General features: G+C 42.1%; 3 protein-coding genes and 1 long non-coding RNA gene across 4 annotated transcripts; 1 reads left to right on the top strand and 3 right to left on the bottom strand.

Annotated features, from left to right (window-relative positions):
• Nucleotides 1–21,859: 21,859 nt before the first annotated feature.
• Nucleotides 21,860–50,834, bottom strand: LOC121067172 (calpain-8-like). The gene is made up of 21 exons (XM_040551326.1): nt 50,168–50,834; nt 48,381–48,450; nt 40,249–40,367; nt 39,090–39,223; nt 38,764–38,932; nt 37,814–37,897; nt 37,108–37,193; nt 35,642–35,716; nt 34,475–34,635; nt 33,587–33,762; nt 31,560–31,571; nt 29,641–29,852; nt 29,016–29,052; nt 28,271–28,336; nt 27,297–27,354; nt 26,799–26,863; nt 25,628–25,696; nt 24,525–24,603; nt 23,506–23,622; nt 22,848–22,906; nt 21,860–22,055 (listed from the first exon to the last, which is right to left on the bottom strand). The coding sequence occupies exons 1-21, from the start codon at nt 50,402–50,404 to the stop codon at nt 22,032–22,034; spliced, it is 2,109 nt and encodes a 702-aa protein (XP_040407260.1). The 5' UTR covers nt 50,405–50,834; the 3' UTR covers nt 21,860–22,031.
• A 3,987-nt stretch (nt 50,835–54,821) lies between these two features.
• LOC121067171 lies at nt 54,822–57,796 on the bottom strand. The gene is made up of 2 exons (XR_005818143.1): nt 55,900–57,796; nt 54,822–55,076 (listed from the first exon to the last, which is right to left on the bottom strand). It is a non-coding gene; the product is annotated as an uncharacterized LOC121067171 (long non-coding RNA).
• On the top strand, nt 55,386–78,523 carry CAPN2 (calpain 2). The gene is made up of 21 exons (XM_040551325.1): nt 55,386–55,673; nt 55,759–55,828; nt 61,765–61,883; nt 62,234–62,367; nt 62,604–62,772; nt 64,548–64,631; nt 66,236–66,321; nt 66,660–66,734; nt 66,918–67,078; nt 67,568–67,737; nt 68,681–68,692; nt 70,049–70,260; nt 70,879–70,915; nt 71,714–71,779; nt 72,034–72,091; nt 72,788–72,852; nt 74,013–74,081; nt 74,765–74,843; nt 75,384–75,500; nt 76,029–76,087; nt 77,792–78,523. Exons 1-21 carry the CDS (start codon nt 55,437–55,439, stop codon nt 77,813–77,815), a joined length of 2,103 nt encoding a protein of 700 aa, XP_040407259.1. The 5' UTR covers nt 55,386–55,436; the 3' UTR covers nt 77,816–78,523.
• Nucleotides 78,524–79,121: 598 nt separating this feature from the next.
• TP53BP2 (tumor protein p53 binding protein 2) lies at nt 79,122–129,255 on the bottom strand. Its single transcript, XM_040551324.1, is given in 27 exon segments — nt 79,122–80,120; nt 82,846–83,045; nt 85,179–85,345; nt 86,524–86,657; nt 87,226–87,261; nt 87,263–87,364; nt 89,157–89,162; nt 89,164–89,863; nt 89,865–89,937; nt 90,310–90,378; nt 90,381–90,512; nt 90,515–90,764; nt 90,766–90,798; nt 91,596–91,732; nt 92,104–92,181; nt 92,184–92,231; nt 95,083–95,179; nt 95,181–95,293; nt 95,296–95,320; nt 95,729–95,893; nt 96,301–96,482; nt 97,862–98,036; nt 100,524–100,625; nt 101,578–101,657; nt 103,470–103,583; nt 107,994–108,141; nt 128,625–129,255. Coding segments are annotated over 27 exon segments (3,435 nt in total). The 5' UTR covers nt 128,652–129,255; the 3' UTR covers nt 79,122–80,078.
• Nucleotides 129,256–129,626: the final 371 nt, after the last annotated feature.

Raw genomic sequence — 129,626 nt, 5'->3', positions numbered from 1 at the left:
GTCTGGAAGATGTGGAGTAAGAGGCATCTTTGGATAGGCTCAGAGAACAGAGTGAAGTAAAGCAACCTCTGAACAATTTATTATGTTGGCCTGCTCGAGAGGATGTGGCTGTTCCTAAAGGTGGGAGTCAGGCCACACCACTCCACCAGATAGCCTGGCTGCTGCTTCTATCACAAAAGAGAACAGAGTAGAGCATCAGCAGTTAGGGAGAATACCACCGTGAACTGGGACAGTACATGTGTGGTACATGTGTGGTCCTCAGTTAAGCAGAAACGAACCTGCTCTAGCCATGCTCCAAGCTGATCAGGAAGTGTAGAGCCATAGTTTTATCTCTGAGCAGAAATTAATAATCCAGGCCTGTTTCATTAACCCAGGCTTTCAGACAACTCTGAACACTGGACAAGTTACCTCATGTTCACCCCCACCAGAATATATAATAGTTGTACTTGATGGTCTTAGAGGTCTTTTCCAAACTAAATGATTCTATAATTCTATGTGGACATACCCTGGCCATATCAAACATGAGGAAAATGCTTATTCACTCTGAACAAGAAGCCTGAGACAACCCTTGTATTTGTCATAGAAACTACCAGTAGTGTCCTGGGTGTCTGAGGTTTCACTGGGAGTCTGACTCAAAAAGTAGCCAAGAACAATTCTTCATTTGAACATGTAGGAAACTTGTAATGACAAGAGAAAGTGATAACATAATATAAACATCTTCATGTCATAGCCAAGATACACAGACATGGAAACAGCAGAGTATTTGCAAGTTCATAATTAAAACCTAATTGGCTTCATGAAGCTCCATGCAGAAGAATAATTTTCATGACTGAAAATTTAGATTACATAAAATGGAAGGATGTGAGCAAGAAAATATAAATATAAGATTAAAAGCTTATTTCCATTTAACTATCAACTCACATTCCTTAATTAGTTTCACCTAAATCAGTTGATTAACTTCCTATGCATGTCCTTGGACAAGTCTGGAAGACAGATTTGGAGACTGATCAATCTATACTGGGAAACCATCTAAGCATCTTGAAGTGCCCTGCAAGAAGGTGCAGGAATACTTGAGAGAAAAGCAGATAAACAGCATTTCAAATCCAAAGTAGATAGATGAAATCTAATTAGAAAAATGTCCACCTCTCAAAAAAAAAAAAAAAAAAAAAAAAAGCGTTTTCAAACACTCCAGCTAGTGCCTGCAGTTTCTTAAGGTATTTGTGACGTCTGGCACAGTAAATAGATTGCTACACCTAGCTCCTAAAGGTTGGTGACCATTAATTAAAATCTCACTGTACCTTTTGAAGCATGTCTCCTCAGCTTGCCATCTGGAAAGTTAATACTAGACAGTTTTGCAGGCCATGCTGCAATACTCAGATCCAGAGACAAATTTCAAACACTTCTGATTGCAGCAGCCCATTCAGATCTTAGTTTTGGGATGGTTTGGAGAGAAAGGGCCTTTTCTGAAAGTTTGTATTCAGTGTCAGGAATTTAACAAAAACTGATTCCGGTGCTGGAGACTCTAATGTTGAAGATTTTAATGCTGGGCAAAGGTAACCAAAGGTAACATGAAAAGATAACAAGGGATTCTCACAGCCAGCTGGGTGGAGAGAGAAACTGAGTCCCCTGAATGGACATCATTTGAGTACCCTTTCACAAGGAAACAACTTCAGACAGTATTTCCTCGCTTCTTCACTTACCTGACACTGAGCCTCCGGCTTAGAACTGAGGTACAAGTAATAACACAGGCACATTACAGTTTCTGTTTTAGGATCAGAGAGAGCAAGACTAGCAAAAACTTCCTGGACAAAGAACTTCTTCAGCTTCTCTGTAACTCTTGAATATTTTGGGGAACTGATGGTGACCCATTCACAACTGACACTGGAGATACATAACCCCTGGGGTGGTGTTCATAAGCATGCTCACCCAAACTCATTGGATGGCTTTGGGTCTCTCTTTTCCAAAGAACACTGCACTTCATTATATCTTTCAGTATAAAATAACTGGTGTTTGCTCGCCTGCCATTGTTGAAGAGGTACAGAGGATCACAATAATATTTAACCCAGGGATGCTGTTCATGCTTTGAAAATGATGTTGCATTCTGCACCCTATGTAGTGTTGTAGCCTTCTACCACACACTGATCATCAGCCACTGAAGGCCAAAGACACTTGATCAAGCTGAGCTGTCCCATGTGCATAGAGTCTTGTTTCCTGGTAACATGTTGCAGCCTCTATAATAGAAAAAGAGCATCCAGAATTGTAAACGGTTTCCCTTGGAGAGCAAAAAATTGCAGCTACAGAAAAAGCTGTTATTTGGTGCAATATTTTGGCACCATACAGTGCTTTGATCCAGTTCTGTTTTGGAAGACATCTGGTGATGGACAATGTCCCACCTTATCAGCAATGGACAGCAGCTGCTGCACAGAGACCGGAGATCTTTAGGTGATCAGCTGCACTGGGAATAGTTTGAAGAGATGAGAGTTAATTAGCTCAGGGTAAACCAAGAAGGGAACTGATTAGCCAGAGTACTAAGAGCCAATTACTTCCAGAACACAGCTAAGTGGCTTTACAAAGCTAAGAAAAGACAGCATCTGTTAGCATTTCCAACACATGAGCTCTGAGCACCAAAACAATGACCGCTTCTTGCGATCCCCCAGAAAACATTGTTCTGGTTGTAGGTGGATTTTGGAGGGTTTTTGTATTTTTTCAGGAAATAATTTCTGCAAGAGCTTATAAATTACCCAGCTACTCATTTAATGTGGAGTAAAACTCATTACCAGGAAGCAGGATTTTTTGGAGAATCACAACATAATTAGAAGCAAACTGCAAATTCAAGTTGTCCCTTCTTCAAGCACAGTTTGTTCTCAGGCAGTCCAGCCACTCTGGAAACAGCATCAGTTCAGCCTCCCACCAGCTGGCCCCCTGTTCCCTAACAAGAATAAAATGTCCTGTATATAACTAAGAATCTGATGCTTTTCCTTCCCGTGGGTCACAGATTAAAATATATCTAAGAACTTTGCTTGTGGTCTTAGCCCACATCTGAAACATTAAGAACTGTATTTCTGGACATGAAAATACATTTAATAATTTACATAAGACTTATGCGAAAACAAAAGGACAGTCTAGGCAGGCATAGCCAAGAATGTGAGCAAGAAATGGACCATCTGTGGGCTGGTGTGGGGCTGCCTCTGTAGCTGCTAACACTCAATTCCAGCTGGAGCTGTCTGCTCCTTTCTTGTAAGTATGATGTCAATGCAAATTGACAGGAATCCTCGAGATTCAAGCCTCAGAATGTATTCCCTTATTCAATGCTAATTGAACACAACAGGACAGATATCGCAGGAGAGGATGTTTGACTAATTGTGTATCAAATTACACCCAAGCCAAAAAACAGTCACAGAAGAGGCAGTATGTAATTCCAGGTGGAGTGAAAGGGGATCATGTGAACACATCAACTCAGCCACTTAGTTTCTACTTAAATTCTCACTGTAAATATTCAGTAAAATTTGCAAGGCCAGAAGCCAGTGCTCTGCGTGAATGTGAATTGTATCCAAAGCATGTATGGAATTGTGTTTTGTATAATTCATGAGGATAGCCACACAGGGTCATACCAAAGGTTCATTTAGCTCAGCATCCTGTCTCTGAGTCTGAGCAGTAAAAGATGTGCAGGAAAAGAGCATAAAGAACAGGATAAGCACAGCATGCTCCTTCCCCTACTCTATCCTCTCTCAACCGACAGTCACTAGTTTAGGGATTTCTGGATGCTTTTCCTGCTTCCCAGAGCTTAATGGTTCATGAGAGACCTTTCTTCCCTGACTCTGTATAATTGCTTCTTCAGCCCATTTTTACTTGTGATATCCAAAACATCCTGTGGAAAGGAGGTGCAAAATTTAATTATGTATTGTGTGCAGATGTTCTTCTTTCAATTATTTTGATTAATAATTTAATGTCTCACCCTAATTTCTGTGTTATAAGAAAGAGTGAATAATCCTTCTTTACCCACCTTTGAAATTTTCACTTCCTCTTGTAGATTGCTCTTTATAATTTGGAGAATATTAAACCTTGAATTGACTCATGTCACATATTAAAGTGATAAGAGATCACATATTTTTGTTAACTTTCAGCTGCATATTTATAGTGGGCCTGTTCTGAATTCCAGGTGCAAGAAACAATCTCTGTATAATATTCAGACTTTGAATACAAATTACTGCATGAAAACACCCCCACCATTATTACCCATTGGGCTACTGGGATTTGGAAATTCTTTGTATCTTGTCTGGTTGCCATGGGCATTCTCAAAATCTGTTTTTCCTATGCTTTTTACCAGATCAGTAAATATAAGGCTATGCTTTGGTTTTCCTTCAAAAGTATACAGCATTTCAATGAAAACCTCTTCATGTTCAGACACAGAGGTTTCAGCAGACCCCCTGATGTGAAGACAAAACCAAAACAAAACAAAACCTTAGATCTAACAGAAAGAGAAACACAACCCTCTCTCCCTTTTCTCCTTGTCTGCACACACATTTTGCAAAATGCTGCTGTGAAGGTTTTCTCCCGCTGCAACTGTTCTAACTATCACTGGTTACTCCATCTTATTCAATCAAATTCTCACATACCTCTCATTTAATTTCATGCACCCATCTCCTATTGATCTACCAGATAAATCCTTCTGATTGCTTGCCATAGGCAAAAGTAATTTCTTCTTTCTCAAGGGAAAGCCTTATTCATACATCAGTTCCTCACCTTCATGCTAGAAAATCTCTTGCTTCTTGTTTTCAAAGTCTATCTTTGCACTGGTGGTCTCTGTTAGGGCCTAGTTCTCCACTGCTGTGACACACTGTGACTCTGTCCTCATTAGTCTAAGCAATAGAGGAGAAGCACCAGATGCATGCAGAGCAGGCTTTTCTGAACAACATGAACTTAATTTGAGGTTGGATGAAGGGAGTCTTTGACCAGCAGCCAGACCTACATACTAAAGGGCACTGATGTGAACCAGTATGTGTGAGCCCTCAAACACATTGCATTGCATATTCCTGCAGTGTCCTTCATTGGAATCTGATTTTGAAATACCCCAAAAAGCCAGAAGCAATTGGACCAGGAATTTTAGATCAACCTATTTTTGTAGCCATTTTAAACCTGAATTCACCAGAGAAGATATTTATATAAGATATATTCACAGCTCTCACTATCATGATGTTCTCCAATGCATTTTTTCCTTGCAGACGTATTGTACTATTGCCTACATTTTACAGAAAGGGGACAAAGATGAAGGGGGAGATTTGCTCAAGGTCCCAATAGGCTTGTGTTGTGGAAATGGCAAAAGGACAGAAACAATGAGGTAGAAGTGGATCTGATCTAAACAGGAGGTACTCAAATGACAGTGATATTACAAGCATTTATACCAAGACTGAAGTGAAAATAGACTGTCAAGACTATTTGCATTATCTCTTCATTTTATTCTTAATACTGACAATGATGTGGCCTGAAAACAGAATTACTCTGACCGTAAACATTGTGCTATACTTCACATACACTATAGTTTATATTTTCCTTAGGGATTTTCACCTTCCAATTATTATTCCTTACACTTGTTTTTCTCATTTTTCTTCTCAATTTAACTGTCATTTATTTGTGACACTAACCACTTCTGAGCAGCCAGGATGTATCCTCTGAACAATACTCCCAAAGTAAATTCCACTGAGTTTTAGGAGAACAACTCTTCCTTCATCTAGCCTCAGCTGCCTCTCTTTACTGCAATAAGATCCAAATACAGTCCTAGTTTTAAGACAAGCTCATGAAACCTGAGAGGTTGCATGCAGCATTTCGTACAGTGCCTTTAAAACAGGCACCCTCTTCCACCCATGTGTTGTTTTGCCTAGAGGTAGGCTGTTAAGACAGTCCAAGACACAAGCCTCTGAGACCTCCCACAATTCTCTCCAGTACAACAGGACTTCCCAAGGAGTGCCCAGAGCTAGTGAGAGCTGTTGCACTGATAGTTTGGTAGATGGTGGAGAAAGAAGTCCTGTTTTGCTGTTAAGAAACAAAGACACATTAATGAATGGGCGGTGTTTGGAGTCCCCCTGAGAGGCATTACGTCTGTCTCAGCAAAGGCTGATATAGCAAAAATCCTATTTGGAAAAAGTAAATAAATAAATAAATAAATAAAATAATGAAACCTATACAGTCTAGAGTGAAGAACAATAAGAAAGTGCCTCTGTAATGCTACAGCCAAAGCTACTCTCCCTCTGTGGAAAAACCATACATTTTAAATTAGTTCCTTGACAAATGCATTGTCTTTGTTCACCCCTCTGACACGACACAAAGCATCAGCTTCGATCATGTAGTACCTCAATGTACTCTGAAAAAGAGCCGTTTGGGGACTGTCCCAAACATTTGTTAGCAACTAGAGAGTAGAAATGAGAGTTGAGGGTTACAGTAACTCTCTTTCATCTCTTTTCCTGACACAGGAATCTGCGGGATTATGTGAGCTAGAACACAAGTTAGAACAGCTCCTAGTACTGTTGCAGTTTCTGCTTTGGACAGCCCAGGCCTCCCATGTACTCAAAATCAAGGTGATATAAGAGTTGAGAACTTCTTGGTTTACTAACAGCATTGTGTAACTTCAGGGGCTTTGATAAAAGCATATTATCTTGATAATGTTTCCCCAACCTCAATGTAAAAGTAGTCTTTACTACAGTCTGGGCTTAGTCAACCATTCAATACCTCTGTGGACGTGCCTCTTAACTAACACAATACACAGAGATGGAATGAGTAAAGTGTGCAGTAACGTTGCCTGGAGAAAGTCAGTCTTATTAAAAAGAAACCCGAAAACAAACACTTCCTTTTGCCAGCATTTCCTTGCTGTAGGCCATGTATCTCTCTATTATGTCTGCGTAACACAGGGATTTTTCATACTTGGTCTAGGCAATAAAGATAGCAATTTAATTCTGATGGCAAATAACCATTTTCCCTCCTGTAAGCCATCGTTGTTCTTTGTCAGCTGTTATACATCCATGACCACATTAATCATAACCAAATTCCTTCAGGGGAGACACTGAAACATATTCCCGTCAACTAGAGACTCAATTCTATACTTCAGTCTTGCTACTATCAACCTTGAATTCAGATCAAACTTTTTGAGAACATCTAATGGCAGGTGCCAATTAAATCATTAGGCTCAGTTATCTTAAGCAGATGCAAATTTTACTGGAAGGAACTATAAAGTAAACAGCTGTTGAGAGGGGAGATCTCTCATACTACAAGCGATAAAATAGTGCTAATCAGATGTTTCATTTTCCTAAAGTGAAAATGTAACTGTTGCGAAGATACACATCCCGAGGAATTTGGTGATTCCTGCAACTCCTTCAGAGTGACTGTGTGTCCTGAGCTCTGCTTATCCCTTTTCTTCTTCAAAGAAAAGTATCTGCAAGAAGGGATATTAGTTACCCTTGTGTTTCCCTTGGAGCCCCTCATTGAATGCAGCTAATGATCTGAAGAGAGAAAATCTTTCTTAGCATGGATCCAAAGAATGACCAAAAGGATTGTTGTAATGCAATGTTTCACAAGTAGTCTGTGATGGCATCTACTTGCCTCCGTTGGTACCACTAGTTTCAACACTAGTTTAAAACTGGTCATATTTATTTCATAATAACATAGTTCAGCACCTTGCAGAGCACTTAGAAATTGTCTTTTCTCCTTAACTGAATGCAGGACACAGTATCTTAGAGAACACTGTATATTTGGTGAGAAAATCCTGTATATTGTATCTGTTGGTGAGTGACGGTCTATAAATACTTCAGAGAAGGCAAATGCTCCTCTACCTCAGGAGGCTTAGCCTTGTCATCCTGGCTAGACCACTGCTGGGAGTAGGAAGTGCTGGTACACACATTCCTCAGCTCCCACCAAACAACTGAATTCTCAGCTTAGCTCTTTTTTTTTTCTTTCTTTTTTTTTATTTTTTTTTTTTTTTGGTGCATGGGATTCCTGGGCTTGTCTTTTCCTTCGTCATGGAAAAGTGCTTCTAACTCATTTAGAATCATAGAATCATTTAGGTTGGAAAGACCTCTGAGATCATCAAGTCTAACTGTTAACCTAGCACTGCCAAGTCTAACGCTAATGCCAAGCAGCACATCTACATATCTTTTAAATATCTCCAGGGATGGTGACTCAACCACTTCCCTGGGCAGCCAGTTCCAACGCTTCACAACCCATTCAGTGAAGAAATTTTTCCTAATATCCAACCTAAACCTCTCCAGGCACAACTTGAGGACATTTCTTCTTGTCCTATTGCTTGTTGCTTGGAAGAAGAGACTGAATTCCACCTTGCTGCAACCTACTTTGAGGTAGGTGTAACAGTGCTAAGGTCTCCCTTGAGCCTCCTTTTATCCTGGCTAAACAACCCCAGTTCCCTCAGCCACTCCTCATAAGACTTGTTCTCTAGACCCACCACCGGCTTTGTTGTCTTTCTCTGGACATGCTTCAGCACCTTAATGCCCTTCTTGTAATAAAGGTCCCAAAACTGAACGCAGTATTTGAGATGAGGCCTCACCAGAGCTGAGTACATGGGGACAATCACTTACTTAGTCCTGCTGGCCACACTATTCCTGATACAAGCCAGGATGCTGTTGGCCTTCCTGGCCACCTGAGCACACTGCTGGCTCATATTCAGCTGGCTATTGACCAGAACCCCCAGGTCCCTTTCCACTGGGCAGCTTTCCAGCTACTCTTCCCCCAGCCTGTAGCATTGCATGGGATTGTCATGCCGCATGTGCAGGACCCGGCACTTGGCCTTGTTGAACTTCATACAGTTGGCTCGGTCCATCAGTCCAGCCTATCCTGATCCCTCTGTAGTGCCCTCCTGCCCTTAAGCAGATCAACACTCCCACACAACTTGGTGTTGTCTGCAAACTTACTGAGGGTGTACTCGATCCCTTCGTCAACATCATTGATAAAGATATTAAAGAGAACTGGCCCCAGTACTGAGCCACAAGAAACAGCACTTTTGTCTGGCCTCCAACTGGATTTAACTTCGTTCACCATAACTCTTTGGGCCTGGCCACCCAACCATTTTTTAACCCAGCAAAGCATATGCCCATCCGAGCCATGAGCAGCCTGTCTTTTGTCTTCCCAAGAAGAGATAGACTAAAAATATAGAGAAATATTTGCAGCACATGTAGCAATCCCAGATTCCATTTCTAAGTAACACTCTCCCCAAGTCTTACCAAACTCAAAAGTTTAACAACTACTCCTTCAAGTAGTGGAATGGATTTACAGATCCGTTTCAACACAGAGGCACTGTTGGCCAAAGGAAAAAAAATAATAATTTTGAGGAAATGTTTCTCAAGTAGCTGTTACAGAGGTAGGCTGAGAGCCTTTTACTCCAACCCTCCTCTCTGGAACTTGTCAGTGCCATTTATATCACTGGAAAATCAAAATAAAGGGACTGCTTTGTCAATCAGTAGACTCTGGGCTTACTGAAATAGTCAAGGGAACTGCTTTGGAGCATAACTACATAGAGATGACATGGACTGTGTCACAATATAAACACAGTCACAGGCACTCTTCTTTTTCTGCCCTAGAAAGACACTCAGCATCAGCTGTTGTACAAGCACACCCAGCTTTCTCTGTAAAATAAATCTATTCAATACTGACAAAATAATTCAAGAGAAATGAGGAGTCAACCAGAGCTGGTCTTATGAGGATGCAATATAATTAATTTAAAATTACTTATTTAGTGAAACTGTAATAATCTGTGTTATGTTATCTCTCCAGATGACAGGGTTATTAGCTTCATGATGCCTGAGGGTATGGAATAGGAAAGAACTGTGGTTAAATAGTGGGCATGTACACTCCACATGTAACACATTAATACCCTCTTCCTCTTTCCTTCCCATCACACCCCTTGGCCATACCTCCTTGGTCTTTTACTTGTTTGACTCACGGTATGTATTGAAAAACTACCAACAATCAAATTCAGTACAATCACTTATTACCGGCTGTGAACAATATTAATCAGAACTTAATTTCAGCTGCCACAACACAGTGTAAAATACAAGTACTGTCTTCAAATACTTCCTGATTTTGTCTTCCAGCCTCCCAGAGTTCATTAAAATTACCCAACTGAACTGCATCTTGTGTTGTTTAGGTCAGATACACTTGATGTTTATCAAATAAGCAAAATAAATAAATAAATAAAAACAGACCAAGAAATGAATATGCTAATGATATGAAATGTTGGCCTTGGGGCACAGCAAAGGCATAGGATTCAAAACAGCAATAAAAAAAGATTCTGTTTATCCTTCAAAATGTAAACATTTTTCATTGTGACATTTAACTGCTTATAAAACACAACACTATAATCCTTAGACAGTCTAATAACACTCCTCAGTACCTTGCACCTGAATTTCTAGCAGCTCATCTGCCTTCACATCCCGAGCTGTCTGCCCATAGGACCACAGATCCTTCTGGGAAGGAGCCTGGACGACATCTTTCCAGCTCAGGCTACTTGCCATGGGGTGCAGAACTGGAGAACTTGGCTAGGGATGCCTATCTCACCTTGTCCTTGCCTGAGATCAGTATTATGCTGACAGCTCCATACTGCACTGAAGAGCCTCTGTAAAAAAAGCTCCAGCGAGCAGGCATGGGTAGAAGTCACTGGCAGCATGGCTGTACTGAATCCAAAGTCAGGAGCACTCTTAGCCATGGGCAATACTTTATTCTAAATATCTTTTTAGGCATCTTTAATCCCCCTATCATTTTCATGCCTTTTTTTTTTTTCCGGAAGAGAAAAATAGATGTTTACCTACTATACTCAAATTCAGTTATCATAAGCTTTATGTTATTATCTGAAAAGGTACCTATAATTTCAGTAAGTTTCAAATTCTATTTTTAAAAAAATTCACAGATATATTTACAAGTGGCTAAGAAATTAGCTCTAATTTATAGTTCAACATCAACAAAATCAGTACCTTGTACCTTTTGCAATCTGTCCATGTCAGTTTAGAGAGAGAAAGTACTGCATTCAGAATAGAAATAGACATCATGTATTACACATGTATGAAAGAAATAGAGATAATTAGAATTTGAACAACCCAAACAAGAACATTTCAGCCAGGATAGATCAGACTGAATCACTCAGAAGTCTCTCTGGGATAAGAAATACTTATAATGCCCCTCAGTCATTCATATGTCTTTGGCTCTTTCTGGCCACGTTCCTCATATCTCAGCACAGTAACTTTAAACATAGGGTGGACATTCCTGTAAAGGTCTTTCACATCAATTCTCCTCTGGTACTCACACCTAGCTTGTTCCGAACTCTGAGGCAGCCCATCTCTCTCCAGGGCCACCATGCAGCTGGGTCCTCGTGCAGGCTCCCAGACAGCAGGAAGCACTCAGCAGCACGTTACAGCAGAGCCCCGGGGAACTGGAGCTTTCCTCTGTTTGGGAGCAACCCAGCAGGAAAGAAAACTTCCAGAAAAAAACTCTACTGAGATATGTCCAGGCCCTGCCAAAAGGAGCTGGCACATTACCATTTTAATACTCCTGCCATGCACGAGTACTCACTGGATCTCTGCAATTAAACACTTCTAGCCTTGAAATTGCTTTTGAAACAAGTCATACTCCTTCATCTGGGTATGAACTGGTGATATCCCCTCGACTCTATCCCATGCAGTGAGTCGTGGTCCTTGTAGTTCAACTCATGTCCAAAGCTGAAATGAATCATTCTTATTGTTTCTAGAGATAACCATGGGCACTGGCACATGTGAGTAAATTCAGCAAGGATGCTTTTAGGATTAAAGCATCCTCCTAATCAGAACTGGAAAGAATGAACTGTTTTATCAGCTGATCTGGCTTTTAGAGTCAAACTTATGACTTCAGTGATAACTCACATTTTATTGCCTTTTATTCCTCTCACTCCTATAAACCCAGAAAAGTATGGTCCAGATTTTATTGCCCTTCTATAACACCAGGGGAGTCATTTACTGAGTTTCCAAACATTTATACTTTGCAAATTCACTTAAAGCAAAGATGCCACTCATGGTCTAGGCTGAAAAATAAAACCAGTACCAGTACCTATTTTGTTTGGTGGAAGCCCAATTCGTCATGGTGTCCTGGGACACCTGACCAGTTTGATGGGTGTCACTGAGAAAATTAACAACTCTTTTGCTTGGAAAATGAGCATATAACTTCATATGGGTATTAAGGGCAACAGAAAACACGGGGATCTACCAGTCTGCATGCAGAGGAACTTTTCATTTTTAAGAGGGCTTGCAGGGTTGGCATCGTGTTGCATTTCCAGTATGGCAGCCTCTGTTACATCAGCATGACAGTTGAATCTAGTGCAGTAATGCAGACTGAGCAGAAGTTTAGGCCTAGATCAAGTAGAAGGGAGTGCCAAGATGTAGAAGAAAGGACAGCAAATATGGGAAATGGGGACTCCAGATGAGATTAAATGACTTTTTCTCAAAATCATGCAAGTCATTTGCATTAGAACAGAGAGATGAGCCCAAGTCTCCCAAGTCCTAATCTAATAGCAACCATCCTTTTCTTTTGCAGCCTGCCTTCCTCCATTTACACTCTCAGAAAGTACAATGGTGGGAAAGCCACTGGCAATGTGATCTGAAGTGCACTGCAGAGAGCAAGACTGATCCTCGGGCTTGGGCAGACCTTGCTGCTGTTTTATACTAGTGCTAATCAGGCAATGCTGAAAGGCAATTTTTGGATTTCATTGTTTGTGCAGTGTTCATGGATGCGGCACCTGGTACATGTCATATGCAATTTGAAAGCAGATCCGTCACACAGATCTTGGTTGCTGGAATGGACGACAGAAAAAACTGAGGCTGAAGCTATGTGCTAATGTGACTGTGTTAAAAAGGCTAGATGAAAAGGAAGCATTACAGCTCTTATTTTCATCATCACTAAGAAACATGCTTACAGACAGAAATATTTGTCCCTTTGGGCACCCAGATGCTTCCCTTTTGGGACTGATCTCTATCAGGACACCTGTTTCAAATTCTACAGGAAGGTTATTCCATCCCACAAGTAATTTTCTAGAGCTTCTGGAAAAGAGGGCTTATAAAGGGATTTTTTTTTTTTAAGGTAATCTGGGAACTACAGTCACTATTATCATCACTGTAATCAGATCCGGAAATTAGAGCTGTGGCTTGTCCAAGTGCTGCACTTTGTGAGGGAGGTCTTGGGACAGAGCCTGAGACCCAGAGAGGTTTTTCACAATTGACAGAGATTGAGGCTATACAAAATATTTTTAATACATATTTTAGTGCCTTCAAGCCCGTACATTGTAAGTGATTTTAATTTTATAGAAAAGGACAATTACTCTTTTATAGGTTGTCCTCTGCTTTAGAATAGTTATTACTGTTCATGCGTATTTTATCAAATTCAACAACTGGCCAGAACAGGGCTTTGAGAGTACAATTCACGGTCTCTGTTGCCTTATAAGTCTGTTCATAAAGAATAAACATATTATTTACTACTCAGCTGCTTTTATTTAGGATGCAGTAAAAGCAGAAAACAAAGGGGTAGGAAAAGTGAAATCTTTCTGAGATGGTGCAAGTTTTTCTTGTTCTATGACATGTCAACTCCTCTCTGCTCAGCAAAGCAGCAACTTACATTGCTAGTGCATTGCTCTTAGCAATGGCAAGTGGAGAACAGCAAAGCACCAGTGGTAAGCACACAGCAGGTGAGTATGAGTCCAGCTGATATGTGAAGGAGACACCAGTCTCCTGGAATTGACCTGTGGTCCATCCAATGGACTGTCTCGGAGTATCCAGGACCAAGTGTTTCAGAGTAAGCACACTGATAGAGGGATATTTTAAACTTCACAGTAGGTCTGCTCTCTATCTCTAATATTAGAAGTCAGCTCAAAGCCTGAAATCATGAGGTTTCATAATTTTCCAAAAGCTGTTTTAGCAATAATTATTAAAACATTGAATATCCTTTTTTAACCATACATCCATACGTATATATGAGCTCTTTTCATGTCTTGCCCGATACTGTAGACCAACAAGATCCAGTGACAATAAGCTCCACTGTTTAGTTAGCATTCTGTAAAATAGATTTCCTTTGATTAGGTTTAAATTTATTACTTCAATATTATATCGAACATCTGCTTCTCCTTGTGTGAAGCAGATGTTTTTAGGAGAGCTCCTAATAAAGCCATTGGCTAAGAAGTCATGTCTTACAAAACTTGAAAATAAAGGAGGAAAAGAGTTACAAAACTTACCAAACATTATTATGAAATTTTTAGAAGTTTTCAATAAAATTTGAGGACAGGACAAAAAGGATACAGACTTCAGCTACTTTCCAGTAGTGGTGGAAACCCAGAGGCACCAAGGCTGTTTTAAACCACGTAGGTTCCATTAAAAAACACGGAATTCGTTGTAGGCGTTTAACCTCAGTCTTATGCATAGCCAGGCAAAACAAAGCACACTACTGCCCAGCCAATTTATTTGGCAGTGCTGGGACATATGTTCCTTCAAAAAACAAAAGCGGACTCTTCACTCTGTGATTTTGGATTGCCTGTCTTGTTACTGCTTGATTGTAATTACCTTTGCATATTTGTCTATACTGTTGTGTATGTCTGTCACAATAGCTGGATAGTTGTGGAGGTGTCTGGGGACATGGGGCTGCTAGTTTCTGTCAGCATCACATGGAAATGCTTAATTTTGGTACTGATTGTGCTCAGTGTTTCAGGAGCATGCCATCTGTTGATAAGGACTTAGTTACTCCCCAAATTAGACGGCACTCAAGAAGCCACAGTCTAGCTCCTGGGTATTGTAGGACCAATAAAACTGTGCTTGTGCACTGTGAATGAACAGCCTCCTCTGGCTGTTCTTTGTATGAGCTCTTCACAAAGCCCTTACATTGTGCAGTAAGTGTTTCCGCAGTAGTCTCACTGATTTCAATGGCACTTACTCAAGTAGTAACACAGTGTGAATAAGGGCATCCATCTGGTCCTTGGAGATGTAGCTGCATCAGCTGAAGGATCTGTCAAGCATTCCCCAAGCAGTTTGCTCGTAGACATAAAGGCTAGCACAAAATTAGGCCAGGGAGTATGCCGATAAAGCAACAGACAGAACAATCTGAGTAATAGATAAAGACCCTGTTACAATCCAAGAGTGGTTCCCCAGTGTAATTAGGAAGTGCACTGTTATGCAATTAAGAAAATTAATTAGAAGTAAATGTTTAGGGAGTGCAGATTTAAGACATTGCAGCACAGTCTTGTCTATCTTTGTAGTATTCTTAAGATCTTCTGGCGGTGTAATTGGTTTTACAGTGTCTTTGAATGGACTGTATTCCCAGACTTCTGTATTGACCACTCCAGTGGCAGGTAGCATGATTTACTGCACATACCAGAACACTCCAACTTACCAAAACCAATACTGAAACATGCAGCTCTCTTTTTGCTCAGTGCAGTAAACCCTTCTGGTCTGACAAGGTTCTGACTAGTTCAAGCTGGACACCCTCAACAAGGTCTCTATTCTAATTTAATTGCCTCCATCCATCAATGATTTTGAGTTTAGGGCTGGGAATATTTCATCTTCAAGCATCCTCAAGCCAATTATCATTATGTTATCATATACTTTTAAATGAAATAGAGATGTCTGGGCAACAATATTCTATGTAATTCCACCCCACCCCCGCCCAAAGGAATCCCAAAACTGAAGTGTTCATTCAGAGTAAAATAAAATTGCAACAGAAGAATAATACTCCTGTCATTTGTGAAAATTTCATTTGTTCTATGTATATGAATTCAGAGAAACAATGTCCCAGTTTGACAACCATCTGATTTTTCAAGATATGTTCTTGTGTATTCTGTTTACAAAATGCACCTTGTCTTCAAATATGTACATCCCGTTTGACAATAGGACATCACAATTATGTAGCACCTTTACATCACAGAATGGTGATAGGACATCAGGTAGTGATGAGAGCAAGAGCCTTAAAACTTGAATAATATTGGCAGTCCTATGGATAAAGCTGGCTAAAGGCTTATTATGAGGATGAGCAAAATATACCAGTGACAGTGTTGCTGGCACCCCCCGGGTTGCAAGAGTCACAGACCTTTGCCAGTGAGTCTTTTGTGTTGAGCTCCTGCCCTTGGTCAGCCCTTCTTTTGGGGTCAAACCTCAGGCTACACTGCTGAGCCCCCCAGTGGGGCTCCTTCTCACTCTGGTTTTCTGTTTTTGTGGTATGTGAATATTTGCATTTGCTTAGTGCAATGGCATAGCTTCCAGGGAAGGAATGGAGAAGAGCCTCTCCTGCAATATCACTGATGGGCTACATGGTAGACCCCAGCCTGAGGACTGGAGATGCTGACTTGAGTCATCTGCAGAGAGAAGGGCTTGAACCAAAGTTTCTCACATCCATCTTAGTCAAATGCTTAAACCACTATACCACCATGTATGGGAAGAGAGTGAAAGTGGCAGGGAAACATCTTCTCCATAGGCAGATTTCTGATGAAAGCAGTGCTGTCACTGTATTTCAATAGGAACTGGATTCTCCTGATGTACTTCAGGCATACTCTGATATGTCTCTGGGACTGGGTCTCTCAGGGGACGTCTTTCTAGAAAAACACCTCATACTTGGAACCTGGTTGGCCTTGAGTCTGAGCTAGATGCCAGAAACTAAAAACTGTCAAAACTGATAAATTTCTGCACAAGTAGAAAAACACAGCCTTCAGGGACGTCAGCAGCTCCAGCACAAAATCTGCAGTACGTTCAAGCTGAGACATCTCCATGGGCAGGTGACAGCTGAGCACAGGCAAGTCTGAGCACTGCACCTGTGGAGATAAGGTCTAAATTCAGGTGGTGGGAAATTTAAGTGAGTGCAGCAAAGATACACTGGAAGCCACTAGCGAAAAGGAGAACAGGACCTCAAACTCCTAATTCAGAAGGCTACACTTGAACTTTCTGCTAACTTGGCAGAACACAAGGAAATCCCTCGTGTGACCCAAACCATTTCTGAAGTCCTGATTTTTTCTCATTACTGGTATCACCATATGAAGCTTCTTTATTGCTTGTGCACTTGTCAGCTCGGAAACTAAAATTTGGTTAGATAATTCCTCTTTCATGTTCTCATGCACCAGACCAGCTTGTCTGAAATTCAAACGTTATCAGTCTGTGTAAAAACACACAAAAAAATTCCAACCCTGAACCAAGATGAGTTCAAATTAAATTAACTTGTAGAAGGCTGGCACTCTCTTTTGAAATCAACTGCACATTCATTATTGCCAAGCTCACAACCGCTGCTTCCTATAGCTTGTTCTCTCAGGACTTTCACTAAAGGTGTTCTACAAATTAGAGGCCAGATTGGTACTTCGTCATTTCCTCATTTTCCTTTAACCTCCTTCCTGCTGTTTCGTTAATTCCTTCCTGATTCATTCTGAAACTGGTCATATTTTCCTCTTCTCCTGTATTGACAGTTCCCATTTCCCAGACAAGGATTCCCCAGCAGAAGAGGCCACACAACACGGTATCCTTCAGAGTTTTTGTGTGACAGGATCTGCCCACCAGAAGACCAGAGGAGGAGAAGTGGCCATCACAGCCACAGACGTTGTTGCTCCCTTGCATGGAGCTGCCTGGAGGTGCTGCAGTGGCTCACATAACCTGGCTCCACCACAAAATGAGAACAATGCTTTGTTGTATGAACACTGTTTTTCTTCATCTTTAACTCACCAAAAATTAATGGACAAACATGATGAGCTTTTAAAACACAATTTACCTTAAACTGTGTTGATCATAGAGCCCCTTAAACTCCCAAGAGATCCTACCTGCTTTGGCATGTGTGCTGTGTAAATTTACACAGCACTCTAAGAGTATGATTACAGCTTGTGAAAACATGCACAGCTTTACAAATACATGCAGTTTTAAGCTAGCTAGCTTAGTGAGTGTGCCAGGTATCTTGCTGATATTGATGATCAAATAAAAGGTTTTCTTTCTTGGTCAAGCCTCCATGGATGGCATTAAAGATGGATGATGTTAAAACCCAGGTGTCCAGGGAGCTGTGCCCACGAGCTGGCCAAGGAGTGCAGGCTTAATTAGGCAGTTACGTTGTACAGAGCCAATAAGACACAGAAGTGAAAAATCTCAGGAAATCCCAAATCCTGTGCTATCCGTAGCTAGTAGTTTTTTCACATTTAGAGGAGGGTGAAAAGATGAAAACAGTAACATTTGCAGAGTTTTCCAAATAAAAGAAGAGCATTTGCTTTTCTGAGTCAGACCTCTGTATGATGAAGACAGTGCATGTGCCTTCTTCCCTGAAAGAAGCAAGAGTCAAAGAACAGTTTTCTCCAGTTTCTGCCATCATTCTGCTCCTGCACTGCTGAAAACCTGATTCATTCAGCTTCTTGGCTGTCCTCCCAGCATTTGCTCAGGTGCTTCTTTCTTCCATCTCCCAGAACCGTTCCTACGGATTATTTTTTCTGCCACACACTTTTGCTGGCACACCCATCCCTCCCTGGGAACCATACCAGCAAGCCCTTCTGTTCACAACAGCAGGTGATTTTGTGATTTTGGGGGGGACTGTGTTTCAGGTGAGACATACAAAAAAATTTTTCAAAGACAGAGGAAGGAGTTAATGAGCAGCCACCAGTAACAACTGGAGTAATTTGCTCTATTAATGAATGAGAGGATTTTTATGCTGTATGTGCCAGTTACACAGAGAGATACAGACACCATGGCAACAAGCTTGTCAAGCAGCAGCAGGGCACTACTTTAAGATTAACTATCACTAGGGACATCATTAGTGGTGGAGAAACTTCAAAAGCTTTGGAATTTTGGTTCCTTTTGCAACCACAATCTCACTTGCTTTTATGAACTTCATTTGAATTTCCAGTCTGTAAACTTAAGCTGGGATAACAATATCAGCAGACTGGGATTTTGGATGCATCCTCAGTAAGATGGAAAAGAAAACCATGCTCATAATATCTCAGCACTTCCAAGCCTGCCCAGTTGTTTGAACCATATGGAAAAGAAGAACCAAAACATACAGTTGAGTCAGATTCAGCAGGATTGTCTGAAGTAAAGGAATGAAAAGGAGCTTGAAGAGGACTGTACCTTCTGTGCGTATTCATTAGCCACAAATCTGACCATTAGCCTGTAGTGATGTGAAAGGAGAGATCCCTCTGCAGATCTCCCATTCTGGGAGTATGAGCAGGTAACAAACAGCTGCCTATACAAGGTGGATTCCTTTTATACTTCTAGCTCACGGGCAGAATCCCAAATCCCAGTGACTGTCTTGCACCTCGTACAAATATTTACACTGGTGCAAAGCTGGTGTCAGTTGCTGATGTGGTAAGAGTTACACCAATGGAAAGTTCTTCTGTAAGGAACCACAAGATGATTAATATCAGTCTAATATAAATTATGTTTTACAGGAGCGATGTAGAGACTTCACGTTTTTAGTTTAGTAGGTTGCAGTGCATGTGAAAACATTTCTACAGGGAAGTGGAGAGTGAAAGAAAAGTTTTGAAAAACCATCACAGAGTTTCTGTGGGGGTCTCTTTTCACCCCACCTCATTTATAAGGTGTTGATCATGCCATTTAGCAAGGTTTTCATTGTGACAGAGAATGTATCTGTAATAGGTGAGCCTTTGTGACTTACCTGCATTATAATTCCCCACAACCGAGCTACTCAAATCTAACAGGAGCAACCAGTGCTTCTCAGCTCTGATAACAAAATATGGCCAAGCACCAAGGTACAAGAGTGCAGGGAGTCCAGACACCCACACCCTGGCTCAGCCCACCAAACCCCACTGCTTCCACAGAAGCTGCTAGAGGCACTTCAGTCAACAGGCATTACAGCCCCATCAGGACTAACTGGGAGATTTAATGAGCACAGACTTTTGTTCATCTTGCTGCACAAGCAAGGAAAATAGGGGACTTTAATCATCTTTTTGCAGATGCATCAAGTGAAAAAGAGAAGTGCATTCTATCCCTTGAAAAGGCTTATTTTTGAGCAGTTGTTGTCTGAAACCTGATACTCAAATGCTATCCTCAAAGAATAAATGAAAGAGGAGGTGGCTCCTCTGGAGCTGCCTGCTTCCCGAAGATAAAGGAAGATGGAGTGCAGCACTCTGCCCATGCTGTACAGGAGGGTGAGAGTCATTGAGATAACTGTGAGAATTACTGTGGTGGGGGCATCTTGTTTGATGTAAGGGGAGAACTGGGAACAGCAGTGGGTTTCTGTGTATATGAGAGTTTTCCCAGTTCTGTTTAGAGAGGCTTCTCTGTGATCATAATTGGAATGAACTCATGAATAGTGCATGTGAGCAGAAAGCAAATCCGAAGCTGCAAGCTGTTAGCTCACCCTGCTGCATGGTAAGTAAGGAGACGTGTTGCATACTCAAGATATAGGGCAGGGAAGGACAAGTTCATCTTACCAAACAGGCAGAGCACTCACTAGAAAATTCTCAAGGTTTTTGAGACCTCAGCTTGCCCCAGGTAGTTCTGTTTTCCAGGCAGGTGGAGGTATGTAGGTGTCTATTGTTGGTCAGGAGGCAAATATCTACCCCAAGAAACTGGTGGCAACCCAAGACAGCTGTGTGCATGTCATGACTGGTGAAAAATGGACAGCAACAGCAGGGTAAAACCTACAGTTCCCCACTGGCTGATTTTATCCCGAATCCTGAACTAAAAGGTATTTATTTCTCTTTTACTGAGAGAGGGATTCCAAATGACAGAAGTGAATACCGTCTATCAGGAAGGTAGAGGGACCCACTGCTACAGGCCATACTCCCCTTTTAGTCAGACGGCTGTAGCCAGTACTAACAAGAAATGCTCAGAGATGTCAAACTGAGGCTTGAGGGCTGTCACAAGGCATTTCTTCCGGCTTGAAGAAAGAGCTCAGGAACAAGTGGGTGTGGAGAAAGGCATCTCTCAAGCACACTCTTGGAGGAGAGGTAGACAGAACCTCGGCCCCACGTCTGCCCTGGGAACACAACCCTTTGCCTGCACTCTTGCAGCTCCCAGGGAGAAGTGTCAAAGAGATGTCATCTTGTCAGATCATTACTTGAAGTTAAAGAAATACTTTTCTGATTGCTAAAAAGACTCCTAGATTATCTTGATTGCATTGCTGTGCTATTATCTGCTCTTTATAATACCATGAAATTAAACACAGAGAGTTTTATATTTTTAAAGGTTTTACAAGATTTCAGGGAAGCATAGCAATGTTAGCCAGTGACTATTAGCTTCTTCTCTGAATCATGACCCACATCAGTACATCCTTCATACACTCAAGCTCGACAGCTCTCTACATGCGCCTGTTAGATTCCTCCCCCTATGCTTGCCTTTATGAGCTTCTGGGCTTCCATCACTATTCTCCTAAAACTCCAGACCGCACCTCTGGGCACCAAAATACACCTATGGGTAAGAATTCAAAGGAGGAAATGTCAGTTGAAGTAACTGTGGTAACTTGTGGAGGAATTGCAATATGTTTACCTAATTCCCTGCTCAGGCTTCCGGCTGTGTCCATGCTCAATTTCCCTGGGCTCTCAGCAGCTCATCTGCTGCTGAGCTCTTAACCCCCAGCTTCTGCGGGCACTTGGCATAGCCAAAGTGGACAATTGGCTAGTAAGGGAGATAGTCAGAGCAGCAACACAAATTTTGGCCACACTCTGAGTGTGGGCTTCTCTCTGTGAAGCACATGCTGGATATTGCTGTCAGCAAAGATCCCTTCCTGGATTTTGAACTCTGCTGAATTTCAATGCACAGTTCGAAGTCAAATCAAAGCTGTCTGGGCCAATTTGTGGTAAGTCAGAATTTGTGACAGTTCAGCATGAAAAAAAAAAAGTAAAGGAGGTTAGGATTAGGTTGGTTTTATTTATTGGTTTGGTTTTTTGTTCAAGAGTGTATTTACTTTCTAACTGACAGGAGATCACTTCATTTTTAGTGGGCTTAAAAATAACTTGCCAGTAATAAAAAACAAGTTTCTGTCTCTGCTTTCCAAAACAAGGAGAAGTCAAAGTAGTGATTCTGCATTCAGAGGTCTCTGCTGAATTCATTGATTGTAGTTCAAACCAAGGTGCAGCACAGCCACTGCGGGAGAAGCAGAACAAGAAGTCAGACCATCTGGAATGTCCATAGGGTGCCACCAGGGCACTCCACAATGGCTCTGGGAGAACAACTTGGAAAGACTGTCACCGTATTGTAATCTGCTTTATGTTAAGGGTCCATCTGCTCTCAAACTTCATGGAAATTCTTTGCCAGGATTGGCTTCAGACAATGCAAGTGGGGCCTCTTTCAAGGCAGGACCTGTTCTGCAGGGCAAGCTGCATGGTCTTTGAAAAATTCTAGATTATGCAATGTACACTTCCAGCTAGATTTAACTAACTGTGACTCTTGACCTCTTGGGGTCTCTTCCAGCTGTTTCCTGAGATATATTTGTATTCTGCAAAGGGAAGACTCAAGCTGGTTGTTTTTATAAAAGCTTCAACAGGAGAAATTTGCATGAAAAATAAGAGGGAAAAAAGAGACCTGGCATCTTAAAAGGTCTCTTCTAGTTCTGGCAGGCTGTTCAGCTCATTCTCTGCCAGACAAGAATATTTTCTTGCTGTGTGTTTTCTGATGAGTTGACCACTGCCCTCCAAAGCAGACAGTAAAACACACTGTGTAAGCACCTTCTCAAGAAACCTTAGGTATTTTGAGTATATAAGGTAAATGTTCATTCTACTAATTCAAACAGGTCTTCTTAGCTGAAGAGCCTTGCTACATAAGAGATGTTTCCCTTTGAATCATTGTCATGTTTACTACTTGATTTTAAAGAAATATTCTACTCCAGTCCACTACTGTAGCTTAAAAAACATGGTATTTTAATCTGACCAACCTCACCTCTGCTAAAGAGAGCTGGACAACTCCACTCTTTTCTTTATCTAGGAGATGGAACACTTCTGAAAAGGAGAAGAGAGTAAAAAAAAATTAGATGTAAACCACAGAGTTTGGCATGTCTGACAAAATGTAGAGGACTGGCCTTTTGCCACAATCTAGACTGGTTCTGTGAGAGAATACTACAGCTGTTCTTTCTCCTTACAAGTAATTTGTATACCACTTCATGGAGTAGAACAATTAGATTTACAGCAGCAAACTGAGAGTTTGGCAGCAGGACAAGGACAACATCCGACGCAGTAGCATCTGATATGATACAGTAACAAACCTGTAAATCAGGTCTGAGTAAGGACTATAAATGATAAATGGTACCATTTGTAGGAGATGGCACAACTTGGTGGCCAGAGCACTGAACATAAAGTGGAGATGACTGTAAAGCAGAAGAGCATGGTAGGTTATGAAAACATGTAGCCTCACACTCCATGATCATTCAGTCAGTAAAGCTTTTGCTATTTCTCTTCTGATTTCTCAGACAGATGCATTTTTTCTGGCACTCTCCCATTTCCATGCAATCTGTTACATTCACAGTTAAAAAATATCAAAAACTTAATGAAAACCCAAAATTCTCAGGAATCCCCCTTGACTGACAAAAAGAGGCACTTACTGAACAGGGTCTCCAAGCGGATCATACAGGCCACAAACCCATCAAAGTCAATGGTCAGCTTGCTGCAGGCATAGCGGATGACAATGCTGTGCTGCACCTGACTGTTAAGCGTGAAACCTGAAGACATGAGAAGAAAAAAAATCACTGACACAGTAGATTAATATGCTGTCTTTGATGTGACTTATCCATGAACTACTGCAGCTGTGGGCAGAGCTGGATTGAGGACTGTTCCTCCCAGAAGATCTGCTGGACTCCATCACTCACCTCTGCTGTGGGTCCTTTCCAAAGCCCATTGTGCTGGGTGAAGAGAGGCATGAATTTCTTCCACAGCATTTTGTCAGACTGCATATTTCACATTGTTTCAGCATAAGCAGTCCTACGTTCCCCAGATAAACCCCTAATTAGTCAGTCTTGGTGCAGCATATGAACAGCAGTGATTGCAGTAGAGCCAATTGCTCACATGGCACATTGGGTTGTATTCAGGCCCATGGTAGTGATATTTCTGTCACTGGATCTTTCATATAGACTCCACTGAGCATGAAAGATCAAAAAATAGTGGTTCTGTAGATACCCCTGAGCTGGCAAGCACTGCTCCAAAAAAGAGGAACTGGCTGGGTCATGACTTGATCACTCTTGCACCTTCTCTATGTAGAGAAGGATGGTGGGAGGAAATGAAGGAAAAGGAAGGCTTGGGCATAGTTCTGAAAAGGAACAACTATGTTAGGAAATAATGAGGCCAAAAATAGAACAAGCCATAATCAGATGCATAAGCAATGATCACAGCATGGACAAAAATATCAATGGTTCCAAATGCAGAACAGAGGATGGGTTTTGATGTCTATAACAGCAAAAGGACATGGCAGCGTGTGACTGTCGGGACAAGAGAATGGCAGTTGCAGTGCTGTGATCTAGGAGATGGGAGAGAAGCAAAGCCATGAAGAGTCTCTACTGTTCTGCTGGTGCATGTTTTTAGTGGGGGACTGCATCAATCTGATGGTGTCCCTAAGCAGTGCACTCACCTGCCTCACTGAGGGCATTTTGCATCTCATGGGCGTCGATGGTACCAGAGTAGTCACTGTCCACCTTCTTATAGATTGCCTGCGGCAGAGGAATGAGGGAATTTGGATATAGCTCTTCAATTACTTTCAGATACAACCTCAGGTTCCTGATGTCTGGGGCCAGGGGCTGCCCCTACCAGTCAAAGCTCTTTGAAATGTTAATGAGCAAAGGAAACGTTTCAAGTAGCTACTGGCAAGTAAGGCAGACTGGGAAACACATTCCCATGGGCTGGCAGTCTGCCTGCCTCCATGTTACATGGTGGCAGGCCATTGAGGAAAATATCCTATCATTTGGCAAACACTGCAACAGACAAAGTCCATTTTGCTTAATATTTCAGACAAGATGACAGATGCTTCACACTGCCAGCAGGTTTATTATCCAGAATTAGAAACCACCCAGACCTACAGCTCAGACTGGAATTGGCTCTCAAGGCTCACTCTGCAAACACCAGCCCCAGGACAAAGGAGGGATGAATGTCTCTTTGTGAGCCTCCAGGACAGATGCTCTGTGCTGACCAGCATCAAACATGATAGCAGCAGACTTGTCTGAAAAGGATATTATTAAACAAAGCAGGTCCAAATTTGATGTTCCTTTAGACTGCTTGATTCTGGGTGAACTTCTTGGGATATTATATCTTTTGTCAGAAAAAAATAATTCTGCATTTGTGCAAGGTTTTAAAAATACAAAGACAGGTTTTTGATAGGTCCTAAAAATATGTTTCTTGTGCATGCAAGGGCTCAGCTGGCAATGTAACATACCTCAGCAGCAGAGACATGTTCGTATGAGCTTTAATACAGCAGGCAGCAGAGAGAGCTGTCTTTGCCAACAACAAAAGAGCATTAATCTGTTTTTCTAGAAGGTACTGTGGATTATGGAGAACCGTGAGGCGAAAGTGAAAGAAGATCTGCTGGTGCACTCTTAAATCAGAGATGTTTCTGAGCCCTGGAACAAACTTCAGCTATGAGAAGGAAAACTTCCATATATATATATCTTAACCCTTCTCATAGTTCTGCATCTGCACTTCAGAGTTTCAAGAGAAGAGGAAACAGAAATATTATGTTACCAAATACTTTTGAATCTTCATCCAAAGAGTCTTGAATTCTATAAGTCCCAAGGAGCCAGTCCCATTAGTCTGGGTACGTTAAGGAACGGTTCAAAAGTCAGGATTTGTCTATCCTTAGCAAAACAGGAGAGCAACCTGTTTAGATAAAAGTAGATCACCCATGCCCACAGCTTTATATTTGCTTAGCTACAGGTATGCCAAGAATTTCCAGGCTATCTGCAGTCTCAAGGAATGATATATGGATTGTTAAATATACAAGCACAATTTTGTATAGTTAACGGTAGGTTTAAGTCCTCTGGAAAACAAAGAACTTTGGAAAAAAAAAAAAAAAAAAGGATTGGCTTAGTAGTGGACAAGTGTTAGAAACCAGAGCAAGGAACTGCAGAGAGAGTCAACAGTAGGCTACACAGTGCTTCCCCATGTCTTTGAACTTCCCTTCCTATGGGAAACTATGCAGAAACAGGGAGTTAGCCCCCATGATGCTGTACTTTTTGAGCTGCTCTTTTGGTTTTGGGAGGCTGTGGAGTGTAGGGCAGAGGCATCAGTTCTCCTAATAGTCAGTGCTCCACAGCTGATCCCTTCTGACCTTTGCACGAACACATCACGAGAACACTAGAGCAATCCTGGTGGCACGGCTCTTGACTCTCCTAGTGCACTAGCTGCCTTCCCCATGCATCAAAGTCGCACTGTTCAGACAGGCTGACCTCCCCTTTCCCTCTGGCTACTCACAGCTCATTAGCTCCCATGTGTCCCACAAACTTTACAGAAGGGGGAGAGCTCTCCAGCCTGTCTCTGCTGCTTTGAGCTCTGTGGTCTGTAAACAGTAGCTGATTTAGAGATGGAAGCTGAGGGTGTGCTTAAAACCTGTCTCCAGCCAAGCATGCTGTGCATGTATCTGAAGCTGTACCAGTGGTGCATCCAGGCAAAAGGTTCCTGCTTCTCTTCCTCTATTTTTGGGGAAAAGTTTAAGCAATGAGAGACACAGAGCAGGTGAGAGAAACAGCTGCTGATGAAATGGTTCAGGTTTCTGACACCCTGAGCAGACAGAGCTGCTTGGCTCAATTTTATGTTCCCAGACAATAGAAGTATAAACTTAGCCTTATCTTGTAAAGAAGTTTTGCTAAGGAATTCCAGAAACTTTAAAGAAAATGAAATGACGTTCAAAGGATACATCTAAAAGGCTGATCATCTCCCTGCAAGTATTAATGTTGAATCCATCACTTTTAATATCCTTTCCTGTACAAAACAGAAGTCAAAGTCAGAAATACTTTTAGACAAATACTTTTCTGCAGGCCATCCAGGTGCCAGCTGCCTTAAAATTTTGCTAGTAAAGCAAGTGCTCCGACATTTCTTCCACTATTTCCTTCCAACTGATTTACATGGATTTTTAAACAAAGAAGCAGGAGATGCTCTTGGTTTTGGAGGTGGTAAGAGTCTATCACCCATATTAGAAGTTCAACAAGCCGAGAGAAGCCCAGCTGGAATGAAAACCTCATTTTTTTCATTGTCCTCAGCTGACAGAGCTGGGTTTTGTAAGCATAGATCCCATTTGTGTGCTGAGATACTGACATGAAGATGTTCACTCTGGACCAAAGAACAAATTTATGTCTCATCACTTCAGCCCCTGCCTCTGAGCTCCATTCAATGCAAAGCACATAATGATACTCACTCTTCGCCAAAACCCTATTTAGAATAGTTTGAAGTTCAATTGCAGTCACTTCACAGTCCTGGACAGAAAATATGTTTTAGGTGTTAACATGAAAAGCATCTGAAGCAAACTAAATTCATTCACTGTCAGACATCTGGGCATTATTTTATTTCCATCCCTACCCGAGGGCAAAACCTTCTTTTTTTTTTTAACACCACCATTACCAGCTGACATCACGTGGATGTTCCACAGAAGCCAGGAATATTTCCTGCCCTTTCAAATGGGAAATACAAGGTTTTTCAAGTGCCACAGGGACATGACCGAATAAATGTTAACTTTTTAGCAGGTTTGACTGAGTTGAGGATTTTTTTTCAGCTATAAAAGTTCAGAAGAGCATTTGAGATTTTCCAGGCTTATGGAAACTACAATCAAAAAATAAAATTCCCCTCTAAAAACTCACAAAAGCCTTTCTAACTAACAAGGTGTTTTCCCTCTTCATTGCCACTGGCCACTTTTTCATTAAGAGCAAATCTGAAGTGGCAGCCACAGGCTAGCACAGCAGCCTGTGGATACTGAGGTTTATCAAATACAGTGAGAGCAAACGTTCAGCCAACAGCTTTCTGATTCCTGGATTTCTAAACCAAAAGGAAGAAATTGGCCAAATAGCCAATTGCCAGAATTATATGCTAGCTCCAAGGGCAATTTATTTCACTACGCAATAATATTTTCACAGTCCTCACTCCCATCACCCATATTTTCAGTCATTCCATGCCAGAATTACTATGGGAACAAATCACATTTTGCACCAATAAGAGGGAAAATGTAGTAGAGCTATTCTATTGTAAAATAAATTGAACTGAAGCTGTGGGTTAATAAAAGGGGAGAACTGCCTGGTTTTTGAAGACCAGACAGTAGGAGGAATTGGCAGGCCAAATATTTGCATAATCATAACAGTGAGAGGTCCCATTTTTTTAAATCCATTTTAATCCACTTACCTCTCCAGAGAGCTTTTGAAACAGAGTCTTGAACTCATCATCTACATCTTTGTTATCGACATGAGGCTACAGGAAGAAGATGACCAAGAGTGTAATTTACAACATGGTTCTAGAAAGCAAGACGGGCATATGGTAAAGCACCTTTACTGGGAACAATCTACGGCAAGGGAAAATGAGCGCTTGCTTTGTAGAAATGGCAAGACAGAAGCAAAATCAAGAACAGTCAGGGACTGGCTTTGTTTGGGAGTAAATACTTTCTAAGGCTGATGAAAAATTTTTCTTCTGTTACCAAGATAGTCTTATAAAATAGCTGCAGATAAAATGTTCCTGCACATGTCCATGACAATAATGTGACTGTCTTAATTCAGTACTTTCTTGGAAGTCTGCTTTTGCAGTTTCTGTCAGGCTTTGGGAATACTACTTGTTTCTATGAAAAGGATCATTCAATGCCCTCCTCACCTTCTTCTACCTGTATGGGATGAAAGGACAATTTAATGTATTTCAACCAAGTCTACAAGGGTGCAGTTTCTGTGCCATGTGATCCTAGGTACATGAAAATACATGTGAAATTAAGCCATAGAGATAAGTAAAGAATCTCTGGAACCAAAATATATTTTTCCTGAGCATAAACACCTACTGTGATCTCAGCTCAGAAGAGAAATAAAAATCCTGCATTCATTTTCCCCACACTATCTGAAAGAAAAGTCCATCACAAAAAAACAGTCTGCCCAGTTAAGGTGTTTACCTCATACGGTTTTGCAGCCACCATATCACCAATCATCCTAAGAAAAAAGAAATAAAACAACCAGAAATGATGACTGTACCTTTTGCGCTTAAAATCATCATTAAAACAAGCTGTTTTAATAAAAGGTGTTACCAAACACACAGAACAAGCCTCTAGGTTCCCTGTTTCCTGCATTCACCATCCTTCCTCTGTCTCCGACTTTTTTGCTAATATTTTCCTTGGCAAATCCAGTCTTGTTGTTCTTATCTTGGATCCCGGCTCCTGTTTTTTTCACTCAGCAGCTGCTGTTGAAACAACCCTTCTTAAAACCATTATTCTACTCCCAAATCTTTCCTCTGCACTCTTTAATTGTGGGAACTTCTATTATACAGACCTGAGGTATCTAGTTACCACATCAGTATATGCTGTAGGCCACTTGAATGGCCATGACTTTGTAACATGGATGTGTGTGTCACATATGGTAGGCCACAGAAGAAAACAGGTCCTACAAATGGGCCTATTTTGCTGCTTATTTGCTGGTAGATAGAGCACAGGATGTGGGTCTCTCACACAGAGTGCAACATCTGACCTTTCCATTCATGTGTCTCACCAGCAGAAGAGAAGGCTTTACAAAGAAAATACTCACTGGGTTTTAGCCTCTTTCTCAGAAAAAACTCGAAGGCAGAACTCTCCATTTTTGTAAGGTTCAAATGTGGATGGCACAATGAGGTACTCTCCCTTGGGCAATTTAATACGGCTGGAGACTTCACGCAGGTTGACATAAGTCCCAGACTGGGCTATTGGTTGATTCCTTGCAAAGAAAGCACGGTTCAGATGAATATCTGTGCTATTTTCCAGCTGTGGGAAATGCGTTTATGTTAGAAACCATTTGACAATTCACTTGCAAGCCAGACACCCTATTTAAATTTCAATGCTTAAAAGCTATCTCAAGTTTTTCTTAACATAAAATAATAAATCCTCAAGTGATGGCATAAAAGATATCCACCAGGGTTCTGTCATAGGAAACAGTCAGGCAGATAATTAGAAGAGATACGTATTTTTCTCTATAAAGATTATCTTTTCATGTGTCTTTATAATGTGTGATATAGAATAAATAAAAAAATCATAATGTGCACTCAAATCTGGTCAAACCAATACCTACTCTTACTTAAGTTGTTCATCTATTGAGCATTTTTTGCTTCCAAAGGCTTCATGTAAAAAAGTTTAAATTGCTGAATGCCTTTAAACCATTTATGGTAAGGGGTAGACGTTCTAATTGCATAGGAGTTGTAGTCTCTAATTTCTTTAAACAGACAGAAAAGAACAGAAAACAGGACAAAGTAGTAATCATAAGCGTGAGACTGTTGGAGCTAAATTAGAAGATATACCCTACTTCTGTTAGCAATACTAAAGTTATTGCTTTGGATTATGTGGAAAATAGTACTTAACTTCTTGATATCAATATATTATTAAATGTGAAACACTGAATAGCTCACAAAACAAAAAACTGATATAGCAAGAAACAGTAGTGTATGAATAACATCTTTGCTTTAAATCTCCTATTCATTACTTTAGCTCCACGGGGATGTCTTTCAAAAAGTGTGATTCAGTGATCCACAATAACTGCTACATTGTTGACACAGAGCATAAAACATTACATACAGATAAGATTTCTGGCTGTGTAAGATCAGAGCATAGAAAGATGTTATCAAACATTTTAAAATAATTCAGTATTTTTGCTGTAAACTGTAGAATAATATGCCCTTTTCCCCTCTTTTGTTCCATAGATAAGATTGGATTTGGTATTTACTCAACTTCCCACTCTACCTTAAGCTAAGTGGGGACTGCAAAGATTAAGAAGTCAGATCCCATATCTTTTTCAACATATAAAGCTCATTTTCTCTTTGCATCTGCAAGGCTGTGAAAAGAACACACTTAATTGCTACAAAACCACACATTCATTAACTGAGAGGGAAGAATAGAGTTGAAAAGCCTAGGAGAAATTGGCAGTACAGAGTGCTGGACCTCAGAAATGAGTACAGACTATTCCTACTGCCAGACATCCCCAGGGTCTCTTTCTTCAGGAATGAAAAGTCTCTTTAACTTGGTATTGACATTTGGGAGGATTAGGGAAGGTTGAGCTGGTTTGGTTTTTGTTTTTTCATTACTAGGAGCCCCAACTCAGAACTATAAAAGGAATGGATCCACAGAGTCTGGCATTTCTTCTAAACATCAGCTACATTTTCTCAATTTTAGAGTGCAGAGACCCTGCCTTCACCTCTCCTAAACAGGCAAATTATGACCTCTGTTGTACACAATTAGTGGAAGCCAAATTTCAACAAGTATAAATGAGATCAGGATTAGGACTTGGATGCATGTAATAAAGCCTCATGCCCCACAGTCCCTTGGAAATGGTTATTCAGAACATGAAATAGTTATCCTGTGATAAAAGAACAAAGCTCTCCAGAAGAACTGTCATTAGTAAGGAAGAAATCCTCCTGGTAGCTAAATAGACACAGGAGGTGCTCATCCGTAGGCTAGAAGTCTTCCACAGCGATTACATACCTCCTGAGGAATCTGAAAGAAAGAGAATGAGCTGATGTTAAAGGGTTGGTACACAGGCACTTCTATCATTAGAAAGAAAATATCAGACAAAGTCTCCTTCAGACACTTATTTTTCATTTCCACTTAAAAACATGTTGTATAGTATCAGTTATATGTGAAGTTCTGACTTGCACTAACTAGAGCTGTTCCAAAAGAAAAATGTGATTTTCATCCAGAGGATTCTACACAATTGCTTTTCTCCAGATACGGTATTGTGAATGATACTGTCAGTTGGATATATTTCGGTAAGCCTTGAAATGTTCAGTCAGGAGAGTCAACAGGTTAGCCCCACTTTGCTAAATGAAAACAAACAGAATTTATTACAGCAGACTCTGCTAGCCTGCTGTTACTGGAATGCTGATGAAAATACAAGGCTACTGTCACCAGCAGTTAGCCTGAGGATGACTAGATTGTTATAAGGCAAATAAAACAAGTAACAAATTTCAAGATTTGGCCCTTCCTATATTAACTAAATATGTACAAATTTGTACCTTTGAATATGTTAGCTTTTTCAAAATCAATTAGTGGTCTTGGAAGCAGAGATTCCAGTGAAAGCCAAAGAGAGCGTGCTCCTAAACCCCAGAAGAACTTTTGGAAATATCACTCACACAATGCTTCTGAACTGCCTGAGATGGCCCCTGGGGACCATAGGTCTTGTTCCTTTTATCCAACATACTAGAAGGCCAGAAGCTCACTGATGGGAACACCTAAAGTAATTGTTACTATGTAGTTTGAGCTACATAACTTACAAAATCTTCGCAGGGCAGGTAGGATTAAGCACATGCATTTTCACCTTCTCTTATACAGAGATCTGCTTTAGATCACCATCCAAGTTGTTCTAATTGGACCTTCTCAGACACAGCATCAACTGCAATGATATAAATCTGCAGCAGCGCATGGCCTGAGGAACTTGGATGATAGCTGTGTGTCTACATGAGATGATTTAGCAGCTATTTCTTTCAAAAGAAATGCTTCATCTTGTTAAGAGTCACTTAAGTCCATCCTACTATGGAAAAGGTCCCAGAGGAGGCAGACGGGATGAAATAGATGTAAAGCAGAAATGCTCTGCTATCTTCTCCAGGGTTGTACTCAGTGGTATGAGCAGGCAAACATCCTTAATGTGCAAATTCTAGGACGCCAATAGGCTGGGGTGCTTGACGTCATGCAGATAGCAACTCAGAAATGTACACAGTGAGAACCATTTCCTTCAGAAACTAGGAAAACCCTTCCTAGTTTAGAACCATCTTTCACAAGATTTATTAATAAAAGTCAGCCATTCCCATCTGCGCCCACCTGTGATGTTTAATAATCTTTATCCAGAGGAATCTATACAACATTTAATTGCTTTTCTCCAGATATGATATTGGGAATGATAATACTGTTTGGAAATTCTTACATTTATTTCTCTGCCCTCACATCACAGAAGTTAGAGGTATGCAGATTTTTTCCCTACATTATATTTATGGAGACAGAAGCAACACAGTGAAAATCAAAATAGGAAAAAAAAAAAAGAAAGAAAGAAAGAAAGAAAACCAAAAACCTACTGAAACAGAACAATAGCATCATAGACAATGAATCAAAACAATTTTCAAATAAAAGGGGAAAGAAATAAAGAAAGCGACTACTGAGCACTAATGATAAGCTGTAATCAGAACCACTTATCTGGAATTGCCAGGCACCCTGAGCCTGTCCCCATTCAGATGCTGAAAAGAAAAGTCTCTCAATGAGACTGTTGCTAAATTAATTGCCTCCAGTTTTACACCTCTCTCCTGTTAAAATGGGACAAAAATTGAACCAATTTTTTTCTGAATCTTCCCATATTATGTGGGTCAGGAAGAAATGAGAGGTTTTCAACCATCTTGTAAAACCCAGTTCTTATTGCAGTGTAGTGCTGAATTTCAAGATGTAGCACATGGCTAATTTTTTCCAGGGTAACAGAACAGAGAATAAAACCTTAAATGAGAAAAAAAAAAAACAAAACACCATACCTGATAGAGTGAATAACCAATACTAAGTAGACCTTCTCCCATTTTCTTCTGTCTCCTGCGGTTCTTCTGCATCAAGCCCACCAGTATAGTACAGCATGGCTCATTCAAACTCCCGTCATGGTCATCATCTGGTTCATCCAGACGGATTTTAAACTGGGGATTGATCCAGTATGTTGCTAAAAATCCCCAAGACAAGACAAAAAGGGTAAGATTTTGTTATTGTAGCCAAAGTGGTTGTCACTAGAATTACAGATACTGTTTGGAAAGACTTTTGCCTGGATTATATCCAAACCTTTACAGTACATATGTAACATATGGTTTTATGTTTTTACAGCTATGCTGAATATCAATTGGAGCCATGGCAAATCAAAGCACCAAGGTATTTCCTGGGGTGTAATGACAAAGAGGGAGGAACTGATACCATTAATTCCAGCCAGCCATTTATCTACAGGAAATATCCTTGGCTAAGGCTGATATTGTTGCAAAAGAACCAAATGCCAGGCAGCATCTCTAGAGGTCTAACCCAAAAATGAATGTGAAACAACACTGCCACAAATCTGTGCCACTTTCCTGGCCTTTCTTTCTCTTTGGAGGATTGCTCCAGTCAGTAGCAAAAGCTATGTAAGCAAAGAAAGCAAACAGAGAAAAAAAAAAAAAAAGAATTATGTCATGAACTAAATGCTCGGTGAGCTGACAATCCCTGATGAGGAAATAAGTGTGAATTAGATCTTGGTTTCAATTGCCAAACTTCTGCTTGCTATCTAAACCCCACAGAAAGCACTGAACCTCCAAACCTTTCCCACCTATGGCAACCCCCTGGTTCACAAGCAGTAATTTTCATGGGTTTGTTGGTTGTTCCACCAAACTACTACTTAGCTGGGTCTCCACCTGGGTAGTTCTGGCAACCCCCAGCAGTTGAACCCCGTCTCCACTGTCCATTGAACATGGTCAGGTCCCATTTGTTGACTTGGTTGCCTGTCAGTGTGTCGGGAGTCAAATTACAGATCTCCAGTCGCGTGAACTGCCTTTGAAAATCAGAAAACGCCATCCTGGTGCACGGAAAGATCAGGGTTAGCTCATCAGCCTGTTACAGTCAAAGCAACTGCAGGTGGATGTCTCTCCCAGTGGGACAGCAAACATTGGCACTACAGAGCTGCCCAAATCCCCATTTAATTGAACTGGTAAACTTATGATAGGCTTTTGGGAAGTGAAATTTCCCACTCCCTGAATGAGCTGTATCTTGTGAAGACAACCGTTCTCAACAGCTATTACACATTATGGGCTCAGTTGTACCATTTTCTGTCATCCCTGGTCATGGGCAATCCCTCGTGGATTTGTAAGTAAACTTAAACTCACTAAAACTGGTAGACCAAAACATGCAGTAAGATGCTACTTAGTGTGAGCAAGATTTGGTCCTTAAGAGTCACTCTGCAAAAAAATCAGCTCAGTTTGGTATTTTAATTCACTTGTTGATGTTTGTTTTTACCATTCCTAGTAGGTCTGCATGAGTGGTAGACATTGATCACCCCATGCTGCAAGGAGAGGTCTGTTCTCCGTTTTCACTGCCTTATGTCTCACACTGCTGATTGCACTGAAAGATGATGAGCAATTATCTTTCTGGTCTAGGACAGAGTGACATGGGCTCAGTACTGACCCACAATAATCATCTAGCTGGGATGGGCTTTCCATTAGGTTTGGGTAAACAGACTCTTCCCCTGCTGACAATCTAAACTTTTTCATTAGTGTGTAGCATTTAGGAAAAAAAAAAAAAAAGCCTCAAAATATAGAGCATCTGAGGTTCATTCTTGCCACATCATTAATTTTATTACCATCTGGTCTCTATATTTTGGGTAAGCACTGAGTTATGCAAGCTCTAATAAAAGGTAATGTTTGAATGGGAAGGGATATAAACAAGATGCTAACAAACAACTCAAGCATGACACTATTAACTCTTTTGGTGCTGGCAGTTTCCCTCTATACAACTGAAAGGACTGCTTAAAAACCATACAAGCACATAAAATGTCCAAAAGAATAAGCTAACTAAATGATTCTCACCAAAACTCTCCATCATCTATTTGCTTATCCAGAGCCTGCTTTTGTTTGGGATCAATATAGTTCCATTCAGGAGCGCTGCAGACAAAAGACAAAAGCAGTATTGCTCAGCTGTATTTCATTTTGCAACAAGATCAGACAGTTTCTGCTTTCAGTCACAGCTGACAAAGGACTATGTATTTCTGCAACAACTAGACCTTCTGCCCCTTCCAGGGGAGGCACACGCTGCAACATACCAAACAGGGCTGGAATCAGACTGCAACCATATTTTCAACAAATAAGCCTTGAATTGAATCATCACTGTCAGGTGCCAAAATGTACGTATCACAGACTGTCCGGATTAAGTAACATGCAGCCTGAAAGTTGGGTAGAGCTTCTCAATTGTAAGAGCTATTGGGTTGCCTGATATTCTCCCTAGGGAAATGATAAAAATCTCCACTGCTGAGATCACCAATGAACAAGAAAGCAAAAAAATGGAATTTGAAAATATGATGAAAAAAAAAACAGTATTGTCTCTTTCCCACTCCAATGTTACCGTGCAACAAGCCAGATTCTGATTCGATCTGCTCCCACGTGGCTGTGCAGTTTGGTGTCTGTCTCAGCAGGGTTGTCCCATGGTTAAACAGGTGCAGCAAAATCAGGGTATGGCATGTGTGTACTGGAGGCACATTATCTTGGAATCATGGAATGGTTCAGGTTGGAAGTGACCTTAAAGATCTTCTAATTCCAACCCCTCCTTGCCATGGGCAGGGGCTGAGCAAAGCAGCTCTGATAAAGATATAAATAATTCTGATGTTTATCTGTATTTCCTACATCAGCACCTGCACTGTGGTCAGGACGGGAATTTGAGATCTCAAAATAAGTGCTTGCAAAAAATACATCTTGGCCCAAATGATAGTAAAATCCATGCCGTTCTAAAAATAAAAATAAATGAGGTGGTGTCACTGCCACTCCCATGAGATTCCAAGCCCTGACAGCTTTTGATAGCTATTCAAACTTCTGGTCCTTAGCTGAGTCAACATCCCCATTTCTTTCATGATTCTCGAGTAGAAATCAAATATTTGGCAGATTTAGAGCCTAGCAAACTCAGAGCTGAAGCAGAGGCACAACGTTGTAGCCCTGTTGTATTTTTCAGCAATGGAATTAATTTGCCTGTCCTGTTAAGGTCTTGGCAGTATCAATAGGATCAGTCTGAGAAAAGTCATCTTGCAAAATGGCATGGGTATGGCTTGCATTAGACTGCTTGCAGTTAAAACTTGGACTGTTCTCTCTTATTAGAAAGTTCTGCCTGAGGCAGAACGGATCAATACCTAACTTTCCTAACAAATTAATAGTGTTTTATTCCAACTGATTTACTATCTTTCCTAAACATGCTTTGTGATTTGATTAAACTGCATACTCCTAATTTAATTTTTAAAAGATACCAAAATATACCGAAGAGGGAGAGGCAAGAGCATATAAACACCTACTTATCACTCCAGGCTCCAGTCCATTCCACTTCACCCCAGGGATTTCTAAGCCTCACAAGTTTCTCTGGCCGTCCTCGGTAATGTACCTAAAAGATCCACAACAAACAGAACCTGAGCACTCCCATTATTCCAATCATCATGGAGCAATTGCTTTTCAGAAAGGATAAAACATGATTTGTCCTTGAGTGATACAGTCCATTACAGTTTGCAATAGTTAAAAGACACCTAGAAGTCTTCCACCCTAATTTTTACATTATCCTGTGCCACCAAGTGAGCCATTAGCTGCAGCACTCACCATTTCATATAATGACAGCAACCTGCAAGGAAAAATATCAGCTACAAAACAGTAGAATATCTACATCCTTAAAAGATACTGTACAACACAGCAAGGTTGGAAAGAGAGTACTTGGCACGGACATCTCTGTAATGACTCCAGTTTCAGAGAAATGTGAATATCTGTGGCAGGCTGGGCAGGTGAGACTGCTAAGGTTGTTCACTAGAGGCTTTGACTCCTTTCCCATTAGAGTTGATTGGCAAAGTACACTCTCCCACCTTATGCAGCATGAATACGTGAAGCATTTTTATTTGGTCAGTCACAGAAAGACATCACAAGGTTGAAGGTACTGCAGTGTTGCAAGCTGTTTTGTATAATGGCAGGTACAAACACTTCAGCCAGTCTGGATGAGCTGCAGAAAAGCTGGCTTACCTCTTCCGCTCCAGTGACAGAATAAGCGTGTCCCTTTACCAGCTTCAGACTTGTGATTGCTTCTGTTTCAGATGCACGAGTTACCTTGGGCATTAAAAATATTCACACTTAGGGCCATATATTGTGTACTAACACAGCTTTCATGAGCAGATTAATATGGGGGAAGATATACAAAGTGGTATGCACAACAAGTATCAATATTCCTGATGCAATGTATATTAAATAGAAGTGAGATTCACAGCAAGAGTTCACCTCCGGAGTTTCATGCCCTCAAATATGCAGTCAGAGAGTCTGCACAGCAGAGACTTAATGAAATTTAAATCTAGAACCAATTCCCTTCTTAGGTAACAGATCCAGTCACCTGCAGAGACATGTACGTGTGAACTCGGCTCAAACCCACCTTGGTTAGGATCCAGCATATCAAAATCAGAGCTCTGGTAATCCTACATGCTATAAACCAGGATTCAAAACAAGATTATGAAACAGCATATGAAAGGTGTGGATTTTCCAAAACACATACATGCATCATCTGTAACTTGAGAGAGTTTGTAGGTATAAATTATTTTTTTGATTGAAAAACAAAGCCAGAATCAGAGTACAAGCTACAGCAAAGTACCCGAGTCAGGTACAAATCAAAGAGTGTCTGGAGCTGACATTACACATAATTTGAATGAGAAAAGATACTCAGAGAATGAGAACAGAGTTCAGGAAGACCAGTCCCCAGCTCATTATTCTAAGCATTATAACAGGCTGTCTTGTAAAAAGGGAGGCATGATGGGAGCTCTTTTTTAGAACCTTGTCCGAAGTTTTTATAACTGAAATCAATTAAGTCTCCCACTGATTTCTGTTTGCATTTAATTCAGACCTTCCTACTTATGATATGTTCCTGAGTGAAGAGCAGAGCAGAAGAGCAGAGCAGAGCAGAGCAGAGAGCAATGGCAGTCTCTTACATCAATGGAACAGCCAAGCAGTGACCCAGCTCTCAGAGCCTTCTGGATGATTTGGTACAAGTTTGAAGGAGCCCTCCGCAGATTATAGGACTCAGAGATGCCTCCAGTAAAATCCTCAAACCCTTCTATAGTGGACCCTCCAGTGAGAGCTTCGTAAGAGCCATTTAGCCTGTGGGGGAAATGACAGAGCCATGTAAGGGGCCATCTCCACTTGTAAGCATGTGCACTGCAGAAAGAAATAATTATCTGTAGGTCTGTCTGATCATCAGTGTGATCAGTCAACTTCTGAACACCCAGGAGTGCTTCCTCCCAGCCAGCCACCATACTTGGCATAGGCCTTCTCCAGCAGTGCACTCCAGAACTCGTTGCCTTCCTCCGAGTGCACAAAGAGCAGCTTCCCGTTCTTGGTCGGCAGCCGGTCATCCACCACGACATCCACCCACTCCCCGTACTGCCAGAACTAACAAAAAGAAGAGAGGAAGAGATGATTAGGGCTGGTGTATAAATAATGGCTCTGCACTACCACCTTCCTCTTCCTTGTAATTGAGGCAAATCCCTGTGAAATGCTGAGCAGGCTCCTTAAACACTATTAAAGTGTTGCTGATAGGTACCATTAACAGCAACTTCTTCCACATAACATCTGGAATAGCCCATTCTCCATGCATAGATTACATAGTGAAGGGTCCAGAAAGCTAGTGAGTTGACAGGAGTCTCAAAAGTCCTATTTTCTTGTCTACTCTTTTAAGGCCCAATCCACGGGGAAAAAAAATAAAAAAAATCATGCCTCTAAAAATGCTGCAAGGAGATGTCACCCAAAAGGGGATGCACTCAATAGTGCCAGTGCCTTCTGAAAATATTGGGAAATGTGTGAAACATTACTGAAACTAATTTTTTGCATGAGCACTTGAACCATTCAGTTCATTTACAGAATCTGATACAGTCCTGGAGGGAAAGGAAAGAGGATAATAAACACGATAACCCCTCTGTTGAGATGAGCAGGAGGAATGTATAGGTATGTGCTCTATAACATCTGCCCTCACCCAAACACCTCCTTTAGTTTTGTAGGGTGAATCCACACTGCTCACGCTTGAGCCTAACTTCTATGGTCTGCAGGCAAGGAAATCCAAACAAAGCAGTGGAGAGGGAAGGGAAGGAGAAGTAACCTCATCAGCCTAGATTCCCTTTCAATGGTCAGCAGATACAGAGGTTGGCATGGCTTTCATGGTATGATAGTTTGGCTCAGTTTACAAAAAATGTGTAACTTGCTAGAGCCCTATCAGCTGTAAGACAGCAGAGCCTAGCCAGTGAGTAAATGTCAGTTAACATTATTTAGCATTTAACTCTGTTCTTTTCTTCACCCCATCAATTTCACTTACACACTGTAATTCTTGAATATTCAGCCTGTGTCAATGATTAAAAGACCTGCTTTCAGCTAAATACTATGGTTTTCCTCTTTTATTCTCAATACCCCAATGAGAGAGTTACCTGGAAATGAAAGATGCCAGCATAGTCCTCCTGGAAACTTTGAGCTTTGGGAACAACACGGTACAGAATATCTGGATTCAAAGTCAGAGATGCAATGGCAGCCAGGAGCCAGCAATCACCTAAAAACATACACAATCCAAGGTGGAAAAGTTCATTAAAAAATAACATTTTGCTGAGCTGGTCCTTTCACCAATATATCACACTCCTACATAGACTAAAATGCCAGCATTATGTATTTGCAAAATCCTATCAGATTCTATATTGGTTCAGCAAATAATTCTTGTTTTGTTGTGTATTGTAGGGTCTCTGAGGGTGAACACGGTGGTAATTTTAATGGTCTAGTTCAGGCTTTTGCTATTTTGATTTTTTGATGAAACTGTGAAAGTAGGCAGTTTTAGCTAAGCGTTCTAATACCTTCAGGAAACAAAGAGCATAGCCAAAGAGAGCAAGCATTTGGGTTTGTGGGTTGCAAAGCCCGGCTGGGTGGTGCAGAGGTGACCTGTGCTACCTTAACTAGTCCCAAACCAATGCAGCTGGGAGAGGCAGGGGCTTAGAAGGTGAGCAGAGGGTAAAAGCTCAGTGTTGGTTGAAGGAGGGTTCTGGGTTCTTCTTTTTTTTTTTTTTTTTTTTTTTTTTTTTAGAAGTTTTAATTGATAGGGTGAACTTTTACCTAGCTATTTCATTTCAGTCCTTTCTTTGAAGGTCTGACTTGAACTAGCACCAAGGACTATAACAGTTCTGCTTGTGAGTCTGATGGAAACTGAAATCTAGTGGGAACTCTGAAAATAGGCAAGTCCTTTCTCTGGCTCACTGGCTGCCCTGAGAAGGGTAGGCATGCCTAGCCTGTGCTGGAGGCTAGGTGTCTTACGGCTTGAGCTGTTTGCTGGGTTGCTAGCTTGTTGTGGATCAGAGGTTGGGTAGGTGGAAGCCTTTGCTTGTTATTGGGAAACTCAGAGACTCATGGATTTCTCAGTGTATTTGTGTATTGCAAAGATTAGGAAGCACTTTTGTGGCTCTGTGTTACTTTCTGAGGTGTGCACAAAGTCTAGGAAAACAAAATTGCTCTGAAGGTGCTAAAATTACCCTGGTTCCCTGTGGATTATTTGTGTCAAGACATAGTTTCTTTGTGTAGGTGCATATACTGCAGAATGAAGTGGCACAACTCTTGCTTCATTGGAAATTAGCTAATGGAGAAACCGAGGACAGAGTTTAATACATAGCATGATTTAATATCTTAGAGCAGTAGATAACAATTTATATTGACTTGGGCTTTACGTTTCAGTACCATGATTACTATGACTGTAAAGATAAGATACTGGGACTTGCATAGTGCTGTGTGCTTTCTGTTGCCTGTACCTCCTAGGAGGTAGCTGGATGCCTCCTATGAGCTGACCCAGAAACAGCTGATCCCAGCCAGGCATGCAAAAACTTGAGAAACACCCGGAAAAAGTGCCCCTGGTGTGATGGCCTGTAACCACCTGAGCTAGCTGATCTGATAGAGGTACAAAAATGTGACCCACCCAATGTGCATAGCATAGCCGTTTCCAATGGGGAGGGAAAATGTATCATCAGCAGGTGAGGTGTTCCTAAGCCTTCCCTAGCACTGCTCTGTGCCATCCTGGCTGCCACATTCAGGGAACAGCATTCAAGCTGGAAGGGCATAGAAGATGTCTGGGTTACCTGCTTATCCCCATCTATCTGCATTTCCTATTTAAAAAGTCAAAAAAAAAAAAAAAGTGTCTTGCTCCTCCTATACAAATTTAAAGGGGAAGTGTGAGACAGGACCTTGCAAAAAAGCTGTTTGAGCCAAGAGCTCTTACTTGAAAGGTAAGGTTCCCCTTGTAAAAAAAAAAAAAAAAAAAAAAAAAAAAAAGAGGGATAAATCACAATAAAAGTGTCATGAGATGTTTAAACTAGAAATAGGAAAAAGTTGTTGCTGCACATATAGAATAGAGAATCAAAAAGCTTCAGCCTCTAGAGCAGCTATGACCAAAAACCTTCTCAAGCTCACCTTCAACCCAATTATTTTTTAAATTATTATGCATTCAGCGGGACAGGACCTAATTCACTGGCTTGGAAGATTCCTCTTAGCCCTAGACATCCATGTGTGAAGTAAGTAAAACTGGAGAACTCAAGGTGAAAAAAAAAAAATAATAATCTCTCCCAAGAAAACATAGATGCAGGGAAAAAATGAGACTGAGAATGCTCAGACTTGTTTTGTAACTATTTCTTTGAGGCTTTTCTTGGTACAGGTGTATGCCTTATGCTGTTATAATTTCTGCTTTTTCCTTGTAGATGTAGAAATAATGGTGGTAAGCCTGGGAAGCGGCCCTTCAGAGGAGGAAGAAGGAAAGTTTTATAGGGTTAGACCAGAAGACCTAATATTTCCAGCTTCTCCAGACATTCTTGTTGTTCCTGGGTTGCTGTGAAGCACAGAAGGCTGTTTCTGGGGACATGGCAGAGCGGGACTCCTGGTGTCCCTGCCATATCCTCCAGCCCGTGGTGAAATCAGGGAAGGTCTGTAGCAGTGAGGAGTTGGTGCTTTCCCAACAAGCAACATCTGTAAGGGGTTCCTCTTTCCTGGTTCAGGCCCGGTTTTTACAACTGGTGAAAGGGAAATTGCTCTGGGCTTTTTTGAGGATGGTGCACGTTTGATGCACAATTAGGCAGAAGAGTCAGTGAAATGAGAGGGGTATACTTAGATGTGCTATTTACTTCTCTGACTCAGGACTAAGCAATTTCAGAATTTCATCCTTGCAAGATGCCAAATGCAGCGTGAAATCCTTTACAGCTCTCTTATGGTATGAATTAATGTCTTAGCATCTGGGAGTGTGAATGACATTGGCACTTCTGCCTCCTGCAAACTCACCGTGCAATCCAACTTCCTGCGGAAGCACTAGGGGTGAATCTGTTTAACGTGTGCTTGGGAAGAATTGTATTGGAAGAGTTGCAGCGGTGAACTTGTCCTTAAAAATACCTTTGCCTGCCTCGAGCAATGCAGAGCACCATCTCTAAACCTTACTTGGGGGCATAATATCTTTGGCTAAGCTTGTGGCTGAGCAGCTATTAACCTTCCCTCTGACAGGAATCAGCTGGGAATTGGCTGCTCTGCAGTAGCTTGGTAAAATAGGTTCACATGGGGTGCCTAGATGCAAATGGATTGAGGCCAGCTTTATATACAAGTAATGCATTATGTTCAGGTTCCTGTGATGCCAGCATTAACACAAATCAAAGAAGATACAGTAAGCTGTCCATATCAAGGAGCTCCCAGAGCAGAGCCTGAATTGTGCAGGTTGCCTCTTCTCATAAATCACAATGGGATCCTGGCTTATTAATAAGGCTTCTCAGCCCTTGATAATGATAAATCCTTATGTTTTTTCGGTTCTGTGTTTTTTTTTGGTTTGTTTTTTGTGTGTGTGTTTGTTGTTTTTTTTTAAGGCATATCTACTGACATCGTGTAGGGTTTATTTTATTTTGTTTTGTTTTCTCAAAGTTCACCATTGCTTTGCTGGCAGCAGCTATTACTGTTTTGTTTAGCACTAATAGTGCTGTGCCTGGAGTACAGTGTGGTAACAAGCTTTCTGGAAAGGCAGCTGATGTAGGACCCCTAAAACTTGTCGCAGTACAGCTAAAGGTTATAAGTCACTTTCCAAATTCTGAGGAAACGATTTGATTTCCTTCCTAAATGAGTGAATTTTGGAGGGAGAGAAAATGAGGCCAATTGGCCAATGAATTATGTATATAATTAGACTATATTTCCCATACAATTATAGTCAGAAAAAATGACAAATTTCTGCTCACAACATACATTTGAAGTTGTACCCTTTTAGCTTTTAGAAATGGAAAAAAAAGTCTTCTCGGCATTAGACCTGTGAGGCTAAATCACCTACAGGCACATATGCTGCTTCCTGCTCAGTCTCATATTTCACAAACAAAAGTATTAGACAAGTGCCAATTACAGTGTTTACTGCTGTTACTGCTGAATGTGCTAAAAAGAAACCAGACCGATTCCTGGATCCAAAGTCATTTGTAATGTTGGTGATGCTTTTTATTATTATTATTTTTTTTTTTTAATTTGAAATGGACAGTTATGACCTTGAGTTTGTGCTAGGGAAGGTAAATGTGAAACCTAGCTGCGCATACACATAGATACACATACTATTTTGAAGCACTGCTTTGACTGTTAGCCTGCTTGAAATACTCTCTCTGCCTGCACACAGATGCACTGAAATGACCTTCATTCTCAGTGCTATGTAGGTGCTTCCTGGTTTAGAGACAATCAAGTTCCTGCAATGGATATAGAGTCTTTGGTGACGTGGGAGCTGTGTGGCTCGTCTATGTCAATGATGTTTACCCAAGTGCACTGCTTGCACAGGAGCCATATATTTAATGAGAAATTTGATTAGTTTCAGTTGCTATAAAGCAGCACTTGGTTTCTGTTTAGCTGCTATCAAAGTGTCTACACTCAGAGCACCTGCACTTTTCAATGACATAGTAACGGAGGAGTTTAAACCAAATATCCAAGTGTTGGGTTCCACAATCTAAACAGACAGCATAGGAACACTTCTGTACTGCATCCTAGCTTGTTGCTGTTACACCAATGCTAGGTGTTTGGAAGGGATCAAAGTACAATACTATTGCTCTTGCTTCCCGCTTTGTCAAGCAGATTTAACTCCTGACTTTACTCTCTGCTGGAAGGGCTTGTTGAGAGCCCCTAGTACCTGGAGCATGCTACCAGACACCAAAGCACTGACCCACCATCTTTGTAATTTCTGGCAGTGGAGGCTATACCTGATTTGAGGTTTCAAAGAAAGGCTTCCTGTAGTGTTTTATGGAAATTAATTAAGATCTGCAGCTGTGTACTGAACGGTAAGGGAGCACCCAGCAAAGGAACAGGTTTTATTCTCTTTGGGACCTGTAGTTGGCTGTGAATGTATTTTGGAGATCCAGGCGATCAACCCAGTAGAACAAGGATACAAAATACCCCTGGACTCATGGAGCTGAACTTCAGGAGGTACATATGCGAATGTTTATAGCAAAATTAGTGAACAAATCCAGTACTATAAAACACTTTGCTGCCTACAGGAGCTCCAAAGGCTCCATTAACAAGTATCAGATCTATCATGGAGCTGCTAAGCTTTGGATTGGTCTCCAGTCTACCTGTAATCTCCTCAAATCTGCTTTTGAGATGAAAGTAAGACAAAGCACATGGGTTGGGGTCCTCAGCTCAGGTGCACTGGCTGCAGCTGCATTGGCTTCATGGTACTTGTGGTGGCAGCCTAGGTCAAGGAAGCTGCTTCTTGCGCCTTCAAAACAAAGGTGCTCCGTGAATATAACCGGTGTGGATCTGCAAAGCTATATTAATCTGAGAGGCTTTTGCATGTGTTTTATATTCTTTAAATTAAATTTATGCCACTTCCTTCTTGAGACCCTCTGCAAACAATTCTGTAGTTAACTTATTCAGCTAGCTGCAAGGAAACTTTCTAAGTCACCTTTAATAATGAAGACTGTTACTGCATTTCAAGTTGTTACTAGGCTATCAAAAAGATATGGTTCAAAGCACTTTTAAAATATTTCAAGTCTTTCAAGTTCCCATGAAACTTCCCAAGCTGATACTCATCTAGCTTATACTGTTGTCAAAGAAATAAGTTTAATGGAGTGAGACTGACTATGGGTTTTCTTGTTCCTTTTGTTCATATAAACCCTGACCTGCAGTGTTATTTTTAAAAGAAATGAAACATGTCACAGAAGATTATTAAAAATAGGCTCTATTTCCCTAAAGGACTTGTTAACAGGTCACATACATGGCTTATGTACATACGTAATCAAGGTCTGTTTCAACAGAAGTGTTTTACATGACAGCTTTAATAACAAGTCCTTTGATATTTGAGGTATTGGACCAAATAACAAAAAAGCATAGGATACGCCTCTGAGATGTAAAGCAAACACCTAAACAATAAAAGGTAAGTCCCATGCCTCTATTCTGAAGTTTATTTTGTAAAGGATCAGTTTGTGTAAAAGCAATTGTAAACTGCCTTTCAGAAACAAAAGTAGATTATATTTGTCCCCTCTTTTTTGGTCTTTCTTCCTTTGTGAGAATATATATAATATTCTTTTTTCCACTTTTGGTGACAAAGGGAAGCTTGTAATAAAAGCAGAAGTAGATTATTGGACTTTTCCTCCAGGCCTGGAGGAAATTTTTCAGGACCAGCATTTGGGCTCCAGCCCACCAAAGGCTGGTTGGAGAAATCCCAGGAACAGGCACCCTCCTCAGCTGCACAGCAGCCATTTGGGCCCAGATCTGTTGCCACCACTATTTGGTGCCTTTGGGCACTGCCCTGTGAAATGAAAGCCTGTTTAGCACAAAGGCCTGGGACTCCAAAGAGATGTTCAGGAAGTGACAGAATTGAAAAGGGGCTGAGGGTATTTGCATTTGGCTTCTAGGCTTAACACAAATAGTGTGTTAACCTCTTCTAGTTGGAGAGCAGGTAGTGTTCTTCAGTCCTTTAACCTGTAAGCTGCCAAGGAAAATGAGGTTTCACTTCAGGTGTATGTTTTTTTTTAATACTCTTACAGAAAATTTATGAATTGGAGATGACGAGAAATGTTGCTTTTATTACTTATCTGAACAATTCTCCTAGAATACAGTAAGTGATTCCCTGTATTCTGCTCCAGCATCCACCGAATAAATATCCTGGAGCTAGCAGATTGGGCGTCTTATTTTTAGCAGCTAGAATACAGGCCCACACACCAGGGAATTTCTTGGTGATTGCTTTAATGGTGCTGTGTTTACAGGAACAGCACTGGTATTATTTATCGTCAATAATTTGCTGAAATTGTTTGAATCTCATTTGCACAACAGATGGGATGGAGGAGCAGTAAGGTCAGGAGTACTGTGGTAAGCAACGAAAAAGGGAGAAAGGCTGATTTCTCTGTTTCTCATCTATTGATTTCTCACTACAAGAGTTTCAGCCTTTTTGGCCCTGTATGCAGTCAGGAGAGGGTGCTGCTGCTGTCTCCTGCAGCTGGATCTTATCAACGAGGCAGGCAGGAAAGAGGCCAATGCATCAGCTCTTGGGAGGCAGTGGGAGGAGGTGGATAAAAACTGTTTGCATAGGAGCTTTGTTTAGACGATGGCAAGAACTGGAGAAAAATGGGTAAGAAAGATGGTTTTGCTGTGGTGGGTCCAGGAGAGGGTGACGTCTGTCTGAGAGACATCTTGTCAGCATCAGGCTCCAATTCATAGAGCTGGGCAGCATTGCCTTTTTTTTTTTTGTAGTATTTTTTTTTTTGTAGTATTTTTGCCCAGTGTGCATGGTTGCTCCTTCCTCTGTTAGCTCACAGCTCTACACAAAACACTGTACAAACAGTAGGAGCATTCAACATGAAGGGCTTAGAAAAAATTGCTTATTATGGATGACATTACAAAGCTGATGTGCTCCATTCATTTTTTTTTTTTTAATGGTGTGGCCCATGTTCCTAACTCATGGGCCATCCTGCTTGGCTTGAAATGGCACATTACAGCTCCAGCCCCTGTACTAAACCAGTTCCTACTCTGTTTCTTGGTGATTGTGCATTTTCCTTGTGTGAAACTGTGGCTGGATCTTGTTCTGCCTCCCATAAAAAAATCCTCAATGACTAGGCTGAAGGGTGAAATTTCCTCAGTGTCCCTTGAGTTTCTGGAGACGGTTTTCCTACGACAGGCATGAAACCAAGTCTCTCGCTTCAGGGCAAGTGCTATAATTATAAGGTTAGTGTCCAGCTCTGTGTTAAGAGGTTAAAAAAGCAAGGAAGTCTTGCAGTCCACCAGGGATAATTAGCTTACTACCTGCAGGAGACAGTTTGGTGAGTGCCAGCTTTGACACAGCTCTTAAAAACCTATGTGTACCCTGTTCTAGGCAGCAGTGCTGGTTGTTTAAGCCCTTTGCTGGGAAATGAGCACCCTCGTTGGGTGTCTGCCTTTTTTCATACTACAGCCAGGGCGCCTGACTCGGGGCTGTGAACTAGGTGCTGGGACGCTCAGCCTTAACCTGTCTATAAGTAGACAAGAAAATCATCTGTCTATGAGGAATTTTTAAGTTAAGCTTCATGTTTTGGAAGAAGAAGGGGGAAAAAAAAAGTGCTGTACGTACCCAGCTCTCCTTGGCAGACATCTGTTCGAGTAGCTCCTCCAACTATAAACTGAGGGTTGGCACATAACTCCTGAAAAGACACGTTTTCAAAGTATGCATTACCCCTTCAGGTCTGAAAAGTTCCTACTTCTTGTTCATTGTTTCCGTGTAAAGGTTCAATAAATATTAATCACTTTCATCATTCCTGAAAGTATTTATATAACTTTTGTCCTCAGGAAACAAAAGCCTCCCCTTCCTCCTAGGCATTCCCCATGAGTTTCTTTCTAGATGGCAGCAATGGTCAGTCCCCAGGAAGCTTAACTTGGTGTCTTATGTTGAGAGCAGCTCAGGCAGCCACCTAAACTTGCTGAAAGCAATAGTTGTCAGCTATGAGCACAGCACGCCTGTGTGTCTGGGTTGTGGAGGCAGCAACAACCCAGGGCTTCTTTTTGCATGTGCGTGAGGAGGAGTCAGATCGTGAAGTCTACAACGGTGGAGTGTCTGGCACTTGCTGTCTGCAAACCATCAGTCACAACCCACTGGGAGATGACCTTAGCAGTAGATGTTTATTTTGCAGGGGGCCATTCCTACAGCAGGTCTCCTCCAGAACCCCCACAACTGAACAGCGATCCCATCAGCCTGCAACCACATGCACTCTCTGCAGATGGAAAGCTGGGAGGACTGGGATTCATAACCCTGCTAGAGTTCAGCCCTCAGGCATTCCTAGCCATGCTACATTTGTAATGGCCTCCACCTGCAGCAGACACAACAATTTTCTTGCATGGGGAGCAAGATAGAATTCAGTGAGTTATCTGAGGTTTCCATTTGCCCAAGACAGGCAAAATCAAGGGGTACGTTCACAATTCTTGTTGCTGAATCATCTGGTGACGTGTTGAAGTGGGTTTGCAAGGGCGGAAACTTGGAGTTACTGAATCTGCAAATTTCTTTTTCTAACTTTTAGGTAGGGAAAAAAAATAGGCCGTGAACTTTTCCTGTATACTCCTACCTCCTATCCCCCATCAGAGGAAGGTAAGTTATTTTTGTTGTTATTTTTTCCTTCCTCCTTCTTTTCTTACTTTTTCTTGATGTTGCCAGGAGGGGAAAAATGATGGAGGAGGAGCAAAGTACGTACAGAAACAAATAACTGAAAAATGAAAGTGCGTAAAAATCTTTGAAGCCCAGATTTTGTGGCTTAAAAAAAAAAAAGTGTCTTAAAAATTCAGTGCATTTTTTTTCTGATGAAAATGACTATTTTAAACGAAAAGCCGTTTAGGGGATGTAAGTGTCTGGGCAATAAGTTTCAGTCAGCTGCTTTTCATCTGTTATAGGTAGCTTAAAGTGGGGCAGATGGCTTTATTGAAGTATTAGCTTAATTTCCTGGGGTGCCCAGCAGAAGGACCATGGTGTGGGTACTGTTACAACTGATGGTCAGTGGCTCCTGGGCTGCCCTGCGCTGCCTGGATATGCAGAGGGAGTTTGCGTCCCTGGATTGCACTCTGAATGTGTAGCTCTGAGGAGCCAGGATCAAAAGGGAGAAATCAGATTCCCAAGAGGCAGTTATAGGATTCCTTGCTTTACAAAAGGCTTAGAAAATGCTGGTTTTTGTGTTTTGTTTGTTTGCTTTCCCCCTTTTCAACCCTGCTTCTGTTTACAACCATGAAGATAAGGCAGGATAGAATAAAACAAAGAAACAAAACATAAAGGAAGAGCAGGCATTCAGCATCAGCTCTGTTCTAGCATGGATGCGTTCAGGTGAGTGTTGGTTAGACCTGACCCCAACCAAACATGCCATGATAAAACACTCTTACCGTGGGGCGCTTCCAGATTATCCCCTGGGTCTTGAAGGAGTAGGGTCCCAGGTCACAGTAGCCCAGCACAGATGGACAGGCTGGGAACTCCTCATCCTTGAAGAGAGCACCAGCCTGAAGGCACCGCTGCTTCAGGACTTCATAGTCCTGGTTCAAATACCTGACCGCCTTCCCATAGGAGCCCAGCCCCTCCAGGGCTGCTCTGTCTTGGCACAGCCTTGCTGCCAGCCTGGCCATGTCTGCCTGGCAGGGCTCTCTCCGTCCGTCTCTGCTGGGCAGGAGGAGGAGGATGGAAGCAGGTCGCAGGCTGGGGTGGAGCTGGGGCTGCCCCAAGGGAGGAGGCTTAAGAAGTGCAAATATGTACCTGAGGCAAGCAGGCAGCCAGCCTGTGCTGCTGGGGGAATGGGCACTGGTTTGTGTGACTGCTCAATGGTCTGCTTAAAAGCTTGTGAACTCCCGGCTCATTTCTAAAGCATGCTTTTAACAAGGAGCAAGGGAAAATGATGATGTTTTTGCAGGCATGCCTGTTTGCACATTGAAATAATTGTATGCTGAATGTCAAGCTCCAGGACCAGGTCTTTAAGTGCCCAGGTGAGGATGCTTCAGACCTCCTTTCCTTCCTTCCAGCATCTGTCCCTAGGCTGTTGGAGGACAGAACAACCACAAAACCTAGGGCTGGATGTCATCTGCATGGCTGTGGAGATGCCAGTGAGTTTTAAAAAACTGAGTAGCAGCAGCACTAGGAACTAGTTTCTGGCTTAGATGATCTTATTCTAAATAACAGTCTTTGGCGCTCTGAAAGTGAAGCATTGGTATGAATGAATTTATTGGCAACAAAAGATACAGAAGGCTTTTTGGACCTTAAAGAGAAGTGGTTCCTGTTTGTGTCATTCATCTTGTACTGATACATGGGTGCACACCTCCCTGCTAAGGTGGCTTGAAAGATATGTAGGCTAGAGAACTGAAGCAGGAGCAACTTTCTGCAGGGCAGAGCACAGCTGCACTCTGCTTTCCTATTCCATGGTCGGTTTTCCCCAGGAAAGCCCGCTTCTTGTACAGCTGGGAGCTGGGTAAACTGTTGCTTTGTTTGCAGGAGGACATGGTTGATGACTACCCCTTGGTACATTTAAACAGAAGGTGTGGGGAAGGGAAGAGCAAATTTTTAAGGCAAGAAACTTCTTGAGATAAGAAGTCCAAACATGGGCTAGCCGAGTTACTTGTCTGCAAATATTTGAAGAGCATGAATGCAAGAGGGGAAGTGAAATGACCCGGTCAGTCCCAAGTGGGCACCGGTAGGAAAGACCGGGCTGGGGGAATTATGCTGGATATCAAAAAACTAAATGAGATGCTGTTGAAATTGAGTAAAGAAGAGTGGTCAGGATTTAATTTCTGTTACATTTCAGTATTTCTATGTCCGTTTGTGCATTGAATCAGAATGAAAAGTCAAATAAGAAAGGGCTGAAAAGGGTGGATTTTTTTTTCCAGAATGGATTTTTTTTCCTGAAAAATAGACTCATTTGGAGTTACCCCCCTTTCTCTGATCATGGGGCAGAATACTTGTCTCATTCCTTCCCTGCACCAAATTCTTACTCTGATATTTCCTCTGCTTCTGTGGCCCAGAGACAAGCTTCCATTTTGCTGTGATTGCTGCAAGCCTTGGCAATGTTGTACATGGAAAAGCAAGGTGCTCTGGTATTTTAAAATTGCCGTTTTTGTCAAGAATTCCTTGTTTCCCATGTATGGTTTTGGACATACAGAGCATGCAGCATAACAAATGTAACTCCAGTTGCCACTGGATGTGAGTGGGCACAGAAGGGGTGAAACCCAGAGCATCACTAGCACGCTAAAGTGTGATGTGATGCAAATATGATCAAATTTTAATCTTCAGAAATGGTAGTAAATATGCCATAGGATTTTTCCCATTCTGTATCTCACATTTGGGAAGAGGCTGAGGACAATTATTTTCTCTGATGGAGGCTTGGAGCGGGTAGCCACCCAGTATGTCCACCACAAACCACTGTTTCCAGTAATCTGTAGGCGTGCATTTTAAATCAATTTCCAAGCTTGATTAGCAGCAGCATGACCTACATATGACACACAAGCACCATCTAGAGGATATAAAGAAGAAGAAAAGGTGATGACACAGTGCAGTTGGCTTCTCTTGGCAACTAACACTTGTGCTGTAGCAGGGGAAAGGTTTTAGGTTTTCCATGATTCAAAATTGCTGCTAGAGTGGTATTAACCCCGAGGGGAAATAGGAACCAGAAAAAAAAAAAGATTAAAAAAAAAATTTATTCTGTGTTACTTCTGAGACTTACATATTTTTGTCCCTCTCTTCATGCTTTTCTTCACCCTTCTCCCTTTTTTGATAATAGCGAGAGGGTGAAATAAATAGGGAAGAGCAGAATGAACCAGGAAAAGGCATCATCTTGGTTTCAAAGAAGAATCTGCAAATTACATTAAATCAAAACTGTTCCATATCTGTGGAAATCCTTAGAAGAAAATAACTGCCAATTCTCTAATGGTTCTAGACATTTTTACTGTAGTGCATTAGAGGGAAATATCATAACCCTCCTGCACTGCAGCACTCCGCTAAAGAGAATTAAAGCAGCTTAGCACTGTTGTAGACCTTACACTACGAAAAGGGATTAGCTTGACTTAAAGAGCTTGCATCCAGAACACAAGGATATATGGGCTCCTATGAATCATTTTATTCTGAAAATGGAGTGGCTATTAATAGGCAGAAACAGCCCAAACATTTATCTATAAGGTTATTCTTTTAGAGTCATTGCCCAAGATATAAAGTTCCACAACACAGAGGGACTGATCCAAGAGTGGAGTTACAGCCCTGTAGGGAGCTGGGAAGTGCATTTCACAAGATGACCCAGGCCTTTCCACCACCTCTCGCTCCCTTGGCTGGTGCTGCAGTCTTGCACTGATGAAGAAACCTCTAGCTCCAGAGGAGAAAGCAATTCTCTTGATTGTGAAACATCACCACTGCTGCAAGCCTCCTCCTTTGGGACACCACCCTCATCCTACTGTGCTCCTGGGGGAGGAGAGCAGAAGTCCAGCAGGTGCATAGCCCCGTTTTCCCCTTCCCTGGACCATTGGCTGTATTTTCTCCTCCATCCTCACAATACCTGTATACTGTATAGGGCACAGAGAGGAACAGGAGGGCAGGTGAGAAGAGGGAGGGAGGGAGTCTGTGAGGTGGAGCAGCACTAAACTGCTTACAATTGATGAATGAGGATAAGGACGTAAGGAAGGAAGGGCATGCACATCCTGTCTGGGACTCCAGGCTGTGAGTGGTAGCTGGATGCCCCTTGTCAGCTTCTGCAGCAACAGCCAAAATCACTTCACTTGGGAAATGAGAGTCAGTTTTGTTTTGTTTTTTCTTTTTCTTTTGAAGTGCTGCATGTGTGCTGAAATCTTGAGGAAAAAGTCAAATTTCTTTTTCCTTCTAAAGTTGCTAGATGCTAGTGGGTAACTTCTTAGAGCTGCTATCTTGCCTAGGACTATTACATTGGTCTAACATACAAGTGGAAATTACCCCTTTCTTTAAGGAAAATAGGTGTATTTTGGGGGTATATAGAACACGAAAGGACTGACTCAAGCAGTGCTCATAAACACTTCCCTTTCCCTAACTGTAGACTCACATATCCACACCTGCTGCTAGGCTGGAAGCAGTTGACTTGTCAACATAGCTTGTTGCAGAGGACTTAGTGGGTAGGCTGTTCAGTTGGCTATTTAGACAGTCAACTTCCCATATAGTGAGTGAAATTCTGCAGTACACCAACATGTCCTTGTCTGTCATCAAACCACCTGGGATAGTACAGTCCCTGAATGCTTGGGGCCACCCTAACAAGCCTTGGTGGCTAATGTCCTTCTTCTCTGTACTGTCTCAAGGGCCTCTCCCACTGCCTCCTGGTTGAGTTCTTGCTGCCTCAGTTTCCTTCTGCCTTTGCTTCCTTCTGTTCTCCTCTCTTTGGTTCTGTCTTAGCCCCTGTCCCACTACAGAGATTCTAAGAAAACTCTGGTAACTGACTGCACAGAGAGGGCATGTAAGCAAAGGCATTGGGCATGCTGTCAGCAGACCCTAGAGTGGTCTGTGAATGTCACCTATGGGGTGCAGTGTAGATGACTAAGAAAAAGAGCTATTATGTGACAAATCTTAACCTAACTGAGACTTCTGCATCTACTGGAAACTGGCCAGAGGAGTTCACAAACCAAAACTGGTTTTGTAGACCAGTGAAAACCACTGCTTTAAACTGACTCTAGTTTGCTTTTACTGTGGCTCTGGAAAAATCGGAGGTCTGATCTGTGGTAGCTGTACAGATTTGAGCCACTGTGTGGAGCCAAACCAATGCCTTTTGAGCAGCACTATGGTTACTGGATCCCTCACACTAGGATGCAACTGGCTCGTTGGTTAAATTATAAGGTGGTGAGTTGCTATTGTCTCTTTTTTTTCCTGATTAAGTAAGTGGCCTTCTTGCTTATGAAATAATTAGCAGTGCTTCAATCAAGTTACTGAAGTCCAAAGCCACCAAGCAAGTGGACAGAAAGTGGCCCTTGGTGCATCAAGGAAGCCTTGTCTCATCAATGAAGAAAAACAACTTATTTGCAGTTTTCAAGGAACAACTCCCACCACATCTCAGCACGTGGCACAGCCAGGTATTTTATGATTCTTTACACATTTTTCAATCAATAGCATTAATTTTAGTCCACTAGAATGGCTCTGAACAGTTCTTTAGTGCATACAGGTCTCAGGACATGCTACACCACATGCCGTACCTGTCCTTTGGAGGCAGACAGCCGCCGAGTGCAGGTGGTGGGTGCAGCTACCAAGTGCTATTAGCCTCTCCACCACTGCCTGGGGAGTGCTCTCCGGCTCTTAAGATGTGAGTCAGACCTGAAATATGAAACAAACAGTTTGAACTCTCCCTCGGAGGAATGCAGTGTTATGCTGGTGCCAGCAGCAGCATTTACAGGCAGCAGCGCACCCCTGAGCTGAAGCCACCCTCGCAGAGCCCCAGCTGCGCGTGGTTCAGGCTGCACAAAGGGCTGTGGACGGACGAGCACTGGCAGCGACAGGAAAACCTGCTGCGCTTACTGCCAGCACGGCAGACTGTAACTGATTGATGCTGCGTGCGATATTAGCGATTATCATTTATGTATCGCCAGAGTTTGGTTTGATATCCACCCCCCCCCCCCCCCCCCGTGACGCGCGGTGACGGCCTGGGCCCGGCCCGGGGCGGGGCAGGCCGGGGCGATGGCGGGCATGGCGGAGGCGCTGGCGAAGGAGCGGGCGGCGGCGCTGGGCGCGGGGCGACACGGCCACGCCGTCCCTTACCTGGGCCAGCGCTTCGGGGCGCTGCGGCAGGAGTGCCTGCAGGCGGGGCGCCTCTTCCACGACCCCTCCTTCCCCGCCGGCCCCGCCGCGCTCGGGTACAACGAGCTGGGGCCCGGCTCCTACAAGACGCGGGGCGTCGAGTGGCGCAGACCCACGGTAGGTGCCGGCCCCGGGTGGGTGCCTCCCGGTGGCCCCCCCGGTGCCGCGGGTGCAGTGATGCCGGGCTTACTGTCGTCCCCAGGAGCTGTGTGCCAGCCCGCAGTTCATAGCCGGCGGAGCCACGCGTACGGACATCTGCCAAGGGGCCCTAGGTAAGGGGGGGGGGGGCCGCAGAAATCCGAGTTTTCCGCCCGAGTGCTGCCTACATCTTCTTGCATCCTACCGGAGTTCTTCACGTCGGATTCGAGCGGGAGTGCTGCGGACTGGTTTTCCGGTGCTTCTCTGATTGCTGCCAGCTCTTGGCTGGTGCTCCGCAGCTCAGCATCTTGTTCTTGCTGTTGAAGCAGCATTTCTGCTGGCAGCGCTCTGCTGAGGAGAGCAGCTGTGCCTGTAGCGTGGTGCTTCTTTCCCCAGCAAGAGAGCGTGCTGCGGGGCAGGCAGCAGCCCTGCAAACCTGGCAAGTCGCAGAATGCGGACAAGAAATTACAAGAAGGGATTGCCTGCTGCTTGACAGCTCTCAGCGACAACAAAACTGGGCTATTTGGGGAGAAATGGGCGTGCATGCCCAGCCCCACCTGCAAGCTCTCTGCTTTTGCCGTGCATGCTTACTGAGTTTGTGCGGCAGCGTTTTATTTATATGAAAGCAGCATTTGTTACAGGGAGAGCTTTCAGGATTCTGGATTCGACTGATAGTGCAGTTGAGGAAAGCTCTTGGCCTCAGTGTGAGGAAACGTGAGTAATATGTTCCGTTCATTGTGCTTTCTCAGTGCGAGTGGCAAAAGAATGAAGTTGGCAGGTCTGTCTGTTTGCTTTTCATCAGCATAAAGTTAGGGATGTTGTGGCTAGTTAGTTTCTTGTCCTAGTTCTTGCTGCAGCTATTTGTGTTTTATTGTACAAAACTAGGATAGGGAAGCTTATTTCTAACGTTTCATGCTCGTGTTTTCTTTCAGAAGTTATTCGGGTTGGTACTTTAACAGTAAGATCCAATTTGTATAAAAAGCACTGAGACTTAAAGAAACCCTTACGTTGTCAATTCAATTCTCCTCATACCCCAGTATCACCAGTTGCACGGATGAGGCTCCGTTGTGTGTCTCAGGTCCTTAGCGTGTCACTGGCATTCGATGTCAGAAGAGCAAGCTATGAGCTTTCTGTCAGCCTCCTTCATGTGTTCCTTTTCTGCTTGGTAATATGATGACTGCTTTGGCATAATACGTGTTTAGGTGCATAACACACATGCCAGATACCTGTCCTCTGTTTGTGTTGTGAAACTTTACAGCTAAGTTACTGTTGAACTTGAAATTGTAGTCTATTGTCATTCCATTTCAACAGCTACCATTTTGAAGAGATGAGCATTTCCAAAGGCACTTAGTTGCTTTCTGCCTTCTGCAGGCTTCCAGCTTTTCTATTCCAATGCTGTCAAGCAGCAGTACTGCGGGGCGGGGGGGGGGGAAGCAACTTAGTTTTCAATTTGTGGAGTTGCTGTTGCTAATGCTGAGCCTTGCTGTAAGTTGAAGAAAGCATTTGTTGCCATAGTTTGTCAGTCAGATGTTTTCATGAGGTTGTATTGTACCACCGAAGAACATGAACTGAGTCACAGCTTGTATTCCTTTATCTCCTGAAATAATATTTGAATAGGAGGGTATTAGTGTTCGTGTGTGTTTTCCTGTTTTCAACGTGACTAACTATTGCTGTGACTCACCTCACTATCTTCATATGAATCTAGGCAGAGGAGTTGTCTTCTGTGTCAGCTGTTGATTAAAAATCAGATGCTATTGATCTTTCCTCTGCATAGCCATCGAGTTACTAAGACCTTGTGTTGAATCTGTGCTTTTTCACGCAGTGAGACTAACAGCTGTCCCATGCAAATGCATTTTTTTTGCCACTGCTTCACTCGACAATCACATTTATACTGACACATTTGCTAGAACTTCGTGTGTTGACACTGATGTCCCATCACGTTTTGGGATATTCTGGAGGACATTGTACTGGAAGACTTCAGGTGCTCTTAGAAACCCATACTTGGTGCTATTATGCTGCTTTTTTCATAGAAAACTTTTGTAGCCTATTTATCACCTGGAAGGCTTGACCACAAAGCAACAGACCTGTGCTCACAGGGAGTTCTACAGTCAGATCAGGTGTCCAAAGCACATGTGCCCATCCCTGCTGTGACAGGCTTCTTGGCACAGGCCATGTAACCAAACAGTTTTATCAGTGAGCGGAGGTCATGAATTTTTTTTTACCCAAGAGCCTTTGGTCTATGGGCCAGATGCAGCTGACAGATTTGTTTCATTGGTTTTGATGGGTGCTGGATGATGCTCTGACTCAGAAAAGGCATCCTGGATTGCTAACGCAGAGCAATAAGCTCATTACTTTCACTAGACACCGAAGTTTTTCCCCTTCAGCTTTGGGTTATCCTTTATTCTGTTCTTGAATGTTGATTTTTATAAGAAGCTCTTCAAGACAGTTTTGGAATCAGTTTTGCAGTATCAGGTCTGAAGTCAATTATGGTTTTTGGCCAAGAACGGCTGCAGATGGGATTGGTGACTCATTACATCAGAGGAAAGAAACCAAAGGCACTGCAGAGAGGAAGCTTATTCACCCTTAACCCTGTTCTTTGGAGGGGATGTCACCATGGTATCACAACACTGGGGCATACAGAGCACAGTATCTCTTAGTTGCTGTTAGACACAGATGTCTCCTCCTTCAATACAAACGTGGAAAAGATAGTAAATTCAGTAGGATGAATTTAGAAAATTATATGCATGTTTTTCCAACACTGGGAACCACTGTACTGCTAGTGCGTTGCCACAACCTATTGTTTCTAACCAGACAACTTCCTGGAGTCCCAGGGCGTTAATATAAATACATTCAGCCATTGATGTAGTTGCTAAGCTATAGCTATGAGTGTTTTAAAATAAGTTGTTTTTTTTTGAGGTTGGGTGAATGTACATTTTTCCTTTGACCCCTTGCATGGAGTCCATGGCACCCCTTTGACTCTTGCATGGGCTACCCTCCCTCCAGATGCTTCACTGGGAAGCTTTGCCTCTCTTAGCTCTCCAGAATCACCTGTTTCAAACCAAACACCTTGTGGCTATGTATGCTTGCTTTGCCATAGCATTTTTTTGGTAACATTGTTTGTAGTAGGAGATTAGGTAAATAAACAGATGAATGTATAGAAATAAGAAATAAAATATTGACAGCAGCACACGGGAAGCAAGCAAGAAAAAAAATCCTACTTCTCATTAATATAAATAAACTCACAACCTGGTAATATTCCCTTTTCGATAACTTTGTTCTGCCTATTTTACTGTGCATTTACACACATTCTCTGTGGTTAGCCTAGCCTGGCTGACAACCCTTTCAAGTACTCCATATGCAGGACCTGTCTTTTAGTTGCCTCTTGGACTTTACTTCTCTAAGGAAAGCCACTGTCAAGAGCCATACAGAAGTACCAGCTCTCATTGCTAGGACTACTTGGTAAAGACCCTACTCAGGCTTGTTTACTGCAGGCTAAAACTCTATGTACTCTCACAAAATCTGTCCTCATTCAGGACTTGAATTATCAGGTCTGCTTTTAGTGATGTCTGTTCAGAAAGGCAGAGCTTATGTCCTGACTGCTGAGCACTTTTACATGTGGAAACCTGGGGGTGGTGAGTCTTCTTATACATACTCTATCTGCCTTTTACCCTCAAGAAGCTATTTCCCAGAGTTGTCCAGGATAAGATCTATGGTTGTCTGACTCCAGATCCCTGTTACCAACCAGTATAAAGATCAACAGAGAGGCTTTACAACAAAGTGCCGTTTTCTTCTCTTCTGTCTGTCTTGATGGGACAGCTAGAAAGTAGAGAAAATTTTCCTAAATTGTGCTTAAGGGCTTAGAGGTCCTCCGTGACTTTTCTGAGGTTAGTAACACCAATGTCGGATGCTCTGGAAGCCTCTTGTAGTGGCCAGGTTTGCCTGGCTGAGCAAAGCTCTGCAGTATGTGAAACTCAGGTTTATGCTACAGGTTGAGCAATTGGGAGGAAAGACACCCCCAACAGGAGGAGCAGCAGCATCTTTGTTCTGCTGTGTAGGTATACTCTGGATGCTGCTTATAAAGTTTAGGACTGTCAGCTCAGATAAAGACATGTCTAGCTCCTATATACAGTCCTGCTGATAAACTTTAATCCAGGGATTTGTAACTCTGAGACTGGTAGGTTATTTGGCAGCAGTGCTGAGGTGAGACCAGTTAACCTATCAATTTGTGTTTTTTTTTTTTTTGATGTGTTTCACGAATGTTCCTAGTGTCCAGGGTGCTTTGAGATTGCCTATTTGTTAGAAATTAAATGTTGCACTGAGGCTTGCTAACTTTCCCCAGGTATGAATGTGTGTTCCTGCTTGAGGGGCAGTGGCACAAATAAGAGGATGAAGATCCCAGCTCTCTTTCTTCTTTTAGGATTATGTTAGTCTTAAAAACACCCTAATTTGTAGCTGTTCCTGCAGCATTTTGCTGTGCTTAGGCTGCTGATCTGGTGTACATGTATATATGTACATCCAACCCCTTCTCCCACTGCACACAGTGTCTCTGGTGTATAACATTTCGAAGTCCATAATAACCCGCTGTTTTCTTGTGGTAACCTCCTTTAACTCAGTAAGCCAACAGAAGGACTTTTCTGTCTGGGTTAATGAATTGACTTGTTGTGCAGTGAGTGCCAGTGGGAGGAAAAAAATGTTAAGGAGGAAGGGGAGGAGACAATAAGGTATTAATTCAGAGGTGGTAAGGTGTTCATTCAGAGGTAGTAAGGAATTAATTCAGTTCAGCCACACAAGAGCTCCACAGTGCCAGGGTTGTTCTCTGGCAGCAAGTTGTCTCTAGGACTCTGTTTCTGTACAAGCGCTGAAGTTCACAATCTGTTTCGGAGATTTAATAAAACAGGGATCCTTGGTACCAAACAGGTCTCTGGGCATCATCTCCCAAGCGCTTACTGTGTTGCCAGGTTTGTTTGAAAACACCTTGGTCGAAACAAACAAACAAAACCCAGCAATCCTTCACTTTGTGTGGGCAGGCTGTGCATGGGAGAGCACGGGTCTGGGCTGCAGTTGAAGTCCCGTTCCCTTTTGATCCAAGAGTGTGCTTGCAGAGCCCTGTAATGTCCTCCTCTGTAAGGAGAACTGCCATGAAGGGTCACTACTAAGGCCCTTGTGCAGCTGCGGGAAAGAGGGTCATGCCCATGGCTGAACTGAAAGGTAGCCACTTTGTTAAAATAACGTTTGTTTCTGAAAATAATTACAGAAAAACAGAGGTAATGTTTATACAGTTGCAGTCTCTTGCTCCGTAAGAGATGGTGTGGAAAAATACTGTCCAGGCAACCGGGACCCTGGGGTTCTGGCCAGCGGGCTTGGTGTATGTTGGCTCCATCCCAAGAAGGATGAAGAGGTATGTAAGACTGGCAAACAGTGCCTGCCTTCAGACCTCTCCTGATTCTCTGGTGGCCAGCGCCAGAGTTGGATGTTGGACTAGACAAAGAGGTCTCTAGCAAGAGCCTCCAGAGGTGTATAAAATCAAAGTTGCTCCTGTTTGGTAGGAGGCTGGCAAGGAGCTCATCCCTAGGGTAGACCTCTAGATGGCAAGTGAATAAGCATTTATGAAGCATGGAGGACGCAAAAGAAAGCAGCCTATGCTTGAGAAAACACTGGTCTTTTGAGGAAAAAACTGCACCTCAGAGTACCTGTGTGTGCCCCCAGTCCCTGCTCTTTGCCTTTTCACCATGCTGCTTCCTAACCTGCAGGTACTCTATTGAATATTAAATCTTCTTTTGAGTAGTCCCAGCATGGGTGCTGATTGCCTTTTTGTTTGTTTGTTTTGGTCTTGATGAAATACCACATTTGCCTGGAAATGGCATGTATTTGTGTACATACTGTGTCAGAGGTAAACTGATAGAAGAGATCATCTCATCACAGCTACAGCGATTCATCTTCTGAGTGGCAATCAATCGCCTCAGCTGTCATGGTGATCCTCATGCTAGTTAAAATGATCAATCCCTATGCAGTACGTAAGCTAGAGAGTAATTTTGAATAATGAGTTGTCGATTCTGTTTTTTTCTTACAGGGGACTGCTGGCTCTTGGCAGCTATTGCCTCTCTCACCCTGAATGAAGAAATTCTGGCCCGTGTTGTTCCCAACGACCAAAGCTTCCAGGATGAATATGCAGGAATCTTCCACTTCCAGGTATGAAGAGAACAGGGTCTTGCCTTCCCCCAGGTGCTGTTGGCTAGGAACCTGTGTGGTTGGCCAGGTCTATGTGTGCGGCAGCTCTTGCAACATATTAAGGAATGTTGAAAAGACAGGCTGAAAAACAGAGAAACCTTAGGAGAGCGACAATGATGGAAGGAAAAAGGCCACTGATCAAAGAGCCACGGGAGTAGAGTCTCTCTCTGGGGTCTGTCCTCTATTTGCAGATCCAGCTTTTAGGATATGTACAGCATTGGCGAAATTACTGCCAGGAGGCTTGCTTTTCCTCTAGGAAATTGGTGTTGGTGGACATGGGACAGTGACAAGGTGTTTGCGCTCTCTTCCAGTTCTGGCAGTACGGGGAGTGGGTGGATGTTGTGGTGGATGACCGGCTGCCCACCAAGAACGGGGAGCTGCTCTTCGTGCACTCAGAGGAGGGCAGTGAGTTCTGGAGCGCGCTGCTGGAGAAGGCCTATGCCAAGTGAGTAAGGGCCAGGGTGGACATCTTTGGGCAAGGGAGGCTGCTGTGCTGTGCTCGAGAACTCCTCATGCCTCTGTTTCATCATAGCATCTGCCACTGTGCAGATACTATGCATTTGTAGCTGCCACGGTGCTGCTGGAAGCAGAAATGCTGTGACAGTTGACACAACTGAATGCCTGTCTCCAAGAGAAAAGGAGAATAGAGAACCTGATGTGTGTGCACGTGTTTTCATGCAGGCTGAACGGATCGTATGAGGCTCTCTCTGGTGGCACCACCACTGAAGGCTTTGAGGACTTCACTGGTGGAATTGCAGAATGGTATGAGCTGCAGAAGGCACCACCCAACCTCTTCAAAATCATTCAGAAAGCACTGGAGAAAGGCTCTCTTCTGGGCTGCTCCATCGATGTGAGTTAGTGTGCTTACTGCTGGACGCTTGGCTGCTGCACAAGTGGTTGGCTGGAAGGTGGACCTGTGCTCCATCTGCAGGAGGTGCACAGAGGATGCTTTTCTCCTCTGCCTCTTGAAGACCAGTTCTCTGCTCACCCTTATGCCTGGAGAATTTGACACATTGTGCGTGACACAGGTCAAAGGTTGAACAGAGAATAGGTTGAATCATAGATTTCATTAGTTCATTTGTAAAAGCTCATTGCCTCACTTGTTGTTCTTCCTTGAGACCTAAAATTTCTGCTGTTTCATAGGTTCATGGTGAAGAACCATATGGGTAACTCATTAGGGATCCTGATCTAAGTCTTTGTTCTCAAGAAAGACTGTTGGCAGCAGGTTATCACAGGCTAAGTGGCTTTGGACAGAAAGCTGCTGTTAATGGTTCCTCCAGTTGTGCTCAGATGTAGCAACCTCAGCTCACAGCCTGTTTGTTGCACGGGTTGTACCAAAAGGTTCCAAAAAACAACCTGGGGTATGTTCTCCAAGCAGGGAGGCTAGGTCTGTTGCCAGTCACTTAAAGGCTTGATCAGAAAACACGTTGCCAAAATCTGAATCTGCACTATAAAAGGAGCTTTGGCTGTGCCTACAACAATTGAGCATCACTTTTAGCCTCAGTGAGATGAATTTGAGTATTGTTATGGTAACCAACATACTCAGAGGAGATTAGATCTTAGTTATGGCTAAAGGGAAGGTAAACTGTTGACAAGAACTCCATTCATAATGCAAACTCAAGTGTTTCTTCATGGTTTTTATGTTAAATCCGAGTCATAAGAGAGGAAAACTTCACAGCAGGACAAGTACTTTGTTAATGTCAGCATGTGACTTTACAGGACTTTCCAGGCCTGTTTTACTAGTCTACATTTACACAAGAATCTGACATCTGAATTTTTGCCCCGGAATGATACAAATCTCTTGTAGGGGGTGGCGGGAAGTAAACACATTCCTTTGTGGGTGATTGCTGACACTTTACAGATTGCAAACTGATTATTGGTGACTTTAGTCTTTGAAAAATCCTCTAAAATCTTTTCTTGTCTGTCAGAGAAACAGGGAAACACAAGTTAAGCTCTGTGGATCAATAATAGGGCAGGAATTGGCAGCAGGAATCCTGTCTGCTAGATCCCACCCTCTTTTTTATTTTTTTAAGCATCAAGCTTGTTTAAGCATTAAGCTATGCTTGTTTAAAGATCATACGCTTTCTGAAAAGGTAGAAGGAGAATTGCAAACATGTTTAATAGAGGTTGAAGTGGCTTTAGAGCAGGATATCAAGCAGTCACTTTCTAGCAAGAAGCGATTTTTTCTGCAGTGTTTATAGGCCAGACTGCACAATTATTGCAATAGTCACAAAAAGGAGAGACAGTGATGTGCCTTCAGGTGTGAGTGGCATTCAAAGTGCAGCCTTCTCCCTTGTCACTGTGTGTGGCAGGCCCTAGGATGCTGGGGAAGGGAAGGGGAGCCTCTCTCTCCACTGTGGAGCTGAAGGAGGTGTTTTGACCTAGAAGCAAAGCACTGGGGCTTACTGGATCTGGGTGTGATCCCTGGTGACACCTTGGCAGCCTCAGACTGGTTATCCCCTGTGTTCCTGCTGGAACAACACTCTGGATTGCTCTCATTGCTCCTGTGCAGCAGCCAAACCACCCCTGCCACATCCCAGTGAGATGAAAGCTCCTGTAGAGGCTGGAGTTTCACCTCATTGAGTCCTCCGGCACCAGGCATGCTGAGTTTCTTTGCTCTTCCAGATCACCAGTGCGGCCGAAACGGAGGCAGTCACATCCCAGAAGCTGGTGAAGGGACACGCGTACTCTGTCACCGGGGCAGAAGAGGTAGGTGCTCTGCCCTGACAGGGTCAAACGCAGCAAGCCCTCAGCATAGTCCTCCCTGGGCTGTAGCAGCAACAGATTTGCCTTCAAAGACACAAATTCTTCAGTCTAACGCTTTTTGTACAACCAGGTTTTGGAGTCTCTTTCTGAAGAAATACGAAGTTAATCTGTGTGTTTTGGAAAAACAAAAACTTCTTGGAGTCTTTGACCAAAAAAATAATATATGTGTATTATATAAAATAATATATACACGCTCACACACATATATATATAATATAATATATATATGTGTATATATTCTCTGCTGATTCCTAGTAAGCAGGGAGTTGGGAAGCTGTCTGCAGAGGGCACACTACCCTCTGGTGGCAATGTGGTCCTCAACGCGTCTTTGTAGTGGGCAGCCTTAAATATACAGCAAGGTGTGTGAGACAGGTGCCAAGCAAAAAAAAAAAAAAAAAAAAAAAAAATTACTGTTGTCCCTTAAATAATAGCGAGCAGTGCCTTTCAGCAGAGCACAGTGTTTGAAAGGCAGGTACCTATCCAAGAGTAGGTGACTGGTGAAGTTAAGGTGAGCAAAACCAGAAGAAAGCAGACAGGTCGTGGCATCCTTCATATGTGTAAAGGACTTTTGGTCACCTCAGTCATTATTTGCGAAGTCGCTGAAACAGTGTGAGATGCGGTTAGTCAGCAGCCACGATGCTGCATGGGGGTGACCAGTGTTAGCAGGCAGGTTGGTGTGCTTGTACTTGGTCCTCCCCTCACAGCAGCAGCAGTGAAGAGGGAATTTGGCCTTAATTCACAAATGGACGTGACTTATGCAAGCTTTTCCTTTGGAGATGTTTGCAGGCTTTGTAAGGAGACTTCATCTTGGACACTGGAGCCCCATCCCTGGACTTCTGTGCTCTGCCTATTCTCTGCTGTTTGCTTTGCTTCAAGCTCTAACAGTGCCCCAGCTCCTGCCTCCAGTTGGTGCTGTGTGTTCCCCAAAATAATGGCTGTTCCTATTGAAATTCATAAAGCTTTGTTTGGCCCGGGCTCTGTGTGCACAGCGATCAGCAGATAACACGCCAGGGCCTCTTCAAAGAGCAAGAAGGTACTGCTGCACTGCGGGTCGCATGAGTGGTCACAGGGCTTGTGGCTGGTGGCAGCAGGGCCACGCTGAGTACCCCATCCCTTGTAATTGATGAGTTCAGGTCGGGGGGGAACATTTCAACGTTAGCGGGCAGTTTATAGAAAGATGGTGATTATTGAGAAATATCCCCTTGCACGTGCTTTCTGCCAGTCTTGTAGTAGCTTTACATGACCTCTGCTTGAAATCCGCTAAGAGGTATTTCCTTAGCAGCACAAAATGGATATTTTGGTTGACTTGAGCTTTGATTTGTGCATGCTATAAACCTTCTCTGGACATGCTTGGGTGCTCATTCAAAATCAGTTTGACTCAGGACTTAGGTCTGTGGACTAGCTGAGTGTGTGCTCCTGTATATACGTTGTCATGTGTAGCACTGAAATATTTACTCTGCCATGTCCTTTAACTCATGTTAAAAAGATGGAGGGGAGCACAGTGCTGAGTCCCTGGGTAACTCTACATACATTTCTGATCCCCTCAGGTGAACTTCAGGGGAAGTGTCCAAAGGCTGATCAGAATCCGAAATCCCTGGGGGGAAGTGGAGTGGACCGGGAAATGGAATGACAAGTGAGTCAGAGGTTTGCGTGTTGCCTACCAGTGTTGGCTGCAGGGATGTGAATCTGTTTCTGCTGGTTGTGATGATCACTTTGAGCTATTTAAAAGAAGCATCCCACCACTGTATCTCCCACCAGTCCAGCACCCTCTATGCAAATGCCTGCTTTTGTGCTAGCTGCAGTGATTTGGTAGGTGATTCCTGCAAGCGTTTGTGTAGTTTCTGCTTCTTTAACAGCCCAGATTCAGTGGTGAACTTCTGAAAACGTGAGAATATGTAATTGTTGTGCCAGATCAGCTACGTTAGGATTTATCCTTTACTAATCTATAGCTAATGTGGGTGTGTCTTTCAGCTGCCCAAACTGGAGTGGCATTGACCCGGAGGTGCGGGAGCGTCTGACAAGGAGACACGAAGATGGGGAGTTTTGGTAAGTAAGCCTTTTTTCCACACACAGTACCTTTTCCCACCACACTCTCCAAAATGAGTGAGCAAATTCATCCAAAAATCTTAGTGCTAAATTGCAGCAGGAGAGGGGGAAGATGGACAAGGTGGCTAGCTGGAAAAACTGTCCATGCTAAGGAGATGCTCTCTTTGGCATTGCCTCCCACAGGATGGCGTTCAATGACTTCTTGAGGCATTACTCCCGCCTGGAGATCTGCAATTTGACTCCAGATACCCTGGCAAGTGACAGGTACAAGAAGTGGAGCCTGCTGAAGCTGGATGGGAACTGGAGGCGAGGAGCTACTGCAGGGGGCTGCAGGAATTACCCGAGTAAGAGTGTGGTGTCACTGCTCTCCTGGAGAAATGCTTGCTCACCTGCTTGTTCTTGCTCTGGGAGCTTCAGTCTCCGGGTGGTTGTTCTCCCAGTGCAAAGGGCTGGGTTAAAGCCATGGTCCTGGTGAAGCAGTGAGAGACCTTTCTGGATCTGACCTGGTGCTGGCTTTGTGGCATGGTCAGCCCTGCATGCTTGACATATCCCTCCCGCCCTGTTGCTGCAAATTCCTGTCCTTCGTGTTCACTGGTTTGGGGTGTAGTGTGGATGTGGCTGTGAGGTAGTGGGGACTGATGTCCAAAAAGTGTAAGTTCGTGGAAGACATAGCTCCCTGATAAGCGTCTAGCTGTGGTTGCAAGGCTTGGGAGGAGAGTGTTTGTCAGAGCTTGATTTGGAAGCCAGAGCTGCATCTGTCCTAGCTGACATCTTTGAAAGCAGCTGTGCTGATAAACAAGGCTCTGAGCAGTTTGCATAAATCCACTTCCCAGACACTTTCTGGACGAATCCACAGTATTTAATCAAGCTGGAGGAAGAAGATGAGGATCCTGATGATCCTGAGAGGGGCTGCACTTTCCTCATTGGCCTGATTCAGAAGCATCGGAGGAAGCAGAGGAAGATGGGAGAGGACATGCACACTATCGGCTTTGCAATTTATGAGGCAAGTAAGGTACACAGGGAGGAAAAGGAAAAAAAACTGGGCTTTTGACCCAAACTCAGCAGGGCTGAGTCAGACACCAGCAGACGCAAGGAAAATTCCACTTAGATGTTTAGAAAATTAACCTCCACCAAAATACTGGTCAAGCACAGGGACAGGAACCCAGAGAGCGTGGAATTTGTGTTCTTGGAGATATTCAAATCTAGCCTGGCCAAGGTCCAGCCCCATCCAACGTCAATATTGGCCTTGATTCGAGTAGGGGTTTGAACCAGATGACACAGAGACCCCTTCCCACCTATTATTTTGTGCTTCTACATGGAGGAGCAGAAAAATTATTTAAAAAATAAAATTAAAAAAAACACCTGTAAAGTACAGAAATACAGTTTGAGCTTTGTTTGTCAGGCTGTGGTAAAGAGAGGCTGAAGAAGAGCAGTTGTAATAGGGATGTGACACTAGCTGGGACACCTGCACAGCTTGGGAAGTGTGTACCCAACAGCAGAACCAGCCAAAACACCTGCAAAACTGTTTCTGCTGAATAAAGGTTCAGGGGTGTGTCTGTGGTAGCTCCTTAACCAGGACATTTTGTTCAGAAATACAAAGCAGCGCTTACCTGCCACTGGAAGTAGGAATAATGATCTTGCCTGGGGTTTGCTCTGTAGCTGTAGGTGATATATGTAATTGCTTGCTTTCTCAGTATCCCAGCTTAGGGAAAGGTTTGCCAAAGAATCTGGTACCCAGAGGCAAATAAGGTTTAATGCAGAAGTAGGTTCCCTGATCCTGTAAGGAAGCAGAAAACTGCAAGGAAACACGAGCTCAGTACTCATCTTCACTTTCAAGCTCTTTTTTTTTTTTCTTGTTTGGATGTAGCTGGTAACCAGCAATGAAAAGCAGTAGCCCTGGAGCTGCTGTTCAATGCACGACTAACACCATTCCTTTCTCCTTGCAGGTGCCCCCAGAGGTACGTAGTGTGCATTGGCGTTCAAGGTGCAGAGTTGGGGCTGAATGACTTGTGGGAAGAAACAGTTAAGAGGATCCTCCTTCACTGAAGGACCATATTGGCTATGCAGAGCCTAAAGTTAGTGGCCTTTTATTCTGGTGGTGGGCTTGAGCTCGTGTTGCATTTTCAAAATGTCCTGGGTTGAGGTAAGAGCTCTGTGTACAGCAGAAACTCACAAAAGCTGCTTTCATGGGTTTTCTCCCAACCCAGACCCACACTTGTTCCTGGTTTCAACAGAGTTCATGCCTGACACAAAATTAATGTTCCACAGAGGTGTTTATTCTCATTTCCCTAAGCACTGTCTTTTTTCTTTTCTCTCAGGTTCTACCTTCAGGTGGTTAATAGCATGCCCCAGAGATCAGAGGCGGGTGGTATAGCTGTGCAATATGAGGCAGGGCTGTAGACACCTCTGAGTCATTGCTCCTCAAAAGGATGAATAGGTTGAGCAAAATGGCAGGGTGACCTCAGGACATGGCTTGCTGCACCTGCGTGGGTGCACACAAATCCCTCTTGAGGCACAGGAACAGCATGTGGCATAAGTGGCTGCTATATAAAACATGGTTTCACCAGAAAGGAAATGCTGTGCTTTTGGAATGCTTTACCAGTATTCTGTCAGCCCCTCAACTCTTAACATAGTGGTTCAAAAACCCGATTTGCATTTAAAAAAAAAAAAAAAAAAGACTTGAACTACACTACAGTCCCTTAACTCTCCTCTCCCAACATCACCACAAACAGGTCTGAGGGGTTTTGCATTCTTAAAAATCTGTGCAGAGGGGAAGGGGAGGTTTCTGAGCAATGCACATTGCTAGTGTTTACTTCTAGATCTGAGACAGCCAGATATTAAAACCCTGCGTATTCTGCATGTCACACTCCAAATACACTTTTATAATATGCAACATTTATTTTATTCTCCGAGCCCTGCATAACTGGGCTCTCTGCCAGAAGGCAGCCTGACTTTGCAGGTGGAGCAGAGCTGCGGTACCCTGGTGGCACCAGCTCTGGGGCTCGCAGAGACATCAGCCATAAGACATCCAGCCTTCAAGATGTGCTGTGGAAGAGTTTGCTAAATGTCTTCACAATCTGCAAAATAAAAGCATGGCCTGAATATCTTAGTGAGATGATCAGTGAGATAGTTTGCACCCACAGCTCAGGAGTGTTGTGGTGTGAGACACCTGCTCTCTTCCTCTTTTCTCTTTCATTTTGGAGGAATAGACATCTTTCTTTTCAGACCTAGCTGTCATCTCTATTTTATTTGTCATTTATAAATGCAAATACATGCAAACAGTGGGTTTTCTCTGTTTCTTTGCTTTTCGTAAGTTTTCTGGCCAGACGAATATTCATCTGAGCAAAAACTTTTTCCTGACAAACAAAGCAAGAGAAAAATCCAATACTTTTATCAACCTCCGAGAAGTGCTGAACCGGTTCAAGCTCCCTGCAGGAGAATATATTGTTGTGCCATCTACCTTCGAACCCAACAAAAATGGAGACTTCTGCCTCCGAGTCTTCTCTGAAAAAAATGCGAACTCAAAGTATGTAGCTTTTTACTTCGGATTATTTACTAGGAATGGGATGAATTGTTATTTTTTTTTTATGGTAATTCTTGTCTGGGCAGATGCGTTTAGTCGTTGGACTGTAGCCAGCTGGGTCCCAGAGCACAGGTTACAAACAAAAAAGCCCCAGGGAGAGGGAGCAACACATGTGCTTTCTGTTGTTCGTGAGCATGCTGACCACAAGAAACAGCTCGCACCTTTGAAATCATGCTGGAAAAAAATTCAAATGAATTGCTCAGTCAGATGCTATCTTTGATAACGCTAAACTAGGTTTCAGTAGGGCTGGTTCAAAGCACACCATTAGCTGAAGATGTGTCTTATCCTATAGAGCATGTGGGCTGAGGCCCTGGGAAGGGGTATGGGGTCTTCCATAGCAACTTCCCAGCAAGCACAAATCTTTCTACTATTCTGTAATCTCTCCTTGCATATTTTCCATAGCAGTGAAAAAAATGGGATGCCAGCTGTGTGTCTGTGGTTCATCACTCCAGCTTTGAACATGCATTGTTATTACCATAATTAAAAGAGTTTAAATATTGAAGCAAAGGTATCAGAAAAGTGACTTTTTTGTTTTTAATATCAATTTCTTTATCTTTCTAGGGTTATAGATGATGAAATTGAGGCCAATTTTGAAGAGGTATATCTTAAATATTTTAAATTGAGATATCTTTGCCATAAATAAATGGGTTTGGACTGTCTTGTTCCCTGCATGGCCCAGTCAGGTGACATTTTTTTTGCAGGCATTTTCAAGAACTGTTATCCCACTTTGGAAACAAATCTTTGGACATGCATAGTTCAATGTCCAAAAAAGAGAGTCATAAGCAGTAATGGAAACAAATGATGTCCCTTTTCTGTGGTGGTGAACTTGGACCTTCCAGGTGCCCAGGATCAGGTGCTGTCTGCAAACGTAACTGAAGCCATGGGAAATTCCCTTTGCTCTCAGGAACCTGGAAGCACAGGCCTTTAGCCATAGGAGTGCTTTTGCATGGGATTTTGTTTCCATGAATAAGAATTGGATCACCGTTTTTTCAGTCTTGCCAGGGCTGAGAATGTCTTGCCTAGTAATGTGTCTCTGTATGTCTATAGGATTTCTTTTTTTAATGAGAGCTTAAATTTTGCAATCTTTTCTTAAAACGAGGATAGCTAGTCCAACAGTAGTAGCAGCAACAGTAAAGTTCTGTTGTTGGTTGTAATCTTTTTTTTTTTTTTTTTTTTTAGTGAAAGCCACTGCAAAAGTTCTTAGTTCCTGCAGTGTTTGCAACACCAGCATTCTGAAGAACCCCTAAAAAAAAGATTAAAATCAAAGTAAATGCACTCCAAACCTTCAACTTTGCCATTTAAATTGTGTTTTACTGGGGGCAAGGAAATGTGTCAAGTCCTTCTCAGGCAGAAAAGTTCCTCCTTTCCATATTCTGCGTTTGTCTCTCTCTTCTAGACTGAGATCAGTGAAGATGACATTGAACCTAGCTTCAAAAAGCTTTTTGGACAGCTAGCAGGAAGTGTGAGTATTATATATGTCTTAACTGGGGGCACAGCTGAGTGGGTAAGAGGAACAGCTCTCAGCCACTTCAGGACCAGTGGAGTCCAAACTGTCCAATGCATGTGGTGCAGGTGGGTTTCATGGGAGGTAAAGGTAGACCCACATTACTGACAGAAACTCCAAGAGATGCTAATCTCAACCAGCAAACCCAAAGATGTAGGATGCTTATGATATGGTGTCCACAGCTCCTAGTGAAGGCTTCTTCTTTTCCACAGGATGCAGAGATCTCTGCCTTCGAGCTGCGCAGTATCTTGAATAAAATCATGGCTAAACGTAAGTACTTTGCTCCAACAGTGACTTCAGCTGGATACCAGTAGGTCCCTGCTGTGGCCATGAGAGCACCACATGAGCAGAGATTGTCTATATGGCCAAGGCCACACGTTCTGCTCCTTCAGGAGGTTGCAGAGAAATTTGGACTGTGCCTGAGCTGTTTCACAGGTTGTGTGCTTCAGTGAGGTGTGTTTGGATACCTGGCTCATATGGGTGCCTTTTATCCCAGTGCCTGCTACAGGGAATTGACTGCCAGCAAGAAGGACTGATTAAGTGATGGGACTTGGTAGGTCGAGCTGGATGGTTGGACTTGAGGATCTTGAAGGTCTTTTCCTACCTAGATGATTCTATGATTAGAGCTTGATAGTAACCAAGGGATGCTATTGCTGGTACTTGGTATTGAATCATGCAGGACTCAAATCAGACATGAAACACTGCATGGTAAGTTGGCACTCGGGCTACCGGACAAACCAGCTGGTGCCATCTCTACATCCTTGCAGAATCCCGCTGTGAGAGCGCTGTGGGGTGATGGCCACAAGGGCACCTCTTGCTGCTAGTGCCTCAGTGACTGTAGTTAGCATCCCAATTTGTGTAGTTGCAGAGTCCGTCTATGCCTCTGCATAAAGGGGGGAAAAAAAGAAAAGAAAGTAGAAACAATATTAAGAAACAATAATCCTGTCTCTTGCTCTTTCTTTACAGGCCAAGATATTAAATCTGATGGCTTTAGTATCGAGACATGCAAAATAATGGTTGACATGTTAGATGTATCCTTTAAGGCTGTTCCTAGATGCTATTTTTCTGCCTGAAGTAGGTGAGCTGCTGCCTTTGCAGTGGCAGGTCCATACTAATATATCGGTGCCTCCTGAGGCAGCAAAGCTATTTTTCCCCTGGTTCCCCTGAATAAAAATGGTAGCCCTTGTTTTAGCTGCTGACCATGGTAAGTGAATCCTTTCAGGTGGTGGGGAAAGTCCATTTCCAGACAGGGCCATCTGCTTTAAAGTCTTCCCAGCTGTTGCGTGTTATGGTTTATCTGGTGACAGAGTTTGTGCTGGGAAAAGGCACTGGCTTTCAGCGTGGTGCGAATAGCCTTGGGTGATAGAGTTTGAACATGCACTTAACTGCTTTTTTATCTGGCTGGGGTTAGTAACGGCATTATAACATCAAAAGGACCTGGCAAATAGAAAATGAGGCAAACAAATACCAGGAGCCTGAGAGTATGCTGGCTCTTAGGAGCTTCTACATCTAAGAATACGTGCAAAAGTGTAGGATGAAGGTCTCAAGCCTAAGAGTAACTGTGTCTGGCTTCTCTGCACAGTGGGAGTTGAACTGTGTACTCGGGGGGAAAAAAGGGAGAATTACCAAAACAGAATGATGCCCTGCTATAATTTGGTGTAAAATACAGCATTCAGTAGGGACTCTTCAGTGGTTTTAGGGAGAGAATCAATGAGTGCCCAAGTTCTTTCGTTAGCTGTTTGTGCAAGAAATCTCAAAATAGAAGACTTGATTGTGGCTTTTCCCGTTTATAACCCAGACTTACAAGTCATGCACCTGCAACTGCAGATGTTGACCAACTATGCAGAGCAAAATGGCATCATCTCTGCTGCTTTATATGTGTATTGAAGAGACAGAAAATTGCCAGAGGAGGAGCAGGAAGGGCTTTTGAACTGATCATAGTTTAAACTAATCAGTCACCTTATTGGTTTAGAAAGACTAGAAGCCTTGGAGAACAGCTGTGTAGTTACAGGATGAGTTTGTTCAAACAAAGCATACAAACAAAAAATGTACACTTCAGAGAGGACTTGCATCCTTTTCTTAACTGCGGTTTTTTTAAAATTAAGTCATGTGTGTCCATGTAAATAATCTCAGCACAGAGAGGGAAAATCCTTTTCCTTCCTTCCAAAGAGATTACCTTGACTCAAACAAGAATGATGGGAGTGGAAAACTGGGACTGAAGGAGTTCCACACACTCTGGACAAAGATTCAGAAATATCAGGTAAGACAACTTTTTGGGGCGAACATACAATAAAATGTATAGGTGGTTGTAGATTGCTTTGTCTCGTACAATATATAGGTATTAGAGAGTTTAACTGTGAGTTTCTGTATGCTGCACCTTTGTGTAGGGTCACTGCAAACTGTGTTTTACTCAATCAAAGAGTCAGTAAATGTCTTTCAGTCTGAGAGAGATGAAGCCTCTCCCCTGCTAGTGATGTTAGTTTCAGAGGATCAGGGCAGAATGGAAAAGGAAACAAGAACAGCAGTTAAATGTATATAGTAAACCCAGAGTTATTTAACTCCCACATCGGTCCTACTAATTGACCAAGTTGATTACCTAGCAAAACCAAAAGTGCAACCAAAAACTGCCCCCAGAGTCCACCAGAACATAAGGCAGTAGGAAATAAAAATTAAGTTTTCTTGGGGTGTTTTGCTTGGCAGCCCACTGTCTGCTTGAGGCCAGAAGTTGGGTGGCAGTCACAGCTCCCAAGGCAGGGACGCTGTTGGGCAGGTTCAGAACTCACCTCCCACCATACACCCACCATGCATTGTGTGTCCTCAGTCCCCAAGGTTTTAGCCCTCAGTGCCCATGGCTATGTCAGCTTTGCTTTCAGTCTTCTGACTAAAGCCAAAACACACTCTGAATTGTTGACAACATTTGACTTTGCATTTTGTGTCCTGCAGAAAATTTACAGGGACATTGATGTGGATAAATCTGGTACCATGAATTCGTATGAGATGAGGAGAGCGCTGGAAGCAGCAGGTATTTGTATTCGTAGAATCATAGAACAGACGGGTTGGAGGGGACCTTAAAGATTATGTTGCTATGATCCTTACAACCATATTGCTATGTCTCTTTTCAGGGTTTACATCAGTTTCAAGCTGAGCTGTTGACAGATGCTCACTGGTCTCATATCACTTGTGAGCTGAGAAATCTTGTGTTCTCAGACCTGAAAGGCCTCTGTTTAGTCTAGATGCTTAGCTAGGGATACTGTGACCTAGGGAGTGGAAGTGGCTAGTTCAAGGGGTGATGCTTACAGAGCTAGAAGAGTCAGTTTGCTACTGCAAATGGGGGAGCACACACCAGAGCGTACATGACACGGTCACAGTTCATATTGCTCCAAGTGCAGAAGAGGTTGTTGGCAGAGTCTCCAAAATGGAGTAGATACTCTTCAGAATTTGAGAGTTTAACCCAGAGTAGCTCACTGAATTTCTGGCAGTGTATAAATGTTTGTTTGTTTGTTTTTCCCCTGGTTGTTTTCATTTGTTTGTTTTGTTTCAAATCCTTGTCATTGCATTTTAGGGTTCAAGTTGAACTGCCAGTTACATCAAATCATCGTGGCTCGTTTTGCTGACGAAGATCTCATCATTGACTTTGATAACTTTGTCCGGTGTTTGATTCGGCTGGAAACCTTGTTCAGTGCGTATAGGTTTAATAACTAAACAGACTTCTGTTGCTCTGCATTTTCAAGTCCAGGCTATTTTATGCAGAAAGCTTTGTACTGGAACCAAGGCAGCTTCAAAGCTGAGATACAAATCCTGCAGCCCATCCCACATGCTGCTTCTAGAACCAGGCATCAGTATTTTAAGCCAGGCTGCAGAATCAGGGCCAGTCTTCCATGCACACAACTAAATGCTGATTTAAAAATATAAATATGCTTCTTAACAGCTTTATGTTGACAAATAGTGTTAATATTACAGACTGAACCATGAAAAACATTCAGTCTCCTTTTCTGCCTGTTTGGCAGGTAGTTCACGTACACTGCCTTGCAGTTATAATACTTCTGTCTGAAGTGAGGTGACTTCATAGTGGCCCTTTCTGGCTTGGGTTGTAGACCGTTGCCACAAACTTGTAATCTGGGAAAAAATTCCTCACAGGGAAGAGAAAATCTTTCCAGTTATTGTTCCTGTATTCATTCTTGTCTGTCATCTCTTTCTGCTACTACAGAAATGTTTAGAAAATTGGATACTGAGAAAACTGGAACAATAGAATTGAACCTCGTGACTGTAAGTTCATTTAGCTCTAAAATGTTCTCTTATTTTTGGGGTGGGTGGTGGGGATTAACAGTAGAGACTGTTCTGCTCTATTCTGACTAGTTATGGTTGGTTATGCGTTCACATGTATGATGGATTTATATAGCTTGTGTATTTATGAGCAGCCTGAGGAAAGATTAGCCTTTTTTAAACCGTACCTACATCACATCGTATTCAGGATGGGTTATTTTAACCAGAAGTCACTCGTGATTTACTGGAAGTAATGTTGGCTGAAACTTATGCACGTCTCTTCTCTGCCTTTTCTGTCAGTAACACAGTAAAAATGTAGGCACGGTAGTGACTCATGGTATTGACCACATAAGCTTTCTTCACTGTGTGTGACCTGTAGAGGACTGTGCTAGGAGAAAACTACCCTCCTGCATGTGTTCGACTTGCTTATTACCTGAACCTAACTTATTTCTGGACCTAAATGAGGAATGTGCCATCATTCAAAAATTCTTCTGCCTTAACTGAGATATATAATCAAATCATTCAGGCAATATCCTAAAATTACTCCTGTGATAATATTTATTATTTGGTCAGCTTGGCTGAACAGGGTTCTTCTAGTGCTTAGGCAGGAAAAAGAAGTGTGAGGCCCCCTGGAACTGAGGTTGGGCGACATGGGAGGACTACAGAGATTCTGTTTGCCATTGCAGGGAGAAAATTTGTGTGGCCAAAGTTCAAACAGTTGAAGCTGGCCAGTACTATGGGGGTCAATAAAAAGGGTGGGTTTTAAATATGTTAACTGCAAAAGGAGGACCAGAGATAACATTAGTTTGTTACTTGATGAGGATGGTCACCTCACAAGTAGGACACAGACAAAGCAGAGAAGTTTAATGCCTTCTTTGCTTCTGTTGTCTTCAACACCAATGATAGATTGTGGGACCCCTGAGCAGAAGACTATGACTGTGGTAACAATAAAACTCCCAGCCAACCCCAAACTTGTGCAAGATTTTGCTGCTCCAGCTGGATGCATATGAGTTTGTGTCATTGGTCACAGCCAACATGGGTTCACTAGGGGAAACTCCTATTTAACGAACTTAATTTCCTTTTATGGCGAGGTCACCCATCTTGGTTGACCAAGAGAAGCCAGTTGTGATCTTTTTGGATTTCAGCAAAGCTTTTGATACCATTTCTCACAGTCTCCTTCTGGACAAAATGTTTAGCATACAGCTAGATAAACACATACCTAATACAACAGGTGAACAAGTGGCTGATGTGATGGGTTGGGCTTAAAACATTATAGTAAATGTGGTTACACTGGGCTGGTAGCCCGTCACTAGTGGGGTTCTGTGGGACTAGAGAAGAGCAGGCACTCTTAATGATGACAGCATGAAGCTATGGCAGGGGAGGCTTAGGCTGGGTGTTATGAAAAGGTTCTTCACTGAAAGGGTGGTTGGGCACTGGACCAGGCTCCCCAGGGAGTCTGCTGGAGTTCAAGAAGTATTTGGACAATGCTTTCAAGCATATGGTTTGCTTTTTGGGTGGTCCTTTGTGGAGCCAGGAGTTGGACTTGATGAGCTCTGTGGGTCCCATCCAATTCAGGCTCTTCTATGATTCTCTGACTTAAGACTTTCCTCATTATTCTAAAGGTGGAAACATGCATACTTGCTACAGTTTTTTTGTTTTGTTTTTTTTTAACTCACCTTAACTTCATGTCATTTTCCTCTCTCATAGTGGCTGTGCTTCACTGTCATTTGAGCTACTTCCATCAGCCCAAGATGCTTCAAAAAGATCAGGTGGAGATAATCAAGCAACATACAACGCAAAAACAATAATATCCTAAAGTGAATGTGCCTTAACTTACAAATAGGAATTTTGCATATCATTAGAAAGAAGAAAGAGGGCTAGTGCAACAGCAGAAGAATCTGCAACCTCATTTTATAGGCGTAACAGTCTTTATTTGCTACTATATATCCTCTGTACAACTTTAATTCAGTATAAATTCTCAGTGTACCTTTTGAAAATATTGCTTTGCTAATATCTTTATATTTAAAATGTTTTACATGAATTCTGGAAGAAAGCTCAGACTAATGGACTGGTTGAGTAAGTGCTTTTTGCATAGCAGCACCACAAGGTCCCACCTATCTGAAGTTAGAAAAGGGATGGTGTTGCATTATCTCAGCACACAGATGGTTGGACAAGGTCTAGGTCCCCTGTGTGTTTTCTGTTAAGATCTAGCTTTATTTGGGTTAAATATTCTTTGAAGGATTTGACTAACAAGTACACACTTTAACAAACTGAAGACAAGTCTTTGCATCCTGACCCTTTATGTCCCTGTAGCAGGAGGCTGTTGGCAACCAGACTCTTGCAAGATAAAGCATGTGCTCTCAGGTTTTGAGTTCCTGTATCTTATTTATCTTCCTCTGAAATACAAGAAAGTACTTAAATAAAAAGATAACAGTGGAAGTAAGGTTTGCAAGACTGTTATTCCTTCTGAAAAATAAGCGTTTTCCTTAGAGAGAGGCTTACAGAGCGTATGCAGAGCTTCAGTTGTCCAGGACAGTAAGTTTCCTTTTAAGAGGGAAAAACAACATTCCAGAGCTGATGAGGCACTAACAAAACACTGAATGTATATCAGTTAATGCAGTGTTAGCCTGACACGTGATCAATGCACAAAAGGTCAACGCTCAAAAAAATGTTTCTGGGAAAGATTATCACTAATATATACCCCATTCCTGACCTATTAAAATTATGAAGTTGTGAACATGAGCAGAGTTCTCACTACAGCTGATGTAATTTCATCCACTTAAGGAATTATATCTTCCTTCCTACGATTTGTTGTACTTAGGGGCACCCTTTCAGAAAGTAGTAAATACTTACCTATTAAGAAAACACGAGCCTGAAGGAAGGTAAATTCTCTACCTTTAAGGAAAGGTTTGATCTTCTGTATTAAATAATATTCATTACCAAATGGTTATTTCTGAATAGATAGCTATAAACAATGTTTTTTCTTTTGCATTTGGAAAATACTTGTACCATGTTTTTTTTGGTTGTTTTTTTTTTCTTAAAATGTGTCCTTTAGAAGCTAAGGTTAACAACGGTTACATGCAAGTATCAGCTATGGCTTAATTTTAAATGCAGAAAGACCGTTTTAATGAATGGGAGAGGAGGGGTTCTATTTAATACAGAAAGTAGTCAGATGTTAGCATAATGTAGAACAGCAGTACGACATTGTTAACAGCTTCAGATGGTCTAATAAAAACTTAACAGGCAAACACAGAGTTAAAGTTTAAGAGGAGACAAAAGTTTAATGGTATCACAGTAAAATAAAAACAAGTTGTCAAGGACTACAGAAAATTTCTACATTTAGTTTTAAAAGTAAAAAAAGTAATAAATACATGAGTCTCTGTAAAAAGAGTAATCTAAAACTACATTGTTATAATATTTTGAATACATGGAATTACTAAGATACTACAGTATTTTAAAAGTTATTGCTTAATGGATAGGTCACGTCTTTCACTATTCAGATGCACTTCAATCTTAGCTTCTGTAGCAAATGTTCTGCTTCCAGCAATAAGCATTTGGGTGCTGTGCACGTACTTTCATTTCTCCCATCTGGAAAAAAGCCTCAGGATAGATTTGGACAAAGCTAGTTGTCTGTCTTATGACGATCCCTCCAACAGTAAACTGAAAGGATCCTTGTATTTAATGCAGAAAAAATGTGAAATTCTCTTCTGCCATGTTTGAAGAAATCAGAGTGGGTTCTTGAACATTAGGTTTGCTTAGGCCAAAGGCAGAAGAATTTCACTTGCTTGTAAGAGCGTTATTTCAGCTTGTAGAATGCCCTCATCCATTTGCTAATGTATCAATCCTTCATTTGTTTTCAAAGCACATTCTTCATAGCTTTCAAATTACATTGTCATTGAAATAAGTCTCATGATTCTGGAGCCAACACAAAATGAATTTTTTCTTTGTAAGTCATCCATGATTAGTACTTCAAGAATCTGGCTTCTGTACTATTTCATGCCAAGCTTCTTTGTCTAGGCTTAATCCTCGGATACAGCTGAGGGTAAAACAGAAATGAGATAAAATTGTAGTGCTTAAAAAGGTTATTTTTTTTTACACCTCTCTTTGGGGATACGCTTCTATAATATAATCTCTGGTGGCAAAAGCATGCTTATAAAAAACATCCAGAACACTAACAAAAGTAAATTCAGCATTCTCGGGCAAGCGGAAAGAAATACTTACCTTGTCAGTACCAATGAAGGCACTGAAAAGTACATATACTTCAGAGCCTTCCTCTCTACGCAGATGGGTGGTCTAGGAAAAGCGTGTGGCTTTGTAAGTTAAGAGACTTTTGTGTTCAATCAACTATGGGATTTTATCCTGCTCTATAAATGGAAATAGAGAGGTATTAAAGTGTTTTGTTTTCTCTCTCTCAGTGCGTACCAGCTTTTATAGATCTGTAGCTTTGGGCAAGCTGGGCACAGCTGTCTGCATACAGACCCTGGAAATGTAGATGGCATGCTTTAGTGGGCAGCCAGTTGAATTCACTTCACTGCCTGGCTGTAAATCACTATCTGCCACTCTGTGGCCCTTGAGCTGTGTGCCATTTACGTGTTCTGGCTGCACACACAGAGGTATGGAGGCTGCCCCTGCTTCAGCTGCAGGATGATGATGGATGGAAGATGGCTTGACACAGCACACGGCAGTGTCAGGTGCTTGGGAAGCTCTTAGATCTCAGTTGCAAAGGGCTTTGGGAACACTTCCTGCTCTGTAAAGCATAGCTACTGCATACAAAAATAGAAGGATGAACTTCATACAGTTAGGAAGGATGCATCTTCCATGCTCTAAGCTGTGATAAGTGTCTACATTACATCTTGCTGTTTTTCAGGTAAAGTTCTCCTTAAAGATACCCTCTTCCCTATACAACCAGAATTTAGCTTTCTTCTTTCTCCTAGTCAGCTACTGATGATTAATAGAAGACCAACAACTTCACCCAGCAAAGACTTATCTCAGCCAGTTCAGAGACTGACTTCATCTCTGCAGTCAGTAAGTTACAGCAGCGTAACACCTGACAGTTTTCAAAAGATTTCATTTAGTATTGAGAATTCAGTATTTTGACAGTATTTTCCTATTTGCATTTAGTTTTAGAGCTCTTGCACAGTTTAGGGAGCTAGTGAGTCACTAAGGGCAGAGAGAGCACAGAGGCAGATTAATTCATCCTTGTTTTTCTCCAGTGCACCTAACTGCAAAAGGATAAAAAAAGCTGTGATAAAAGTACAGCTTAATATAAGAATATAGTGAACTACCAAACGTTTTTCTCTGGGCTGAACAGCTTTTCCTAGATTTCAGGTTCAACATGAAGAGTCTAGTAGTGTTATATTTGAGACTAACCATCGAATACTTAGGTAGAACAACTGAACAGACACAGGAGCATAACAACTAACGCTGGGTTTGGGCAGTGCTCCCAAAGGTTCTGTTGGGATTGTGTTGTGCAAGGAAGGAGAAGTGATCCCCAGGCTGAGCTCTGCTGCTTTGTGCTTTTCATTACAGAAGTACAAGGGCTCCTCATGCACTCCATGCACACCTGCACTCAAGGCTGAGTGCATGAGTTCATGAAGAAGCTGCATGTGCACAATTTACCCTGGGACAGAAAAACAAAGGAAAAAGCTTGTGTTTCTGACCTTATTATGCAGGGCTGATGACTCTCTCAGTTTAAAAATGTTTACATTTACATGAAAAACTAAGCAGAAGTACTATGTTAGGGCAAATTTAAGAGTACACCGTGGGTAAGCGTGACCTGAAAGTGATACAGAAACGAAAACTGATTTTGCATTAGATAGAGTAGCCCTGCAAAATCTAACCAGCTTAGGAGTACAAATTATCTGCATGAGGAGAGAGGTTCAGCCTCCTTCAAGCATCATACATCAATCAGCTGAAATTCACAGTAGTTAATCCTTAGCATCAGCAGAATCTCTCATCTCCTGCAGCAGGGCTAGTGGATATGTCAAAAAAAAATCTTAATGGAATTTTTATACATGTCCATCCGCTGCAGTTTTCTAGCACCACGAGGAGATACATGGGGAGATAACTGCAAATACCTATTATTATCTGTACGCTGTTATTTAAAAAAATAAAAAGAGCACAGAAAAGGGTGAGGAAGGGAAAGGCCACTAACTCAAGGCTTTTGACATACAGTAAAAGTATTATTTAGGACAAAACCTAGACTCTGATCTGTATTTGACAATCTGATTGCTTTTTCAATGCTAGAGAAAAGATAACCATAGAATTTTGCAGCGCATTTCTTTTAAATCTCTCTGTGAAACTATCTCACAGCACAAGATGCACCCCGAATACAGACAGGGATGGACTCAAGACTCATTCTTAATACAAGTGGCAGTTCTGAAGGTCCTTTGTGCCCATGTATCACTTCTGAAAAGTGACGAAACCTGTTTCAATGAAACCTTATGCACACATCGTGTTCAGCTAAAAGTTATTTTTTTCCTGAGATGGTGAGACAAGGTTAGTATTACAATCTGATATGGGTAACAGGGTGATGATACATGTCCTTTTATGCACCTCTTAATATAATCTGTTAGGTATCTAAACAAAGTGTTAATCTGCTCTCCCAAGGTATTCATCTCCTTCCACTGAATAAATGGAGAACTTCAGCTCCTGTCTTTGAACTTTAGAAACTGCACCTAACCTAGATGCATGAGAAGAATCCAGTGAATACTCCACATAGTGCTTTTTCTTTTTTGACTCCAGAAATGCCAAGCACTCACCCCAAGCAGGTTGCGGGGAACATAGCCTTCCTTGTCATTCAGCCGTGCCCACCACCACTCAATTTCATCTTCATCTTCCCGGCGCAGGATTGTCATGCAGTCTCCCTCTTTCATTGAGAGCTCATCATCATTCTGAGCCTCATAATCCCACAGTCCATAAATCACTCCTTTGTTCATTATTCCCATTTTCTCCTGGACTCCTGCAAAATGATAAAAACACAACAGCTCAATATAAAAACAAGACAGTTGGAAAGACTGCTGTACTCTTTCTTACTGGACAGCAGTCTATGAAAAAATACCTCAACACCTGTCACGCTTAGCTCCTTGTTGTCATCAGTCTACTGGAAGTCAGTCCTGGAACAGGGGGTATTGCAGTTAGCCACTGCACACAGCAGACATTCCTTCCTCACATCGTGTTCAGAGAACACAAGGTAAACAGGGAGGGAGCGTGAGAGGAGCACTGATTGGTAAAAGGTAAGATTTTCATGCCGGCGTTCACATTTCCCGTATGTAAGTGATGAGCAAGAACCACTTGTCTGTACTCTTAGTTCATCAGTCATCTCTTTCTGTCAGAAAGAGCAATACCTGCATATGCTGACCACCTTTTTCATTTTGCTTCTTGGGTGTCATTTTCTGCCAGTGTCACTTTTATTTCTGAACTTTAAAACGAGTTGCATCTCAGAGCTATGCCTGAAAGATCTGCCTGCTTTTGGTTAAGTCAAACACTTAACTCACCAGTTCTTATTTTCTGCCACTATGTTAATGATTTTTTAAACACTGACATCAGAAACACAAGTCTGTTAAATTGCTGCTAGACCAAGGTATTTCAGAGTTACGTGCACAGATGTTTTTTAGAATTTTTTCATTTTCCAGCTGTAAGGTGAAAAATTATTCTCTGTACACATTCATCAGCTTATAAGCAGAAAATAGAAAAAGGTATTTTAATCAACTGTTATATAAAATCCTTTTAGCTAATTATTCCATTTTAAAATAGTGAATCCTGTGGTTTTTTGTTTGTTTGGTATTGACAGGAGCAAAGTACATTGTACATGGTATCACAAAACCTGCCATTTCCCTTTCTGTCTTTTATTCAATACAACCTTTTTTTTTCTTACCAATGTCTGATAAAGAATGTATCTGTTCAATTGAAGTTCTTCATTTCTGCTAATACCAGCTAATTATGTAAAATTAAATCACTCCCCACAAGATTTTGTGAGCTCTTAACCTGAACTTGAGAATTAGAAAAAATCACAAAAGAAGAATCTCAAGGCCTACTGAACACAAAGACACTATCTCTTAACTCATGTCAGAGTTAAAACCAGTACAAAATATTGGATAACTGTTATGATTTTTAATTTAGTCCTATAACTTTCCTTGGGCATTTACTGTTGATGAGCACCCATTGGAATCTGGATACATAATTACTGTATTTTTGTTTAACACACAGATTTTGCTGCTAGTTAGATAAGCTTCCTCCTTTCATAGGGAAAACTGTATATTTGGCACCGAGCCCTGTGAGGACAGCTTGGGCTGTTTTGAAATACACTGTCTGAGCAGCTTACACAAACTCAGACTTCTCCTGTTACACAAAAACAAAAAGCTGGTATTTTCACTGCCATTACTCTAACCTCTTACCTACAGATGATGCTCTAGCTGGTGAGTGACAAGGTGGGGGGAGGACACAAGAACTACATACAAAACACACAGAAAAGTGATCTAAAACCTCACTGACTCATCATCATACTCATTCACTCTCTCCAATAAAAAGGAATCTTCCTGCACTCTTGAATAAAACCTAAATTTAATGTGGGATTTTTTTTTTAATGTAAAGAAAAGAAAAACAGCAGAAAGTCAAATTCAGTGCTTATTATCCTCAGTTTACGCAGAAATTTGGCAATACTTTTCCTGGTTCTAAAGTTCACTTTAGGAAATACTTCTCATTTAAAAGACACTAGGCAGCACATACGAACTGCCTACCAAGTGATTTATACCACCTTTTTTTTTGTATGTAAAAGTACTTATGTGCTGGAGTTCACCTAACCATCACCTCATGTTAATGTACTTGTCAATGCACATACTTAACCCATTTCAAGGTTGTATTAAAATAGGAGAATGTTGTTACTCTGATGTTCTTCACAGGCCCAGTGTTATGAAGCTAGTCTCAGTGGGCCTCATTCTGTCACAGTAAGATGGGCAAAACCTCTCTTTCCCAGAGGAATTTGAGGCATGGGCACACAACCTAAGTATATGCAACTTACCACTTCTCATCCAAAAACATACCAACAAGTGCCAAGTCCCTAACAAGCTCCAGTACTCAGCTATCATCAACTTACCATATAAGAACTGGGAGCACTGCGTGTAGCCTTCCTCCATTTCCTCACACTTGTCTGCTGCTGTCTGCATGTCACTGTAGGTCATAGCAAATACAGCTGCACCCGATTCCACCAGGAATTTGCACACCTGCACGTTATTGCAAGATGCTGCACAGTGTAATGGGGTCCTGCAAGCCAAGAAGAAAAAGATGACACAATTACTTTTATTGCTCATAGAAGTGTTTACAGGCTCCCTTGGGCAAACCACCCTCATGTGTGACCTCCAGCAATTGGTACTCCTATCACTGAAAGCTTCCTACCCAAACTACTTAAACCAGGATTGTCAAGAGCAATTGCTTTTCACAGGTACAGGGGTTACTAAGAGCTGCCTGAGCCTTAAAGCTGGGTTTCCAAATGGATCTCTAGTTATTCTATCCTTTCCTAATCCATCAACGTTTCAAGAATATTCACCGGGGAAAGAAAGGAGAAAAAAAAACTTCAAACAAAAACAAAAACAAAACCCCATGCTCAGAAATCCTCCTGAAATCAAGCCTATTACAATCTAGACAATGACTTCAAAACCTGACTTGGTGACAAGTACAGATAATTGGAGTAACTACTGAGGTTGAGGAACAACAAGCACCTGTATTCAGTTTTGGGCCTTAGATGCTTCTGTAATAGGTAAAAATAATAATAAATCACTGCCCTCCCATAGCCTTTTAATCGATAAGCTACCTAGTACCCTTTAGGACGTGTTTGTAACCCATTAGCAGTAACAGGCCTGGCTTGTAGTTTGTAGGCTTTCTGCTTTGTTTCATTTTTAAGTTGTCTGTGTGTTGGACAGAAAACTGAGGAAAGTTTGCAGGGCTGTACAATACTGCCCAGAGCCTGCAGCTTATATGACTATCACACAGAAAGGACACTGGGAATTTCAGCAAATGGCTCATTATGCATAATTTGCCTTCAGTATTTAAAAGAAATTGTTATGTCTATTTCCTGAAAACTGGGCCTAAAACACATACTTTTTTCATATAAGGAGTGTCAGTATAATTTACCTATTTTCCTCTCTATGCATTTTCATATAATACACCACAGAAAATTGCTGTTGCCTCTACTGTAGGAAGTTGTTCCCAGCTCTGTAGGAGCAAACTGAAAACAAAAGCTCAATTTTTTTCCCCTAAATCCTCTTTTGATGTTGTAGCAGTCAAGTCCCTTTCCCCAGGAAAGAGGAAAATGTTGTCTTTTACGACAGGCAAAAAGCTAGCCAGACAATCCTCATCACCACTACCTTCAGAGGGAGCTATGGTAGCCCCAAGCCGCAGCTCTGTTGCAGAGAGGATTCATAAGGAAGCACTAAAAGCCTTACCATCCATCACTGTCTGCAGCATTCACATTCACACCAAATTGCACCAGGAACTTCACGATCTCTGTGTGCCCAGCACACACAGCGTTGTGCAGTGCAGTAATCCCTTCATCGTTGGGCATGCTAGGATCTTCAACCTATTCAGCCAGAGAAAGGAACCATTTGCATTCTGGTGAAATTATAATAAACTAATATCCTTGTACAAAAAATCAGTTGGCCTATTCTGAAATAGGATTTTGAACCGTAATTCTATTAAGTATTTGAGCAACAGGAAGAAAACTACAGCGTATAAGCTTGTAGGCTCCCTTAAATAGCAAGGAGCTGAAGTGGTTCAGAGAAATAGTATCCTGATAATTTAGCAAAAACTTTATAACAAATTTCAGAAACTTGCCTATTTAAGCAAAATCCAAGTGAATTTTGTTTATCAAATGATTTGATAACATGTCAGATAGGGGGACAGAACACTACATAAGAAAATGAGAAGAAATTGTCCTGCAAATTTACTGTCCTGGTGCTAAATATCCAGTTTGGATTTAACACGTATAAAAAACAGCCTTCAAATGGCCATGTCGTGCTGGGTTTGCTTATCATCTCAAGGGCAGACCTCCATTATTATTTTAGGTTCTCAGCCCAGTCCAGAAAAGCTACGGCTTCCCAGTTTGAACTGGGATTGCTGTTCCTTCTCTTGTAAGACAGCATTTGTACCTCATAAATGATTCTCTGCACAAGATCAAACTCCCCCCTCCAAAGATGAATCCAGAAGCAATGCAAGGGGGTTGAACTTCACTCTCATTCCATGTGCGATTCTCTCAGAGCCAGTTTTACGCAAGTTCGTCCTCTTCCCCTGTGAAAAGGGTAACAGAATTACAGGAAATTTTTCCAGTTAGAACAAGAATACAAAATTGTGTATATGAGAATGACAGCAGAAACAACCAATTAAGGCAGTGAAATTATGAAATTTAGACTATTTTAACCACTTCCCCAATACATTACAAATATAGGAGGTTATGAACATTACAAAAGATCTCTGCCTTCATCTCCAGGCAAGGACTTTGAAGTCATCAAAATCATAAAATTCCCAAACACCTGATGGTCAGGAAAACAATGCATATTTTTTGTATTCAAATTATTTTAGCATTAACTCTCAGGTATGTTTACACAAACCAAAAAACTTGAAAGGCTCTACACAAAGTACACTTTTTTCTTAAGCACGGATGCTTAGTTCCTAACCTTTTGCTAAGCTTAGCAGAGGTTAACAGGAACAAAAACAGGGAAAATGGTTTGGGAAAGAATGTAGAACCAAGTGTAGAACAGCTTTAGATGCTCCCAATGATACTGGAAAGAAATTATTTCTTCAGCTGAATTTGTCCTCTTTCCTATAGAGAATATGCATACATTAGATCAGCGCTCTCCGCAGCTGGCTGTGCAGCAGCAATAAACACTATTCATACGGCTATGCAAATTTCCAACAGATGTCCAAGCAAAGATGAATAGAAATGAGTCATGTTTTGCAAAAGCAACGTGAAGATAAGTTTTATAAGAGATTCCTAGAAAATACTCTTTTGCCTGTTGATTTATACACATATCAAAAGTACAGGCTTTTTAAAGAACGACTCCGTCAGCCAACCCAAGTCTTTAAATACAAAATTAAGAAATTGGTCCACTTTCTTCTCATCATCACAGAATTATTACAAAACCAACCAGAACAGAGTTCTTACAATTTAAGAAATCCTACCACTCAGTTTCCTTGTGAAAGGCAGCAAGGACGCAGTCCTGAAAGCATGTAAACTTGCAATGACTATTCCAAGGCTAAAAAAGCATGCTAAAGCTTTCATTCAGCTCCTCTGCACTGAAATGATGGAGGAATAAACACTTTCATGTACCTGGTTATTAAAATTATACTCATGATAGTTTTTAAAGAAACTATGAGGAACCAAAAGCATTAAGCGTTTCGGATGCACAGCTGTGAGATAACACCATACCACACGTATATACAAACTTCCAAAACCAAACAAGACTGTAAGATGCCGCCTACCCTTAGCCCAAAGGGCTCCATTTTGATGCAAACTGAGAATTAATTGGTGTCAAATTCAAGTTCCAAACAAACAAAAATAATCAGAAAACATCTGAAAGTTTGCACTTGAGAAAGTGTAAGCAGCTGATGTCTACAAAGACCTACTAGAGCAGAAACTAAATAAGGCAGTTTCCCCATACTTTTCAAGGAATACACTTTCAAATAAACAAGTGCAATCCAGGATTAAGATAATTAGTTTCTATACCAGCACTAGACGGAAACACTCTGAAATCTGTATGGCTCAAAAAAAAAAAAAGTTTTGATTTGGTATAATAGGCAAACTTCTATAAGGGATGCTTTTTACAGCACAGAAGTTTGCATATAAAATTTCATTTGAAACTTTTCATCATGTCATTCATTTTAGAGACAGAGCTTTTCATTACTGTCATTCATTTGGAGATACAAGTATCACACAGCCAGAGCAGACACCCAAAGAGAGACTTCTAGCCTGTTTGTGCACCTGTTCTCCCACATACACTTCATCTCTGCAATAGACACAGGATATATGGCAAGCTTAAGCTGACTTACAGAGCACTGAAGTTGTAGGCTAGCTAATACTTACAGGAGGCCAAGGAAAACGGTCCAGTAACTTCAGGAGGCCGCATATTGAATGAGTCCTCTCCCAAACTCTCTGGTTCCCCTGATGGATATGGGGGTGGTGGGTATGGAGGATACTCCTCTATGTACACCTCCAGTGGCAGTGAAGCCTCCAGGCTTGGTTCTTCCATTTTGGGCTGTGCGGGTTCGTCAACATCCGAAACTCCCTCAGGTACTGTCTCCAAAGCTGAGGAGGGAAGAACAACTTCGCTCTCGTCCACTGGTGTGTTCTCTGCTTCCTCAGCAATGGCTGGTTCTGGCATTGAAGAAATCGTTTCTTTCTCTGATTCTGCACTTGCATAGGGGTTTGGGATTTCCACAGGGCTTTCAGGACTGACAGCTGATGACATCTGTTTGGAGGGATGTGATGGAGCTGAGATAGTCTCCATAGCAGCCAGAGTTGTCCTCTGATACAACAGCTTCTGAATGTTTGGGCCATTAGGTCCTTCTGGCTCGGTAATGGAGCTACGTTTCTTCAGCGGTCTGGGTGCATTGGAGAGCTTTTTCCGTAGTGCTTCCAAATCAGCATCGCTCTGGTTGCGGTACGGATTGGACAGGAAAGGCAGCAGTTTGGTTGGGCTAAGGGGACGGGGTATTCGCTCGGTTTCATGATTCTCATGAGCAGACGTTGTTGTTTCCATCTCGGGCTCTGGACTGCCTGGCTTGCCTTGAGGTTGAGTAGACATTCTCCGACAGCGGCAGCTGATTCTGCACACCAGCTCCTGCCATGACAGGCTTTCCATACACTAGAGAGCAGTTCAGAGAGGGGTAGAGAAAAAAAAAAAAAACTGTGAGTATCTGATCAACAAACATAACAAGAACATGCAACCTGATTCACCTACCTAAGGCAGAGAAGCACAACAGTAGAATCAACCAAACAGAACTAAACCATTAACAAGGCTTACTGTTAGTACTTAATCAACTTGCAAACACAATACAGATGCTCTGCGCTCCTTGTTAATGCTTACATGCAACAGACAAGATCCACCCAAGATTCTTACAGCTGCACTAACCTGCTTAATTCCCCCAAAACCAGCTTTGTATCCACAGATCAGGTGGACAAGTATCTCTTCTCAGGCTTAGGAAGACAGAAGAGAGGTAGAGAGCTACAGGCTTACCACTTGGGAAGTGTGGTCCTCTGGTCTGCGCTCTCGTCAAAGCACTTTGCACTGCCTGCTGGAAGTTCTTCCTGGAGTCTGCTGTTGTGTGTACATGCTATAAATTGAACTTGCAGCCACAGTTTGAGGCTTTCGAAATGGTGGCAGTGAGGTCTCTTTGGATGGCTGAGGGGTGAAAGGTCTCACAGCTGCTGCTGGGGGACTTCCTGTTTGGAGGAGGGAAGGATTTGTTCCTGGCTAGAAGAAGGACCTACAGGTGGTACAGAAATTCTTTGCTGTATCTGCTGGGAAGGATGAGAGGGCTGCTGTGCCACTGGTTTTTGTTTGTTCCCCATAGTTACAACAGCCAAAGGCAGCTTCTGCACGTTTCCATCCAGCTTAGTATCAGAAAGTTGCAGATGACTGGCTTGACCAAAATAAGGCAAGTTTATCTGTTTTGGTTTAGTGGGGACAGGTTGGCGGTACCTTTGTTACATTTTTATTGGCTGTCTGAAAGAAGAAAAAAGTTAATTAAGATTAAACTGAAAAAAAACACACGTTTTAAGAGATCTGCCAGGAAGGATCAAAGATCCCCAAAAAATTACACGGTATCTAGCACTTACCACTATTTCTGCAATACTGTTTACAACCTCCTGGGAATCAGAGGCTTCTCAAAACATTTTATCATAGTTATTTACACTTTGGAACCTGTTCTCCATAATTCCTCCTGTAGCAGTCATGCTTAAAACATCAAGCTGACTGGGCACAGTAACTTCTCTAAAAGCTGAGGTGGGCAAGAATCTGTAGGCAAGAAGCTTGCTCTCCAATGGAGCACCTGACATCCCCAGTTCTCCCGTGTTACTCACCCTACGCAATCAAATCACACCCGTGTCAAGATTTAGTGGGGGAATCTTGCTGCAATCAAACATCTGAAGGACACTGCTGAATTAAACAGTACATAACTGATTAAGAAGGCCTCATGCAAATGCCTCTGTACATAAAATCTTTGGAAAAATATTTGCACACACACTAGCGCAAGTAGCACAGCTTTTTTTTTTTTTTTATGTGATCAATCAAATTGTAGATTTTCATCACAGTAACTGTAGGGAAAGACTGAGTTACTGGCTGACATTAAAAGCCTAAAATACATTGTTCCTTAGAAGGTCTTTTTTTAAAAGAAGACCTAGTTACCTTTCAAGAGCTTCCTGATAGCAGTATTTGTAAAACTATGTAGTAATCTCTATCAGATGAAATGCAGAAACTCAGCAAAACTCAGAGCTGAGCAGTAGCTTGTGTTCCCTGCATACCTGTGCTTCTCGCAAGAGATCTTCGCTGCTCTGGTTCTTTCGCAGTGTGCCCAGACCAGCAGCCTGATCCACAGAATCAAACATTGAAAACGGCCGCACTTTCTTCTCTTTGTCTCGCAAGAAAGCTTCTCCTTCAGCTGTTAGAGAGGGAAGAAGATTTTTTTTAAATGACAACACAATTATAAGAATTAGAATCCTGTTCTGTGCGAAAATCAGACTGTGTTTATAAGGGGTGCTTGTTGCCCTGCGCTAAGGACCCACGGGCATGACAAATGCTTTGTCTTGCAAATTGAACAGTAGCAGTTTTGAAGGCATAGTATCCACTTCATCTGAAATAAGGTATTTAAAAAAATCGCTGCAACACCACACTACAGTTTGCATTGCAATATTATTTGACTTTTTTGTGCTCTCAAATTAATTTTACTTTTTACTGAGGCATTTAGGAAAAATAGATGTCATTAACTTGGTTGTTCATATTTTAAGATTAGCCAAGCACATATGAGCATACCTTGACCTTCACCAGCCACAATTCCTTTTCCTGAAGTTAAGGCTGATCCTTGAGTAACATGATTGTCTGCATTAAGCTATTCCAGTCTGAAGCAGACAGGGAAGGTTTTGAACTGGGGACCACAGAACCTAGGAGAGAACAAATGAAACAGGTTTGCTCAGTCAGATAATGACAGGACAAGGGGGAAGGGTTTTAACTAAAAGAGGGAAGATTTAGATTAGAGGTTAGGAGGAAATTCTGCACTCAGAAGCCGGTGAGGCACTGGCACAGGATGCCCAGAGAAGCTGTGGATGCCCCCATCCCTGGAGGTGTTCAAAGCAAGGTTGGATGGGGTTTTGGGCAACCTGATTTAGTGGCAGGTGTACTTGCCCATGGCAGGGGTGTTGGAACTAGGTGAGATCTTCAAGGTCTCATCCAACCCAAGCCATTCTATGATTCTATGAGGTTACATCAAATACTGCTTGTTGACTTATTAATTACAGGATTTTGTTTTGTTTGTTGGTTTTTTTTGGTAGTACTCAGGTCTAGACAGTATATAAGTATCATGCCCAGGTTAACTGCTACAAAACCTATCACTTAAGGTTTTAGTTCATTTCAGAGAATCATAGAATCATTTAGGTTGGAAAGACTCTTAAGACCACCAAGTCCAATCCACCTAACTTGCCAAATCCACCACTAAATCATATCCCTGAGCACCACAAACACACATCTCAACACCTCCAGAGATGGCGACTTCACCACTTCCCTGGGCAGCCCATTCCAATGCCTAACCTCCCTTACCATGAAGAAATTCTTCCTGATATTCAATCTAAACCTACTCTGGCACAACTTGGTGCTGTTCCTCACATCCTATCGCTTGTCACTTGAGAAGAGGCCAACACCCTCCTCACGCAACTCCCTTCAGGCACTTGTATAAAGAGCAATGAAGTCTCCCCTCAGGCTCCTCTTCTACAGACTAAACAACCCCAATTCCTTCAAACCGCCCCCTCTTAAGTCTCGTTTTCTAGTCCCTTCACCAGCTTCATTGCTCTTCTCTGCACTTGCTTGGGTACTCAATATCCTTCTTGCAGTGAGAAGCCCAAAACTGAACACAGCCCTCACGATGTGGTCTCACCAGTGCCAAGCGCAGAGGGACAGTTACTTCCCTAGTCTGCTGGCCACGCTATTTCTGATGCAGGCCAGGATGCTCTCAGCTTTCTTGGCATCCTGGGCACACTGCTGGCTCATATTCAGCTACTTGTTGACCCCCAGGTCCTTTTCTGGGGGGCAATTTTCCAGCCATTCCTCCCCAAGCCCATATAGGTGCATAGGGTTATTATGACCATGGGGTTATTAAAGTGTCCAGTATTTAGTTTTGTGAATGTGATGTGATTAGACGTGGTCCATCAATCCAGCCTATCCAGATTTCCCTGCAAAGCCTTCCTACCCCTCAAGCAGATCACACCCGAGACCAAGTTGTTTGTTTGTTTTAAAAGAGAATGCAAAGCCCAGCTCAAAAGCAGATACTAAATTAGCAGCAAGCATTCTGTCCTAGTATGTGCCTGCACTTGCAAGCATTCATACCAGAAACCTCTATACTGCTTCTTTCCAGTTAGTAAGGAACTTTCCACGGATATTTACAGTATGGTAAAAAGTGACAGGATAGTAAGAAGTGATAGGGAAGATCATGCTTCAAAGTAAAACACGATGCATTAAAGTAGAAACAAATCCTGCTAGTGATATCCATAACAGCAGAAAACCTGTATGTTCAGTGTGTAATGCTGCGGCACTGCATTAAAGTCAATCTTTACATTCACTGGAGTAAACATCCAGTCTGCTTCAAAATACTAAGATGATGTCTGCAACTTGCAACCAAATACTCTCCTAAACACTAATCCTCTATTACAGTAAGTTGTATCCAGCTCCATACTAGTGATGAGGAGAAGGAGAGAAGTTTCAGTCTGATGAAGTACTGGACACTATTTCTCTAGGAAGCAGTCGTTTTGCCACAAATGCTAGAAAAGTAAGGAGTGCTGGTTTAGTTTAACTAGCACACCACCATGTACTTCTGTAGCAACATTTAAATTTTGTATGGACCAGAGCTAAAATCCATACCAGTAGTTTTACAATCTAAACCTAGATAAAATGAAATTGTTCCCCATTCGGCAGCAGAGCAAAAGAAACCTGGTACTTCATAAACATTTGCTGACACTGGAGAGAGGGGAGGGAGATACAGGAACAAAACTGCTCCACTAGCACAGCCTCCATTTTTCCTTTTGGGAAGATTTGAGTTTCTCCTATCTCGCCGTTGAAAAGCAAGTCTGAAAGATATCACAGAAGAGATATCTGCATCTCTCCAGTTTCTCCTGACTTTCACTGAGCTGAACTTTATCTCACAGGGGAAAGATAGAGAAGCCAGGCAACCTCCATCAATGCTCGAAGCAACAGAGGCCAAGCCTCACGTCAGTTGTTGGATTTATGTCTCTCTGTACTCCTGTGGTCACCAACATGTCAGCAAGCTTATTGCTATTTCTATGCTACAATCAACTACAAGAAATGTTATAAAGAAGGCAATGTTTGTAATCTTTTACATGTCATTTCAAAAATGCATGATCAGAAAACTTGTCTTTGTCAGTTTTTAAGCCAGTCAACATGTGTTAACCATGTCTGCCCCAAGACTGTCTAGAAAGACGACCAAACACTATTGTACAGTTTTTAGGAGTAAAAAAACCACAAGGGATCACTAATTTACAGAAGAATCCTCCTACGTTCTATGCTGTCTAACAACTCAAATTATAAATTAAGTAATCGTCCTATTGAATAACACATTGAATCCTATAGCCTCAGTGTTTATAAAATATATTCACTGGGTCAGGAAAATTGCAAGAAGACTTTCACACAAAATAGTATTTGTTTAAAAAGAAAAAAACGTATCAGGGCTGGTAAATTAGAAGAAAATGAAACAGTTCTGGAGAAGAAATCTTAATTTCAAGCCATTACCTGCAAGAGCTTTAGCTTGTGAACTGCTCCCGGCTCGCATGTTCGGCAGAGTTTGTGTTTTTAGCGGACCATCAGGTGCCTGCAAAGTTTGTGTCCCCATCTGAAAATGCTGGCTTCACCAAAAGTTCAGGTCTGGAAGCAATACGTGGCATAGTAGAGGACTGGATGTAAGGACCAACTGCTGCCACTCGACTTGGAGCAGACGCCAATGGTGGGGTAAGTTCCCATCTGAAGAAACCTTAAAACATTTAAGAAAGAAAAAAAAAAAAAAGAATTTTATGCTGTAGCTTCTATCCATCAGGGAGTTAGAGCTATAAGTCAAAAAGGTTAAAGCAAGTGAAAAAAATATATCTAGTACATAAAATGAAGCTTTTTTAAAACTTTAACAGATATAAATATGATGCAGTAATAACAACAACAAAAAGATTCCATGACAGCATAAGACGACTTCTTGTCCATAAACAGTAAGTAGGTTAACATCAATGTACCATGAAAAGTACTTTAATAATACAAGACTTCCACCACGAATAGGTAAAAATCGCAGTTCTAGCATCTGAACAGCCCTCCCCACAAGCAAGTTGTTACTTCAGTCCATATGTGCCACAAACAATGCATACGTATTTTAATTAAAACATCCAGCACTTACCGGTACATTCTCTTTCTGTTGCAGAGCTGCTTTTTTCTTCCAGAGGCGCTCCCGCAGCTCATTAACACGCTTATCCATGACTGCCACCTCCGAGTTGCGCTTGTTCAAACACTCCCTCTGTTGCTGCAGCTTGGCATTCTGCTCCTGGTTCAGTTTGTTCCTCAGCTGAATAAATTCACGGGGGGGGGGGGGGGGGGGGGGGGGGATGGGGGGAGGACAACAAAACCAAAACAAATTAACTAAATTAACTTTCAGGATGAAGGACAGGAAACAGCTACAAAGGGAAAACCCTCCTAAAAAGTCAAGCCTTGCTTGCAAACTCCTGAGATTATATTCTGCTGGGAAAACGCTGGGTAGTCTCCAAGCAGTGCTCAGGAAAGAGGTGCAAACTGAAAACTCCATCCCCTGCCTGCCTCGAGCACAGTGCCTCCAGTCCTCCATCTGCGGCACCTGGGCAACCGCGCGGCTCTGCCCAGAGCGAGAGCGCCGGGATCTCTTCCCAGCAAGGCAAGAAGCGACCCAACCAACTTTCCACCCTTCGAGCTGTGGGTCGCCCACAAGCCCTGCGTTACCTGCAGCTCCTTGTACAGGCGGTCGAGCTCGGCTACAGCTGACTGGTTGTCGTGGTAGCCATCAATTCGGCCGTTCTTCAGCATCTCCAGCTGCCTGGTGAGTTCCTCTACCTTTGACACGGCCAGCACTAGCTCACGCTGCTTTTGCTGGAACAGGCTGTTCATCTGTTCAATCTCCTCCACTGAAGGGGCGAGAGAGCACAATAGTCGCCCTGAGAAACAGCTGAGCGGGCTGCTTCCCAAGCAGCACGGCGGGGGCAGAGAGCGCCCTGCCGTCCCTGGAGCAGCGTGGCACAAAGGCTGCAGCTGGCTGCTGCAAGCCCGTGGCCCCTGGCAAACCAGCTCTTCCTTGTGGGAGCTGCACATGCAAACTTGGTAGCGGGATTATGGAAATCCCATCTACTTAAAGTACTCATGGGGGGGATTGCTAAAATTTATGTAATGCTCAGACTCCACAAGAGGACACTCACTCAGCCACAAGCCATATTTATGATGCTTAAAACTCTTGAATTTCAGTCATAGGAAAGATAAACGACATAGTGATAAAACACTCGAGCTGTTACATTAAACAAAGCCTTTTTAGGGTTTACTACACACAGCTGTCATCAGCTGTTCTCACTGTCCAAAACTGTTGTATTTCAGAACAAAATCCAAAGCAGTAGCTGTTCAAGCAAGTGCCAAGACCAGACCTTCTGGGGATAGCGCAGGGAAGCATGCTCACAATGCTCTGAGATCTCAACTCGTGTCTTTTGGTACACTGTGGTGCTCTTCCTTCAAACTGAGTTGTATTACACAAGATAAATATCGAACAGACAATGCATTCTCCCCACAGAAAATATTTTGTTTTTATCTGGAAAGCACTACACTATTTTTAATTTTTATCTTTTACTGTAATAAAACAATATATTTTCATTTCAGTGCACATGAAAATGCCAAGTTCTGTATGACACAGACACGGAGGTAGGAAGAAAAGAGAGGCAAAAGAAAGTATGTTGACATGAAGTCTGAAATAAAATATTTAATACTGCACCAACTTGCTGAACTGCAATCACCCAACTAGTACTGTAGAAAGACAGACACTAGTGTAATTTTTGTAATGAAAAGAAAATACACAGCCACTTTGGTCATTAAGTTACCTCTTGCGTAAGAGGCAACACAGGTAACATGCCAATCAGATCATTTTCTTTTTTTTCAGGCCAAGAAGAAAATAACAGTCTAAATATATGCATAGTTTTAACATAAAGAATGGAAAAGTTTCTGTGGTACACAAAGGTATTCAAGTAGGGAAACAACCTACACTGAAATTAAGAGCAGAAATGCTAGGCTCAAAACAGACTAGAAATGCACTTATGGGATATTTTGAAATACGATAAGAGAATACTTTTTGTTCTTGGTCATTCAGGATTTCTCTTGGTAAATGTGAGATGTGAAACAAAGATTAATTTGTCTTGGAATACTGCAAATACCTCTTCTAAATCACTGAAATCACCACAGATTTTAGAGTTCCAAGAGCCATGCTCCATGAAAAATCACAGCCTACTTTCTCCAAGCAGCAACTCACCTAACTTTCCATTGCTGAGTCTTTTTTGCTCCACATGCCCTTTCAGTGCTCTCACTTTCTTAAGTTTGGCTTCCTGATTCTCAGCAATTTCCTTTAATCGCTTAAGTTTTTCCTGCTCAGCAGCTTGCTGTTGCTGTCGCTGATCTTGCTGTTTGAGGAATTTCAGACGCTGTTCCTATAGACGAGATAAGGAATTTATTTATTTATTATTTTAAAAAAGAATTATGGTAAGGTATTGACAGCAACAGTGTCAAAACTTGTATACAATTGCCATTGCAGCTCAGGTCATCAGTTGCTACAGCCCAGTATCCTGACTTCCCAGAGTGACAAGGGGAGCCTGTGAGAACAGGGCAAGCACCTCCTGATGCCCAATACATGTGCTCCAATACCATCCTCCAGGTACCACCATTCAGTAGCGCAAGAACCTACTGAAACAACGACAGTATCCATGTCTAACAGCCCTTAGTACATTTTTCTTCCATGAAATTGCTCAAATCCTTTTAAGCTAAGAAAAAAATTAGCATTCATGTTCTATGATGTTTGCCAGTTTCATTTAATCACTACTTTGTTCTTCATTTGCAAGAACTAGTGGTTATTTCCTCTCTACCTTCTCCATGCTGTACTTTATGCTTCTCTATCATATGCTACATTTTAGTATTTTCCAACATGACCTATAGTCATTATATATTTTATATATAGAAGGTATTCCATAAATTATTGATCACTCTCTCTTTATCTTTCTACTCACTCATTCTACTTTTTTCCAGTTCAATTAGAACTTCCTTAAGCTGGGGAATGACTGCACAGCAAAGCTCTGAAATTTTACCATTTCCAGGTAATAATCACCAACATCACAAAACAGAATTCAAGACATAGGAAAACCTTTATACTGACCTAGCCCCACTTACACAACAGACATCATCTCAATGGAGAGGATTCTTTTACCTCTCCAAGAGTGTATGAGTAGGGCTGTGCACTATTAGTCTCCATATACATAGACGTCTATAGTTCAGAGCTAAAAGAAACCACTAGGCCATCTGTAGACGATCCTTCAAGTACTGGCCTTCCTTTAAGTTACTGGCTGCTAGGTATGACTGTCAGTTCTGGAGATTATAGGTTATTCCAATGGTAGAGCTACTAAGACTTTCCCAAGCATCCAGCCAAAGACCAACAGCCACAACTTTCAGCGGCTACTAACATTAGAACACTTCCTCCAAAAGAAAATATAAAAAATAATTTGTGGGAAAAAAAAGAAAACAAAACACATACCCAGTCATATTTAGAAACATGGGTTCTTGTGTATTTTGATTAAAAAAGAAAGAAAAGTGAGCTTGCTCACAGAAAACCAGGCAGCACCTGCAGTATCTGCACTATATACAGTATACACTATATTTTCCCATACAGGAAAAAAGTAAAAAAATATATTACAGCCCATGTCTAAAAAGAAAGTGTCTTTTTCCTTCTGAATCTATTTTTAATACTGCATCTGATTTCAGAAGGCAGGAAAGAAGCAATGGAAAGCCTCTCTTTGGAACAAAAGAATGAAAAATTAAAGAAAAATTCCCCAATGGGACAACCACAAGGCCACTCTGCTTGCTACCAACCGCAGGCAACAGACACCTACCTGATGGGTGGCCATCCATACTCAAACTCTAACTTTTTTTTTTTTTGATGTCTTGTATGGCTTCCTTTACACCAAGTGTATAAAATGTTTCTATTTCTAGTTCTATATATACAGTGACTACAATTTCAGAGCTATTACAAAGACCTCAGAGCTATCTTACAAAGATTATCTTACTTTCAGAGCTATCTTACAAAGACCAAGTTCTATTATCATCACCTGAGTGAATCAGCCAAGAGAGACAGGGCTTCCAAGAGAGGAAGAGGAGTGAGACAGGAGCCCCAGCAGCCTTCTTTGCCAGCAAAGCACATTCTGAAGGGCCTGGGAACTCATCCACCTAGATAGTCAAACGCTCCTTAGGATGGGCTTGCATGTAAAGATTCTCTGCCAAAAGCAGCACTAACAGTGGTATTTTCAAGAGTAGCGTGCAGCAAAAATGCTAAAGCCGAATACAAAATCCATGCTACCCTTCTGCAGATGTGTTCAGAATATTTTTTCCCTAAACAATTCAGGAGCAATCCATGTGCCATCATTAGCTTTTCTGTTATTGTTCAGCAAGCATTTTATAAATCATTGTCCTAGTTACTTCTATCACATGCACACCGTCTTTTCCAGACAGTTGCCCCAGGAAACCAGGCACACTGAACTCTATCAGTAAAAAGCGAGATATCGTTACAGGACAGCATTATACCCAGAGACAAAAGCATTGTTCAGTGATCAAGCTGGTGAATGGCTGGTCACCACACAGAACAAACAGGGCTGGCAGAGGCACCAGGATGAATGACAATATTAATGCTATACACTCCATCATTTTAGTAAGCTACAGGGTCACTTCAACCACTGGCATTATTTTAATCTTTTACTACTGGATATTTGTATAGATTGACTTGCAAATTTGAAAAGTGGGAGCCAAAGAAAAGAAGATACCTGTTTAAAAGAGGTGGGAAAAAAACCAACACACAAATCTCTAACCCTCCCTCTACCTCATACAACTCCTACTGCCTTTGTTCTTAGCTGTAAACAATCTTATTCCAAACTCACCTTGTTAGCCAGCATTTGCTGTTGAGCCTCAATTTGTTGCTGCTGACGTGATGCCATTTCCTGAAGTTCAGCCAGTGTCATATCCATCCTTGGAGCGCTGACCTGTCAGTGAAAATCCAGAGCATTCTAGAATTTCAAATTTGGCTAGCATGCAATTCAATAGAGCTACTGCAGAAAACTATGATTAAAGTCTTTAAAAATAGTAACAACCAAGTATTCGATAGAATAATTAGAAAGAAATGGCATATTTCTACTTTAAGGAAATAACTACTTTTAAGCCTGTACAGATGTGTGCCCCAACCCAGCAACACATATAAGCTAACATTCTTGAAAAATTAATATTTCCAGCAAAATCCCAGCAGCGTTTTAAAGTGGCATTTCAGAGCCATTTATAATTAAGCTCAGCATGACTGAGCTTTGACTGACTGAGCCCGGAATGATCAGCCCATGGCAGGATGGATTGGTGGTTGCAGGTACATCATTGCAATTCAAAGCACTTCAACTTAAGTTGAAGAAACTGGAAAATTTAAATTGGGGATGGGGGACGTGGGGAAATCAAAGGTAGTACTACCACATTAGTCACCTGTTCACGTCTTTTCTTAATCTAGATTCAATCACATATCCATAATTGTATCTTCTAGAGCAAGAATAAATGACAGACATGATTCAATTCTAAGACACTAACTGGTTTCAACTTGAAACCTAGAACTAAGTCAGGCCATTTCTCTGACACCAAACTGAATGTGGAAAGGATCAGTGAATTAAAGAAAAAGAAGAGAATTGTGAATGGGAGTAGAGGAGGGAAAGTGGTGCTGAATTTGCTGCTCTAAGATCACTCACAGAAACACATATCTGGCAGCTAACAGATCTCAGAGAGGTCTTAAGAACTGAAAACAAGGGTGATAGTTGTTAGAGGCTTCATGTCTATTTTAGAGCAGTCATTAGAAATTTCTCCACTATCATCTCTTAGTTTCCAGGGTAGGGTTTGCACAAGTATCTCAAAGGAAGGGAAGCCTCTGTTTTTGCTGTGCTGTCCATTACATCAAGCACTTACTCCATTCTCCATTCTTCGATCACCAGGCACTTTCACACCATTTCTTTTTAGGGATGGATCTTGAGACCTCTGTCCAGTCCCTAGATAGAAATACAGGATAACAAAAACAGTAAGACATTTTTGGATTTTTCTTATCCTTTTAGACATAGCATTCAAATATAAAGAAGGAGAAAAGGATCAATAATTCTTCGTTTATAATGTCTGAACTATTCTTCCCATGTTCTTATCTCTAAGATAAGCTTAAATGATGACACAAGATATTTTATGAAGAGGCTGCTGTTCAATGTCAATATTTATTTTAAACCATAAAGCTGTTCAAAAACAGAAACGAGAACAGCTTAACCAAAGGTAGGATATTTCAATATTTCTCTTGTGATCAACAGGCAGCTGGCCCCTCCTAAGTCTGCATTAGAAAAGCATTGTCACAAAACTGGGTTGCCTTCTGCAAATGACATTGCAAATGCATTTGGACCACAGTGTCTTAAAACCCAGCATCTAGATGTTTGGATGTGTTGTGTGTTTTTTTTTTAAACTGTCTCACAGAGAATACGAACAACAACAGTTAACAGTTATCACAAAATGTTTTCATCCTGACAGTCATTCTGACAGGAGAGATGCTACTTAACTAGAATCCTACTTAAATGCTTCCATCAAATCACGTGCAAATGGTGCTTAGATGTCTAATACCAAGCTCACTAATTTCCCTGTAGGACATACATGCGCTACAGGATGAAGCCATCTTCTGTTAGCTTTTTGCCTATCTGAGCAAATCCCTGCAAGACTAATAAGTACAGCAGAGCTCCTAACGATTCATTTGGTCCTCCTCAAACATAGTGCTTAGCTATGTTATGGACAATAAAATGCCCATAATACTTATATTAAGAGTACTAAGCACATTGAGCTTGAAAAAAATACAACCTGACAACTAAACTGTGCCATAGGACCTCTACTATATGGAAGTGGCATAGCTTTAACTTTTCACGAACTCATTCCATCATCATTACACATTTCAAACAAAGATATGTTCAGCTATTTTAAAATACGCTGGGTACAATGCCACTTAACACAAATACAGTGTTTCCAAAACACGGGAAGATTTCTGAAGACCAAAAGGAAAAGTGGAGGAGGAAGAATCCAACAGATTGATATAAAGGTAAACATCTTAAGGATTCTTCTACTGAAAAGATTAATATGTGATGTATGGAAAACTTTGAAAGGCAAAATGTCTTATTTTTTATAGGATTCAAACTTACGATTTACAATGCAGTGTTATTAAGTTTGTAGAGAACTTAGAGACTAACCATTTTGTTTAATTCTATTCCTGAAACTAATATGAATGTGTTGATTGTGGGAGAAACACCAAAGAACTCTACTTTTTGCTAACTATGCTAAGTTTATCCCCCCTGTAAAATACTATCCAGGTGAAACACACTAAGCTCACATAATAAATGACATTACCAGAAAACAATTTAGTTACTAAATTAAACGGAAGAGATTTCCTTTTTTTTTTTTTAGGAGATTAATCACAGACCTCTAGATATTTAACTGTGGCTAATACATGTAAACACAGTATGCCCTTGGATGCTATGGTAGTTCTGAGCTCTAGAAAAGCTACTAACTTTTCCATTCAGATATAACATGCCCAGACCAGGCAAGGGAGGATGAAGTCTTTACTAAAAATGACTAAGAACCCAAAGGAGAGCAAATAGTAAGAGCAGTTTTCTGTTACTAGCATTCCCTATTCATAAGAAAATAAGGTCAGACCAGAAAAGGTTGCAACACCATACTGACTAGCAACACTAACATACAATATATGTATGGCGTTCCCTTAACCTTGAGAAATGAAATTAAATTTTACTTCAGCAAATGAACAAGCTGAGACCAACACATACCTGATTCCCAGCAGGGAGAGCGCTCATGTCGAAGAAAAAAACGCACCTCACTCCTCTGCATCCCAAAGCGCTGCAAAATATCCAGCATCCGTTCATTATCGGCTATAGGACGTTCTGAAAGATAAAGAGCCAGCTTACTATTGCATCCCTATGTAGCTAGGGCATGTAACAAAACAAAAATATCTGTTCATCATCTTTCACTCGAGCACTGTTATTACTCAGGTTCAGTGTGGTCCTAACCCTTGCCCTCATCCAAGGCATTTCTAACTTTCTTTGGCTCTGCACTACACCCTTGCTTCTGAAGGTGAACCAACACCTTTGAAAAGTAGATAGAGCCCTCTAGAAGTCTAAAGGAAGGAAAAGCTGAGGCACCATCACAGCCCAACGGAACGCAAACAGGCAATTTAGAGCTTTTGGCTCAAGTGCCTTAGTTTCATATTTGCAAATCACTGTACGTACTTACCGCCGCAGAAGCAAAACTGGTGGACCTGTTGCCCTACTTTTGTGGTACCTCAGACAAACTTACTGTTCCATCATTCCTCTTCAAGGGCTCTTCACCCCAATTCCTACAGGTGCCAATTTGCTTTGTGAGACAACACAGTGACTCAGGTAAGAACCAGCTATTCTTTTCGGACAGTTGAGATAAAGTTTCTTGAAGTTACATGCATGAGTTCCACTGAATTGCTTTTCTTGCTCTTGTTCCCAAGTTCAGGATTCAGGCCCACCTTAATTTTTAAGCCTTACTCTTTGCCTTTTGATATCCCAAAAATCCAATGGGAGCTAAGCCAACGGCTTTCATTTATTGGTACTCCTTTTCTGAAACATTGTTCTTTCAAATTTTACACACTTCATAGCTGAGCATTCACAGGCTGGATATAATTACAATTACTTACTGTCCTTCAGATATTTATATAAAGGCAATTGCTTTTGTTATCCTAAACATTTTAACATATGTTTTTATGCCTATGTTAAAAGTGATGGCAGCTATGCAGTTGACTAATATGTTACAGAGGTCAACTTTATGTATCAGGATTTTGTCACAGTATCTGAGAGGCTCGTGATCAGGTTAGATCCATTTGCATGGGGTACCAGATGAACAAGAGATATTGCTCCCATTTTGAGAAATAAGGCAAGCAGACAAAGACTGAAATTAAATACCATTAGTTCCATTTGTTCTGACAATGGTTTTGTTGGCTATTTCCTTTCATTATTTAGGCAAGGAAAAAAAAAAAAGAAGAAATCAGAGTAGAGTTCATTCATATCCAGTAGAGAGTCTTTCAAAGCAACTATCTTAATAAAGAATAATCATTTCACAGACAAAATTGTTGGTGTTAAGAATAAATATTTTCACTTTCGTAAGAAGAGGAGCTACTAACACGTTTGCAGCATGTGAAGAGATTTTTTCAACATAAAAGGGTTTCTTTAAATGAAATGAAAATGCTGCAGCTGTGCTCAAGCAATCTAGAAAGGAAAATTTCTGGAGTCACTGTCAAAAGAGATTAGCTTTACAGAATAAGCAAGTAGGTCACTGTTACAGAAGAAGCAATCTCTTGGCAGTTACTTGTCTAGACAGCTAAAAAGCTCTTCATCTGCTAAACCTTAATTCCCCCCTTGAAGAAAAAAAAAAGAAAAAAAAAGTGCGACTGTCAGATTTCCATCTTAAAGAATATACAACAGGCTTACGAGACAGCTTTCTAGCATCTAGGCAATACTTCAACTGAAATTCTATCATCAAGGGAGATGCCCTTTACCCAAGGATTCTGTCAATACCACTCAGTGACTTCAAAGGAAGGTCAAGGAGATTTCCAAATACCAAACAAAACTATATTTGAAAAGTTCAAGAAGAAAAGAAATTATCAGACCTCAGTTTTTATTCCCTGCCCCCTTGGAGGAAAAAAAAAAAAAAAAGAAAAAAAGACAAAAGCCTTTACATATAGACACACACTTTCTGTGCTTTCTGTGGTCAAGATAGTCATCTAACAGAATTCTGATGATAATAGAAAGATCAAGCAAGCTTGCTCTGATACTCATCAAATTTCAAGCAAAACTGGGAGGACAGGGAGAGCAGTAAACTTGCCCTCATTCAGCAAACTGAGTGCCTCAAGCTAACTTGCAGCAATGTTTCAAAGTATGTTTAATACGGTCTGACAACAGAAGCTAAAATTCCTCAGCATGCATCAGGAGAGAGAGACAAGCTACCTCAGAACAATGTTAGTAATTGAAGTCTAAGCACTCATTTTTCAGCATACGTCTTCTGTTTCTACCTCGTAAGGATGGCTGGCATGTGCCATGTTTATTTTAAAATTAAGTTTAACTTGTTCAGTGTAATAGAAGCCATGATACCATCTTGGCAAAACGAGACATTGACACCAAAACGCTGACACCTAAAGCAAAATAAGGTAAAGTTGAGAGTTGTTTTTTTTTTTTCCAAAAAAAATAAATCCAAAATATACATTAAAATATATTTTGCAAATGTTTGCTGCTGGACGTTACGCAGATGTTTAAGAAATGACATTTTTTTTTAGAAATACGTGTATACTTCACCCAGTATTCAAGTCTTTATGGCATATGATTTGAAACTACTGCATTTGTTACCAAGTATAATCTGAAACTGTACAGTGTTGCATGCACACACACATGCACCGGTGTCTGTATAAAGAAATATATAATTAGTAAATATGACAGGACCAGTGAAGGGAACAGGAGAAATTTGATTTCTAAAAGGAGTGCCAATATTTTAACTGTATAAACAAACAATACTTTTTGTTATTTTTTTTTGGTCTTCTGACAATAAACTGTGCCAGTAACCAATAATAACCAAATAACATAATGAGAATAGGCTTTGCAAAGAAAAGAAATTTTGCTAATCTCAGAAAAAAAATTCTCCACTTCACTTTGTTTCTGTATTCTATCTATTTTCTTTTATCTCCTCCAGTACCAGAGAGGCTGACAACTTGATTTTGTAACTCTAAACAGGCTGTCCTTGACATATCCTACACAGGCACCTCAAAAGTAGATCAAGAAGCCAGGTATGGGGAAAAAAGTGAGAAACTACCCACACTTCAGGAGGAGTTCAACTCTGGTAAGGAGGTTTTGGGGGACACTTTGGTTTTGGAGGACATTTACTCCCTTCCATCACAACTTCTGCTCTATAATAGAGCATGGAGCTAAGACTAACTATAATTTCAGTGTACGAAACTACACATACTCCTAAACCTTTATTTTACTTGTCTTCCACTGTAGAATTTGGTACTGCATTGATTTAGACGGACCTGGACAGAGATATACAGTAAAACCTTCCTAAAATATCTCTTTCCACCTTGGATTGTGGATTTTATTTTAGTATCATTTATACAGAAAAAATGTTTTCTTTTTCTTTTTTTTCTTCGGAAAGAAAAAAATTCTATTGCATTTTTTAAAACTTAGAAATATCAAAAACGTTACATCTCTACCAGAACGGACTAAAAATCAAGAGACCAGACTTGAGCATCTCATGCAAATATCCATCTCACCAAAGACTTCTTTAAAGAGATACAGGCCTGAGACAACAGCAGAGAGACAGGAACATTTGTCCTTGTCGTCTAATTATTTTATAATTTTTTTTAAAGCATCTCAAAATAGCTGGATCAAATAACATAATTTTTCATGACTTAAAAATCCTGACAGTGACTCATCTTTTCTATACCTCTGTGTGGTTACCAGGATCTAATGAGTACCATGGAGACAAGAGGTAAGAGTCCCTTCTTATTTAAGCCAGACAAGTTAGCCATACTTTAGCTTTTGGGTTGCTTGTTGACTTGTTCTTCAGTCCCAACAGAACACTACAAGTTATGGAGACCTGAATTTCCAAAACAAAAATCAGCAAGAACACAGAAAAAGAGGGAGGCAGGAGGGAGGGAAGACAACCAACCACAAACACAAAACCCTCTTCCACCAGCTCAAAGGACAAACTACTTTACTGTCCCGTCCTCATCTCATCCCTCCTATCCACTATATACCTTCTTTAGAAGTACTTCATATAATTGCAGCTGCTTCTGATAACACTCCTTCCCTCCCAGAATCAATTAATGCCATCATGAACAACAAAATCAACATCTGAAAAAGGAAGTCTTCCTTTGCCAAAGCACTTGAAAATGCCTATGGAATTTAGAAGACTGTCCACAGAACTAACAATATTTACCACTCCAAAAAGCCCACGCAACCCACTTGGATTATACCGCTGGGGAGAAGAATAAATAAAGAACAACTCCCCTACACCTTTCACAGACTCATTAGAGTTGGAGAAGAGCTGCCCATGCATAAGAACATCCACATGCTTGGCTCTGCTTCTTTTATTTTCAATCATTTTTTGTATGTGTGTACCTTCCTGTAGATGTGTTATTATACACCAGTTTTGATGGAGAGATTAACAAAAACGTAAGGCAGAAACTCTCTGGGACAGAACCATGTCTTTCAGGTCTCTGTACCCTATGACAACAGAAGCAGTAAATGCCCAGCAGCTCACAAAGCAGGAGTTTAACCTACCTGAGCCACACCACACTTCAGCCAGGTGGCACTCGCTTTCACCAGGCTCCTTGCACAGCTCCACCACATCTCGGCATGTTGTCTCTGGGGTGACTGGCACCTCTGTGAAGTGTTGTTCATTGTTGCTGAGGTATACTGTCAGAAACATCTGGAAAAGACAAAGACAACAGCATACGTAACACAAAACCAGGCTGCATACTGAAGGCACAATTTTCATTAATTGCATTATTTTCAACATAATAGTATCATTCATCATGAACTACTGTGCATATTGAATTTCAAAACAAACCCAGATTTCCTTTTCAGGTACAAGCCAGTGAGATGTTAGAAGTAATCCCCTGCGCACCTCGATTATGTTACTGAAGTATTGTTTCTTTCTTTATTTTCTTTTTTTTTTTTTTTTTTTTTTTTTTTAAATAACTGGACCTCCTGCTCCTTCCTTCTCTTTTAAGGTGATGTTATCATATTTCTTCTACCTTACCATACTTAAATACTGCACACCCATTTGACACGACAGATACCTAGAGTTCAGAAGTTTTCTTTATTGTGAAAAACAAGGGAAGTAATGTCTGTAGAAGATGACTGGACCTTCCAAATAGGAATTGGAATCAATTTGCACTTCCGTAACACTTGGCATTAAAAAGTTTCTCAGAAACACAAGCTGACTTTCCCTGCTTAGGGACATGACTTAGTGGTAGACTTGGCAGTGCTAGGTTAACGGCTTGACTTCATGATCTTAGAGGTCTTTTCCAACCAAAACGATTCTATGAACACAAGGTCTTCCCCCCAAGTGCCACTAAGAGGAAAGCAGTGCTATTTTACTTGGCTTTCTCTTCACTGCTGTAGATGAATCCTTTATCTTTGGTTGTTATTCTGTATAAACACACCACACAGCTAGATGTTATCCTTGCTCAGGTCTTTCCTGCCACAACTAGAAGACACACATTTTAAGAATTAGTTTCCTTATTTAGTCTTTGATAAAACATATTGATCATTACTGCCTCTGAACACCAGTTACCTTGCTGTATGCTATTAATATTAAAGTTAATATAAAGCTAGCTAAAAATGAACATCAATTTTCTTCTGAAATCTATTCTGAACATGAGTACCAACTGCCTGCTCATCATGTAACTCCCAGCATCATAAAAATCAGCTAAATGTCTCCAGAAAGCAATTACTCTACTACAAATTTCAAGCAATAGAAACCTTATCAAAAGGCTACACAATTCAGCCTTTTCCACACACATGGAAAACCTGTCTTTGCCAGAAAAAGACACAAATATAATGTTAGAGAATCTTTGTGCCTCCTCGTTTTTACAGAGGGTAGAAGGGGCCTACATCTTCATGAACAACGGTTCAAAGGTCAAAAAAAGTCTGATTCAAACAAGGCAAGAGGGATGTATAAAACGTTCTTCTAAGTTTAAAGAAGAGGTCATTGCTACAAGCATTTATTCTGCGATTTTGTGGGAATACTCTGGAACAAGTCATTTTTGATGAAAGCGGAATTTAGCCCATTGTCTTCATGGTTTTACAACGCTCCCCTCAGTGACTCTGCCAGCGTACTAACGCAAACATCTCTTTAAGTCTCCAAAGCCTTTCCAGTGGTCTTGCAAATGCCAAGACCCCCTCCACTCCTATGAGAGAAGCCACCTTTATTCTTTTAAAGAACTTCTATTAAAACATTTCCACACTCAAAAATGTGGTGTTATACAGAGCACAAACATTTGTCCCACTTTTGGCAGCACAAACACTTCAGAAGAGTGTTTCAGGCCTTGGGACTGCACCAGATTCAGCATCAACAGCATACACAGTTTCTGATCTCTGATTTTATGCAGTTCCCCAAGACAACGCTTTCTGATAAATTCCTAAAGACCTTCTACAAATACTCACAAAAAGCCTGCAGAAGGAGAGCTCAAAACTGCCCCTAGTCCTCTGGAAACCATTCAGATCCCTCAACCATTTCCTTGTCATGTTATAGCAAAAAGTAATAACAACAACTCAGAGCTTGTAAAGGGAGGAATGAGTAGAGTGAATGTGGAAAAAAATGCAAAGGTAGCAAAAATTTTTTTGTTTTGCTGACCCAGCGAATCCCGAGGAGGGCAGGAAGGCCGATGGAGTGGGACATGCCAACTTCAGCTGGACTGAGGGCTGCTGTTCAGGCAGAGGGGAGCATCCCATGCACCCCACCTGCCACCGGGACCACAGCTGCTCACCCACATGCCTCAGTTCAGAGGTTTGTTTGCGGCTACTCCCTCCCTGGTATGCTTTGTGTGGGCCAGAAACACACCGCAGGCATGCTGGTAAGATCAGCTTACCACATGCCTATTATTACTCTGGGAAGACAGGCACAACTGTTGTGTTGTTTACTGTGTAGCATGCTGATGTACTGACCTAAATTAGCAGACAAAGCTTTCCAAATAGCACCTCCGATATTCTGCTTCAGTCTTTCAGCACCAAACACTTGTGTTTTTTTAGATTTAGTATTTCACAAGGCTGACAGCGAGAGATGTCATATGCAACCAGGTAAAAAATGCCATTTAATCACAGAAACTAGGGCAGAGAAGTATAAAATAAAAAATAGGCTCTCATATAGCTTTAGAGCAGGACTACATAGGAACACAAAACACAAACGCTTCACATTTAACGCTAGATAATCTTATACTCACAACAACACTAAACTGCACAGGTGGTGTGTCAGCAGTAAGATTTGTTGGTTTTAAAAGAAGAGCTTGTAGATGAAAATTAAAAAATTATACAGAAACATGGCATTACACACAAAGCAGACCTAATTTGACCCTAGCAGGGCTGTTCACTCTCCAGTGTGCCTGTTTATCTCCAGCCGTTAATCCTTAGGATTTACCAGCACAGACAGCTACACAGGAAGGATCACGAGTTGGGATTTCCATCCACAATGCTCAAGATAATTACTAACACATTAGGCCACGAGCACTCAAACCTGCTGTGTGGAGGCCATTTCTGAGACTTAGTGGTATCTGCACGTGTTCTAGGTATTGGGGGTGAAAGGGAAACACCACCCCATGCAAATTCCCTAAAAACATGTCCCAAATTCTGAAAAGTCTGAAGTAATTAAAAAGAATGCAAAATGCATACTACTTTTGCAGGTACCTCCTTCCACTTCCCCCTAGCTCCAGGACAACTCTGAGACCATTTGGAAGTCCACCAAGCAGTTGTGCCACTCCTCTCTCACCCAAGTGGCGGTGACATTTATCACCATGCCTCCTCCACTATCCACATTTCCATGAGGACTCCAGCCAGGGGTAGTCTGCTTCACACTGGCTATGTCTGAGCCTAGGGAAAGGATTTAGCAAGCAGCATGAATCACTGAGACTTCTATCTCCCCAGAGAGGGCTGGTAAAAGGTAAAGAACCAAAGGCATGAACCAGAACCTTGCTATGGCTTCTCAGTGCAGCTCGAAACCCTTGGTGGCTGATGTGGCATGTGCCACCTCACATTGGGATCCCAGTAATCATCCTTCCCCTTGGAAGGGTTCAAATAAAACATCCACTAACCACCCTAACAGCTAGTTTATATTCCTGTTTGATTGTTGTGCAGCAACAAAAGAGGAAAAAAAAAAAAAAAGACAACTCTTGTGACACCTTGTTTGGAAGTTTGAATCCTGTACCTTACATCAAGCTAGATTAAAGCGGTCATTTGTTGCTTCCTGAAACTGAGGATGTTAAAACAGTTACAAATAAAAACCCAGGAATATGGAAATAAAAAAAAAAACAACAACACGCAAAAGGTAAAAATCAAACTCAGTTTCAAGGTAGGCATGAATAAGGCACGTACTCAGCAGTGGTGAGGCCACACCTGGCATGCTGTGTCCCGTTCTGAGCTCCCCCATACAAGAGAGATTTGGACATATTGGAAAGAGTACAATGAAGGGCCACCAAGGTGATCAAGGGGCTGGAGCACCTCTCCTATGAGGAGAGGCTGAGAGTTGGGACTGTTCAGCCTGGAGAAGAGAAGGCTTAGGGGGAATCTTATTAATGCATCTAAATACCTGAAGGGAGGACGCAAAGATTGATCCAGGTTCTTTTCAGTGGTACTCAGTGACAGGACAAGAGGCAATGGGGGCAGACTGAACATAAGGGTTTCCATCCAAACATCAGGAAACACTTCTTTACTGTGCAGGTGACAGAGCACTGGCACAGGTCACCCAGAGAGTTTTTGGAGTGTCCCTCCTTGGAGATCCTCAAAAGCTGCTTGGACATGGTCCTGGGCAACCTGCTTTTGGCAAGGGTTGGACCAGATGACCTCCAGAAGTCCTTCCAACCTCAGCCTTTCTGTGGTTTTACAGAGCAGACATACTAGAGACATACTAAAACAAGGGGGAGACAAATCTCATTCAGACCTTACACCTTCTTTCAAAGACAGCATCGAGGCAAATGCTGAAATACCTGACAATTCCATATTGTCTTGGATTATGTTTTTTCACTCTTTCTGACTTCTAAGGATTGAGTTTTAGGAATGCCCGGAGAAGGCTGAGAACTTTTAATTAGGGACCTGACTCTAAATTCTAAAATAAGGGTTTAAATTCTAAACCAAGGATCCCTCCAGCCTACTTCCTCCCCCCGAGATGTATTCACCGTTTATAAGCACTGAAAGGCTTTACACTGTAGAAGCACCCCAGTACTGCAGCACACTTGCAAGGAACCAGCGATGTGTTGTACATCTAGCAAAGCGGTTCCTTTTAAAGTCACACCACAAATTTCAGCTGACTCGGCTACAGCCTAGAAAATAAAGTTTGCAGTTATGGAGCCACCAAATGAGGCAGATCGATCGGGTGCACCAAGGGCAAACGGATGACCAAGGGCACATGAGCTAAAGCAAGAGATCATTTTTGCAAGGAATGACTGCGATGAATGACTTACAAGCAACTGGATGGGAAAGCAGAGTACCAGACATAAAGGAAGACTAAGTCTCAAAAAAGCCTGACATTTAAGACACAAACCTAAGAAAATCCAAATTGTCATGAATTACAACTTCAAGTCTTCTCAGCATAAAATGTATTATTTTGTTCCAACCTGTATTATTTATGCATCACCTCCAAATATAGCCACGAAGTCTGGACTGTAACACACCCGGGAACAGGAAGAGAATGTAGCAAAAAAAGCAACCAAAATAAAGGAGGACAGAAGAAGGTATCAATTAAAGCAAGTCACACCCCACCTTATAATCCTCCACCTCTCTCCTGCACGTTAGTTCTAAATAGCCTTACACTTGACAATCAGACACGTGCTGTCAGCTCATCAACAGGATCATTTCATACAATTGCACTGACATTAAATAAACTATAATAGGTCTCAACAGCTGCAAATTAGTTTTCAACTTAAAGTGAAATATTAAGAACAGATAGCTCTACAAAAGCAATAGTCTATGAACACACTGCATTTTGGCTCCTACTTGGTGACATTAAAAACAAAGAACAGCTTCCAGAACTGTTTGGAATACAAGTCTGAGCAAACACGTGCCTTAAAATTTACATCTATCCAGCAAAATACCATTTTTTAATCAATCTCTCCCTTAGGTCAGAAGGCCTCAATTATTGATTAAGATGGAGCAAACATAGAAATGCAACTTACTTTTCTCTTGAGCTTTGAGACTGTGTCTGAAAGGATCCAAGAGCTCTTACTCCTTAACTTTTTGTAAAAGTGATATCATACATCTTAGGTATTAAAAGGCTCTGAAGTTGGACATTTTCCAATTAATATACAAATAATATTAAATTATACTGCTTAAATTATTTAAGCAGTAATCTCAGAGTGCACATATTCAGTAGAAAACTCCATTATTTTTTATGATATGGTTTAAAATACAAGGTCTTAGTGAATTCCTGAAACTACCCTTGTTTAAAGGATAAACGTACTATTTTCCCCCCAAAGATCTAATTCAGATCATTAAATTTCAGCAACGGACAACAATCTTCTAGAGAAAAACTCATTATCTTATAAAATATTACACACAAATAGATGGTCCATTAAAAATACTAACTTACCCATTTTTCACTATTCCCTTAATTCCTAATCTAACGCAATCTTTTCCTGCATACCATGCAATATACAATATGAACAGTGGCATCTATTCATGTAGTATTTTTCATCTTCAAAGCATTTTATAACCAGGAAGTCCTGACACAAGCAAGCAGTTTCCTACTTTACAGACTGGGAGACTGAGGCATACAAGGCAATGACAGAGACAAAAACGTTATTTGCTTGCCAAACAAGCATACTGCCTCTGAAATCATGATTCATTTTATTATCTTGCATTAGAGCTAATAATATAATTTTTGTGCCACATTTCATATTCTCTGTGTTTTAGAGTGATCATTAATATTCTTGAATCACACAATACTCCTGTTGCTGGCTGTTTTTTTTTTCCATAACACAGCTAAATAATGTCTTAGCTTGCATAACAAATTTTTAGATCTCATCTTTAAGGATGCATTAAAAGTCACTCTTAAGGTTCACAATGCAATGTTTCACAGTAATATTCTCTCTACTGTTATCCGAGTTATACCTATTATATTAAAATGCAAATGGTTCAGGATAGACAATATATTTTCCTACAACTTGGAGAGCATATACACCTGACGTGCTGTATAAACAAGCCTCCAAAAAAGAGCTCATCGCACGTCCTTCAACAACTTCACCACAAAGTATGATTACAAAGCAGCAATACATACCACTGAAAAGCCATCGTTTCAAATGCAAAATAGCTTTTTGAACAGCATATGGGATGGAGAAGAATGACAACACAATTTACATCCTGAAATAAAATATATTTTTAGAAGATAATTTTAGTTGGCTGAAAAATTAGCACCACAGTTTTTGCAATGAATAGATTATCAGATTTTAAGTATAGATAACAGAAATGAGAAATAACTGATTCCACCCACAGACCTGATACCTACAGTTTTAACTACAGGTCAGTTTTTCCTAATATAAAATCTCTTCAAACAAAGAGTTTTACAAGGAAGCATCATACCTAATGGGAACACTGATGCTGCACCTTCCTAGATTGCCATGAAGAAATCAGCTGCTAAAAGACATATTTTTGCTGACTTGATGCAACTTTCTAAACAACAGAAGACAGGCTGGACAACGGCAGATTTTCATGTTCTGAAAAACAGCATTCGGAACTGGCATGCAGTTGCGGGCCTCAATTTGATTTTTAATGCAAAATATACCTTAACAAACCAAATCAGTGAGCCTTTCACATGAAGTTCCTCAGAACCTTAAACCAGTCCTTTAGTAGGCAACGTAGTCACTTATTGTACCAGAAGATTAAGGTAAGCAAAAGATTATATAATAGACTTACTAGAAGACAGGCATACAGGACGATTGCTATCCCTGATTTTTTCATATGCAGTTGTTCAATAAAGTTAGGTTCAATAGAAACACAGAGTAAAGTTTAATATTTACCTATAGCCACACCTAAATACAGGGAGTCAGGTTCCTTCTGTCTCATCTGCAGCACACACTAGTCCGTTTATATCGTACTGGCTCTTAGCCATAAATGTGAGAAAGGAAGTTATGATGCAAGGTAGGTGGAGTACTGTAGGAAGCACCATAGAATTGTTCAAATTATTCCCAGTCTATATAAAGCATGGCCTTTTTCCCTTTCAATTGTATCGCAGGAGAAAACAGGACTCAGCCTTTACTCTCAAAGGCATGGTAGTTACTGCTTGTATACTTTAAAGATAAAATACAAATACATAATAAACTTATCTTTGGTAAATGTGTCAGTTTTTCCAGGATTTAAAACATAATGTACACTTATATGCACTTCTGGGCACGAAAAAGGGAGTAGGAAACAGCAAAGAGAAAGCTGCTTTTTTTTTTCCCCCCCTCCTTTTTGTTTTTAAATCCTTAAAGTAGAGACAACAGAAAGAAAGCCATCTGCTTTTAGTATACACTAGTACACTGGGCAAAAGCTATAGCACAAACATCAATCTCTGCCATATTACATCTCACTATCAGGCATGTTTCTGAATCATCATTAAGGGAATTTGAAGATCTGCATGGAAAACAGACTGAGTTCTGGCCAAGCATTGTTACCATCTGAAGTTACTGGATGTGGGTTTGGGACCCACCTACTTCATGGGCTGCAACTCCAAAGACAAAATTCAGTGCTTCAGTTCAGACCTACTGATGAGGAAGATAAAATTACAATCTTCCTGCCAAATTAACAGAAAATCATCATCATCCCAGTCTAGCTGGTTTAGTTTTGTAAAATCTGTCAGACGTAGCTTGTGACTGGTAAATACAGGGTTCCTAACCTACACCCTCCTCTTTCAGTAGTGCATTACGCATAAGGTCATTAAGAGGAGATCTTTACAAACCAAGAATTTCACCTTGAATCCACATTACATTTTTCCTGACCTATTTTCTTCCATCATCCTTAGACACAAGAACAGAGCAAAAGTCCTCCCAGAGATCTGAAAGATCCAGACAAACAAAGCTTACGATTTTGGATGAACACCAAAACCAGGAGCACCACGTTTCTACACACTCCGCATGCCTAGGGTTAAACCACCACATATCACTGAAGGCGAGGGTGTCTCAATTCAGGGGGAGCTTTTAAAGCCACTTGTACATTAAGGCTGCAGGTATTTATCACAACCTTGGCACTGAGCAGAAGGAAATGTTCCAAAACATATGGGCCAGTTTGTTTGTTTTAAGGGAGAAACAAAATTGGTTTCATTAACATATGTAAGAAACCACAGCCTTTTACTGAGCACCCATAGCTGCCAACATGTCACGCATAGCTCATTCTGTTCAGACCTGAATCCACGCTTTCCACGCTTGGATTTACACCAATTTCATTAAACAACTGCAAGAATTCAGGGTAAACAGATCCTGACAACGTTCTTTACATCGTACAACACCACAGCATGTTCACAGGTCTCTTCCCGTTACCATCTGTGCGTTGGGGTTCCTCACTTTCACATGTTCCCCTCAAGTATTCTTCCCCTTTCTCCACTCAGAAGCTCTCTCCCCATATCCTTCCAGATGGCTCCTTCGAGCCACCACTTCCATGCTGTTGGGCTTTTCACAAAAAAACACTGCAAGCTGACAGGCAGAAAAGTCAGCCTACACACAGTGTTTGGACTGCCAATCCTGGCGTCTTGCTTGGAGCTTGCTCCTCCTCCTCCTCCTCGTGGAGTCAGTGAAAGGAGGATTGGATCTTTGGAGACGGGCCCCTCCAGTCAGGCTCTGCCTTGTCATCGGTGTTCAACACCGTCACGAACGCTTGGTACACATGAGGAATTTCTTGTGTGCCTGCAAGTGATACACTTCCACGTAATTCTTACCATAGCTACTACACTGGAAAACAGTAACTGTCTAAATCCTGTAAACTACAGTGAGGTTTACATTTGTTTCTCATCCGATTCCTCAGTATCGCAACACTTTGCACCCAGCAGAAGAGCCTAAAGCCAAGACAACATCCATGCATAATGAATGGAGTTAAGAACTCAAACTCAAGGCTGAATCATCTCAATTTTCTGTGCTTGCACCAAACCCAGAGACAGTCTTTGTAGTAAATACATAAATTAATTAAATCAAAAAGAAACTAAGCTGCTCTTGCTGCTCTAGAGCATTATATCCTCCCGTTGGGAATAAGCATTCTTGTTAGCTCAGCTTCCTAGACAGCTAGAGGCCTCTGAGAAGCCGTATCAAGTGCTCCCCATTGGGACACTTGAGAATGACACCTCTCAATATACCCCATTAAGATGCATATATTCTTACAATGGAAATATATAAATATGTATATATATATATTTTATTTTTTTTCCTGCTAGAAGAAGCAGACTTTGCATGAGACAGGACTCTTTCACAAAGGAAAGTGAAGGTACACCTGTACCAGGAATGAAAGCATATTTAACAACCTACACCTCAAAAGAACAGGTAGGCTATCGCAGCAAAGTGGCAACTCTACCACCCACACCATACTGCCTGCTGGCTAAGGCAGCAATTTGTTCTTGGGTTTAAAAATACCAGTTTTCTACTCTTCCAGCCAACGTATAATAATCTCACCAATTAAGAGATGAGCAGCGTTCGTACCCGGGAGCACTGTGCCTCAGCCCACCAGAATGCGCAGGTCGAACCCATGTTCATCAGGTGACAAGTGCCCAGCCCACACACCGAGCTCATTTATCACCTTCTGCTTACCTTCTTTTCTTCTGTGAGTTGGTATCTATATCAAACAGACTTAAAAAAAAAAAAAAAAAAAAAAGTTCTGCAATTTAATAGTAAAACAAAGCAAATTATGTAGCAAGTCGGGGGTGGGGAGGTGTGCAGAATACTGGTTTACTCCATTCCCAACTACTTCACAGAGATGAGCACCAGACAACTCTGAAAATACCACTCCTTACATCACGTTAAGACACTCCTCCAGGAACACAGCTGTCAAAATCTTGAGTCCTACTTCCATGACAGATCTCTGACAAAACAAAATGCTCATGACCTGCAGAGGTAGGTCAGCGAACACACCATTTCTGGAACCTGAAAAAATGACACACATTTAACCATGCGGGTAATTTTGGTGCGGGGAGAGTCATAGGATATACTGTTTGGGCTGCTCTATGATACAGGCTGACCAGTTTGGTATCCAAAAGTGCATTACAATGTGAAACTCGGGCATTTTAGTACACTGCTCCTTTAGTGCATTTTAGTAACGTCTCCTTTATGCTGCAACTCTAGAACATGCTGTTCCATCACCTTCCTTCAGGACAAATGGTAATGAAAAAACAGGAATTTCAGACCCCAGAGCATAAGCCTGCATGCTTTACTGCTTTCAAGGTCAGCTCTGGCTTCCTATACGCTTGCTGCCAGGGAGAAGAGGCTTCCTGCTATACAAGCTTCTCACTCTCACCAAGATAAATATATGTTTTTATACATATTATAACTTATAAATATTATAAAATATATTATAAAAAATTATAAATATATATACATATTATAACTTAATCCTTGCAGTAAGTGAGAATACCCAAAGATGGTGGAGAAACACCCTTTGTTACCATCTCTCAAGACAAGATGGAAGCCGAGGAAAGCATGTGGCAGCAGCATCTGGCTGCTACAGCTTAGCCCACCTAAATGGTGAGCTGCCAGAGGCAACAGTCATGTCCTTCTCTAATTCCCCGATTAGGTCAGATCATGCAGCCACATGGCAAAACGCTTCCATCATTTGAACTTTTTTTGTTCCTTTCTGCCTTTAGTGTCGGTGTTTTTTCCTCCCACGCTACTGTCACCCAGCACCTTGCTAAGTTCAAGGGGAAGCTACAAAAGATGTGTGGCTTTGGGTGGGGATGGAAATCAAAGGAACAAGAGCATCCATTTGAGCAGCACCCTACTATTAAATTAATTAGGTGTAACATCACACCATACCCTTGTAGCAGGGTAACCCTTTCCAATTTACCACCAGTTCTGGGTGGGAGCACACTCCTGTTTCGATGGGAGTGTACCCTGAAGAATGACCTTCACTTGTCAAACTCAGATGACTGCTACTGTGCTAAAGAGCTATCTGTCCATGCATGGTAATGCAGGCAACCAACATAGCCACCAGTAGTGTCAGAGACAATCCCCAGAAATGTCTATGCTTGGTGACCGTATCTGTTTCACAGCAACTGCACTTCTTATTCAAAGTCATAAAGAGGAGCTTCTGTCCTAACACTTCTGGGCTGCAAGCATGCAGGAAGTCATTAGCAACCATGAATAAAACTGCACTACAGTGGTACACATTCAACAGGCACAGAAGACACATCGAGCGTTTGCACCAAAACAGAGGGGATCTTTTTGTTATTTTGCAAGAAAAAAGGGACTGGTGGGGAAATGATGGATAGTCAACCACATTATAATAGAATATGTACAACTTACCAACTATAGCAGAACCACAGGGGAAACCTTCCCCACCAATCCCTCTGTCACCCCACCAAGCACCTCACTTGATCAAACCCTTGCTCCTGTAACGCAGAGCTTCTCTAACGTTCATGCTTTAACTTTCATCAGCAAACATTCAGCTTCTACAGCACTACGACAGGAGCTGCAGAAGGCTTGCGGATTGTGCAGCTGATCAGCGTCTGACAGCTTTTATTTAAGTACCGCTCACTCCCAGGGCCCTCTCCAGGCAGTACCAGGCCGTACACAGACACCAGCTGAGAAGGCAAGGAAGGGAGAGCAGTTCACCAGTGCAAGGCAGCGTGGCACACTGTCATGAGCAAAGTCGCAACAGAGACCCTCACAGATGGCTGTGTGCGAAATGGTGGGCACTGAGGTGATGTTGCAGCAACTTTTAATGATAATAAAGAGGAGATTAAATCAACATTTGTACTATGCAGGGTTCTTCAACAGGCTGCTTTTACCCCAAGAACTCCAGAAATCATCCCCCTCAGCCCATTACTATTCGGACATTCTTTCAGCTTCCCTGGAGGTAGAAAGTATTTTCTCTACCCCAACTTCACTGACTGCTGTTTGCACAGAGCTCTCTAAACAGCAATGGTTTTGTGCAGTACTGGGAAACCACCCTGCAGAAAGGCCTCGTGGGCAAGACCTATGCACAATAGCACAGGAACAACGCTGCATGGACAAGAGGCATGCAGTTCTGTTCCCACAGCTTCCCCACACCAACCTTTACTTGTAGTAAAGTCTGTTCTCAAAATGCTGGAAGATACACCACAGGTAGGAGTGACGAGGGGATCACGTTTGTGGTGTAGGGGGCAGCAGGACAGGGAGGTAACATTTGTCAGGAATGCTGCTCACACGTGACCCGCGGCAGTGTTGCTTTGTCGTTTTTCCTATTTCACAGTAGAGCTTCATGGAGACCTCCAAGGAGGTCTGGAATACTTTGCTTGGCCCCTGAGCACCCTGCTTTTCATGACTCTGTGACACCTCTTCCCTTCCCCATCCGCTTGCCTCTTTTGCAGCCAGAAATCAGTCACATTTACTGCTAGGTAAGACAGGCTTTCCTGTAACGCTCCATTACCTTGAGAAACAGTCTCACTGCAGCTGAGATCAGAGCATCTCTAACAGGTTGTAGGAATCCCACTTTACAGGGTTTTCCCAGCCCTGCAATGCTCTAAGCCTCTCACTTTTCTGAGAAGCCAGGGCAGGAGCTGTGGATCACTGCCCTGCGTGACCCAGATAGTAGTTTGGGTGAGGTTCTGCATTTGGGGCAGCATACACTTATGTAAGGAGGAAAGCGGAGCGAAGAGAAGTGTCTGGACACACTGCAAAAAACAAACCACCAGACAGACTGCCACTTTCAAGCAGCAAGGAAATCATCACTGGTTTATAACTGTGCACAGGTATGACAGGAGCAGCTGAAGAACAGCCCCAGCTACAGGGAGTAAGATTCTTCTTGGACATTTCTGCATAGTTTGTTGGCCCAGCCCATTTGCACAACTTTGCAATCCCTTTTGCAATAGGGATGCTCTACATCAGTGCCTGTGTCTGGTCATGCTTCTGATTTGCATGTTGCAGCATACAGCTAGTTCAGTGCAGCATTGGACTCAAATGGGATAACAAAGACTCCACTAATAAAGAACCCTCCGAAGGTCTAAGAAAACATGATTTTCCTCTTTTAATGACAGAAGGAAACTTAAGATAAGAAAAATACACAATTCCTGAGACTCTGCCTTAACTTTCAATTTAAAGAAACAATGGGATTTATTGCAATAGAGGGAAACTGGTAATCTCAGCCAAGATCTAAACTGCTCCTTAAGCAGTTAAGCCTCACAAAATAAAAGTATCAGAGAACAAGAAAAAAATCATAGCTTGACAAAAACAACAAAAGAAAAACCATACACATGCTTCTTATACAGTGAAAGGGGAACATTCCCTTTACACACATGTGAGCATATGAGCAAACATCTCTTTTGTGGACTGATCTCAAGCATGAACAGAATGAACTACCATCAGGCTTTTTTACCCTACAGAAGAGACACAGGAGATGCAGACGCTGAGGAGACATTATTACTGTAAACAAGTTCATTTAATACTTTACACTGGACATGGCAGACTTGTATTCCTGCTGCACAACATCACACCAGTTTGTTTGACTCTATGGGAATTCTGGTCACCCAAATCCCAGCCTGAACTTGCTGCATGACCTTTAACAAGTAGCTTCAGTTCCCTTTATTAAATTCCCTGATACATAGCATTTAGTATTTTAGAGACTAGATGTTTGATATTAAACAACTCAAAATAACAAGAACAGAAGCGTTTAAAGTCAGCAGTGTGAAAGTGTCCATGTTTTTACTTTAGTGCAGGTACAATAACTATAATCCAGGTACATTGCAGAAAAAGGGTTTTCTGAGCTGATTTCATAATCAGACTATGCAGAAAGATAGATAACTGCAGTACATATTTGATTTTAACATTTGTGTGTCTTAATTTGCAAAAAGATGAAATAAAAATGTGAGAGTAGGATTTACATAAAAGGTCAAGGCAAGAAGTGTTCTAATTCCCCTTTTTTAAATTAGATGCCAATAAAAGTTAGGGTACAACACACAGCCATTCATCAAAGGTTCGGATCACATGAAGACCTGGAAGCATCACTGTAGCATAGAAGAAATTGCTTCCGAAACAAGGTTACCATCTCACTAATGAAATACTTGGCATTAATGCCACAGCAACGACAACAAAAAGGCTCATCATTTATACATAACTGGATTTGAGTTAAACATCCACGTAACACTATTACTATGGTGAAACAACTGATGAGGACACGGGCATGACTAATTAGACACTCACAGAGAGAACCAGAATATTAATGATTAACAAAAAGCAAATAACAAAAGCAAGTGGAAAAATGCTTTCTGCCTTTTAGCCTGCCCAGCATCACGACAGTGTCATGATTACTGCTCCTTCCCCAATTCATTTACTGTGCCCTCTCCGTAAGTGTTAATCCCAAACCACAGCATGAGTTATCTAACACTGTATTAAACAGTGTTTCAGCTCTTTCACGTTCCACTGAAACTTCTAAAACAGGTAAGCAACAGTGACTAAGGTAATTAGGTCTCCTTCACATGACGTCCAGGAGTTCTGGTGACCTTTATACACATATCATCTGACGCTCTGAGAACTGGAGATCAAAAAAAAAAAATGCTTTGCCTGACTCAGAAGTGACTCAGCTGCGAGAAAGCAGGCCTGAAGATAATAAAACTGAGAGCAAGGAGGAGAGCTTTATCTGCTCATTACCTTGTGATGTAATTACAAGTTTCTTCCAGTTTCCAGAGCATTAAATAAGTTTCTGCAGGAAGCTGACGGTGCCCAGCTGAGAAGAGTCCTGAGGTGCCCCTGTGAACCCAGGCAAAAGCAGCCCTCCACGAGCTCTGCCACCCAGCCTCGCAGGGCAGCTGGAGTCAGCCTCCTCGGGGTGATGGCGCTGCCTCCTCCGAGAGGCTGCACCGCAGGACTCTGCCCGGCGTTAAACAAGCTCGGTAACAACATGCACTGTGGGAGAGAAAGGAGAGTCCCCGAGGCAGACTGCTAACAGGGACAGAGGGCTAGGCGAACGGGGCATTTCCGAGACTGTTTCTCGATCAATAATCTTAAAAGGAATGCTAGGCACAACGCCATTTCCACTCTGCTGGTTTATTCCTCTGAGGTAACCTTTATACCTGCCTCTTTCAAAGTCCAACTGACTTGCATGTAAATTAATCTCACAAAACAGACTTGATCACTAATAAAGCAGAAATCCCATCTGGTTAACACTAGAGGGGGGAAAATAAATCCCATAAATTATCCATCCATCCCAAACCTCATCTCTGCATGCTAGCCCTTGAAACAGTAAATGCAGGAGTCCCACAGGGCACTCACACCCTGAACTGTTGAACAAATCAGAAGCAGCATAATTAACAACTCTCCTGACCTACACAGCTTGATCTGGCATGAATTTGCAATATTACCCTTCCCCCATTTCTGACAAAAGCCACACAAAGAAACAAAAGGTGTTCAACATACAGCTGAGTAATTTGGCTCAAATATTTCAAACGGAGGGCTAAGGTGTTTAAGAAAGCCACCTGAGGAACTAAAAGCATTTCATATTAATCATGAAACAGAAAAGAAAAGATCATATTGTAACAACATGAAAGAAAAAAAAGTACCCTAGAAAACTCAAGGCAATGTTCTTCTATCATGAATAATGACAGCCTGTAAGAGAAGCGTGAGAGGTAAGAAAGCTCACCAAAACAGCCACCTAAGTGTCATTCAGCATTCCAGACAAAATACTTTAAACACTGAATACCACATTAAAATGTCTGAATACAACTGCAATACTGCAACTTCTAAATGTCTAACAATAACTAGAAATTCAGTTAAAGGAACATATAACAGATACTAAATGCTTCAATCAAATTCGGAGATGAGGCATATTCTTAGAAGAGCTCACTCTGAAGTTCCATTTACGCACTGAAATCCATGCAGGCAGATGAGAAAAACAGTGCTATGTGGTTGATAAACTTGATCACAGCTTAAATAATTAATAGACTACAGGGAACGGGACTGAGATGCTACAGATGACTTACTGGTATCATAGCAATCTGTTAAACTCTACCTGGGGGTCAGTTTATTTATAGACTTATAGATGACGCTCGCCTCAACATGAGCTGGCAGTGTGCCCAGGTGGCCAAGAAGGCCAACGGCATCCTGGCTTGTGTCAGGAATGGTGCAGCCAGCAGGACCAGGGAGGTGATCGTCCCCCTGTACTCTGCTCTGGTGAGGCCGCACCTCGACTGCTGTGTTCAGTTCTGGGCCCCTCACTACAAGAAGGACATCGAGGCCCTGGAGCGTGTCCAGAGAAGGGCTACGAAGCTGGTGAGGGGTCTGGAGCAGAAGTCCTGTGAGGAACGGCTGAGGGAACTGGGGTTGTTTGGTCTGGAGAAGAGGAGGCTCAGGGGAGACCCCATTGCTCTCTGCAACTACCGGAAAGGAAGGTGTGGGGAGCTGGGGGTCGGCCTCTTCTCACAGGTAACTAGTGACAGGACTAGAGGGAATGGCCTCAAGTTGCACCAGGGGAGGTTCAGGTTGGAAATGAGGAGACATTTCTTCTCAGAAAGAGCAGTCAGGCACTGGAACTGGTTGCCCAGGGAGGTGGTGGAGTCACCGACCCTGGGGGTGTTCATGGAGAGGTTGGACGTGGTGCTTAGGGACATGGTTTAGTGGGTGACATTGGTGGTAGGGGGAGGGTTGGACCAGATGATCTTGGAGGTCTTTTCCAACCTTAATGATTCTATGTTCATCTTGCAAAGTACAAGACATTCATTTCTGTTAAGATTTCTTTAGTTAAACAGTAAGAAAAGCATTTCCAAAGAAAATCGCTCTAGACGGGCTAGCACTACACTATTTCAGTAATTCAGGATCTATATGGCAGTTCCAATTTACTGCCCATTGGAACAAGCAAAAAAAACTTGTTTTTATATATATAAAATAAACCTTTCACATATATAATATATATATATGGTTTAAAATGTCTTTTTAAAATGCGCATGTCCACAAACTGGTGAGTATTCTGCAACGAAACTCCCTATTTTAATCCCTACTTTAAAAAAAGTCCAGTGCCTACTGGGCATAGCAGTTTAGAGAAGACCACTGAGAACAACTGGAATCTTGTCTAGATATTCAAGGTGTTTTGATCCAAAACTTCACTGGGCATTAAAAGGTAACTTAACCTCTGTTACCTCCTACTATCTGAGAAAAGCCTTTATCCAGCATGCATAACGACACAAATTATTTTTCAATACACATTCATCTTTAGGGTAATAATGTAAAACCAGGGAGAGAGACCAATTATGCTGCAAAAAAATATGCTATTTTTGAAAGTGTTTCCAACTCCTTTTCACTACTTAGCAGTACCAGTCACACTCCCACAAGCCTTTGGCAGATGAAAGGTGAGACAACTTCACACAGCTCGACCATGTTAACCCTGTTATTACCTTCATCAGTACAGCTACACACAAATTACTTTGTATTACACTCTTACGCAGACTATTAATCACATTGTCTTGACATATGGTTAGAGCAGCAGTTTAGCTCCTATCTGTCATCACCACAAGGAAAACGTTCCAATTTCAGGGAAGTCTCCAAAGAGTACAAGTAGTTATGTTTGTTACAGCAGTTTCCAAGCTTTTCAGAAGCAACCAGTACAGAGGTGAATTCCTGCTGGGCTTGTGATTACTGTATTCCCTACTTGGGGTCACAAGCCCTGCTATGCTATTTAATCCCTTGTCCACATTACCTTCTGGAGCAGAGGAGAGGTGGACATAGAGCAGAAAATTAGTATCTTACACAAACAATTTCATTTGGAGGGTGGAGAAGAGGAAGAGATATGGCAAGAAACATTAAGCAAGAAACAAGTATTATATATATAATGCAGATTGTTTAGGGCCAGCCTACAACTTCTCATTCACAAATGACATATAAAGACGCTCAAGTCTACAAAGACCTCATTACAGCATAAGAGCACTCGGATACTCTGCTCCCTCCTGACTTTCTTTGTACCTTCCTTTTCTTCCCACACCAAACTCTTTCAATTTCTTTGTAAAGAGAAATGAGAATGAGTTGAGCCAAAAAAAAAAAAGCGTAGAAAATAAGAGGATTTGAAAATCTGCATAAATACTTCATTAAAATAGTAACAATTACTTTTGGCATTATCTCTTCCACACTTTTGTATTCATATGAGTATATTTACTATAAAATGATGTTTTCAAAGCAGCAAGTGGCTGTTTAGGCACCCTACAGCCAATGGACCAGAAAACTTTTGAAATACCCTTTTGTACTCTAATTGTTGGAAACCATAACTCTCTGAAGACTATACCAAAATTCAATTTGTTTGGGTTTTCAGTTTGATTTGGTTTGGGTTTTTTGTTTTGTTTTGAAATAGGTGGATTAAAGTAGTAATATTCATAACACTTGTATTTTTAATTCCTGTAGTCACATTCAGCTTTCACCAATCTTTTATTATCCACAGTAAGCGCGATGTGAAAAGGCTGTATCCGTCCCTTTGTTTAGGGGTTAAAAACCAGAATCACTAATGAGTTGAGTCATCTGCCAAAGAAAAGCCTGAGCCACAAGGGCAGTGCGAGCTCCGGAACTTGCCACCTGCCCGTGCTGATGGGATAACACTGCTCCTGCTTGTTTTCTCCCTTATTTGAGCTCAGTGACATGGAACTGGCCAGTAGCAGCATCTCTTGGAGGTTTTGATTTTATACAAGGGTGCCTACCTAGCTCGGTTTCGACGTGGGTTGAATTAACACCTCGTTATACTTACTGCTTGTTTTCTTCTGAGTTTTCACGTGTAGACAACACCACAGTTGCACAACACGTTGGCTGTTTCACCTGCAGTTAAGCTCATATTTTGTCTGTTCCTCCCTCATTAGTTACAGCAATAAAGTCACCCAGCCCTCTTCGGTGTTCCGTGCGATTAAATTATCGCTCATTATTTCCTCCTAATTGCACAGGAAGAACCTCACGCCAATAGTAAAACAAGGAGGTCACAGCATCCCTGCAACACCCTTGCCCTTACGGCACGGATTCTTCACCTCCTGGTACAGACAGATCATCCTTCACCAGCTTCAGCCAGCTCCTGGGAGAGTTAAAATGGAAATACCCTTTAATAGAGGGGTGCTCTTCGTGGGCTAGCTATGCCTGCAGAGCTACTAGCTACCGGCAGCTGTAAGGCAGGCCGTGCCACCGGGGGGTTACATTTTGAAGCACCCTCAACTCGGACTAAGCGGGTGTTGAGCTCGCTGATGGTTTCTGTGCGTTTTTTTAACCTCTCAGAACAACACGGACTTCACTCGGGATCCCTGCTGGTAAAAACCACGCACTCGGAGACAGGCACTCGGAACACTAAGTATTCTGTGCCGTCGCCTTTACGCATTTTGCGCCGAGGATCGCACGAAGTCCTCGTGCCGAGCTTCCGTCCAACGTCAGCTGGCTGGAGCGGCGTGCTTTCAAAGCCCACCTCGCAGCTCCCGCAGGGACGCGGCGCTCCCTGTCCCTCACGGGGTGCCCGCACAGCCCCCGCGGCACCGCGGCCCTGCCCGCCCCGGGAGCGCCGCCTCACGCCGCCGCCAACATGGACACCATCTTCCGCCGGGAGCTGGGAGACAAAGCCACCCCCCGCCGGCAGACGCGGCACTTTCCGAGCCAACTTTAACAACTTTATCACAAGATTTATTACCTTTTTTTTTTTTTTTTTTTAATAAAGTGAACAATAAAGCAGCGTGCAGAGGCGCCCGCTCACGACGCGGCCAGCAGCCCCGGCGGGACAGGAGGGGCGAGGGGGGGGGGAAAAAGTTTGTGAGCGGTGCGGGGCCCGCTCCCTCCCCCGGTTGCCCCCCGGCGCTGGCTCCGCTCCAGAAAGCCCGTCTAACGAGTCGAGCCCAGCGCGAAAGAGCAAGAAAAGCTGGAAAGAAGGAAAAAAAAAAAAAAAAGACACCGAAAACACAAAGGAAGAAAAGCAGAAGGGGGAGGGGAAGTCCCTGCCCGGGGCCGGGGAGGGGAGGGGAGGCAGGGTCTCCCGCAGCCCCGCGGGATCCATTTTCTCCCCCGCTCCAACTTTCCCCCGGAGCGGCGCCGTCCCCCGCGCCCTCCCGGCACTCACCGGCATCATCTTGGAGCCGAACCGCATGGGGGCGGCCGGTGCCGGCCCCGCCGCCCGGAGCGGGAGACCGCCGAGCTGGGAAGCGTAGGGCCTGCGCTGCCGCCGCCGCCGGGACGCGCGGGGGGAACCTGTTGCGGGGCCGCCCTGCCCGCCTTCGCTGCGCCTCCCGCCCGCTCCTCCGCTTTGTTCCGCCCCCCGGCTCCGCTCCGAAACGAACCCCGGAGCCGGCGAGGAGGAGCCGCCGCGCCGTGCAGCGCCCCGCCCGCCTCGCCTCCCTCCCTCCCTCCCTCCCGCCCGCCTCCGGGAGGGGCCGAAAGTCCGGGAAAGCCGCGTTAGTTCGGGCTGCCCGGGGCGAGCCCGTGAATGTTAGATCGGCTCGGGGGGTAGAAGTTCGGCTCCCCGGGTGCGCCGTGCGGAGGGCTCGGAGGAACGGCGGGCAGCGCCGGCAGCCGTCGCGGGGCCCGGCAGGGAAAACGGCTCCGGCTGCTCCTCCTACTGGTGTTAAACCTTCCCCGTAACGAGACGGGGTGGAGGAGGACCAGAAGTTCCCGGGTGAGGGGAGAACAAAACCCAGGGCGAATTTGTATAAACGTTTATTTTCTAAAGCGGTTAAAACAAGGCGCCCCGTGGCCGGCCGGCAGGCGGCGGGGCCCTACGTCGCTGGGCCGAGGCTGGGGCCGCCCGCTGGGCCCCGTCCCCCTCTCTCCCCGCCCGGCCCCGCTGCCAGGGCCGGCCAATGAGGCGGCGCCGCCAGGGCCATGACATCACCTCCCCCGCCGCCTATTGGGCGCCGGGTGACACCAGCCCCACGCCCGCCGAGGGAATGGAGCCTCGAGGGGTGCGCGCGTTTCTCCCGGTGTAGGTCCGGGTCCTGTGAGCCGCGTGCTGTGAGGGGGGCTCGCGGTGCCATCTGGCAGCGCGCTTCAGAGAGCGGCTTCCCTCCCACAACGCTCAGCGGGTTTGCAGGTAAAATAGGGTCACAGCCACGGAGAGGAGAGGAGA

This window comes from Cygnus olor, chromosome 3 (genome assembly GCF_009769625.2).
Source record: "Cygnus olor isolate bCygOlo1 chromosome 3, bCygOlo1.pri.v2, whole genome shotgun sequence".
NCBI lineage: Eukaryota > Metazoa > Chordata > Aves > Anseriformes > Anatidae > Cygnus > Cygnus olor.
The sequence above is the reverse complement of the archived record's forward strand: the minus strand, read 5'-3'. Positions and strand labels throughout refer to the sequence as shown.

What these genes read in the sequence shown, in the direction of transcription:
- CAPN2 (XM_040551325.1), top strand. Translation starts at nt 55,437, where the DNA reads ATGGCGGGCATGGCGGAGGCGCTGGCGAAGGAGCGGGCGGCGGCGCTG. An exon ending in CATCTGCCAAGGGGCCCTAG is followed by an intron (nt 55,829 to 61,764) that starts GTAAGGGGGGGG and finishes TTTTTCTTACAG; the next exon opens with GGGACTGCTGGCTCTTGGCA. An exon ending in TTGAGGCCAATTTTGAAGAG is followed by an intron (nt 70,916 to 71,713) that starts GTATATCTTAAA and finishes TCTCTCTTCTAG; the next exon opens with ACTGAGATCAGTGAAGATGA.
- LOC121067172 (XM_040551326.1), bottom strand. Translation starts at nt 50,404, where the DNA reads ATGGCCAGGCTGGCAGCAAGGCTGTGCCAAGACAGAGCAGCCCTGGAG. An exon ending in GGGTTGCCAGAACTACCCAG is followed by an intron (nt 33,763 to 34,474) that starts GTGGAGACCCAG and finishes GGGGATTTTTAG; the next exon opens with CAACATACTGGATCAATCCC. An exon ending in AGATGATCAGCCTTTTAGAT is followed by an intron (nt 25,697 to 26,798) that starts GTATCCTTTGAA and finishes TAACGTACCCAG; the next exon opens with ACTAATGGGACTGGCTCCTT.